Consider the following 112757-nt stretch of genomic DNA (forward strand, 5'->3'; position numbering starts at 1 on the left):
GACTTATGCAACATATGCCAGGTCTTGGTTACTGAAATGAGTTGGTAAAGTTATTTAAACCTTTGCTCATATTAGCAGGTATGTTTTTGGCTTCATATTTAAAATTGAAGATTTTACTGTTTGTGTTCATTAAAATGATGTGTTGTCTTGCATGCAGGTATGCCGATACTTTCTTGACGCTATTGAAAATAACAAATATGGCTGGTTTTGGGTGTGTCCCGGTGGAGGTGACGTTTGCATGTACCGCCATGCCCTTCCATCTGGCTTCGTACTGAAGAAAGACAAAAAGAAGGAAGAGATAGAAGAAGAAATATCAATGGAAGAACTCATAGAAAAAGAGGTAAACCTCGCTTAGTATGTACATTATTCAATCTATCAATTGTTTTTGTGTGTGTCAATTTATACTAGACTGAGGCCAAAATGTGCCAACTGGGGACATGGTATATAATAGGAATCTAGGACAAAGTTCCTCTTGTAGCTGGTTATTTAGCTGCTATTATTATTATTATTATTATTGTTATTATTATTATTATTATTATTATTATTTTTCTTTGCATTATATGTATTTGTCACCAACATAAGACACATTTTCAAGCAATAACTGCAGTGCCATTTGGTATTTGTGTCCTTGCAGAGATCTGCCTTGGGACCAAATGTTACCAGGGTTACTCTCGAAACATTCTTGTCCTGGAAGAAAAGAAAGAGGGAAGACAAGATTAGTAAAGCTGAGGTTGAAATGGAGAAAAGAAGAGCTGACTTCACAGCAGGAAGATCATTTGGGGTACGTAAGGTGTTTGGTCCAAGTATTAGGACTTGTGTTAAATATACCAAAGACAATGTAATTTATAAACCTTTACATGTCCTGAAGAAAGTCTAAGAAAAACGTAAGATGTTTGATTGTGTATATCCCAAAAACGTGCTTTAATGCAATAACAATGTAATCCACACAAATAGCCATGTATCTCATGTTTACATTTCTGGTTTGAGTTGTGAAAATATGCAACCATAGCTATAGGGTAATTTTATGAAATTGCAAAATAGCCAAAGTGTTGCTTATTGTAATACACTGTCAAATTAATTTGGATTAAACTAAAACAACCCATTTGTCAGCAATCTGTGGTTACAGGTGTTTATGTAATTTGGATATATAATTGATCATGGCTTCTTATACAATTATTTCATAATTTTAAAAAGTATTGAACTGGCAGTATAATTGTGATTTTATTTCAACAGGTCAGTGGTCGTGAAGTGTTTCAGTTCCGACCCGAGTTGGTGGATGATGATGACGAAGAAGCTGATGACTCTAAATATGTCCAAAACAAGGATGATAATGATGATGAGGTAAAGAGCACATTAACATTATATTGCTGTACAGCATTGTTTTGTTTTTTCCCTTGTGTGAACCTTCAGCAGATTGAATCCCTGAAATGCTATTATGTTCCAGGCTGATTGATGAGGTAAAATGTCCTTTTTATTTACAGTTTGAAGATTCTGTGCAAGTCAATGAGATTGATCTGGCACGGTTTGTTCCGAAGGAAGTAGAGTACGCTGGCATCACAGTAGCTGGCACTGACAGATTTACCGCAACGGATGGTGAGTACTGGGTTAAACGGCATTTTGTAGGGATCCCAACTCAATTCTGTCAAGGAGCAATAAATGATCAACTTTTATTTTAAACCTTGTCCTGAGTAATCATATTTAGCTTGCATATTTTAGAAACAGTGAAAATCTACTTAAAATGAATGTTAATGACATTTTATGTAATGTATTGCAGCCAGTAAAATAAGTGGGGCATCGGGAGGTGCTGAAGCAAATGGGGAGCACAGTGAAGGGGAGACTCAGGAAGATGAGGAGATTGAAGCGGTTCCTGTTGATGAGAATCTTTTCACGGGGGAGGATCTAGATGAACTTGAAGAAGAACTAAACACACTGGATCTGGAAGAATAATACCAGGACTGCACCCTGCAATATTTCATGGAAACACAAGGCCTGAACTAAGTGACAATGTTTCACATTAAATATCTTCATGTTTGAAATGTGCAGTTCTCTGCCCCATTGCTCCTGTGAGGTACAGGATAAACAGGAGTGTTAGATACTGATCACCTCCTGAGATTCTAGTCTTTTTGGCCCCTACTGCACATTAGAGCTAAGAATTGTGGGTATTTAATAATAATTATTATATATATAATTTCTTTTTTTTTTTTTGGCGTACCATTAAAGGTCAAGTGTTGTCACATATTTGACCATCTTTATCAATTAAAAAAAAAAAATCAAAAATACGTGCTTAGGAATGATTGTTTTAATTCACATGTTGAAAGATTTGTCATTTAAAAGGCACTTTTTAAGAATTGCAGAAGAGATACATTTGGATGAACTAATTTGGGAACAAGATATTTACTCATTCTTTATCAGAAGCCACTTCCTTATGGAAGAAATTCAAAAGTTGTTTGTTTTGACAACACTTTCAAGTGTCTATGTTATGTTAGCAAAATGGGTTAAACTTACTGTAATACATTATCCAAGATCTGTACTAAAAACTTAAGTGTGAGGATGCTGTGTTATAGAATGTAATATAAATCCAGCAATGTTATACTAATGGTGCAGATTTGCTAACATGAAATTGATGCCTAATTATGGAAGCCAAAGAATTATTTATGATGGATAATTAATTAGTATTTCAGACCTTTATGATCTATAAAAATTAAGTCATTTGTATACCTGTATCAGGGAGAGATTTGAAGCTACTTGCATCATCTAAGAGTAGAATATAGTTTTAGTACAAAATAGTAGGTTTGGAGGGAAATGTGTATGAACATCATATGAATCCTAAAAATACTTAGTAATGAAAGGGAACATACAGGCCATACTTGCTCAGCTTTGAATGATCTTCAATAACAGATCCTGAATACACCAAGTTATTTTTAAAACAGGTGTAAAATGAGCAGTTTTTTTTTTTTTTTTTAATCTGGCATATGCCCCCCCCCCCCCCCCCCCAAATTAAATTGTTTTAAATTTCCCATCCATATTTATGCCATGTTATGTTGTAAATAAAAATGATCAGATTTAAAGCAATTTTGTTTTAAAATAAGTATCTCTGATGGAACTTAATCTGTGGAAAAGGGGGTACAACATCACCATAACTGCATATTAATAATCTTCTTTGTTGTCTAGCACTGTTAAAGAGTAAGTAGCGGAGTTCCAAAAAATAAAGCGTTAGACACCCTGTAGTTTTTCTTTTCATTAACATTCTGACAACTTTTTACACTTACAACTTTAAAGAATGCTTAAAAGCGCTTTTCAAAATGGCTGCTCTAGTGCACTGGGGGTTGAGATCTGTCCTCTAAATCACTGCAGGAAGAGTGATTTTTAAAAAAAGTGCTCACATCATGGATCCTTATTGCTGTGTTACCTGATTGATAATGTGGACAATAATGCTTGCACTATCATGCACTAGAGCAGACATTTTTAAAGGGTTTTGAAACAGACTTTAAAGTTATAAGTAAAAAATTGTCAGGATGTTAACAATGAAAAGAAATGACAGATACTTCTTTAAACAGTTGTAGCAACATGTGGGGACGTGTAACGCTATATTTTTTGGAACACGCAACTTACTCTTTAAAGGTACTGCAAAGTAATATTCTGAAATATACATTAACACATTGATAAAGAAGGATCAGTTGGCGGCTGCTGTTAATTCAGTGGGACTAAACAGCTGACTTTTTAACACAAGTATGTGTGCCGTCATAAACGCTAACCTGTCCTTACAAATGTGATTTATTTTTAAAGTAAAAAGTTAATCTCACTAATTAGATTGTAAAGTTCAGTTGGATATATGTCATTTATTTATTTTGCATCTAATTCTTTTGAGACTTGGTATGGACATTCATGGACAGGGTATAGCACCTGATGACCTACTTCATCTTACATGTTGACTTGTAATTTGTAGTGCTAATCGGTTATGTTTTTGGAACTTGCTTGATTTTTCTTGACCATGAATCATGATAATCCTGTGAAAGATTGCTTCAGTGGGTTTAGCTAACATTGAGGTGAGATTTACTTTCACTAAATGTAGTACGAAGAAGCAAACAGAGGCAAGCTCCTTACCTTATGGTTAATTGTACAATATAGAACACAGGACAGCAAGACTATGGTGGTAGGTTTTGTTGGTTATTGTATACAGTTCATTAGCTGCTGTGGTGCACATGGACACAAGGGGGCAATCAAAGGCCATTGGAAGATAGTGTTGAATTAAGGGTGGGGGCATAACAATCTACTGAGGATTTATTTTTTATTTAATCCTCTGCTTGGGCTGAAATCATTTGTAAAGGGGACACTTGGTATGAGCATTTTAAGTTATTGAGTATCAGATTCTGATATATGGCAAGGGGGGGGTCTATCTGTGTGTCACACCTTAATTTTTGCTTATACAATATCTGGACAATTCATCAAATTGTGATTAAACATGTAATAGCTAATTCTTCTATTATTGTTGATGCATGTCATGGTCCTCAACCTTTTCATCAGCTCTAATTGTATATTTGCATTTGTAGCGGGATGTTTGTTACTGACATTAGTGTTTTTTATTTAGGCCTGGTGTAAACGCTACACTAGTTTGAGTAACTGGTTGAAATATTATGACGTGGTCCCTATTTGACAACCTGACATTTTTCTAATATTGGGTAGGTTCACAGGTTCAAATGTATAATAAAAATGCTGTATTTAATGTATCTGGTGAAAACAAGTTGAATGTCTGCATTAACAGTTTAATTTGTGTGATGTAGGTTCTGTTTTGGTAACAAGATGTTTCTCCATATCTGATGAATAAAATGAATACAGGGATGTCAAACAAGTGAAAATACAACAGTCAGATATATTGGTGATTCTGGCTGCAGGATAGATATATATAAGTGCTCAGGCTTTTCCTAGTTTAGATGACCTTCGCAAACTTTCAATAGGGAAGCTCTACAAAATATACTTAAAATATTAAATATTGTTACAAAACTTGTGTCCAGTTTCCTGAGATCTTGTAATTTTAATGAGCATAACTTAATTACAAAGTCAAATTAACTAGGAATGTTAGCTATTTCTTCTAGCTTCCCACTACTGTGACATCAGGCTGTGGGTACCTTGTAAGCAGACCCTATTTGGCACATGCATCAGATTTCTTCTTTCTATTGTTTTGGTTTCAAAACTAAATGAAAATGAAGAGCTATGGGAAAGGTCCATGTGTTTGTAGTATAGACTACAAAGTTAAAACTGAATGTTTATTTAGGGGATACTTATACACATTGGATACTGTTTTTTACATAGTCAGCAAATGTACTTCTCTTCTGAATTGTGTCATTAGGCAGGCATTTCCTGTGATCTGCTTTGAAAGAAATGCATGTTAGCTAAGTTCCTTTTGGGAAGGTTGGGTTGAACTCCTCAGGGACCATGTTTGAATGAGCAGTGATTTTTGTTTCCATCAAGTGGTGAGTGAAACAGCAATTCATACTGCTTGAGTAGATGCTTTTCAAGTAATATTTGTAAGAAAATATTATGGTGTGCATAGTACTGTTTTTAAGTTAAGGTTTAAACTCCTACGTGTATGGTAAAGTTAGATTTGACCTATGCTGACACCATAAAAATATATGGTTTTTCCCTTCACTGAAAATATAAATTTTAGACGGGTTTAAATTGACTGACTTATGTTAAAGTGGATGGCTGTTGTATTTATTGCTGTACTTTCACTAACAAATCCACAGTTCCACCATACATTTGGTCAACTAGAATATCAAAGACCGGCATCGTATACATGTTTTAAAGGAAAAACAAAAAAAAGACTCAATAAGACTTGGACAAACTAATAGTGCCAGACTAAGGTCTGGACCAAATCAAAACTTTTACAACCCACTAATCACACTTAACAAAACTGTATTTAATAGCGCTTTTTTTGTTGTTGTAAGTATCTTATTTCTTCTATTCATAAAAAGAAAATGCTAGGTTGTAAATTTTGATTTGGTCTGGGCCTAAGTTAAAAACTTGGAATGTCCTGTGGTTTATTGATAGTATTAGATTCAAATTATTTCTTCACTCTGTAAATTAAAAGCACATAAGCAAGCGCAGGCAGTGTTCTTCGATATATTAGTCCCTTTTCTCTAAACAACCATACAGAATGATATCTTAACAGGTATGAAATTAAATATTATGCAAATGTAGGTGATATAGAATATCCCTTTACAATGGCAGTAACCCAAATGTAACATTGGTAGTCAGCTGCTCACCCAGTCACATGGTTTGTAAATCCCAGTAACCACATGCAATACTTGTCAGCAGCAGACACAAAAGAGCAATTTTTCCCAGAACAAAGAGGTTCCAATTAGAAGTTTAAATTATCATTGGTATTCAGATTCTGAAATGAACGCTAATCCCACTGTATCCAGATCCAATTAATTCTATAAAAGTCAGATTTTTAAGTGCACTGGCAGAATTTACCCTCGCTAGAGTTCTGACATACCACTTTTTCTTAGCCCTAAAGTGAAAATAATTGTTTTCAGTGGAAAAATATTTTGGTACATCCAACAAAAAGTTGAACTACAATTTCAAACAGTTATTTTTGCGTTTTTAACTATGCACATAATGGGGTTTATTGTATAGTAGGAAGCAAAATCTGAGTCTGTGTGTCTGTTCAAAAGCTAACAAAAACAAATGTAAATGGATTAAAACTTTGCAGGCAACTTTGCAACTTCCCCTATCAAAACAAAAACTTCAAAATGAAAAGTTGAAGTGGTGCATGTTAGGAGGTTTACAGTAATTCCCAATTTTACTCTACTGACCTCACCCCTCCTGTGTTTGGAACCTGACCAAAGAGAATGCATTTCGCTTGGTCACTTCCCAACCTCCAGTGTAAACGTCATACATAGAAACAACAGCCCACACTGTACTTATGTTCAGTCTCCTGTAATAATAGAGGGTGGCACACAAAGCCAGCGATGAGGTATTTGGGCAAAAACAGCAGAGAATGGTGTATTGTAAGATGCCTGGGAGATATTACAAACCTGACATCTAAATTCTGAGAATTCTTTAAAATCCAGCCCACATTGACTATGCTAACAAACGGTTGCCACAAATGTAACACAAGGTACTTTTAACTCATGCATCTCATCATTGCACTAGGTTTGCTTGAGTTGTTCCGTCATTGTGGAATGTACTTTTCTCCCACTCAATCGTCATTTAATTTTGAGACTGAAATATTACCACTTGCCTCAGTACCTCTTTTGGAAACTATTTACAGTTTTACAGTAGTGAGTAATTAGCATTGTGCTACAATATCTTTTCCATGGAAAGCCATGGCTCTGGAAAGAATGGTGTTATCCCATCAAAACCCATTTTAGACTTTCAAAGTTATTTTCAAAAACCACAACTCAATCAGGGCCGTATTAGTGTTTCTATTGATAATTACGGTCACAACTCATTGAGTAGGGTCCTACAAAAAAAGAAGAAAAACATATTCTATATCACATATATAGAATGACTCTATAACTACACAATTTTGACTTCAGAATGTACATTATTATCATTCTTCTGAAACTTTAATTTGTGACTTTCAAATTGTCACGTTCGAGCCTTATAAAGTTAAAGCTCAGGAGGAAGAGTACTCCAGGTGGTTTAAAGATGTTTCACTCATGCACTGGGCTTGAGTGAAATGAGCCTAAAAACCCAATAGACTTTATGAGAGGAATAAAAAAAACCAGACACAACACCTATATTAGGATAGCAGCTTCCTTCGGAGAAGCTATATTTAATTAAAAACATTCAATGCTTCTATTCAGAACCCACCTCAATCTTAATTTTTTTTTTTACAGTTTACAACATTTATTCCTTTTGAGAATGTCATCCTATTTTATTTAATTAAGCTTTGCAAAAAAGAAGAGTTGAAAAAAAGTAGTTCCTACAGAGATTATGTTTTAAAAACGAAAATTCTGTTTTTAAGAACTCAATTCTTATAAGAAAAACTTTCATTAAACAATGCTGTGTTATTCAGGCGTACAAATCGATCTAAACCACCTAGTACATACATATTCTACTTCTAGTTATCTAAGACATCTGTTTTTCAGACAATTAATATTTGCTTACCCTCTTCTTTGTGGTGTAGTTAATTCAGAGCAGGTAGGTGATGTCAAGTAGGTGAGGATTTTTCTCGATTCTGGATTCAAGCAGCAAAGACTAGGTCTGGCAACTCAAGAGCTCAGGATCTTAACTAGCCTCATGACAAAATGAACATCAGTATTTGAATAATTATATTGTACTGATAGATTTTCGTTGTTTGCTGAGATTAATAAAGCACACAGCGTGAGAAACATTGGCAGATGTTTTCTGCACACTAGGTTCTGTTCCTCGTGGGTGACTGCAAGCATCTACACCCAGAGGGACTGAGTTTGGATTTGTTCAGTTTTGTTTGTGGTGTACCCTGAAATGAATACAGCCGTGGTGGAGGCTAATTTGATGATTTTTTTTTTGTTTTGTTTTTTTTTTTGGAAGAGAAAAGTATGCTTGAATTAAAAATCAATGCAGTTAGACTTTTTGCAACTGGGATTAACCCTGTCTTCATGAAGCACATTTGTCTGAAATATGATGTGTTATCAAGATATAACAATGTTGGGAGCCAATTGTTGTTTACATGACAGTTTACATTCACAGTATTATGCTGACCCCACCTTCTTCATACTATGACAATGAAGCAGCAACATATGACAGGGGCAGCAGTGTGGAGTAGTGGTTAGGGCTCTGGACTCTTGACCGGAGGGTCGTGGGTTCAATCCCAGGTGGGGGACACTGCTGCTGTACCCTTGAGCAAGGTACTTTACCTAGATTGTTTCAGTAAAAACCCACCTGTATAAATGGGTAATTGTATGTAAAAAATAATGTGATATCTTGTAACAATTGTATGTCGCCCTGGATAAGGGCATTTGCTAAGAAATAAATAATAATAATGAAGACAGCAGAGGTCAACACTTTGTGTGATTTCTTTCTAATAAAAAACTACTGAAACATCCATTTTGTGAACCTCTTGGAATAAAGTGAAACATCATAACAAGGTTGGGAAATGCAAATGAATAACTGTATTTGATGATTTGGCATGTCATAAGAATGTTAATGATATATCACCAAATAACACTCCTTACACTGCCAGGAACTCACCACACAATGATGTTCTGTGCTTAGATAGTGTTTCCTGATGATAACTATTGCCCACCCCTCCTCCACAAAACTAAAACCCATGGTACAGTAGTTTTTTAAATATGTCGTCTGAAAAACTAAAATATGGTTTTAAAAGTAAAAGCCTACTAAACCTTTGCAGTTTTAAAAATAAGCTTTCTTAACAGTCGGTGTAGTTTGTGTGGAATTTGGTTTACTGAAAATATGTTTATTTGTGCATTATTGTGTTAACAAACACCATTATAGTTATATTGTTTTCTTTTTACAGACTGCATAGTTTTCTTTTTTCAAAGCCAGTCAAATTAACATGCATAACCAGTCTGTGCCTCTTTTCTTTGATAAACCTATGTGTTTGCTGCACACAGTAAACCTATGGGATTTAAATTTCACATTCTTTAGGACAAAGTTCATAACAGTACATAAAGCTGAGCGTCTGGACTTTGCCAAATATGAGCAAAGTATCCCTGTCTCTGCTTAGCCTTTCATAGCTGTCAAGGAAGGAGAGCTATGTAAGGAGCGGCTTGAAACACCGGGAAAATTACTCAACCATTTTTTGTTATTTATTTTCCAAAAGCTCATACAAGAATGACTGCATGGCTTCTGGCCAGGTGTTAGTAATACAGGATAAATTACTATATAAAGATCTGGGAGTGGTTCCTGCTTGTATCCATTAACTGCTGAGTAAGGGAAATGTAACAGACACAATCAAGCCTGTGTGCATTATCGCAGAAGTTGTCCTAGGTGCTAGGGTTTGTAATCTAAACTGATTCATTGGTTGTGCGTCTGGGCTGTGATGAGTAAGAATGAAGTGTGTTTCCTGTTGTTTGATATAGAAGGAATGGCAATCTATACTGTGGAACTTTTACCATCATACAGTAAATAACAATGTATGGTATTGCTATTTTGCCTTTAAAGACATTGAAAAAGACATTTAGTTGAAAAATTTGTCAGAAGGAATTTACCAATTTCTTATTTTATTACCTCATATGTTTTAAAGTTCTATATTCAATTACTGAACATACTTATTCCCCTGTAACTATGTGCATGAGTATATGTGTAGGCCTATTTTTCATTAACATGCGTTTTCAAAAACACATCTATATATAATCTGGAAGTAATTGTGCAAAATAAATTAAACATGTACAACCGTTACTGTAGAATTATGCTTCTTTATTATGGAGCCAAAGCAAAAATAAACAGGTCAAAACTTGCAACAAGGGCTTAAATATATTGTGCAGCTAATAGTATCTTGGAAAAAAAATACTGCAATAATTAAAGCAATTAGGAATTAATTTCCCTGGAAAAATTGCATCAGACAACCATCTCTCATGGCATAGACCCGAGCTGGTTCCTTAATTATGTCTGTAATCAAAGTACTGAGCCTTACATTTACTTTTCCCACTAGTTCATTATTTTGACATACCTATTAGATTTAACCACTTGAATTCCTCTTGTAAAAGATATGGCAGCCAGAGTTGCTACATCTTGTTCATGGTGAGATCCTGTTTTTTCTCCGTATAAGGGCTGGAGGTGAAATTAAGACGTACCCAATGAGTCACATTGTATATAAATCTACAGCTGTAACCACATGACTGCACCACCCACTTCTACAAAAAAAAGAGCACCACCCCCATACCAATGCTCTGTATTTGTAACAGTGTAAAGCCAGTGGGAATTGTATGTTGTTTTTTTGTTTTTTTTTAATTGTTGAGAATAATTGCCAATTAACTTGCAATATTCGTGTTCTAGGTTTACTCCATTTATAATAAAAATAATTTGTATTGTTTCTTACTAGCAGGGAGTTTTTTTGTTTTTGTTTGTTTGTTTAGTTTTTTGTTTTTTTTTCTCCCAGTTCATACACATGTTCTCTCTGAAATGAAAATGGTAGACAGGTAGGTAGCCCTCAGTGGTGATGGTTTGTACTGCCACGTAAACTTTACAGGTTAACAATAATAGAAAATCACCACAACTTATCACTTCTAGACTTAACAGAAATGAATGACTTCTAAGCGTCATTGAAAGGAAAATAAGAGTATTTTTCAGTTGTATACATCCCCAACAATATGTGAACAAACTGACAATAAAGGTACTTCTCACTGGGGCTTCACTTCAATGGACCTACAAGCTGCATAAACAGACAGCTGCAGTAAACTGTTACATTCTCTTCAGAGCAGATTTCCATGATTAGCACCTGTGTAGCTACAAAATGTAAAGTGAGCATTCTACTGCAGCTGGAAATGGTTTGATAGCGTTAATCATGGCTTTTCGCAATCTCCTTTCTTGCACCATAGTTTACCACAGCAAACATTTAAATCAGCTTGGAAAACCCTTGCCTCAAAGTTGAATCCAGAGATGCAGTTTCAATTGACAGTCAGTCCACAACCACTGGTTTTGTCTGTTTGATGAGTTGTATTTTGTGGCCCCTGTTCATCCCTCTTCAGTACAGAAAATATGTTTGGCATGATCTAAAATATATCAATGTAGAGTTGGGGTATTCTAAAGAAATACATTAATTGAAATTGAATGTATTTAACATGATATACAACGTCAACGTGTAGGTTTTAAAAGTTATATAATGCCCCACAAAAGTATGTTATCCATTGATAAAATGAGGATTGCGGAAGTCCCCGTTACGTTTGAGGTTTCTGATCCCTTTCACTTCCTGTACTTTACTAATACGTTCACAGCTCTCTGGGTTTGGCTTGACAGAAGTGTTTAACAGGGAAGGGGGAAAAAAACACAGCAAAAATAAGTAGATTAAGGGTGCAAAATCAGTGGACACACCTAGACCTCTTCAGCAGATGAATATGTAAATTACTCAGTTTAAAATGGCTGTTGTGGTTTACTGTCTGGCATTGGTAGAAAGTATTAATCATCTGTAGGCTGAGACTGGTGTGAAATCATTGTGGCTCATTAAATGCTCACTGTGTAAGCTACTACAATCAAAGAGGAGAGCATACATTCTGTTTCTGACTGCACTGATTTGAACTTTATTATCATTTTTTTTTAAATACAGAACAAAGAATAGCAAACAATTAAAAAACAAAAACATGGAGCGACGTAGTCGCGAATCTTGTGTATCGTTTTGTCTGGTTTTGTTGTTCATTTTTCGCTGTGCTTCTTTCAATTTGGATACGGACAGTCCTTCTGTTTTTTTGGGACCCGATGGAAGTTATTTTGGCTTCTCAGTGGATTTCTTCAAGCCTGACGAGAAACAGTAAGTTAAAAGATACTTTTTGGTAGTATCGGTGTTTTGAGTGTGTGCACTACGTTGATAACATTTACGTTATAAAGTTGCGGTCCATCACCAATGTGGATAAGTATGGCAACAGTATCATTTGCTCAATGTAACAGCATGCTGCAGTACGAGGACATTAGCGATTAAAATGTCCTGGTTATAGTTTGCAGTGCATTTTGAGCGACGTCAAATTAATTGTCATAGGCTTTTCGATTTTTTTGTTTTGTTAACTCAATAGTATACTGTAAAGGGATTTGTTACTACCTATTGCCAGACATTGAGCTTGTATGAAATGTATTCGTGGATTGGGTATTGCTTTAATGCTGTATGCAATACTACTAGGTTAGTGTATTGTACTTAAAACATCTGATACAACAGTAGTCAAGAATAACGTTTCTCAGAAGAAAAAATAATAATTAAACAGGGGATACACTAAAACGACTGTTCTGAGGGTACCGATACTCTGAAATAACAGTTCATTCTGTAGGTTGTTTCTTAAAAAAAAAAAAAAAAAAAATACAGCACACAAAGCCTACGGGGAGGTTTTACATGAATCCAAACGTATTTATTTACAAAAATAGAAATACACAGTGCTCGTAAATACGTATTGTATTTATATGTGTGGCACATATACACAGATCCATAAGCAAAAGTTAACATTTCCAGACTATATTTTACATTTAGGGACATTTTGCTTTTCATGGTTATACACTGTATTGGTTAAACTTAACACTAATGTTCAGTTGCTGTTACCTCATTACCAGTTTGTTCATGTCGTGTAGTAAACTAAATTTAACATTTGTGTCATGTAAAAGTAAAAATGCCTCTCAAATGTGGCTGAAAAGGGTGTGTCAGTCTTCCTGGTTGAATTGCTGGATAGATTTATTTGAGGTCAGAGTCAATATTGTACTGTACAGTATAGCACCACTATATCCATTATGTACATGAGACATGATATTTAGCCCTGGACCTGGTTATGGCTGTGCCATAATTTTGATTAAGTGTTTAACTCACACCGCAATATGACACCATAGTGCTGCTGTAATATGCACTTTATACACTTACATTGGCTTTTTGCACTTTCATATACTTCCATTAATTTTAGTTTGGAATTGTGCCAATGTACTAATAAGATCCAGCTTGGTACACTGTTTCCCTGTTGGTCCTCCTGGCATCTTTTAAAGCACCTTCAGGAAAGTATAAAAAAGTTACACTGGTATAAAGTATATAAATATAAAAAAGCAAGAAAAATCAAAACTTTATCCATCTGAAACTTAAAACTGGGTAATAAACAGTTTCGGCTTGCCTCTCTTTACCATTCATTCGGAAACTTTATCAGCCAGTGACATACTAGCTGTTTTCATATATCATTTTATATGGTGTAGCGTTACCAGAACAGTGATCATCAGTATCACATTCCTTGTTCTGCAAGATTCAGTTGAACTGGTCCTTTAGTTGTCAAGTTTTCTGTAAATGATACAGAAAAGGAGATAAAAGGGAAAACCATTACAGACGACTTTTAACATCTACTAGTCCTTGGATCACAAATGCAAAATACACACTTTGCTTCCATATACAGTGCTTTAGTTGGCAGTGTAGATTTACATGTTCCTCATACAGCTTCATAAGTCAATACAGCTAATTATAGTATTTTAAATGTTCTTTAATGATATATCAGTTCTCCATAAACAAGTACATGGAGGTCTGTTGAGTTCTTTAGCTGAACATATAAAATAGATAGATTTAACATATACATATATTTGTTTAGATTTATGAATATGCAGTAAATACAACATTCAGTGGGGGTTATGCATTTTAAGTAGTTGTTGAAGATAAGACCTATCATTCACCTTAATATGTATTTTGTTTATTTTCAGGTTAAACGTTTTAATTGGTGCTCCTAAGGCCAATACTTCACATTCAAAAATTGTGGAGAGGGGGGCAGTGTACAGTTGTCCATGGCAATCAAGCAGTACCTGTCAGCAAGTGCAATTTGACAATACAGGTGAGATTATTTCAGTTATAAAATAGCAGTTATGAGACACCTATAGGCTTACTTTATACTTAAAAGGCAGTGAATGTAAGTTTTCAAACAGCACAATTTCAATATATATTCTTATTGTTAAAAATGGTAGAAACTGTCAAAATGAATAGTTTAAAATGTTGCAGGCTTAATTTCTGAGCAATGGGTGTATTAAAATGAAAGGTATTTGTTGAATTTCATTGCCTTAGGTGGTGTATGCAGTAGTGGCTTTTGAATCAGCTCTGCTCTAAATGTTTTCAATAGGCGTGTTAAATGTTATATGAAGCAACGAGACCGTGCTTGCAAGGCTTTGTTCAAGCCTGAACTCCTCCTGGAATGCAGCAGCTGAGTGTTTCATGCACATGTCTTGTTGCAACATTGTTCAATTACAATAAGATGCAGTAAGAGATCTTATGGAACAATTTGTTTTTGTGGTTTGGATTGGTTCCATAGTTTAACGAATGACCTTGCATGATGCAGTTAGTTAATATACTGTACTAGCCATTTCCAAATTAAACCAGAACCAGAAAATGTAAAATAGGCTTTGGAGTGGGGTGAAACTATACTGTGGCCTTCATGCTAGAAAGGGTGGATTAATGGTTAAGCAACAGACTACAATACATCTGCTTGCCAGGATGTAGGTTGTTGAGTGCCTTTGTTTCCAGGGACAGATCCCAGCTTGTTAACCCCAGACCTATCATTATGCACATATTACAAGGTGATGCATTCATTTTACCCTCAAAAGTCTTGTGTTTGTTGACATGGTACACCTCCCATATTTTGCAAGCAGCTCCCTATGTATTTTAGAACTGCAATCAAAGGTACAAGTATGATTTCTAACAACCCCAGCGGCGTTAAGGCTAGGGAAAAATGATCAAAACTGGTCTCCAGTTTGTTTATCAGAGCATACCACTAAGATGTATTCTCAGGTTTTAAGATGGACTGCTTTACATTGGTGTTCACAAATAGCTTTGAAATGATAAAAATGATAAAAATGCTAAACTGATAAAAGTGAAACATAATTCTCAATGTTTTTTTTTTTTTCAGTTTACAAATTGAAATAAAACATGTGGGTGTCATGTGTGTATTACTGTTTGTTATAGCTTCTCCTCCAGCGCTTATAGTATAGTTGTATATCTATTTTTTTTGTTTAGCTCATACTGTACAAGGCATAGTTCAATTCTAAATATGATCCATTTACACAAACTACAATAATGTTCAAGAGCATTAATACATTTACATTTGAAAATGCTCTGGAAGCCACTAATGATATGACTTCTGCTATGATTAATAGGACTCAATCACTGCAGTTAATTTAAAAACCTAAGAGGGTTCATTGCAAATGTAACTACTGTTACAGAACACCCTGTAGTGTTTAGAAGAAACACATTACTTTTATCTTTGCTGCATCCATACATAATGTTGTTCATACTGTATCACAGCAATATATTTTTTAAACACAGCCCTGATTGTGTGTTTTTTAAATCAACTGGGGATTATGTTTCAAACCAATTAGGATTATGTTTAAAATATGGGGGTTTCCAGCACCATTAAAGACAAAAATATGTGACTCATCCTTGTTTAGCACAAACTATATCCCAATATTTTAAAACCACTGATTTACCAGGACTACACAACAGGCTACCTTCTAATGGGACACTCTGGCTTGGACAGTGGTGTTTCATGGATATCATTTCTGTACGAGTCCGGTGCTAGGATAAGAGCAGTAAGGAGAATGTAGACATGAGCAATATATCATATACACTCAGTGGAAAGGGTAAAACTTTTTCCTTTGCATGTAAAAATGATACCAAAGCATATTTTTTGTTGTACAAAATTCCTCTCTCTCTGTGAGGGGATGCAGAAATGGGAAGGTTTTGTGTTAAACAAGCATTAATCATGGTACCTTTTAAAACTCCTAAACATCCAACCATCTTCTTTTCCCTTTCAAGTTGCCTCAAACGTGATTTAAGACCTACAGTATCTAGTACAATATTTATTCATTAAATAATTCATTTCTAAAAGAGAAAATCCTGCTTCGTAAGGTAATCACCACTTTCATACCCAAAGACGAGGTGTTTTAAACCCTATTAATTATTTTGTCAGAAATATTTTGGACAAAAGTGGTCATTCTTTAAAACACAGAACTGTGCCTTTCTTTTGAAGCTCTGGGACAAAAAAAACCTAACAGCCATACTGTGGAAAACTATCAAGTAAAGAAACCCTGAAACAAAAACAATTCAGTAAGATTCATTGGTCCAGCCATTTGTTGGTGATCTTATATCTTTCATCAGCGCACTTACACAGCTTTTTCTTCTTTTTGATTGAGGGTTTTGAAGTTATGGATGAATCTCATAAACTACAGTATAGCGCTACAAAAAGAATACTATGAAGCACAAAGTTTTGTTCCATACATTACAATAACATGACAATTTAAATGTAGATATTACAATATATGCTGTTTTACTTTGGGATGAAGGAGAATTTCCAAAAAAAGGATTTATTTTGGTTTATGTAATCCTGCTGAGAAACTGTAACACAACCAACAAACATCTCCCATCAAGCCAGCAGCCAGAAGCAGAGACTCAGCACTTCTGCACAGTGGTGTGTTGCCTTTGGCCAGCAACAAGATGCATATAAACTCAATTCCACACACTGCAGGAAGCAATATTGTTGATGCGTAGGCAGGTTGGAAAAGGAAAAAACTTCCTGTTTTGTATTATTCTTAGAAAGCCTTTAGGTAATTAAAAAAAAAAAAAAAAAGATTTCACGATGTGATGTTGTGTCATTTGCTCATTATATATCATACTTCATATGGAATTGATTCCTCTTGCTTTACCATTTTTTTGTGCTTTAGAATACTAAAGAGAGTTTATGGTAGCCTGAAGTAAGCAATAATTTTCTTCAGTCAACTCTTCTTGAATTCACTGTGGGTGTGGGTGTGTGTGTGTATGTGTGTATATATTAACACAGTGTGTTAATGAACTTTAAATTCACAGATCAGATAGAGGCTCCACAGTCTCCATCTTCATATACAAAAGGACCGAAGATGTAGTGAAGAAATGACCACCACTTTTTTTAAAGCAAAAACGTTAAAAACTGAGTATTTTATTTAAAAGTCACTAAGGGGGCTCCCGAGTGGCGCATCCGGTAAAGGCGCTCCACGTGGAGTGCAGGATGTGCCCTATAGTCTGGACGTTGCCGGTTTGAGTCCAGGCTATTCCACTGCCGACCGTGGATGGGAGCTCCCAGGGGGCAGCGCACAATTGGCCGAGTGCTGCCTGCGGGGGGGAGGGCTTAGGACGGCCAGGGTGTCCTCGGCTCACCGTGCACCAGTGACCCCTGTGGTCTGGCCAGGCGCCTGCGGGCTTGCCTGTAAGTTGTCCAGAGCTGCGTTGTCCTCCGACGCTGGAGCTCTGAGGTGGCTGCATGGTGGGCCTGCAGTGTGAAAAAGAAGCGGTCGGCTGACGGCACACGCTTCGAAGGACAGCATGTGTTCGTCTTCACCACTCCCGAGTCCGCGCAGGGGTGGTAGCGTTGAGTTGAGCCTAAAAATAATTGGCTATTCCAAATTGGGAGAACATGATAAAAACAGTTAGCGACTACTAAATTAAAAAAAAAAAGTCACTAAGCATCCATGTGAGGGGAGTTTGCATGTCATTACTAGAACTAGTAATACTGTATCTCTTAAACCATTTCAACTTGTAAGTTCATATTTTCAGTCCTTGGGCAAAATCTAATGGCACTTTGAACACTGTGTCCTGCAATAATGGGGTTGTGTGACTTTGTGCATTCCAGACTGAATTCTGTGATACACTGGGTGAAGTTTGATCATGGGTATTGTGCAAGAAAAAATAACTTATTTTTTATACCTTCATCTCCTTATTATTTTCAAAATCTGCATCTATAACCCTGCACCCTCCATGACATTGAGCTCTGACCTAATATGACTTTTATATTGAGGTCATGTGACTATACATTTCTGCTGTATAAGACAATAGGTTTTTGTGCTCTTCGATCCAGTAAATATATCGCTTTCGCTGCCACATTAATGGTAAAGATCATCTGTTTTACTTCATTTTTACAAACTATTATATCAGATATGACATTCCCCTTAGAGATTGCCACGGAGATGCCTTGATATTTGTTCACAGAAACTGCAGTTTCTCGATTTATAGTGAACTTTAAGTTTTGAGAGTTAATTTAAATTCCTGTTTGATTTTGTAGATGACCGATACAATCCAAACGGTGAGCAGATGGAGTTCAAGTCAAACCAGTGGTTTGGAGCCACCGTGAGATCTAAAGGTGATCAGATTTTGGTAAGTCTACTCTTTGCTGTATACCTGTCAAACTTGTTTTTATATTCTGGTGGAATAAACAAAGTAATCCATAAAATGTTATTTCAGGCCTGTGCTCCTCTTTACCAATGGAGAACATTTGGGACAGCAGAAAGAGAGCCCGTAGGGACCTGCTACCTAAAAAAGGGGAATACCATTGTTGAGTATTCACCTTGCAGAACAGGTAAGATTTCTTAAGCTATGGGTTGATTACATGATTGATCCAAAGTCTGTATAATCAGGATTTTGTTGGTGGTTTTGTTTTTTACAGGTTGTTGGGGTGGAAACGCATTATGCTAGGCTCCTATACATTTCTGTGTTCTTTGTGCTCACAAGTGATGAGGAAAGTCTGGATTAACCAAGATTGTAAAATATTATGCATAACAAGACATTAACACCTTCTTATTTGTCAGCGCCTGCTTTGGATTTTTTACATAGTGCATTGATTACACATAAATATGGTGAAATTCAAATTAGGGTTGAGCACTTAATCACTCAGAAGATTCTGCAATGGTTTGGCAAGGATAATGAGTTTGGGCGATAGTATTTCCACAGAATCACAAATTCCATTTTATTTTGCCAAAGCTGTACGGCTACTGTTGTCTTTGTAGTACCAATGAGTGTCAGAAAAGCAAAGACAATCAGGTGTGATAACTCCGTCCTGCACACTGAGCTGTGTTTCAGAAGCTAAATAATACATTGGAAGTTAGCACTTAAAGTATGTGAGCCACTGTGACCTAGTGCTCAATTGACAGGTTTGAAAGATGTGTAAATGAAACAATATATTTATTTGAAGCCGACTAATTTTATTCTTAAAGGATAGTAACTTATTACTGTATTTATGTGCTCCTCAAAATGACCATGTGTCACAAAGATGGCTCGGGTGGTGTGTGTGGGTGATGTCAGACCAGGGAAATGAAACAATAACACAGGCCGTACAGGGCCAGACGACGCTGCTACACTCATATTTAATAAAATAAAACATTTACACAAAAAACAAAAACACTTTATCAAAAACAAAACGGCTCGTTGGCCAAAGTAAAATAAACCCAAACGATAATGATATTGGTATAAGCGAGTACCTTTTTGGATCTCTCACTGGTAGCATTCGCTCGTGCTCTCAACTCCTCCAAACTCTCTCCTCCTCAATGAGCCTGGAGTGGGTCTTTTTATATTCTGTGGCTGGAGCCTTAATTACCTAATAAACAATTACCTTATTAAGGTTCCAGCTACATGCCCACAAGCTTTTGTCGGGATGGGGATTTAACCCCATCCATGCCGACTACATATTACAAGTCCGGCTTTTCGCGGGTCTCAAATAATAAATAATAATGTCAGACGGCTTTCGTCCATCCACACACAAATAAAATATAATATAATAATAATACAAATGAAAACAATCATACATAAAATAAATATACACAAGGGGTGGGCACCCTGTCACACCATGGTACAATCATGCAGACCCTGCTTACCATTTTTTTTTTTTAACATGTTTTGTTTTTGTTTTTTCAGATAAAAACAATCCAGAAGGACAAGGTTTTTGTCAGGCAGGATTTAGCATTGACTTTGTAAAGGTATGGGATATTTAAAGTAAACTGGACTGTGTTATATTGACTGGTTGTACGTTTGTTTGGTTTTGTGGTATGTCACCCATATTGAGCGTATCAGAATCTGTGGATAGGAGATGTCTGTCCGTCTGTCTTGAAGTACAGTCCTTATGTCACACTTCCATTTTCAATTCATCTAGATACCATATCTAACAAAGTAAATATATACAAAATGTGTTGTAACTGAAAATATTTCTTACTCGTTTTCTTTCTTTGACAGGACAATCGCGTTGTTGTTGGAGGGCCTGGTAGTTTTTACTGGCAAGGTAAGACATGTAACCTACAATGACTTTTTAAATAAATGGTGGTTGACTTTATTGTTCTTACTAGGTCAACTTTTGCACTACTGAAAAGTCCCAGAATGCAATTATTTTTGCAGTTACTAAATTGTGTGTCTCTTCTACTTGACACATTATATTTGCATAAGCCTGTACTATAGACAAGTGATTTGACATGCATTGTACCACAGACAGTAACTTATGGGGATAAAGTTTGGCTCAATGATTGAAGATGAGTGAAGCAATTTGGGAACAGAGTACCAGAAATGATCCTCTGTGACAAATAATTTTAAGTTGTGCTGTATTGTCAACTGAGACTGAATTTACATTTCCACAGGTCAACTGATTTCTGATCTGATTCCTCAGATTGTGAATAAATATAATAAGGATTCCTATTACACATTGTATGATAGTCAACTGACTACCAAGCCAGCCAGTGCTGCATTTGATGACAGCTACTTAGGTAAGTGGTCTTATAACTATTCATATGCTGCTGAAGAATGCTAAGAAGTCTTTATTATTTGCATATGAATCTGTTTGGCTTTATCTTAAAAAAATCTAATCTCTTGATTTTTTGTGTTTCCTTTAAATTATTAGGCTATTCAATAGCTGTTGCAGACTTTAATGGCGATGGAATAGATGGTAAGAATTTGAACTAATCTTGGTATATTCACAATTACATTTGTAACATAGAAATTCATGTATTTATTAAATAACCAATAAGGTCAGGTAAAAAAATAAATAGATAAATTATTTAAATTATTCTGTTTTTTCCTACTGTCCAAAAGCTACCTGTAAGCCAATTTAAGTAGTATCTATATGCTGTGCTATGGTATTTGAAAAAGCTTGTTCTATGTAAAAGAAGTAAAATAAATATCCAAAGTAATAAAATGCAGTTGTATTAGTTATGTGTGTACAGTATGTATGAGGTTTGCAGGTTTTTTTAATGTTTGTTATTCAGTTGGTTGTGGTTTTTTTTCTTTCATCACAGATTTTGTGACTGGTGTTCCCAGAGGAGCTCGAGCTCTTGGTTATGTAAGAATACTTTAATTTTGTTTAAAAAAAAAAAAAAATGTATCTGTTCTTTTTTTAAAAGGGTAGGACTTTAATTTAAATATATTTATTTTCAGGTGACAATTTTCAGTGGCACAACTATGGAGTCCCTCGTTAATTTCACTGGAGAGCAGGTCAGATTACAATTATAACTTTTGTAAGTGAATGTGTGTGTGTGTGTGTGTGTCTATATATATATATATATATATATATATATATATATATATATATATATATATATAGATATAATGTATGTATATGTATATATATTGTCAGCATCTTGGTTTACACTTGAAATATGTTTAATTTTTAAAGGTGTTTATTTACTAGCTAGGAGTTCATGTCTTAAACCCACCACCACATCTGGAACTAATTAAAGTCCACTTTGGCAGCATCATTTCAGAGAAGCTGAAGGGTAAACAATAAGCAAAGTCAGCGTTGAACTTTATGGTGATTGGGTTTGAAGCATTTTGGCAGGGGAGTGTATTATTATGAACGTCAGCAAGATACAGTTAGCACAGTTATTGTGAGGCAGGATAGTGACTAAACAGGGAAATTCCATCTGGAGAAGTGCAGTGTTCCTGGCTAAGGGAGGTGGGGCAGCAGTTGGTGTGGGATCCCAAGGGATTTTCTTGTTCAGGCTCATTGTCTTCCCGGCTAGCTGAGTGCTTACAGCTAATGGGTCAATGCCAAAAATGCTCCCTGTGCCTTGGGCCAATTTTAATCCTGTTTTAGAAAAATGGCCTCATTGATTCTAACCCACCCAGCCATGTTTGTTATCAAGATCCTACATACTCCTCACCTTCCTTCTGCTGTCAGGGTAGCAGACCTGTTTGCTTGTATAATAAGGTATGAAAATGAACTGCAGTGATGAATTCACCACATTTAAAAAAAAAAAAAAAAAAATATATATATATATATATATATATATATATATATATATATATATATATATATATATATATATATAATATTAAGAATACAAGGTGTGTGTTTTAAAATCACCATTTACAGATAAAGAACTGTTTCCTGTGTTCAATGAAGTGTGATTTATTGACCAATCATAGATAACAATGCGCTGCCAATTTAATACAATTATAATTGGTTAAAGGCTAGATTGCAAAATGTGAAGTGTGTGTTAAAACAGGCACCATTGTCAAGTAAAAGAATCCCTTTCCAGAAAGTGTACAACGCTTTCCATGAAAGGACTATCGGAAGGAGATATTACCAGTGTGCTCTGTAAGCCTCGAGAAAGCTCTAAACAAAAATAAAATAATAATAAATACAAATAAATGAATAACTAGTGTATCCAAGCAACAGTAAGACCCAAAGGCATAGTTCCTGTTTATTTAATTTCTTCACAGAAACCATATGCTGTCCTGAAATGTTGCTTTCCTTAATAATGCTGCTGTTTGCATGGAAATCAAACCTAAAACAAATGGTATTTGCTGTAATTTGTCTAAATATATATTTAAAAAAAATCTACCCTGATAAAATAAATACTGAGATGTAACCAAGAGTATAGAGTATAGGAGTAAGTGGAGTTATAGACATGTTTACATAATGGACATGTTTATATTAGTTGATACTGCTCTGCTTTTCTGTGCAGCTTGATACATAATGACAAAGAATTGTGGGGGAAAAACATAAAAAAAAAATGTTGAAAATTGTCTGTCAAGAACCTTGTTCATCTTTTAGGGCAAGAAACATTGGGTAAAGACTAAGAGGGTATGGGTGGGTTGTCAGAAGCGAGTGTAAATCCTATTTAACCACTGCCAAATGGTACTGTACCAAAGATCCATCGAGAGACGATGCTTCTTGCTGTCCCATTGCATTGAATGTAAGATGATAATTTAGAGCTTGATGAACATATTGTACAGTTGGCAGGCTTTCTTAAACCGTATCAAAGGGATTGTTTTGAAAGTACTGTAATATAAACCAGTTAGTCCCTTTTATAGAAATATATTGGAGTTTCTTGTTTTTGCATAGAAAAGTCTTTTAAGAAAAAATGTTTTACAGATGGCAGCTTACTACGGGCATTCTGTTGCTGCTGTTGACATTAATAATGATGGGTAAGTTAGCAGTTTTCTTCCAGGTGAAAGACAAGGCTTTTAAATTTAATTCAGATGACTCGAAAGATAAGCTGTTCCATTTCTCAGTGTAGTCGCAGTGTGTCAGGTGAACTTTAAGATTCTTTAAAATAGTGAGAAATAGTTCAAAGACTAAATACTTCTTGAAAGAGTCATCCATTGTGAAATTTCAGCTATAAATGGAGCAAGAAAAGAGGCAGCAATAGTAAATAAACAAATGTTATTCCAAAAAAAAAAGTTTTAAACGTTTTTTTTCGGGGCCCACTGTTTATTTGTATTAAGGTTTTGGTATAGCAATGCTGGACTATAGTGCAGATGATAGTGAGTTGTAAGATTATTCACATAAATGTTTTTATTGATCATAATGTGATATTAATGCAGGAAACATTACACAATTAAACATATCCAAGTGTTTGTGGGTCCACCAGACCCCTGTAATAGATTTTACAAATGTTAGCTATAAGGGCAGATAAAGGTGTACCAAGTTCACATAAACATGTATTAGCTAGGCCTGTAAAGCTGCTATGTTCCTCATGGTAGCTGCTTTCATTTCAGCCTTGCAGATCTCTTTAGTGGATCCCCTCTCTTCATGGACCGTGGGTCTGATGGGAAGCTCCGAGAGGTTGGTCAGGTGTACGTCTATCTGAGGGACAGCCCAGTCTCCTTCACAAAGAAAACACAGAAGCTGACGGGCGCTGAGATCTACGCTAGATTTGGCAGCTGTGTTGCACCCCTCGGGGACCTCGATCTCGATGGCTTTAATGGTATTATATTTTCTGTTGGAAAGGAGGCTAGAACAATAGTGGTTCAAAATTAAATTCACTGAAGCAAGTTAAAATGTTATGTTTTTAGGTATTACTTAGGGTCTGTTTGATTCTTAGTTCTATATTTAATATGCTTTGCAGTTTGACATAATTGCTTAAAACAATTAGTTTACTTTTAGCTGTGAAATAATCTCATGCATTAAATAAAGTGAATGTGGAGATTGATGATGCTTTAATTGAATCCAAAATGTTAAAATAAATCTCCACATTTTTTGTTTAATAGATGCATTTTTCTAAAAATGTTTCCAAATTGTGCCCTTTTGTAATGGTTTGTAAAAAATCTAATTATTCTGTATAGTGTCTCTTTTTAAAATGAGAATATTGCATTCTCATTTTAAATCTCATTATACTATCTCATTATACTACTTTTAATCGCATTATACTTATCTATACTTATCTCATTATACTATCTCATTATACTACTTTTAAAGAAATGTGCACCCTTTCCTCTTTTTAGATATTGCAATTGCTGCTCCTTATGGAGGGACAGACAACCAAGGTCTTGTCTACATCTACAATGGACGTGCTTCAGGACTAAACCCAACACACTCCCAGGTCCTGGAAGGGAAATGGGCTTCCACCAGCATGCCACCCAGCTTTGGATACTCCATGCACGGAGCCACAGATATAGATCTGAATGGATACCCAGGTACTGCATCTTAGTGAGAGATTTCCCTCTTCTCTTTGTCTTCTGAAATGTATGATAAATTATAACAAGAAAAACTGTTATTGTATGTAAGGTAGAAAAGGTGTTATACATAATTAAGAACATGCATATCTAATACAGAGTGTTTAGAAAGTTTACCACATGAGATATGATGTGTTGATGTGTAAACTTTTTAATCACCCTGTATATTACAGTATATTGGTCTTTTTGAAATATAGAAATACAGAGCTTTATTCAGAACACTCACTAAAGGACTGTTTAAAGAATCGTTTCTTAAGATTTCATTAAAATCCATTTTTAAAGTCTCTTCAAATTTGCAGTTCACAAAACGTTTTTCAACAAACACCGCTGACGACAGTTTGCGTTAGTTGTGTATTTTATAGGTCGAATAGATTTTTTTATGCATCTCTGTCTCTTATAAAACATATGCACTAAGTCTTGCACTATAACTACATTTATAAAACAATCCCAGCTCCCTTTCCTTATTCAAGAAGAATCTATAATGAACTAATAAAAGAAAGCTGCTCTCATAGTGTGGTTTTTCACACTCGACATGCCACATCCTTTTAGACCTAACAGTACATTTAACACCACTTAATAGAGGTTAGATTTTTTTTTTTTCTTTTGTGTATAGATCTGATTGTCGGTGTTTTTGGAGCTGATAAAGCTGTCCTGTACAGGTAAGCACAAATCTTATATTCCGCTGTAAGTTTTCACAACCTTCAAGTTGATCCTATGGTTTCTGTAATATTTTTACTGAAAACAATAATGAATGCATTAGCCGATATTGTTTGTCTGCTTTTACTTTCCTTTTAAGTTTTAACTTAAATAAATAATACACGTTTTATATCCTGAAAATGGAGTGGGTACTTCCAGAACACAGTAGTACCGCTAGATTATCAGAAAAATATGTGGGGCTGTATGTTGTAAATACATTCTAAATTCTCTAAATTGTATTTTAAAAAAAGCTAACTTTGTAGTGTATTTGCTTTTGTAACTGTATTATTTGTTGTTGTTAACAGAGCTAGGCCAGTAATTAGTGTTAATGCCACCTTGGATATCACCCCTCCAATCCTCAACCCAGATGAGAAGAAGTGCACTTTGCCTGGTTCATCCGTTACAGTATCTTGGTAAGCAAAACAATAGTAAAGTTGACTGAAAAAGAATGCCTGCCGTCTCAAACCACATGTTCAGTGTGTTATGAGACTGGCAACCAAGAGGCTTGCAGCCAAGGGACTAGTTCTCAGATAAATGTGGAAAAGCTCAAATAAAGACTTCTTACACTTTTTTTGTATTATAATGTCTGAAATGAATTACCTAATATAGTGTACTTTTAAAAGCCACATGTAGTAGAGACCTGACTGAGTGTAATGTCTTTGTTCGATGTGCTGTCTCCTGTGGACCCAGGTTTAGATGGCCAGCTGTTAAGAATCAATATCTGTGCTGCTATTATGCTGAATTGGTTTATCCCCTAGAACCACCCATGACAGCAGAACCACAGAGACTTTCCAGTGACTCAGATTGTCTGGTTTAATCCTGCCGTGCAGGCGGCACATTAGCATTCTTTGCATATCATTGTTCAAGCATTTAGTGGCTCGCTGTAAGTGGATATAAAAGGATGGCTTATGTGCATGTTTTTATAAAGGTAACTGCTGCAGAATTTCCAGCACAGGGATATTTTAGTTATAGAGTATATCTAGGCAGTCATGTACTGTTTTTGATACACTTATTCCAACTTAAATCACTTTTTGCAGCATTGTGAAAAAAAAGTTATACACGGTATTACCATATCTAACAGTGCCTGCCAGTACAATTAAATTGAGCTCTTGTCATGAGAACATCTGGGCATCTCTTCACAGAGCTGTTGTCTGAGCTCTGGGCTGGCCAAAGCAGTTTCTGAAAAATATTGTTAGCAAACTGTGTGCTGATAAAGCATGCTAAATTTAAAGTTGCTATATCTTTTAAGGTGGATGGAAAAAGACCCAAGTTCTCTATATAAATTGCATTCTTATGAACGAATTAGCCCAGAACAATCTTTTCTTACATCGTCATACAGAAATGATTTTGACCTACTGTACTGAAGATACGCATACACCCACATAATGCCTTAATGTTTACATTTAAGATGATATAAGACAACATTTGAAGTCTACATATGCTGTAGATCAACCAGGATAAGTGAGCATTTTTCAAAAGTATAATCCACAGAAAACTGCAATATGTGTCTTTACTGTAAGTTTTATAATGTTGAATGGAATACCTTTAATCTTGTTTTCTTAATTTGTTACAGTTTTAATGTAAAATTCTGCTTAAAGGCACATGGGAAAGGAGCCCCCACCACCCTCAGTAAGTTAAGTGTATTTGTTTAGTACTTCATCATGTAAACTGTGTGTTTTGTGTGTTCTTCCTTTTTTTTTTTGTCAGAGGGCTCTGGTAATGGTGGACGTGCGCAGACAATGGCAATATATCTGGTGGTTAAACAAAACTGTTGAGTGTCTAAAATAGCTACCAGATGCAGGTTGTGCCACATTAAATGTAGTTCTCAGAAACCAACCATTTTGTTTGTAGACAACATTAAACATTTCTGAAAAAGACGTAACTAAATGACGAAATAATCTTTGTTTTTAATAATGACTGGGCAGGTTAAAATACATTTTACCCTAAAATGGTCACACTTTTATGACCGCATGTGTTTCAGACACAATGTGTAATTATTCTACAAAGAAATATACCCAAACGAGTATTCACATTTTACACAGTACAAACAAATGTGGTACAGCATTTTCATGACAGTTTAATATACCTGAACCCTTCAGCACATCATGTTTTGGAAGCTTATTCCAATCTCCCACTGTAACTATCGCAGCTTTTGATTTATTTTGTAAAAGAGAACTGAAACTTTTTTTTTTATGAAAGTATGAAATGTGAAATCAGTTCTCTCAACAAGTGGTAAGAAAAGAAAATTGCTTATGACCAGGTTAGGTTTAAAAACTGAAACTTCATCTTCCTTTTTCTAGACTTTCAGGTGGAGTTACTTTTAGACAAACTCAAACAGAAAGGAGCTATAAAGAGGGTACTGTTCCTACACAACAGGCTGTCCTCCCATACAAAAAACATGTCTGTAACAAATGGCAAGGGACCTGCCTGTGAAGAACTTGATGCTTATTTACGAGTAGGTTGTTTTTTTTTGTTGTTTTTTTTTTAGGGGGGGGGGGGGGGGTTATTTTGAGTGAATAGAAATAAAGCCATGTGCAGTATCTGTGGATACTGGCTGCGTTCCATCAGATGCAGAATATAATTTCCATCTATACTTTGCAGTATGCAGGATAGCAGAGGCATTATCAAAAATAACTGACACTGTCAGCAATACAATCTGTTATGTAGAAGGGGAGGTTAGAAACTCCTTACTCGTATTCTGAATATTAACATAGTAACATAGGCAGGATGTTGCTATCTCCTCGTCTGCTGCTGGATAGCTTCTGCTTTAGCTTTAACTAAGCAAGTTTTCTTTTCAATATGTAGGGAAAGTGAAAGTACTGTATTGACATCTGACTGTTGGGCTAATGACCTATAGATTGGATACCAATTTATGTTTAAGAAACTGCATTGGCAATGTGTTACTCTCTTTTGTTACTTGCATATATGTTTTTTTGCTTCCCTTGTGTAGGATGAGACAGAGTTCAGAGACAAAATTACACCAATCACTATCTTCATGGAATACAGCTTGGATTATAAAACCGCTGCAGATGAAACAGGTCTCTTGCCAATTCTGGACCAGTTTACTCCAGCTAATATCACCAAGCAGGTATACCTCATCAGTTCATGGTGGATCTCTGCTAAACTAGAGAAACTGGAGTCCATGATATTTGTCTTTTTCATATAGTGCGTGTGTATGTGTGTTTTATTTTTTATATATATATATATATATATATATATATATATATATATATATATATATATATATATAATTATAGGTCGGCACAGGTTTTTAATGTGTGATTGACAGTGGGCAGTGGACACCAATAAACTACATTCCCAGAGTACATTACGAATGAGCTTTGAGAATTTAGGTCTGTTGTATTTCTCTTTTTTTTTTTTTTTTTTTTATGTTTTATACTGTTCAGCTAAAAAAAATCACTTATTTTTTTCTAGTGGCACACGTGCGCCTAAATTAAAATTTACATTCGCACAAGCACATTTTTAAATGCATATGCGACAAAATTAGTGGCACTGTAGAGCCCTGTTGTTTTGTCATGCAGTTCTTATTATTGAGGTGTACTTGCCACTCGCTGTGTGTTACTGTTTTCTATAAAACATTAATATCCTGTCAGTTAAGAAAAGGTTTAATGCAAAAGCTTGTTTTAACGCTGTATTTATTATGCAGGCTCGAGACCTGCACATACAACTATGTTATCATACTTTCTACATTTTCTTTAAATTCTCAAATTTAAGAACTCGTAACCCAGGTAGTAAAAAAGAGACCCGGGTAGGGTCTGGTTAATTTAAAACCCGGGGTTTACCTGGGCTTTCAGGTACCAATGCTGACCTCTCATACATATATATATATATATATAATCAAAAGAGCAAGCTTCCCACATGTCTGTATATTAGCATACCCAATACTAAAATGAGTGTTCTGAACATGTTTTTTATGATATATTTTACAGGCACACATTTTACTGGACTGTGGTGAGGATAATATATGTAAACCAGAGCTGAAGCTGTCAGTAAAAAGGTGAAGTGATAGATTACATTTTTTTAGACTGATGCATTGTAAGAGTGCTGTCAACGGCTTCACGCTAATCTTCAGCAAACCACTAATGCTTACGGCTTTGTTTTCTTTTAGTGACCAAACGCAGATATACATTGGCGATGACAACCCCCTGACACTTGAGGTAACTGCAGAGAACAGAGGAGAGGGAGCCTATGAAGCTGAGCTCTATGTGTATATGCCACCCCAAGCTGATTTTATCGGTGTGGTTCGAAACAGTGAGGTAAGATGCAGCCTGGAACTCTTTCACCCTTGTACTGTTGTATTAAGAATATGTGAAACAATAATATTAAACAGTACTGCAACATTTCTTAGAACCCCTTTGCCCCTAGGAAATGATTACAGAACGTCTATATTGGATGTCTCCTGTGCAATAAAATGATACGACTTCAAGTTGTAACCCTGTTCTGTATATCCTCCTTTTACATAGAAGTTATCAAGATTGTCTTGTGCATATAAGACGGAGAATCAGACTCGTATAGTTGTCTGTGACCTTGGAAATCCAATGAAAGCTGGAACAAATGTAAGTATAAAACTTCACAAAATAAATAGGCTTAGTGTTTATGAAGTGCTAGTTTTTGGTAATCATGGCTTACGTTTTGCTTACCTCGCATATAAATATTGATTGCATGGCCAGTATAATGTCTTGTCCACAGAGATGTGCTATGTTTGGAAAAACTTTGAAGGTTTTGTTTTATGTTTGGCTAAATTGATACTGAATGCATGCATACACAGTATTCATTAGAAGTTCATCTGTAAATATAATTTATGTCTGGGGTGGTCTGTTTTTTTTATTATTATTAATAACCCCAAGCTTTAGTTTACTAACGTCCTGCTTTCCAACAGCCGCTTTTGGAAAAAGTTTTCTTAGACATATGCTGTGTTCTGTGCTGCCATCCACATGGGGGATGGCTTTTGCCGTAGTTCCCCTGTTCATGGCTATAGAATAATGAAAAGATCAGATATAAATGATAATGCTTTCCATTCTCAGTTTGACTGGAGCATCAAATTATTAATTAAAGATTGCCATATGTGTAATGCATTTGTCAAGGCACTGATCAAAAGAACTGATCACACTGAAGCACATGGTTTTTAGAATGAATGTCTAATTGTATTTTTTGTCTTTCTGTGCAGCTTGTGTCTGGTCTGCGATTCAGTGTTCATCAGCTGTCTGAACAGGACACTTCAGTGAAGTTTGATTTAAAAATCCAGAGGTATGTAGGTTTAGCTCACAGAACAAGAATGCCAGCTATCAAGAAAAATATTGCAGGAGTAAGAATATTATTTTAAAGACACGGTAGATTACCATAGATACCATAATACAACTTTGTGAGAACACATTATTTCTTATCCTGGCTTTCCAGTGACACATATCATTCCCGTCCCCAAACTAGTAAACACCTTTTTTTTAAAGGAAAATTTCCTCCAATGCTCTCAAGGCTAGATTTCAGTGCATTACTGCCACCTGCTGGCAGGGCTTTAACCTTATATTTTAATTTTGTTGACACTAAGCACATATTATCATTAATAGTGAATGAAAAAGGCCACTGATGCACATTAAAATAATGAAGAATTCCCTGTGTCATAGGGTTTTTATAAAATTATATTAAACTCTGGCATCGTCAACTGACTGACTACCACAAACAAGCAAATAAATATGACAGGCCTCTCAACAGTCATAGCTTGAAAACCTGCACCTGCAATATAGGTTTAGTCAGATTGATAGCTATGTTTAACTGATGATCCATTTAAAAGTAGAAGCAGTATTATTTCTGTGCTCTGTGATTAATGGATGGTGTTTAACTGCCTACTGACATTCTTTAGCCAGTAGATGGGATGTATCCCTGTTCTTTCCACAAGTTGTTAACTGATATTGCTGTATAAAATAGTAAAATTGATGTTTGGTCTAATTTGTGAATGGATTGATAGGTATTCTAAAAAATCTTTTTCAGTTCCAACTTATTTGAAAACACCAGTCCTGTGGTATCCAGTTTGACTACTCTTGCTGTGCTAGCCAAAGTTGAAATAAGAGGGTATGTCTAAAACGTCTGCTTGTTTGCTTTTCTGTGTGTCTGACTGCGTGTGTTTATGCAGTTTTTGAATGAGACAAACTATATAATTTAACTATTGGTGTGTATGAGTAATAGTTTAAGCCAGCTAATGGTTACATGTTTTATCTGAGGGACGGGAGTTGGCGGGCCAATTCAATGAAATGTTGTTGTTTTAGTTATAATGTTACTTATTACAAGCAAAAACTTTTACACAACTGTGTGTTCCATTGCAGAAATAAAACCATGACATTACTTGTACATATATGTATGTATGCACAGTATATTAATGGTGTATTTTGTGTTTCTTCTGTCTAGAGTTTCCACCCCTCACCAGCTCTTTCTTCCTATTGCTAACTGGCAGCCCAAAGAAAACCCAATGATAGAGGATGACATCGGACCGCTTGTCCAGCATATCTATGAGGTTTACTTTACTTTTTTACCAGGCCTTTCCTCCTTATTGGATGTTTATTGGATTTCTGAAACCCATGGTTTAGATGAGGTTGTTTTGTTTTATGGTAATCAATAAAAAAAATGCACTTTTCCACTTTTATCAGAGGTAACTTCAAATAAAGACCCTGTTGCAGAACAAGGTGTATTATTTTCAGTCTGTACAGCGTATGTAGCTAATATTACCACTCCTGTTTTCAATTTACAGCTACGAAACAATGGCCCAAGTACCTTCAGTAAGGCAATACTAGACCTGGAGTGGCCTTACAAATACAAAAATGAGTCCCTGCTTTATATTATTCAATATGAAATCGAAGGACCTATGAAATGTACCACAGATATGGAAATCAACCCTCTGAATATAACAGTAAGTTATGATGAAAGCTGTTGTTTGCCTCTATCTGGTTGCAATATTTTATTACACACAGTATGTAAAATAAGCCTACTGGTATACTGTAGCAGTTTTAATTAGAAACATAATCTGGGAATCCCATCTATCCTGAGGATTACTGTTAATTCTAGGGTTAAAATAATAATTCAGTGAAGAGGAAACAAACAAACAAGGAGGTGTTTTAGACAATATCAGTGAAACTTCAATCAAACAGTATTACTAATCTAAACGGCGGGGATACCCTTTAATACTTTAATTCTGGTGTTTCCCCTCCAGATTTGACTTTTTGTTAACTAAGAGTTTACAAATGAGAGGAGGCCATTCGGCCCATCTAAGACAGTCTAGTTCCTAGTAACTGATTGATCATAGAACTTCACTGAATACAATAAAAATGGACAGCATTTGCAATAGCTCCCATATCGGTTCTCTGCAGTTCTTACACTGTAAAAAGCATAAAGCAAAATGACAATTGAAGAAAGTCATTAATTTCCCAATCTTGCCTCTTTTTATTTTGCAATCTCAGATTAACACTTAAATTCACACTTTATATCTCTGTGCATGCAAATTTGTGGCAAGTGGTACATGGGAGTACATTACTAACTTAAGTTCTATGGGTGTTTCCCAGATGCCTAAAGCTCCAGAAACGAATGATACTACAAGAGAAGATTCCCGGGATGATGGCAGAAACCGCAACCGTCGTGACCTTGGACCTGTCGAAGGGGAGCTGGAAACTTTGGTATGGCTTAATGGTTTTTACTTGGTTTCTTTTAGTAACGGTTGGTTCTTAATTCTGTCGCAGGTGAATGCGATATGTCAGGCACAGACAGCTATAAAAGCTGTGCCGCTTCACTATTTGCTTTACAAAGGACTCATCGCGTCACAACCCTTTCGACTGCGTAGCTGTCGTTCATACTTTAAATACAGACTGCATTCACGTAATTGGAAAAATTTACATTTTAAAAAAAATAAAAAGTGACGTTGTTGGTACATCCGTCCTCTCAATCAACAGAGAATCCGAAAGGGAGAATTGTATACATTAGAGAGACGCGTGTAAGATGAAAGGTTTGATGATCTGTTAAACAGACTGGGACCAGTTCTGCAATGCAAAAATATACATGTGATGCAGCAACACCTGCAAAAAGACTTGCAGTCACACTGCACATAGCAACTGGCAATTCCCAGCAAAGTGTGGCCATGAGCTTTACACTCTCTCTAGTCCTTTTCTATTTGTTTCTAAAATGCACACCAACACTGTTTCTAATATTTGGGCATCTATATTCTTTTAAGTGAGGGGTTATATAAATGTGGATGCTTACAAACCTCTAAAAGTTGCTCAAAATCTTGCTTCATGGTGGTTACCATCATACGACCATGCAACAAATTATATTTTTCAACACCACCCGACCCCAAGCGATTTCAGGTCGCAGACACATTAGAAAAGGCTGTATGGCTTTTAAAAAAAGACGCATGTCGCAAGAGTGTGGATGACGTAATTCCGGCCTGTCACACAGGGTCAGAGACCCTCGACTCTGACCACAAATGAAGTCTGAAGAATGAACCAGCATGAAGAAACATTACTGTGTAGCTATTTCTGTTCACTTAACCCTTTGCGGTCCATTTATTCAGCGCGTCTCAGGCGCATCAGGTCCAATATTATTTTCACATGTGCAGTTTATTTTAGACACGCTGTTTAAAAGTATTTTTTTTTCAAAGTAAAACAGGTTTAAATGGCACTGCATATCAACAGGACACTCAGTACTGCATCTCCAGCCCCGCCCCACCACTTGTTCCCTGTATTTTTCACATACCTCTTCATAGTCGTGCATACCGATAATTTATCTCCTGATTTAGAGACCTGTGCTCGACGTCTTTTTGATGATGTCAGACAGGGTCTGACATTGGACCAGAAAGGATTAATTGTAATGTCGGACCTGGTCCGACATAGGACCGCAAAAGGTTAAAGGATAACCAAGGCATTTGAGGTACATATTTAGATCGGAAGGCAATCTCTTAGACCATTGGCAAACTGTATCTTTGAAATAAAACAGGTAACCTTTATTTTTTCTCCTTGTACTCAGGGCTGTGGCAAAGCAGAGTGTCTGAAAATCAAGTGCCAAGTTGGCCGCTTGGAGAGAGGAAAGAGTGCCATCCTGTACATCAGGTCGAGACTGTGGGCTGCAACCTTCATGAAGGTGACTACAGTATAAGACAACAAATTGAGTTTTGCTGAATTGTTTTTTGCTAAACCTTTATGCCCTTATTTCAAAATTTTGCATTCAAGAAAGCAACCTATGTTTCATTCGAATTTGAAAGTGCTGTGGCATATATTAGTGGCAGTTGGATGGCACATTGATTTTGATTTTATTTTTATTTTCAGAATGAAAACCAAAACCATTCATACACTCTGAAGTCTTCAGCAACCTTCAATGTGATAGAAATGCCTTATAAGAACCTTACATATGATTATCCCTCTAATTACACACTGGTAAGTATAGTTTCATTTGTAGATGTGGGTACATCAATATGCGCCTTGAATCTAACAACCTGATATTTCTTAAACTACAAAGCACTGTTTAACTGTTTAACTTGGCTGCTGTAAATTCTGTAAACTTAGCCTTGTTATATTATATAAAATTAAGGTGTGTGTGTCTCTATCTATCTATCTATCTATCTATCTATCTATCTATCTATCTATCTATAAGTTCATAATAACTACTGTAATAATGCAAATGTACATTTTAAATATATTTCTGATATCACTAAAATGAGTGTTCTCACCTCAGAGCTTTCTTGAATAACAGTTATACACCCCAAGCTAACTGTGCCTTTTTATTTTTACAGGTTAACACCTCTATTATCTGGGTTAAGCCAGATTCAGCACAGCCAGTCCCAGGCTGGGTCATTGCACTAGCAGTCCTTGCAGGGCTCCTGCTTTTGGGCTTGTTGATCTTTGTGATGTACAAGGTATGTTGCATCTTTTTAAGTCAGAAGTCTTAATGCTTTATTTCAGAAAACAATGTTTAATTAATGACTGCATTATGTGAGTGTTCCATTAGAGCTGTATCTGTTATTTTAATGAGACTGGTTGCAGGCCACTAAAACAACAAGTAATCCCCAATCCGCAGTCCAGTGCACGAAAGTGTGCTCTCCAATCAGCAGGGTGGTGGTGACAGCAGGTGTCGTGAGGTGAGGGTAGTGCTCAGTGTGTTGGGCTGGCTCCGTGGCTGCAGCCCCTGGCTCCGTACTCCTCCGTACAAGCAAAGCTCCAGCCATATGTTACGTTTCAGTGCAAGGGGCCCTTACTCATGTAGCTACGTCCCCTTTGTACTGCCCAACTCCTCCCTGCAATCAGCCCGGTGCCCCCGGTGTAACCAATCACTGCCTGGCCCGCAGCTGATCGCAAGGGAATAATTTAATTTCGAGTATGCGCAGCTATTTGCTTTCTCCAAGATGGCTGATTTCCTGTTTTGCTGCCCTTTCAGTGTTTCCTCAGCCAGACAGCAACCAATCATTACATTTAGTATTCTAACCTCTGTGAAATGCTTATTGAATTTATTTATTAATTTATTTATTTATTTATTTATTTATTTATTTATTTATTTTAATTCCCCCCCCCCCCCCCCCCCCCCCAACAGGTTGGCTTCTTCAAACGTGTGCGCCCCCCACAGGAAGACGGCACAGAAAAAGAACAACTACAGCCTCAGGAGAATGGAGATGGAGGTGCAGAGGCTTAAAGGACTGTTACCACCAGTAACTTGAGATTGTTACAAATGCCAAGCCCTGTCTTTAAGACTTCCTCACTCCAAGGCAATGACCACTTCAATTATTGCACTATTAGTAAAGTGTACAAGAGCAATAAAAAAGTGCTTAAGGAGAGAAATGCTATCTTAGTATGCTGTGCGGAGCCAGTCAAACGCCAGTAGTCTTCCATAACTAGATCCCTTTCTTTTTTTTTTTTTTTTAAACGAAATTGCCATGTATGAGTGTCTATCCAAATTAGATATACAAGCACTCCATACTCAGCACACTGAGAACAAATATGATTTTTTTTTTAAATAACAAAATGTATTATCAATATTTTACAGTGTCAGGGGAGAAGCTGAAGTTGAACATGTTTTTATTGTAGTCGGAACAAAATCATCACCAGCAGAAAAACTGGATAGACATGGAGATTAAGCTATTTGGCTGCATCATATATACTCTGTATAGTATAGTGAATCTGGGATTGGGGCCTCTGAGCATGCTCACAATACTGATTATGTTTTCTACTTATTTGTGCAAACGTGTCATGCAACTTAATGCACTGATTTTATTTTGAAAAATGTGTTCCTGTTTAGCAGGAAGACCATGTTCTATGCATCAGACTAGCAAAAAATAGCAGTCACATAACTTACTTTTTACAAATGAAATCATTAATGCAAATTCTTAGTATCTTCACTTGCATGGGTGTAAAAGTAGAAAAGGAACACTTTTGTAGAATGAAATGTCAAATTTACTGATGCTTTGCAACAAAATAGCAATACAAATAAAACTCTTACCATTTCCAGGGGGAGATTTAGCCTTTATAACATTAATTCTTGCTGAATAACCTGTTGCAATGTTGCACAAGGCTTAATGGTACTGCAGGTTTTTAAAAAAGTTTTCAATTGTTTTAGTGTGTGTGTGTTTATATATATATATATATATATATATATATATATATATATATATATATATATATATATGACGCATACATTTTTGTATTTCTTTTATGGAAATTTGGAGCACAATTCCCAGGGACAGCCTTTCTTCAATTTTAATCAACTCTTCAGCTACTGGTACATGTTATATACAGTAGCCAGGAATGTATCATTTACAAAAAAAAAATCAGGTTTCAGTTGCATTTTGTTAATTAAGAAATGTAAATCATTGTTTGTTTTTAGGTGGATAACCACGGTATTTATTACAGTCTTCCAAAACTCTAAATATTAATATTATCCCCTAGGATTACATACTAGCATAAAAATTACAAAAATAATGTATTTTTATAATAAATTCTAACACTACTTTTTAGTCTGCCCACTTCATGCATTAAAAGAAAAAAGGTACACCTTTTATGTATTCAGATGAAATTGATGAAAATAGATATTTTTTATTGTATTAAATATAAGTTTATTAACAAAGGAATTGGTGTAAATGATTCTTATCAGCATTGAGGAGCATAGCTAGTAGTACTCAATCGTTGTGGGCTCATTTCAAAATGCAATCAATATTCTGTTTTAAATCACAAAAAAATACACATGGATTGAGTTTTTACAATGTTAATAAACTTTTTTATACGGTATAATAAAGGTAAAAAGTAAAGTGCAATAAAACGTCATGTTAGAAACGAACTAAATCAGTTGGATTTTAAAAACGAATTTAAACTAATGTAGAAATTTTTTTCTTCCAAAAAAAAGTAAGAAATACATTTAAATAAAATGATGTCATTAAACGTGAACAAAACAGTTTTACATTACTTGGAGCTAGCGACTTGCATTTCTGACTATACAAGCGTTATGCCATGAAATCCAATCCATTCGTTGTTTTCCCTAGGTTGTTACAGGCTAATAAGATTTATTTGTAATATTATTACAATTATTGAGATGTAAGTAAAACTCTAGAATGTATTTTCGTCACCCACATTGGGTGAATAGAGTAAAATGTGCTGAAATTAATAATTTTACTTAAAAGAAATCAGTTAGCTGTACAGTAGTTGGGGAAACTGAGATCATATATTCAATGCTTTGATACCTCTTCATAAATGCTTATTCTTTTTGCATTGCAGGCTTGGGTATTTCTGCTTTTGTGTTTTACTACATTTATTAGGTTTTTTTGTTTTTTAATTGTCTTCATTTAATCCATTTCTTTTTGGGATTAGTTTCATTTAAATACTGGATCTATTAACATTCTGTAATTATGAAAAAGTATTCAAAACTAGAACCTCTGTATGATGATAAAGATCTGCTTTGTCTGCTTGACCTCATGTTAATAAAATATAATGACAATGCTGTTTAGAACAGTCTTAAGAGGTTCTGATTTTGAAGACAAATATACCACCTTGTTTTTTGGTGATAAAGTAGTGTTTTAATTGTGTGTGTGTGTGTGTGTATATACATATATATATATAATATATATATATATATATATGTGTGTGTGTGTGTGTGTGTGTGTGTATGTATGTATGTATGTATGTATGTGTGTATATATAAACGTGGGTCATAATTACAAAACTGGGCACACCATACTCTGAAAATGTAATTATGCAGTAAATCTTTGACATACTAAAGCCTTAAATACCATGTTGATGAAGTTAGTAGTATTTGTTAATGACACCTTCAAAATATTCCAACTTCACTTTTTTTGTTTTTTATTAAAGCTGTTTAGCCTGTTTAAAGAGCGCCGTCTGTGTTCTGTGAAGCAGTGCATTTCTTAAAAAAGAAATACAGTGCTTTAGATAATGGCAGATGCTGTGATATTGATGGGGGAAATAAAGGGGTATTGTTCTTACTTGTGTCGTGTGTGTTTCTTTTATTTACCATTTTAATAAAAAAAAAAATTGTCATTTACAAAAATTGCCTCATTCTGCCTCAAAGAACATTTGTTTTGATGAGGTCCCTAGTTATGAATCGACTAAAGATGTGAAGTGCAGGGTGAGGCATACATTCAGGTTTGCATGGGTCGAATCCTGGTCTTGCTGAGTTGTAAATCTTGGCAGAAAATTTTGCATCTACCCAGGCTATGGCTGTAGAGCTGCAAGATATTTTTGTTATTCAAAAAACACCTTTTAATACAAAGATTGAATATACAATAAAGTACCTTTAACACTAAATAATGAGTTTATTATAAATGTGGGCTTGGAACATGCATAATTGGATAGTATTATTAATAGTAGTAATAATAATAATAAGTGGTGAATCTAAATGCATTAAAATAGATAAATCACCATATGCCCCTTCCTCCCTAGGCTATACAGCTATGGCCAAAAGTTTTGCATCATCTAGAATATATCATATAGGAACCGCGGGGGCCAATGGGGACCAGGGGCCAGCCCCACCCCCCCCAAAAAAAAATCACAGGAAACGAAATCCGTTGGGCGCTACAGAAATTGGCGTTACAATTATTATTATTATTATTATTATTATTATTATTATTATTATTAACATTTTGCTAGTCCCAGGGAAATAACGGTAATTTGTTGATGCACAACTTAAGAACAACCAATGAGAGTGGTGTAACAAGACCGGAAATCACAACGCACATTTTTTCACTTTCTTCTTTTTCTTCAAAGAATATTTAGACTACTAATACGCATTAGCCTACAAGTAAGCCCCTTGCAGATGAATAGTAAATAGTTCTGAGAATGTTTCATTTTAAATTAACCTAATATATATTTTTCTTTTTGGGTGATATTTCAGAAGACGTTATGAGCCTAATGTATTAACCAAGTTACTGTCATCGCAGATAAGATAAGGTGTCAAACTGTCCCTGCAGATTTCCTTAGTTTTTTTCTTTGCTAAGTCATCATTATTAGGAATATTATGGCGTCTTATCCATGGCGACTTGCAGGGTTTTTCAAGCATAAAAATTCTTATGCACCAGTAAGCATATTTTTCTTATTTGCCATTACATTTGTTCTGTAATTTCAATATTAAATGCCTGAAACAAATTTTTAAAATGTAATCAGGTTGATCATTACAATTTATAAACTGCTGGGAACTATATAATTTCATACATGACATGTTGTTATAACTGAAATATGGCCCAGTAGCAAATAGGCAAAGGCCGTGAGCAACAAACCTTGCTTAGCTTTGGCATTAAACGCTCTAGACGCATCAAGACCTACTTGAGGACCACCATGACTCAACAGCGCCTGAACTTCTGTATGCTGTTGAATATATGTGCCTGACAGATATTGCCAGTATGTTTGTCAGTGTAAATGAAAGGAGACGCAATTTTTTTTTTTTTAATAACTTTGAAATCTGCCCGTCCCCCCCCCCCCCCCCCCCCGACAATATCATTGTTTCGCAATACCTTTATAGAATGTGTCTACATAAACCGAATAAGTTGTATTTGCATGTTCTGTATCCTAACGTATGGTGTATGACCAAAAAAAACTTTAAAAGCCTTTCTGTTTATTGTGATAAAATATCCCTCTCGACAAAATCGAACCGAATGTAACTTGCAGACTATTGTAGCTTGTTCTTTACCACCATCCACGCTGCAAACCACTCGAAAATATACCATGGTTGTTCCCAACCTCAGTTCAGCCCGTGCCCCTCATTTGTTAACCCGGAAAGAGTCTTGTTAACCCGGACATAATCCTCCAGAAACGCCCGGGGAGAAGAGAGGTAGTCAGCCGGCCCACCAACAAACCCAAGTCAAGCCAGAGAGCCTTTTCAGCGCGGCTTCAATCCTTCAAAACAACCTACAGATATGTCCCAAGAGAGGTTTCCAGCCGCGTCCAAAAGGAGCTCTGCAAAAAACAATCTCAGGTCAGTTTCGTCTAGGGTGTCAACATGGGCCAAGTACAGTTTTCCTTGAACAAAGCAAAGGACGCGAGTTGATGCCCATTTTAGCATCTGTCGTCACTCGAGTGGTCCTGAGCCAAAATGATGTTCGTGATAAAATAACATTTTTAAAAAATCAGTAGGATACATGTTTTACAATACAATTTTGTGAACAATGTTGATTGTTTATTTTTCTGATTGGATAACATACAAAGAAAATGTAATGCTGTATTTATACCGTGTATATGTCAATAGTTTTCTTACATTGGGAACAGGAAAATCACTCAAGAGACATTGACTTTTTTTTTCAGTCCAGTGCGCTCTATTCGATTTTTTATTTCGGTTTATGTTTCTGGTATCAAGCTCTTAATCAGGGATTTTTTTTCAATATTACACACACACACACACACACACACACACACACACACACACACACACACATATAATGGTTCACAAATAAATACTAATTCCTGATTATACTGATACAGCCAGGATTGTCACGTTGTTGTTGTTTGTGTATTTTGTGAATTGGAGCCAAGTGTCTATTGCATTGTATTGAGAATGTCTTTAAACGTAAAATAACAACAATGTTCAACCTTAAAAATTCCTTATAGACGTTTGAGAAAACACTGGAAAATAAATGCTTGGTGAATTTGTGTGTTAGCGGTACCTCCATTTTGGATAAACCATGATGTGCCCAGAAATAAATCTGATTTGGTGCTTCTTTCTCTGCCTTATTTTTCAGTTTAGAGCAAATGATAGCAGCCAGTCCAGGAAAGACTCCAATCCAAATGCTTCATGAGTATGGTACAAAGATTGGTAAACCCCCCATCTATTACATGGAAAAAGCTGAGGGCAACGCTCATCTAACCTGTTTCATTTTTAATGTAGAAATTGGAGCTGTCACCAGTACAGGTTGGTGCTCACTTAGTAGTGGTGCTATATAAATGAAAATACTAAGTACAAGTGATGTATTTTTCCAATATCTCTCAAGATGCATGTTATACGAGTATGTTAAACAAATTCAGAGAAAAAAGGCACTTTACAGAGTACTTGGAACTGCAAACGCAAGTAAAAAAAAAAGTTAGAAAGGCCAAGAGAGAGATAGGAATTAACATTGCCAAGGGGGCTAAAACCAATTCCAAAAAGTTTTCCCAATATTATAACAGCAAAAGAACATTCAAGGAGGAAGTAAAATGTCTAAGAGATACAAATAGCAACATCATAGATGAAGAGAAAAATAAAAGCAAATATATTAAATAATTGTTTTTCACAAGTTTTTACAAAGGAGGATAAGGACAACATGCCCCACATGTCGACCTGTTCCTGTCCAGTTTTAAATAACTTTAGCATAACAGAGGCAGAAGTGTTAAAGGGACTAGGAGTTCTTAAAATAAACAAATTCCCTGGGCCGGATGAGATCCTCCCAATAGTAGTCAAAGAAATGAAAGAAGTTATTTACAAACTGCTAACCAAGATTATGCAACAGTCTTTTGAGACGGGTTGTATCGATAGACTGGAGAATTGCAAACGTAATACCGATCCACAAAAAGGGAGACAAAACCGAACCAGGTAACTACAGTCCAATAAGCCTGACTTTTATTACATGTAAACTTATGGAAGCTATAGTTAGATCAAAAATTGAAAATTACCTATATAGTAACAGTATCCTGGGAGACAGTCAGCATGGTTTTAAGAAAGGGAGATCGTGTCTAACTAACCTGCTTGATTTTTTTGAGGATGCAACTTGACATTTAATATAGAAAAGTGTAACGTACTGCACACAGGCAATAAAAATGTCCACTATAAATACCATATGGGAGACACTGAAATTGAAGAAGGAATATTTGAAAAAGATCTAGGAGTTTATGTTGACTCAGAAATGCCTTCATCTAGACAATGTGGGGAAGCTAAAAAAGGCTAACAAAATGCTCGGATATATAGTGAAAAGTGTTGAATTTAAATCAAGGGAAGTAATGTTAAAACTTTACAATGCATTAGTAAAACCTCATCTAGAATATTGTGTTCAGTTCTGGTCACCTCACTACAAAAAGGATATTGCTGCTCTAGAAAGAGTGCAAAGAAGAGCAACCAGAATTATTCCTGGTTTAAAAGGCATGTCATATGCAGACAGGCTAAAAGAATTGAATCTATTTAGTCTTGAACAAAGAATACCACGCGGTGATCTGATTTCAAGCATTCCAAGTTCTAAAAGGTATTGACAATGTCAACCCAAGAATAGGAGGCACTTTTTTGCACAGAGAATTGTGGGAGTCTGCAACAAACTCCCCAGTAATGCTTTTGAAGCTGACATCCTGGGATCCTTCAAGAAGCTACTTGATGAGATTCTGTGATCAATAAACTACTAACAACCAAACAAGTTCTTATGTTATACTGACAGTGTCAACTTTCAATGTTTTACTATTTAGCTTGTGTATATATATATATATATATATATATATATATATATATATATATATATTGTAACACGGCAGGGAGGGGGGTTAAGATCTTCCCTGCCAAAAACAATTGCGAATGCACGTTTTGTTTAAATTAATTGTTTTATTTGTTTAATTATCACCCGCACCTGGTAGTTATTATCAATTAGTACTAGGTGCAGGGGTATTTAAGATGTGCAGTCAGTCTGCACGGGGCTGCTGAGTAGAAGGAAGCAGAAGAGAGGTGCTCTGCTTCCGAGCAGTCATAAAAGAAGTATGTGCTGTGTTAAACCTGTGTGGTTTTGGTTTATGTTCCGTGGTGCCAGCTAAACGGCTTTGCCGTCCTGCAAGTTAGTCAGGGAATAACCCGTTTAGTAAGTACTCCAAAACGGAGTTAGGTTTTGTTTTGTGTTTGATTGTTTATTAAAAATAGCGCATAAGCGCTTAAAACTCCATTTCCTGTGTCCTGGGTCTGCTTTTAAAGGGGCAAACGAACGACTGTGAGTGCCGGCCGGGTTACAATATATATATTTAAACATATCGGTACTGTGAAATTTTATATTAAACATGGAAAAAAAAGTGAGGCTTTGGTTTATTTTAATAACAGTATTTGTTTTGGTATGTATATAGGAGCCATCAGACAAAACAAAATCATAATAGGCATTTGAATGATGTCTTTATTTCTTTAGTGACTGTTAAATTGCCTGTATTTCAAGAAAAGTTTTGTACTGTGCCTGAGGTTTGAATAAGTAACTGTTTTTTTTCCTCCCCCCAATGAAGGTCAAGGTCTGAGTAAAAAGGCTGCAAAACATAAAGCTGCTGAAGCTGCTTTAAATATTCTAAAAGGAGAGCCAGGTATGAGGTGAGTTATTCACATGAACATACAATATAGTTAACCAGTGTTATTGTTTCACCCTGGAGCACCAGGTGCTAATAGAAGCCGATGCCTCGGTGGGATACCAGTAACAAAGCAAGATGAAAGGAAAGGCACTCTGCTGCCTTGTGTTTCAAATGAGATGTTAATCAATAGTTTCTGTTAATTTTGTTTTCATGCTGTTATTTACAGAAGATCCTCTGTTCTGTTATACTAAGACACTTGTAAATGTACATACAATTATTTTGACTTGACATTGAATGCAAATGTGTTATTTGTAGTAGTATGTATTAAAAAATATTCACCTCATAACAGGACACAATATAAAGCTGTTTTTTGAGAAACAGCAACATGACTGACTGGCAGTTGAAAGGTTCAGTAGTAGTTATCCTGCAGAACAGACGCTTTGATGTAAACAAAGCAAACTTTCGCTCAGAGCCCGTCTGTGTAGGTATGGCTGTGGTGCAGTAGCTTTGACTGGCGCGGCTACATACTTAAACAGGCATAGGCTTCCTGGGCACGCCCCCCAGCCAATCAGGACCCCCCGATCAGCTCCACTCCGGGCAAGCCTTCCTGTTTACCACAGCAGCAGCGCAGCTGAACCAGTGGCAGGGTCCTCCCTGTCACAGAGCATCATTAGCTTCCTGAGGAATTCGAAGAGAAGCTTTTACAATTTCAGCGTTTTATTATTAGGCTCACTTCTATTCAGACCCCTATATTTTTTTTTTACTTGCCAAGCAATACAACAGTTCACAAAAAGGGAGAAAAACATGTGCAAGTAATCGCAACTGGAAATGAGAAGCAGCGCATAACTGTAATGCTCTGTGTGACAGCAGATGGCTGCAAACTGCCTCCATATGTTGTTTTCTTAGATTTGTAAATACATCTTTTAATTGATCTTTTTATTTTTTCCTCAAGTTGAGGGTTTGTTCTTTGTTTTTTCGAGTTTAGCACAGCAGTTTTAGCACAGCAAAAATATGTTCTAGATTTGCAGAGTTTGTGGTGGAATTTGTTGCACATAAATATTTTTTTTTACTTGTATTTATTCACAGCCTTCCCTTCCCAATGACCGAGGTGTCTGATTCGCCTAAACAGTCACAAAATCAGTCCAACCCTATTGGCACACTACAGGTTCGTGCACAGATATGCTTTGCTTTTGCTTTGATATTGTTTCAATATTTTACACACCTCTTGGGTCTTAAATCAGTTCTGGAATAAAACCAAAACAAAATTCACATTCAGTTATTCTTGGTAGCGTTCAGTAAGAGACACAGTAATTGCGTTGTGTCTGTCGCTCTGTCCTTTATCAATGCTTCCTGCTGCAGCAGTGCTGATGCTCTCATTGAATGGTAATTGTGGGAACAGAATAACAAACAGAACAGCATCAGCTTTGGATACACGGGATGCAGGATCTCTGTATGTATCACTTGAACACTGCGATATATGCGTTTGTGGCCAACACTAAAGATAAATTTAAGAGCCCTCACCATAGTATTGCATCAAAGCCAGTAGTGCAGCGTTGTACAACATGTAACAATAGAATGAGGCATTCATCCTTCCCTTCACTATAACCAAAGGACCCAATCCTCACCATTTAATAACAGCCCCAAACCATTACTACACATCCACCTTTCACTGACAATAGTCCCATGACCCGATCTGTGAATTTTGGTCTACTGTCCTATTTTCAATATTGGCACGACCTATTGTCTTCCATTTCCTAAGGACATTACCCACAGTTGACTTGGCAACGCCCAATATGACGGAAATGATGCAAACACTCGTACCCCCTCCACCTGGCACCCAATAACCATTCCGTGTTGAAGGTCAGTCAGCTCTTTACCCCGTGGCATGTTGATTACCACTAAGATTATGTACCTGCTGCTGCTCACCTTTATAAAGAGCATGCATTTGGATATTTTTGCAAAGCTGAAAGTTGGGAGGGCTCATATGACATTTGGCTGTGCTGTGACAATACTTTTGGTAATCTAGTGCACGTGCAGTTATCTACAGCAGGTTCTACTTCATGTTCCAGTGCTTTTTGAATAGTGTTTAAGTTACGGAGAACTGCATAATGGCTTGTATACTGTATGGACCTGGTTTCAATTGTAACCGAGTGTGAGGTGGTACAGTAACTGATGTGAATTTTTTGACTAGATTTTGTAAAGTTGTGTGTCGGCCATGTGATTGTGACAGTGAAGTTATGCTGTCCACTCAGATTCAGACTTAAGGTTCGTTCACACTGACGCGGCGAGGGCGATTATTTTTTTGTTTCCCATTATAATTAACCTAAGTGTTCAAAGGGGCGGCGGCGTGGAAATCTATTTTTGCTCCTGAAGCAAACTTTTCAGTTGCCATGTTGTATCAACCAATGAGAACACAGGAGCAAGCGGTGTCAGCTCATCTTCCCCATCCTCTGACAGGTAGCACAGCAGAGAAAATATGTAGACACTGATTGTTGAAATGACTAAATACCCAGAATTATATGATCCTGAAAATTAAAAATATGAATGCCGAGACAACATCTGGATTTTAATGTCTAAAAATCTGGGACTATTATTTAAAGCCAAGGCTTTCTTCTAAATAACCCCACGTTTCTGAAATGAATTATGAATGTCTGATTTTGATACTTACATTCAATTTTAAAAACCAAAGCAAAAACAACAAGGTCAAAAAGCATAACTTGCTATGTACTAGGATTAGCTGGTGGGTGTGTTTCAGGCTATCGCAATGGCAGGGGCAAAAACGAGCTGTTCACGGAGGGGGTGTAGTGCACAGAGACCCAGGATACACAGGGGATCAAAAACACTAAAATTGATTTGATTTTCACATTCCTTATATGTACAGAGGCTGTATGCATGTAAAATAACGTACTTAACCACACAACAAACTTTTATCACTTAAAAAAAAAAAAAAAAAAAAAAAAAGTGATCGCTTACATCTCTGCATGGGTTAATGATGTACCGCCCATGTGATAGATTTTCAAAATGCAACAGTTGCTTTACGTGCATTTACAAAATATGAGTTCTGCAAAAAAAATATATTGTCCAAACCGGTTCTTGTAAAAACAATAGTGCTTTTTATTTTTGATCTTATCTTCCACTGCTGCAATGCTCAGTCAGCATGACTAGAGCAGCAGAGACTCGCCAACACAGACAGTTGCAGAGGGCCGGTCGCCCCACGGGGACAACACCCTGCTTGGGAACGGTCAGACACAGTGCTGTACCTCCCCCGCAACAACAATATATAGTTTGTCACAACAGTTTGGGAATGACAATCTGCTGGTTTAGGACAGAACAAACATGAACTTGTAAAACTTTGAATTACAAGGCTTTGGATGCACAGAATCAAGACAGTGGGAATCTCTTCGAAAACACGTCTTTGCTTTCTGTTCGGCAAAGTTAGTAAAAATAATACAATATACTCTGCAGTGTAAATGTTTCACATTACTTTTTACTTCCCATTTCAGCATAATTGTGCGCCGTTTAAAATATTCACAGCATCAAAAACATTAACCTCAAGATAAAATTATAACTAACAATGCTAAACTTTTTATTAAAGCTAGCATAAAATTATTCAAATTGACTCTGTATAACTTTCCGTGGCTTTGACTCTATATAACTTTTTGAAGACTCTTGTGTTTTCTTCCTCTGTTGTTTTGCAAGTAAGAAATCTGTCAACTTGACTCTGAGCGATGCACAGCATAATCTGGATGTACAGTACGCTATCAAACACATTCAACCATCCGCTACTACTAAAATGCATATCTCGTTTTTAATCAATTTGTATTTATTTTGTTCTATATTTTTAATCGGCGCAACGACATACATTAGAAGGCAAGTACTTTTGGCAGGAATAAAAGTCTTGGACAAGCCCTCTAAATTACACAACCGCCGGTTATGAGTCGCTAGTCTGTGTGAGGAAAAATATCTTTCGGCACATGCTGTTTAAACTGTTAGGGTAAATAAGATTTGCAGAAGCAGTGTATTTGGATAAAACAATAAATCACACTGGGCAAGTGTTAATATCACACACTTATTTTCCTTTAACATTTTATTTTGTAAAAGCTAAAGCTACCCCGATACCTCCCGGCCACAATTCCCAAATACAGCAACGATTTACATACAAACCCACGATCCCCACACACTACCATTATTATTAAAATGCTTTTTAAGAGAAGTTTAAATAACCAATTAAAAACAACTCTTATTTTTTAAAAATGTTTAACATCATTTTTAGATTTCTGTCTATAATTATCTTGAGGGCAACATGCCTCGCTTCACAACATTGTACTGCCAACTATATTAAAATAGGTTTGTGGCAAGAATGACAGTGGTTGAGACTCAGAGATAGTGTGAAGGTTCAAAAATAAAGTTTTTAATATACAGAAAATACAAAATAAACTGGCACGCGGGCCAAACAAAAAGGTTCAAAACACATAAAACAAAACTTACAACAAAATAAGACTTCCATGCTGGGCGTTGCCTTCACTGGTTTACCAAAAACAAACAAAACAGCACACACACAAACACTTCTTTCTTTCTTTCTTTCTTTCTTTCTTTCTTTCTTTCTTTCTTTCTTTCTTTCTTTCTTTCTTTCTTTTTCTTTCTTTCTTTCTTCCTCTCCTTCTAGAACTCTCTCCCCCAAATGGGAGGCTGAGGCCTCCTTTTATGCCAGGTGGCTGGGTCCTTAATTGGATAATTAATTAACCAATTGCTCCCACCTGACGCAATCAACCTAGGCAGGGAGGAGAATTTAACTCCACCCCTGCCAGTATTTCCAAGGGCAGAGCCCTGCTCTGCCACACGGTTTTAATAAGGTCAATCTTTTCCCGCTCCATCTGTGTTGAAATCTGTAGTCTTGCTGCGTCTGCCGTCAATATTCGCACCGCGTTCAGTGTGAATACAAAAAATCTGCTTGCTGTCTGTGCCACGCCCAGTGTGAATGACCCTTTAAATGGCATCAAACATAATGCAGTATGGGAAAGACTTTTGATTTGTGTGTTTCAAGTCATTAAAAAGAATTGAGAAATATATGAAGAGCTTATACAGACCCTTTAAATTGATTTTAAGGTAAAAATAGTGTAAAAAAATAAATAAGGGGTGGCCTCCAACAAACTAAAAGTAGAATAGTAACTGGGGAAATAGAAATGATCAGTTTAACCCTGAGGACTGTTGGGGATCAACTGAACCCGAATTTTGTTCCCTGTATTTTTTTCCCTGTATTTTTTTCGTTGCAATTGGTACTAAGATAGTAGGAGGTGGAGATGATTCGCAGATAGTACCATACTAGCTAGTACTACATTCTCAAGTTCTTTGCAGTTGCCCAGAGATGTCCTGTTTTTGTATTATTATTTATGTATTTGCATTTCCTATGAAAGGTAAACTTGATCTACCCTTAAAGAGATATTATATTTTAGTATTGGTTTATATTGGTATAACCCTCATTGTCCCTCTGCAGCATGCTTTTATTACAACATGTAACTATTCAATCTTATAGGAACTTGCGGTCCAAAAGGGTTGGAGACTCCCGGAGTACTCTGTGGCTTTGGAATCTGGGCCCGCTCACAAGAGAGACTTTACAGTGACCTGCAGAGTAGAAACATTTCTTGAAACAGGTACTTTAACAATCGAATTACAAGAGGTTCCTAGGTGAAGAAGGGTTTTCATAATTCAAGTTAAATTTTTATACTGTACTGATAGCAGCTTCAATTATTGATTACCTGATGAACAGGAATTGCTGAAAATGTAAGCTTGTCCAGTAATTACTTTTGTTTGTTTGCAGGGTGTGGGAGCTCAAAAAAAATAGCCAAAAGGTCTGCAGCTGAACAAATGGTAGCAAAACTTCAAAATCTGCCAGATAGTTCAGATACCCCCAGGGTAAGTAAACTGACGTTCAGGTTTGTTTCCTCTGGAATGCGGTGCAGTAGAGTGGCCCAAAACAGGCTTAAGGTCTTTGGTTTAGGTGTAAGATGTAATGCATACTAATTATCTGCTAAAGTAAATACTTTTCTGCAAGATAAATAAATAATACAAATATGATTTAATGATTCCATTAAGGCTATTGGATCCTGTAAAGCTAGTTTCTAGCTCCACTAGTCAATTGAAAGCAGATTGTTTTTTTTTTTTGTCATTTTACATTTTATAAATTTTTTGTTTAAGATATCTGGTTTCAGGTGGGAGTCTATGAAAAATTCTGCAGCAGAGAAGATCACAATGCTAAAGAGAAACCCGCTGAGTATTCCCAACACAGATTATGTGCAGATGTTATCAGATTTGTCTCAAGAGCAAGGGTTTGAGGTCACTTTCCTGGATATAGGTGAGTTCATTTTTCTGTGTTTTACTCAATCAATCAGTGGTTTTCTTGGTGTGTTTGTATGTAATCATATCATGCCTGGTTGGTCAAAATGTGTCAGCAGTTCACTGTTCTCTGAGAAAGTGTTGCGGACTATCCACAACAAATACACTTGTACTGTTTGATTATTACAATTTTAAAATTAATTCGTTCTTGCTCTGTAGAACTATTACGTCATCATTGTGTGTGATTTCTGTGTCGAACATTTATAGTTGGCTATATTGCACAGTTATCTTTGAAGAACAGCATGGCAGTTAACCTCCTGCTAGAATCTTGACCTTGCTTACCTGGCTGGACATTGAGGGCAGCATATTTACTTATGAATGCTGCTGTTTGCTCTTCCAGATGAGCTGACTGTGAATGGGCAGTACCAGTGTCTGGCTGAGATCTCCGCTTCCCCGGTCACTGTGTGTCATGGCACCGGGATCTCTTGTGGTAATGCTCACAATGATGCAGCCCACAGTGCACTGCAGTACGTGAAGATCATGGCAACATCAAAATAAGCTTTTAGACCAATGAACAATATGAAGAGAACATAATCATGTTGAAAAGAATTTAAGTTAAGCACACGTTTATCATGAAATAAATTAATCAGGGATAATATAACATTACAAACACGTTGTTTACAAGTTACAAACATTCAAAGAAACTCCCATTGCATAAACATTAGAAAGTGATATGGCATATAAATTACGTTTTTGAAACAGATTTGGAATTTAAGTGAGGTGAAATTATATTTTTTTTGCCTTGAATAAGATGCAGCTACATTGAGTTTATTTATTTATTTTTTATCATAGTAACCCTTCAGAGTAAGTAGCAGGGTTCCGATATAGCGTTTTGCATCCCGACGTATTGCTGCTACAACTGTTTAAGTTACGTACCTGTAATTTGTCTTTTAATTGTTAGCATCCTGACAACTTTTAACACTTTTTAAAATCTGTTTTAAAGCTCTTTTCAAATTGTCCGCTCTGGTGCACTGGGGTTTGAGATCTGTCCTCTACAGGAAGAGCGATATATATATGACATAATTGATCTGGCTTTTCTGTCCCATACCACATCATGGATCAATATTGCTGTTACCTGTTTGACAATGTGAGCAATAATTCTTACACTATCCGTGCACTAAAGCGGGCATTTTGAACAGAGCTTTGAAAGTCTTTTAAAGTTATAAATGTAACAAAGTTGTCAGGATGTTAACAATGAAAAGAAAAATTACAGGTACATTATTTAAACAGTTGTAGCAACACATGAAGACGTGTAACGCTATATTTTTTTAGAACCCTGTTACTTACTTTGTGTCCTAGTGTGTCAATAGCTGGGTACCATGGATTTTCAGTGTTTTTAAACATGTATGAATGATTTTGCATTGCTTTTAAGTTAACCTGACTTTGAGATATCTCTTGTAGAAAACTCAGCATGGTCTGCCTAAACCCAGCTGGCATTTTTTATTACTTTAAAATCAAAATGTCTTGACATTTGTAAGACACAACATTCAGCAGATAACTTGTACTTGGCAAAAAAGATTTGTAAAACCTATTATTTAAAAAAAATATATATATTTTTTTCTATTTTTTTGTGTGGATTAGTAGAATTGGAAAATGTTCTTCTTGCAAAAGTATTTAAATCTAAAATATGTACAGTATAATATTATACCCAGTCATTATTCCACATTCATAAGCTGCATTGTAACAATAAAAGTTGATCCAAGGGTACACTGTAGAACTGGGTGACTACACTGCACTCAAAACATGTAAGAACTGGCACATCTTCATACCGCGCAGTTTCACATCCTGACTGTATGAAGTCGGCAGTCTTCATTAGGGATTCTGAAAGCAGCGTTGCATTGGCTCTGGTGCTTCCGTGGGTTAGGGAGGCAAAACTGTCATGGACTGTTTCTCCTCATTGTGCTATAGCAAACCCTGCTGGCCAGGCACCCAGTGAGCTCAAAAGTGGACACCTGCAGGGCTGGCCTTTGTCCTCCAGAGGTTGGTAGCTCATTGACATCCGCTCTCATTCATGGGTTTAAAAGAGGAAGTTGGCTTGGTTGTGGGATCGAAGGACGCCCACTGAACCTTCAGGTCTCCTGAGCTGTGTGGGGAATTACTGCGGTGAGGGGAAAACATTACTGGACAGTCTAAATTGGGGAGAAAATTGGGGGTAAAATAATTGGGCACACTAAATTAAAAAAATAAAAGTAGTAACTGGTACTTCATAACAAAAGACAACTGTGGTGCGTAGGGTTAAAAACTATCAAAATAAATGAAAGGAAACCCTGCAACTCACATTCTGCTTATTGCCTTCATCAGGGTACAAAGCAGACAAAGGACTGGCAAACTTGAATCCATTGCCATAACAAGCAAATTAGCAATCAGTTTGGTAATTTTGACCTTATTTAAAGCAATGCTGCCATAGGACAGTGGTGAGAACATTCAGGATGTAGAGTTAATCATATCATGTTGCCTAATGCAAGATCATCCTAAGTCAGGTTTTTAGGACTTCTGTATAAAAAAATGGACAAGGAGTTACCCACCATAACGTGATAAAGTTTGACAGTTTTACATTTGTGGTCTCTTGAGGCGATTTTGATTGGCCAATGATTTAAGCAATAGGGGGCACACGCTGCTATAATCCAGTTTCTAGTATAAGTAATAGGATAAAAGCCTTACTTCTACTGTATGTTGCTGTGTCTGGCGTTGTCTGCTTGATGTCTTCTCTTAACAGCACTCAGTGATCACAAAGCACAACACCAAATTAGGAAACACAGAAACATGTTCATAAAATTAACCAAAACAAATGTTTGGTCAAACCTGTATTACAGCATTCCTGTTTAAAGACATCTTTCATCTTTTTAGCTGGTGTGTTTTGGAATAACAATTTTACTTTTTATTTTTAATAAATACGTGGACATTACTGGTCCTTTTAAATGTGAATGCAATATTCAATGATGTTCAGCTGTGTGAGAACTACAGTAAGACTGCTGCAACATTGTCATAACACACAACATGTGACAATAGCTTTTTTTCACTGTGGCATACTTTTTATTTTATTGTATGCTGTGGAACGTTTTTAAATAAAAAAAGGTTGCTTAAAATCACGGCTAAACTGAACGTCTCCAGTGTTTTCATTATGAGTGGTCCGATTTGTTGTGATAATGGTAAAACATTGCCCACTCAGTTCAGTTATTAGGAGACATTATAGCTGCTGTATAAATTGGGGTTTTTGGGAGACACTGGGAATTGCAGTAAAAGCATATCTACTGGTATTTAGATTTATCGTAGAATCAAAAGGAAATGGTAATGTCTTTGACTGCATGGTTTAATGCTGTTCTTTGTACTAGTTTATACAGTATTGCATGCAGATTTTGTCTTGTACATATTCAGACCTAATACATTTATTTTCATTTGCTAATGATAATAAAAAAAATGGGTTATTACACTTTCATATTTAGATTGTAGTCAACATCATGTTGCACATTATGCATTTTCTTTCTTTGCGAGATGTCCATTTTAATGCATACTACACAAGGTCAAAGTTATTCTAAAATGTGCAATACTGTGTATCGGTGGATCCAAAACTGTTCTATCCTCTGTAGTATCACCACAAAGTTAAAAAAACACATCCATGTATCTATTGATATGGTATTTGAAGCTCCTGTGTGTCAGGCTAACATATATACATATATACATACACATATATATATATATATATATATATATATATATATATATATATATATATATATATATATATATATATATATATATATATATATATATATATATATATATATATATATATATATATATATACACACACACAAAACAGAAAGTCCAGATTCTGTTATATGTTTTTATTAGAACAAGCACTAGATAGCAGCAGTGTACAGAGTTTTCATGGGAAGATATGTATATGTAGTAATTATACAATTGCACTTTTTCAGAGATATCCATCAGAAAATTGACTTAAATATTTATCTTAAGGCTGTCCAACACAGCCCTGTGTGACACTCTGTCTTTAACATTTAAAATGTTTTTTAAAAAATTACCTTTTCATAAGGCATTTGCAACATTCATTGGCAGGCTTGTCATGTGCACATGCAATTATAAATTTACACTGCAACAGAGGAAAAACGTGTCGGAACCAAAACAGAAATTCTCTCAACTACTGTAACAGAACTCGGGTTTAACCTGTAGTTGATACCTTTGCATGTAAACATATTTGCCGTCATTGTATTGCAAAAACCTTTAAGCAAAAGTACATAACTAGTGTAAATAATAGATATTGTAATGGATAATACAGTACCTTCGAGGCCATTTGATTGGTTTCATTGCATGGAGTGATTCTACTTGATGTATACATTCAGTCCCACCAAAAAAAGCATGGGATAGTTTGTATCATTTTTAATTATTTAAAAGATGCAATGGAAAGCGCTGGTATATGAAACATTGGTTGTTCCATTTGTTTGTCAGCCAGATTCTTCATTATGGTTACTATATCATGTCCCGCATCCTAAACTATTCTGCCAACATTTTCTCACCTAGAGAAAATGGAGCACAAATAAATATCAGTATCTTCAATACTTTTTTTTTTGACTGATTGTGATTTTTTTTTATATTGTTTTGTTCCAAACATGTATTTTCAGTAAAACCGAATGAATAAGCATGCACCTGATGTGTTAGGCTCCTATACCAAGCTGTATGAGAATGAACACCACTGCAGAACTGCATTTTCACAAATGCTGGTTCCTCTGATAAATCATCCATAACTATTAAACATTTAATAGCAATACTAATTACCAGTTGAAATGTTTGTCATTGATCTTAAATCATGAAATTAAACCACACTGTATTTAAAAAAAAATACAGAAGAAAAATGTGGCCCGTTAACAGGAATATAGTCCCAGAGCCAATTACAACAGGCTTTTAATAAGCTGTATTTGGGAACAGGAGACTGTTACTCAGTTGGATTGTTATTTTTTCTAGTACTCAGCACAACAGCATTGTACAGTATTTATTTGTGGGTTGAACCACACTAAAGGTGCTCATACTGGTGCTTTGACATGGAGAATTCTCTAAAGTGCTAATACTAGTACCAGTAGATAACCCATCCAGTTTTGCAATTATTGCTTTAAGACTCATCAAGTGGAATTGTTACAAAGAAAGCTACAATATGACATGGTAGATACGTAAATAAATATTATGGTACTATATTTTACACTTTGATGTAAAAATGTACATTGGAAGTTTTGCAAAATAAATATGATAATGATAAGATTGTTCCAGATTATAAAAGGGATACCTGTCACCACATGTGGTGCTTGGACAGTATAGTGTTTAAGACAAAAAAGTATAATACATACAGATGAAGTGTAACAAATTTCCCCTTGGGGTCCTTGAACTGCAGCAAACAACCACTTTTGAAATGACTGCCAATTAAACCAATTATTGCATATTCCATGTTCCATGTGAAATAGGTTTGAAAGAACGTATGTAAAGATCATGTAAGCTTGAGTTATACCAACCCGATACTGTATCACAGCGACCATTCACTTAATGAAAGAATGCCCAATATGCACATTACAGCTGAAATAAAATACAATCATTAAAAAGCTGTTTCTTAAAATACCCTACTCTTTAAAAGGTATGGAACAAAGATTTATTTTTTCACTGTCATCATAAATGTATGATTCCCCACAGCCATATTCTCTGTAGGGCTGAGAGACTTTATATGCATTCACTAGAAACTGAAATGCAGCTAAAAGTAACAGGACAAAAGACCAAAGGCCAAATAAAAAAAAAAAAGAAAATGTCTTGACCCCATAATTCTCTTGCGCCTACTAGCATTCTGACCTTGTGAGATCTTGGAAGGTAAGCAGAGGTGGTCATGGTCAATAGTTGAATGACAGTCTTTAATTGAGTAGTGTGGGTGGCTCAGTAAGAGGCACATTTGCAAACAGCACAGGTGACTTGACTTAACAATTCAGCTGCAAAAGCTTAACCAAAGGAGAACTGCCATAGACGCAATGCAGAACTAGAAATTCCAGAAGCACATAACACAAGGTGATTAGACTTACATGTTTTACAATTTTTCTTTTTGTTTATGTAACGCATAATTCTGGCCAGCCGGTGAATTTATTTTTTTGCTTGGGGTTCAAGCAAACATGGATGCAAGTACTAGTAAAGACTTTCTATTCTCATTTTAAAAATATATCATTATTATGTTCTCAACTAAAGAAATTGTTAGGAGCGTGGTAGGTAATGGGCTTTGTTCTTGACTGTATTGATCACATGTTCAGTTCCAGCATAGATTGCCTGGTCTTGTCGATATGAAGCAAGCAAGCATTGACAAACAGCTACCCTGTATGAGTATCTGAAAATAAATGTGTTTGTCGCCGATTTATTACAACCAATATATACTATGCTTATTCTTGAATTTGATTTTAAAAAAGGATATTTACAAGCAGTTACCCAGCCTTGGAAAGAATTTGGCTATACCACATATCTTGCTGAATATAAACTACCATATTTATCTTGATATTACTAATGACCCATGGTCATTAGTAATGTCAAGATTACTCAACAAACATGTTTGTTTTTACTTATACTTTTTCTTAAAATAAAATCATTAAATAAAGATGTTGGATTACATTTTTTTGTTCCAGAAATATAAATATATTGTAGTCCTACTGAAGAATCATTGCACATGTTAATTCAACATAACTTAGGTTGATGGATGCCACCCTTGAAACATGCTGTGCATACTTTTAAAATACAGACAACTCTGATATTCAGAGTTCTACATCCTACTAAATCATAGCGCTGTACTAAAGCTTACATCATATACGTTTAACATGTCTGCAAAATGCTTTCATTGTGTTTTAAGGCAAAGACTGTAACTTCTAGTCCCATCCTCACCCAGACAACTTTCTACATGTCAGTTCAGGGAAAGCTGTGACAACAGCAATGGCTGGTGAACATTGCCCCTGATGCAAGGGAATAGTCAAGTTGTTCTGTTAAAGACCTTTCTTGAAGTAGAATGTTAGGGTTTTGAAGAATATCCTTATTCCCACAACCAAAAGAAAAAAAAATAGGATACTGAAAATATGAAACAGCAATATTTGTGCATAGATAAAAGCTTCTTTGTTAGAAATGATGAAGTGTTGAACACGAACCACCCAAATGTTACCAAAGCTGTGGATTTTCCAATGTACTGAAACCAGGGACTTTCCGTAGTTCCCAGTAGGTGTTGTTGGTGACCCACTTTTCTCTCTGATTGGCATCAATCACTTTCCTGCAAGTACAACATTGACATATAATCAGGGATACAATCAACTGTAATAGATACTGCTGTTATTATATACAGAGTCAATTATAGGCATGATTTCCAATCCTTATATGATCAAGTACTTTTTTGAATTTGTAATATTTTTCTTTAATATTGTACTTGAGATTGTACAGCTGAGTTTCAACATTTACTTGCCCTCTGTACAAGCAGGCAGTCAGCCATGAAGTGCTCATTTTAAACTTGAGCTTCAACCACAGATACAGTTTGATACACTTCATGACCTCTCAATTGGAAGTTGATTATGCTAATGTGCACCATGCGTAAGGTATGTGCTCCTTCACCTACTTGAAAAAACGTGGTTGATACTCAATATTGTTTTCCTCTATGTATCTCCTCCTTGATCTCTGCAGATCCTCTATCCTTTGCTTTTCATTGGTTGCAGCTTCTACATTCCCTTCTTCTAGAAATCTGGACAGAATGTGATTATCATCAAGATGATTAGAGACACACCACAGTGTGCAAAACAATGTGCACAATTATTAAAAGTAATTTAAACTAAACTATTTTAAACTAAATATGATTGAATTAATTAGGTGTTTTAAAACAATGCTTATTTAAAAACAGAATATGGTCATACATGAAACTAGCCAGTAGGGGGTGGTATTGCACATATATGTGATGCTAATATCTGAAAACAGGAGGAACAACTGACTAATACAGCAAGGCACCATTACATCTAGATGGATTTCTTAAAAAAAAAACAAAAAAAAAAACAAAAAAAAAAAAACAGATGCTGACAAATACTGAAATACAAATTAAAGTTTGTACTGGGTCACAGATGCAAACCTGTATAAAAAAAAAAGATGAGCAGTTTCTGAATCAGAAAAAAATAACATGGTTCTTGCCTTTGATCCGGTCTAAAACGAGCGTCAGTTGGAGGAATAAGATCTTTAATCGTTGGGCACAGCTCATTAAGTTCTATAGCAAATCTGGTGAAGCCGTAATACATCTCGTAATCCGTTGGCATGGAGCCTGCGAAACAACATGAAACCCAAAGCTTTTAAAACCAGTGTAATGTCCAGTAAATGTGCGTATGTGTGTGTACATATACACTGCTGTGCAAAAGTCTTAGACATTTTGCACCTTTTTGGGGGGGGGGGGGTTATACTACCATAGAATCAACCCGTGTCACATATATATTTAAAAAAAAAAAAGTGGTACTTTTTTTTTTTTTTGATGCTTATCTTTTTTTTGACGCTTCGACATCATGCTGGTGTGACACCTTTATAAATATTGTGCAGCAAATATGAGTATATTGCCTTATATGGTGATGAGTGTACTAACGCAGATTTGTACATTATAAAACTGATGACTTGTTTGAAGGGAAGTGGATTTATATTCCCCAAATTTTCCAGAACAATTGGACTGTTTATATTGTTCCGTTTACAAAGAATGTATCAAACTGCACGACTTCAAGAAATGGACAACCTACAGGTACTTAAAAAATAAAAAATATAAATACTGTACCCAAAATCATGTACTTTCATTATTAGATGTCAATATTTCTATTTAGAGATTCAGTATACGTTGATGAACACTTGCCTGGCCTCCATATACATTTTGCAGATGGTGCAACACCACAGTACAGCCCTTCATGCCACTTCCCAAACAGCCGATGCACCACCTTCCCTTCCTGGTCCATCACAAAACCCTGGACTTCATTCACGCTTGAACTCCAGTAGTTTCCCTAAACATTTCATTGGCACAATTAGGAGTACAGCTTACAATGATACAATGACTGTAGATAACACCCCTCATCTGTATGCATGTCAGTAAAAAGATCTACAAAACCTAATTATCTTTTCACAATCCTACCATTAAGGTGTAAAAAATAAATAAAAAACCCCAAACAAACAGATTCCAATTATTATTGAAACACAACCTGGAATTATATATATATATATATATATATATATATATATATATATATATATATATATATATATATATATATATATATATTTATCACTGCTGAAATCCCTAGGCGCTATTAAAAACGCTAAACTGTCAGTTGTGATTTGACCTAATTTGTTATGGTTCATCTTTGTTTTAATTTAAAGTAGTATTTATTGTATACAGCAAATACCTTCATTGTAGCTTTCATAGCAGGCTTTCCAACATGTTTCTTATGCATTTCTTACCTTAACGAATGTGAGTTTACAAATACACAGGCTGCTTTTCGTATTTCTTATTGTTATTTCTCCATAATGTTCTATCCATCTTGTACCGCTGAGGATGTTGTGTATGCAGGTAGTGACTTTGTTCCATTCATAGTGATCGCCGTACCTGTAGGAAAGTATTGAAGTAAAGAAACCAGCCATTTTTCACTACAGCTGATGCTTTCTGTGATTATCTAGACTTTAGAACCTACAACCTTTTATAAAATAAAGAAATGCATGCAGCAATAGAGCCCAAGACTTAACGACATAAACATATCATAGTGCATTGTATGTACTGCATGTGACTGAGTAAGATGAAGTGTCTCAGAGTACCCCACATCTTGGTAAATAATGCATCTTATTTTATGGATTGTTTATCGAATCAGTGGCTGAAATCTTTAGAGAAATTAAAATTCAGGCAGCCCGCTAAGAAAACTAAGGCAGTACGGAAGATCTTATTAGCCTGACTGCAGTGACATCCATATTTATTTTGGGATCTTACTTAGAGCTCTGCACTGAAATAGCCCTTGTCTTTAGTCATTTTCCATTGCCACATGAGGGCACAAGCGTCTCTTGCTTAACCCTTTGTCCATTAAAATAAAGGCTGCTGATCATGAGAAACAACTGTTAAACCCTACATACGTAACAGTACACGGTTCTAGGTCATGCCAAGCTGAAGATGAAAAGGCTGGCATATTATCAACTGTTGTTCTTTAAAAGATTCTTTAAAACTATTCTTCTATATAATGTATAGAATCAAACAGCTCAGTTTATACTACTCAAATTGAAAGAAATTAGTAATTTATTAAGGTCCTATTTTCAGGAAGGACATGTAAGAGGTCAACATTGTATTGGCTACTGCAAAGAGTTACAGATAGAAAAGAACATCATGTATACAAGGTCTGTTTTACCTTTAACATTTAGTCACTATATTCTACTGCAGTGCTTATACAGTATGTATTATAAAGCTTTGTCAAGAAGCAATATTTTTCCTGGTAATACTACAAAAAAATAATAACTTACTTTGGAAGTGCAACATTCACGATTCCTATGGGGAGTATTTCCATGGATTTCCCCCAGAACTTATTTTTCCATCTAATATCTAAAAGAAGCAATGTGGTTAAGATTTGTCAGTAGAGTCTGAATCCCAGAGACTATCTGAATTCCATGCAGTAATGCTGTGGCCTTTACTATACATGCTTTTTATCCCCTTTTATATTAAAGTGTCATATTAACTTTTTTCAAGTGGGATGACTAAAATGGCAAATAAATCTCTTGTATTCAGTCCTACTTCCCAGGTATTCACCTAATAACACACACTACGGTGCTAATACAGTTAAGATTGATTTGCAGTCCCTTACCGGAGTAACCAATGTCCTTTGCCATTTGATCTAATAAGTAGGATCAGTTAACCCTAACCCTAACCCTGTTAAAGCACACATACTACTTTATTGAGTAGTAACATTTCAGTGACCCATGGGTTTAATTATTCTGTACCTTTTTACAGACACCTGAAGTGCTCAATAAAATGTGGAAACTAGAGTCAGGAACTGCACAGTATGGTATAGAAACATTTGGCCAGGGTGTCATCAGTTAACAGCTGTATAAATCTCTTGAGAAACAAAAGCAAGCCATTTGTCACATATAACGTATACACTACCGGTCAAAAGTTTTAGAACACCTCCATTTTTCCAGTTTTTATTGAAAGTTACGCAGTTTAATGTCTCAATGTACTCTGAAATTAAAGCATAGAACAAATAAACAATTGGAGATAAAAAAGAAATCATGGAATCGTTTTGTTTAACAAAATTTAATCTAAATTTTTGACTCATCAAAGTAGCCACCTTTTGCAGATATAACAGCCGAACACACTCGTGGCATTCTTTCTACAATGGAAATCAAATATTGTTCGGAAAGTTCTTCCCAACACTGTTGCAGAAGTTCCCACAAATGTGTTGCACTTGTAGGTTGCTTTGCTTTCACCCTTCTGTCCAGTTCATCCCAAACCAGCTCGATGGGGTTTAAGTCTGGAGACTATGCTGGCCATTCCATGATTTGAAGCCTACCGTCTTGTTCTTTTCTTCTAAGGTAGTTCTGACATAGCCTGGAGGTATGTTTTCGGTCATTATCTTGCTGTAGGATGAACCCCTGACCAACTAGGCGTATACCAGAGGGTATTGCATGGCGCTGCAAAATGCTGTGGTAGCAGTTTTGGTTCAGGGTGCCAGTCACTCTGTGCAAGTCGCCAATTCTGGATCCAGCAAAAGAGCCCCAGACCATCAAGCTTTCTCCTCCATGTTTGACAGTTGGTGTCACACACCGAGGAACCATCCTTTCGCCTACTCGATGGCGTACAAAAACCCTGCGTGATGAACTGAAGATTTCAAATTTTGATTCATCGGTCCATAAGACCTTCTTCCAGTCTTCAGTAGTCCACTGGCAGTGCTTCATGGCCCAGGCAAGCCTCTTTTTCTTATTTTGCCATCTTAGCAATGGCTTTCTGACTGCCACTCGACCTGTCAAACCTGCAGCTCGAAGTCTTCTCTTCACAGTTGAAACTGAGACTTGCTTACTTCGACCAGTGTTAAGCTGTGCTTGAAGCTGTTGTCCTGTGAGCCGCCTATCACGCAAGCTGTTGACTCTCAGAAACTTGTCTTCTGATTCTGTTGTGGCTTTGGGTCTGCCAGACCTCTTCCTGTCAGAGTTTCCTCCAGTTTCCAAGTGCCTTTTGATGGTGTAGGAAACTGTACTCACTGACACCTTGGCTTTCTTTGCAATTTCTCTAAAGGAAAGACCTACACTTTTAAGGGTTATAATGGTCTGTCTGTCTTCCTTTGTTAATTGCCTTTTTCTCACCATTATGAGAGCAATATACTACTTCCTGCAGTACAATACTGTCCAAATAATGCTTAAGAGGGTGTAGTAACACAGTCTGTTCCAACACTGCTTTTATACAGACAGAGGGTTTGTAAGTAATCAACAAAAGTTGGGGCACCTGTAGGAATTGTTAGCATCAACTTTCAAGGCTTAATTTACTTCCATTGCTGCAGAACAGCTGTAATTTGTTAACCCATTACTTGTTTCCTGAAAAAGGCCTTTTTATAGAACTCTGAAATGTACATTATTTTTCAGTTTTTGGTAACCTAAACTTTTTTTTTAACCTCTGGCAGTTTACTGCTTACCTTTCTACCATTTCAGGTTATTCACTGGACTTGAACTGCTTAAATTTCAATAAAAACTGGAAAAATGGGGGTGTTCTAAAACTTTTGACCGGTAGTGTATATAGAACCATGACTCATACCAACGTTCCACTGTGTGCAATTTTGAGAGTTTAATGACTACATTTTGAGAGTTTAATGACTAAAATTCTTACCTTGCCAAAAAGTAAATTTCTTGGATTCACAGTGACACGCTGAGATGGGTGGATGGTGGCTAACCTAGGAAATATACAGCAGGAATGTGCTTCAAAGAACTTAAGAACTGTATATTATAATAAATACAGTAAACAAATGAATATCAATCTTTAATTTCCATTCCATTACACTATATGAGCAAAATACTCATATTGCAGCAGTGTAAACTAAAACACTGCAGACCTTGGTGAGTTAGTCAAGCTTCCACAGTATTCACTGTACTTCTGTTGCAAAAGGCAATGTGACCTAAACAGAATGCTCAAAGTAACCTCAGCTGCTGCTTTTCAGACAACTTCATTGTAGCCAGTCAGATTATTGTAGCTGACAATGCAAAAGAAAGAATGAACAAACAAGATCTGTCATTACTTAGCTATCTAATGAGCTAGTCTTCAATAATACCACTTAAGATAAGCGACCTAGCTCTTAGCTTCAATCGCCCAGCATGACAGCAACTAACAGTTTTCTCCATGAGAAACACAAGCTGAGCAAAGCACTGAGCCGCTGAACTTCCTCGGCTTGGAAATGGAGAATGGCGGACGCAGTATACAAAGCAGAAGTGGTTTCAATGTGAAATAAAACATGATGCGATCAAGAGTTTAACTTGCCATGCGGGATTGTGGCAGTGCATTTGTAAGGGTGTTTCAAAAGATGCTACTAAGAGAGAATAGAATAGAGGTAAACCTACTGTAATATACATAACATTATTTAATATTGTATGAATACCATTCCATAGATAACGGAAAGGCAGATGAACACAGCACAGTTAGTTGATATGCAAAAAACTAATAAGTAGAGACTTTCCCTGAAATATGAAAATAAATTATTAATGTTGCAAAAATCTAGTTTTATTTTTTTATTACATCTCATCACCATATCACTATTGTTTTGCTGCTGTTATTATTTGTTATTGTTGCTTCTACCACAAAATTTAACTTTCTGTGTACAGGTACTAGAAGAGAAACCAAATAAATAAGTCAAAAGTATCAAAGCAAAAATACAGTATGAAAAACATGAAGATTGAAACTTTTAAGAATGTTGTTATGCCAATTGTTAAGAATTATTATGTTTTTAAGCACTGGCTAGAACCAGTTATCTGTGTTATTTCCCAGGATAGTTTATACTTTAACAATGCCACATGTCTTGTACATACCTGCTCTGCAAAAAAGCACAAACCCTTATCTTCCCTTATACATTCATAGGTCTCGCCAAGAACAGGGTTAAAAGGCTTACTGCCTGCTCTGTAGTATGTCGAAGAATATCCGGAAACTGCGAAAGCAGCAATAAGGATCTGAAAAATAAGGACAAACAATCTGTAACGTTCTGTAGTTTATTACAGTAAGCATGGCAATTTACATTAAAGTATATTTATTTTGCAAAGTGGATAAATTCACATTAAGGAGATGTTGAATGTAAAATGTACTATACATTACTATGAAACTACTTCAAGTCAAAATAAATAGTTCTTCATGGGTTAGTCAGACAGCAATGAGGGAGCATTGTATCCACAAAGAAAATTATGTAATGTAAGTTAGGTGTGTGTGTCTAGTTAAATAAATAGTGCAGTAACAAAAGAAAGTATGCCGATGGTGCAAATATTTTGCAGCATTAGGTGAATTGAATAAAAACAACACCCAGGCCTTAAGAAAACAAACATCATTAAAACTTAAGGTCTACCCTTGATTCATTTCAAGATTTCAAGGGGAGGTGTGTTGAGTAAAGAGCCGATGGTTTGGAATACTGAGGAACTACAAGTCAGCGCAATTTGATTGAGTGTTTTCTGTGCTTACAAGAAACTAACGTATGGCGGCAGGCTGCTTACCATGCGCTCATACGGATCCTCTGTCTCAGCAGCCTTGTCCAGCAGCTCTGTGTATTCCAGCTCCTCACAGAGATGCTGGAGGGTGTTGAGAGGTTCATTTAGCTCCACTGGCATGGACACCTTGGACAGGTCCTTTCCAATGTTGTTCCTCAGGATGTTCCACAGGTTTATGTTGCTGGTATCTGGAGAGGGGGCAGGGAGGCACGTGCGCCGGCCGTTGCGGAATCCACCCCCGGCCAGGTCACCGTTTGGTACTGCAAACAAAGCACAAGCAGAAACACACAACACAGAATAAACACATATATAGATAGATAGATAGATAGATAGATAGATAGATAGATAGATAGATAGATAGATATACTGTACATGTTTCTGTTACAGTAGTACCAAGTTCCAAAAAACTGTAAGGCTACGCAACACTTACTTTGCCTGTTATCTGCAACACTGGCATTGTCCTCTGAAAAGTTGTCACTGACATCACTGACGTACGATTCATCATCTGATCCCTAACGAGACAAATAGAAAGCTGTTTTACTAATGAAACCCACAAATGTAGCACATTACCTTAACCTCTTAATCACTGATAAATAATTAAATAATCCCTGTATTGAAATGTAAATATCCTAGTCATTAGATTCAAATGTTAAAGTGACAGAAATTTCTACATCTAAATAAAATGAACTTAGTTTGCAACATCAATGTCTATATTTTATAGCTTGAACAGTGGCAGACCTTAATACCATCACCCTCAAATTTATAAACCTGATATTTTTGTATTTTTGCAATCCTCATTTTACTCTATTTTTATGGTAGGTTTTAATTTATGTTAATAAGTAGATATATAAATCACCACTGGGTTATTATAGAGTGTAATGCAGTATTTAGATTTAGCTTTACACATTGTTTATTAGACCATTAAAATAGACCCCACAGAGTTCCAAGAGGCTGGTGCTGTCTTGCTATACTGCATAACATTTAACTGGGTGAGTCAATCAAGCCTGAGGAACAAGTAATGAGTGTGTAATATTTCCAAGCATAGATAGACAAAGACATGCAAACTACATGACTTTTCTGTACAGGACTAAGAAAACAATTACGGACAACCTTTTGAGATACTGTTGTCCTCCAACAGAGTACACTGAAATTGCTGCCACTGACTTAACCCTTATAACAAATGGAAAAGATATATAAACAGTTATTTTTTAATTCTATTTTTGTTCACCACATAATACTAATTAACGGCAGACTAACTGAAGCACATGCGAGTCATTATTATTATTTATTTATTTCTTAGCAGACATCACAGAGTCATCACTAGTGTTTTATCTGGAATCCCAGTGGTGGTCCGCACCCTTCCTCACCTCATTCTCCGATGAGCTTGCTGACAACAGCACTTCCTGGGCATCAAAGAATTCCGAAACGGATTCTGACATGGACAGCCTGCTCTCGTTGGAGGCTTGCTGTGTCAGCGGGAGGCTGATGTGAATCTGTTCATTGGGCTGGAAACCAAACAGACAAACGTGCTTGATGAGTTATTTAACAGTGTCTTACAGTACTGGCAGGAATACAGAGCCCAACATGCTTGCCAACCAGACACCTTTTTGATATGTAGAAGGAAGTCATTTCCAGGAGGCATTGGGTTTCAAGTAAACACAAATCAATATCCTCAGCATTTTAATTTAGCTTATCGTCGGTTTCAACTTCATATAGCAGGCTGACATTTCTTGTGGAAAATGATATTGTACTTCTATCCGGCTGTGTAATGCATGCTAAGGAGTACAGCAACACTTTTAGGAAATTACCTCTTTTTGTATGTGTGCTACTAATATATTTATTTATTTATAAGGACAACTATCTGTCATCACTCCAGATTCATTAGCCTGAAAATGATTTTAATCATACTAACTTTACCTTACACAATACAGCAGTATCGCACCATACAACCTTTATGAGAGTCAAGGATAAAGTTTGGCTTCATTGTGAGCAACGTTGTAATCCTTTCAAGGTTTGCTCTGAAAAGTGGCTTGATTTCAGCAAGTGAATGTCACAGATTTCCCTTGGGAAAGACGACTATAAAATCACACTAAATAAATGACTTTCAAAGCTCTATAAAGTTAATTTTCAGTGAATGATTTAAGTAAAAACAACTCAGAAACCTTATAAAAGGTCAACTACTTGGTTTCTTCCAACTAGAAGTAATGAAAAGAAATACAACAAATCCCTGCTGGAAATCTCCAGCATCTAAAGATAAGCTGGGGATGCACATTTCTAGGTTTCTGTCTGATTTTTTTTTTATTATTTGTATTGTGATGCAGAGGTTGAATAGAAATACATGATAACAGACTTGCCTTTTCATAAGGATAATCACTTTCAGATGCCCTCTCTCTCGGCTTGCAGACACACATTTCAGAATAGCATGAGGGGACTGTTACTGACTACATCACTACATATCAATCAGCTATCACTGCTTTTGAAAGTCTTCATGTTCGTACAGTATTTAGTTATTCTGCCTTATATATACGCTTTGCTTTTTATGAGCCAATATTTTGTGAGAGAGATTATGCCTAATCAAAATCCTACCTCGTCAGTGCTGGGGATGATATTTACACTGACAACCTGCTCAGACAGAACCGATTCTGAGTGAATTCGGTGAAGACGAGTCCTCAGTTCAGCATTCTGAGTCAGAGCCTGAAACAAACAGCAACACAATAAAACAGTTTGAAAAAGTTTGTTCCGTTTATGTTACAAACACCCTGGAAATGGGCAGTTTATTATTAATCACTGTACTGGTAAATCAGTGAGCATATAAACCTGTGTTTTGTTCAATCCTGTATTTCATTTTGTCCTTATAGTTCTATGTGAGGCTTACATTGTGGGTTTTGTAGGATAGTGTCACAAAGACGGCCAGAGTGGGTGGCGTCAGACCAGACAGGAATACACAGACACAGACAGTGGTTGTGATGAGCTGAGTGCAATGGCTGCACTCAGCGTTTATTAACAAATAAAAGGTTTTAACACAAAACAAAACAGGACACGGCACTACACGCCAAAATAAAAAGACAAACAAAACGGACTACACAGACAAACAAACACGGTGAGCAGATACTCTAACTATTATTATTATTATTACTATTCTCTTTACCTCCGTCTCCAATCCCGTTCTCCACTCACCGAACACCTAACCCTGAGTGCAAGAAATGTGCGTCTATATATACTATTGTGCTGGGATTCAATTACTAATTAATTATTCACTTGAATCCCAGCACGTGAATTAATTCTGTGCAACCCCGTGCTCACATATTACATTTAACCAGCACGTGAAGTGATTTGTGCTTTCCTCGTGCCTAAATACAAATCTACACTTTCTTAATACACGTGAAACACAGACCCGTTTATATCCCGTGTACCAATCTATACACCGACATTAACACACGCAACATACAACACATAACACACAAATGCACACAGGGGCGGGGCACTTTGCCACATATACCCCCCCTTGTGCGCAGCACACATGGCCTCAACGGCCACCTCCCCCCTTAAAAACCCAGCAGTCCAGGACAAAGTCTCGGGCTGGGAAGGGAGGCTTCAGTGGGCCCTTGGCTGGCAATGCTGTCAGCACCCCTGCCGGTAGTGGCACGGCTGACAGCCTGTTGGTCCCGTCCTGCAGCGAAAAAGCTGCGGGGGCAGGTGGTCCCCCGACCTCCCCCTTCTTCGTAGCCGGCAGCTCCCTCCTGTGGGGCTCTGGCCACAAGACCTCCTGCAGCGAAACTGCTGCTGGGGAAAGTGGTCTCCAGACCTCGTCCCCCTTCTTTGTAGCCGGTAGCTCCCTTTGGTGGGGCTCCGACCACAGTACTGCCGGCAGCGAAGAAGCTGCAGTGGGAGCAGGTCTCCGGACCTCCCCCACGATCTCCGGCAGCGAAACTGCTGCAGTGGGAGCAGGTCTCCTGACCTCCCCCACGATCTCCGGCAGCGAAACTGCTGCTGGGGTTGGTGGTCTCCAGACCTCCTCCCCCTTCTTTGTGGCCGACAGCTCCCCTTTCTGGGGCTCCGGCCACCGTACTCCCCGTGGTGGAAGTACGGGAAGCAGAGACAGCTCCTGCTCCTCTGCTCCTTCCAGTGGGGTTGGCGGAGGCAAAGGCAGCTCCTGCTCCTCTGCTCCTTGCGGTGGTGGTGGTGGAGGCAGAGGCAGCTCCAGCTCCTCTGCTCCTGGCGGTGGTGGAGGCAGAGGCAGCTCCAGCTCCTCTGCTCCTGGCGGTGGTGGAGGCAGAGGCAGCTCCAGCTCCTCTGCTCCTGGCGGTGGTGGAGGCAGAGGCAGCTCCAGCTCCTCTGCTCCTGGCGGTGGTGGAGGCAGAGGCAGCTCCAGCTCCTCTGCTCCTGGTGGTGGTGGAGGCAGAGGCAGCTCCAGCTCCTCTGCTCCTGGTGGTGGTGGAGGCAGAGGCAGCTCCAGCTCCTCTGCTCCTGGCGGTGCTGGCTCCCTCTGCTGTGGCGGCTGGGCATGTGCACGCCGTGCTGCCTTCAGCAGCATAGCCAGAGGCTGCTGGGGGACACCAGCATCCTGCCCTTCTCCCCCCAAAAATTTTTCAGGGGGTTGAGCCTGTAACCCCTCCCCTTCCGGCTCTTGGGGCTGAACCAGCAGGCATTTTCCCTCTGCTGGTGGCTTGGGTCCCAGGGCTGTGGAAGCCCCGACTTGCCTCCCTTTGGGCTGTGGACGCACCGACTCCTCCCTTTTGGGCTGTGGACGCACCGACTCCTCCCTTTTGGGCTGTGGACGCACCGACTCCTCCCTTTTGGGCTGTGGACGCACCGACTCCCCCCTCTTGGGCTGTGGACGTTCGGGCTCCCCCCACTCAGGCGTAGGACGTTCGGGCTCCTCCCACTCAGGCGTAGGACGTTCGGGCTCCTCCCACTTAGGCGTAGGACGTTCGGGCTCCTCCCACTCAGGCGTAGGACATTCGGGCTCCTCCCACTCAGGCGTAGGACATTCGGGCTCCTTCCGCTTGGGCTCCTCCCATTTGGGCTGTGGAGGCAAAACCAGCAGGCATTCACCCTCTGCTGGTGGAGATGGGGACAGCAGGTACTCACCCTCTGCTGGTGGAGATGGGGACAGCAGGTACTCACCCTCTGCTGGTGGAGATGGGGACAGCAGGTACTCCTCTGCTGGTGGTCCTGCTACCTGGGCTGCTGTTCCATTTATGGTTGCCTCCAGGTAGTTGAGGACAAACTCCACACCCTCCTCCAAGGTGTTTGGGGTGTGTTCCTGCTGATATGCCTCCCATCTCTCACTGTCCATCATCCACAGGACCCGGACGACTATGGGCAGAGACTGGGCCTCCAGCCCAGCATTCTCCAGGAACCAGCCCCGCAGTTTGATGGCGTCTTCTGCCATTGACCTTTTTTTTTTTTTTTCCCCAAAACAATATTTGTAATCCCTTTTTTTTTTTTTTTTTTTTTTTTAAATCCAGACCCCTCCTGGTCTGACGCTTGGAGGCGCGGCTATCCCACGATGACACCACGTGTCACAAAGACGGCCAGAGTGGGTGGCGTCAGACCAGACAGGAATACACAGACACAGACAGTGGTTGTGATGAGCTGAGTGCAATGGCTGCACTCAGCGTTTATTAACAAATAAAAGGTTTTAACACAAAACAAAACAGGACACGGCACTACAAGCCAAAATAAAAAGACAAACAAAACGGACTACACAGACAAACAAACACGGTGAGCAGATACTCTAACTATTATTATTATTATTACTATTCTCTTTACCTCCGTCTCCAATCCCGTTCTCCACTCACCGAACACCTAACCCTGAGTGCAAGAAATGTGCGTCTATATATACTATTGTGCTGGGATTCAATTACTAATTAATTATTCACTTGAATCCCAGCACGTGAATTAATTCTGTGCAACCCCGTGCTCACATATTACATTTAACCAGCACGTGAAGTGATTTGTGCTCTCCTCGTGCCTAAATACAAATCTACACTTTCTAAATACACGTGAAACACAGACCCGTTTATATCCCGTGTACCAATCTATACACCGACATTAACACACGCAACATACAACACATAACACACAAATGCACACAGGGGCGGGGCACTTTGCCACAGATAGATAATACATGTGTAAGGCTGAGGGTACTGTTAGGAAGAAATCTATCAGAGCATCATTTTCAACCTTTCTCAAGACACTTTTGGCAAGCTACAGACTGTATTCCAAACCCTTCCCTTCCCAGGTCAAATAGGGGACTTTGTTGCTAGGACTGCTATGCTGCACAGCACACAAAACAAATTCATTGATCAATCTTTGCTGATATACATAACCCTCTAATAGACAGCCTACTTAATAAACCATAACGTTTAAACGTAAAGATAACATCTCTGGAAAGCAGCAACTTATAAGTTAATATGTCGTGAGTGGGGTGTCTCCTTTTGTAATAATAGGTGTCATCCTGTGCAGCATGGGCATGTGATCCAGGACAGTCCAGGATTTAGTGAACGAACTCCAGAATGGAAATGATTTTACGGTACGGTAGTGTGTTGGAGAACAAAAAAGGGAAACATCCAAAATAGCAGCAGAAAACAGTGGTGTGTTTGGTCCAACTTCTTGTATTTCTAGTTTTTCTAATTTCCTCTAACTGCCCCTACACCAGTACCTAAGTGGATGAATGTCACAATGAATGCCCCAGATTCTAAATAGAGGACCACTCATAAGTTTATCTTCTTGTGTAATGTTCATTGTTCAAATGAAAGTAAAGAAGGAATTGTATAAAAAAAAAAAAAAAAGATTCCTGCAGATATTACTTTAACTGGCTGCAGGGTGCTCCCATAGACACATCTGATAATTTTGCTCGTTCAAATGTAGAGACATTTTTCTATATTATTAAGATAGAGCCAAGATAGATTTTCATACGTTGTAACAACGGAACTGCAAAACATTTCTTGCACTCAGGTACATTTGGCTTGAGACATTTAAAACATTCTTATTTTCCCAAGAAAACAGCAATGTAAGAAGGAATGCATCATTATTATGACAGGCATATTTACATTACCATTTTAGCCATCAGACACAGAGCAATGGTGCTCCACCTTTACGAAACATAATGACCAACCAGAATTACAAATGAGCTTTTCTGGCTTCATTAAGTCTTATGTGAGGCAACAAGACCATCCACAGAAGCTGGTTTGTATCGCTAATGCTGGAGCCTAAATATAACCTTACCATATTTCAGACTAATTGCTAAGCGTTCTTACTTCTGTGACCCATAGGCATGTATCATCGTCTTAAAGCCTGTTACCTACATTTGATATAAAATAATACATTGGCTTAAGACATATGTTTCTTCTGGCTTGTATTAAAATGACAGTTAATCTGCATGTTTCTCAGGGAAAGGTTTCTGTATTGTAATGGAAGACCGTCATTTTTAAATGGCTCATCTGTATCATCTTGCACCCTGAGATGTGTAATATTCCTAAGCTTTTTGAATAGGGTTCAGACCTTACACCCACTTTAAAGATGGTCCAATTTGATAACAACTGGTGTAAGTGGAACTGAAGAAGAAAGTACCTGTGATAAAGACCTCTTCAGTGTCATAATCTGGGCAGTGTGGCCCACCAGCTCCTGCTCAGAGATGAGCTGCTTTATCTTCTCCTTCTCTATTGCTACAGTATTGAAGGCAGACTTCAGCAGAGAATGGACTGGAAGAAAAGAAAGTGATTATATATATATATATATATATATATATATATATATATATATATATATATATATATATATATATATATAGTGGTAGAGTAGGTGTTCTGGACCCAAATTGGAGGCTTTAGGACTCTGGGGGTTAGGAAACATTTACTCCATCTTGGTGAAGGTGGCTGCAAGAGGCAGCCATCTTAGGAAAGAAATAAATACTTGTTAGCTGATTGAGACACTGTTGTGCACACTTAGCCCCTGCATAAAGGGAAAGGACACCCAGTGGACAAGGAATATTGAGGCTAAGGCCAAGGAGTACATGGAGAGAGAAGGGCTGAGAGCAGCAGGTTGTGCTTTCTACCCTGCACCAGGATAGCTGTAGCTTCGGCTCTCTGCGTAACACCACACTAGTTTTATTATAACTTTTCAGAATGGCAGAAAATGAGAGGAGCAAAGGTCACTAAAGCAAATGTTTCCAGTAAAATACAGTGCTCCTATTTAAGATCATATGACATGTTCACAGGCTTGGGTTATTACATGACAACATATCAAATCCTCATGTTTATTGTTATGTTGTATACTGTCATAACTTTTCATTAACGCCTCTGTGAAATTTGGCTTTATATGTATTTTTTTTTCTTTACTGTCGAGCGTTTTAAATTCATTCATTGCACTAGTTCCAATCTTTTTAAAATAGAGAGAAAAAAAAGCTGGCCCAGAGTTTGTGCGGTGGACTGGCCACATACCAGTCCACTCTCTGTACTGGACTTCCTTAAGGTGTACCAGCCCTGTACCGGACTTCCATAGATTTGGATCGGACCACTCACGAAACCTGGTCCGGTCCGCATCACTAATTAATAAATATATATATATATATATATATATATATATATATATATATATATATATATATATATATATATATATATATATATATATATATATATACACACACACACACACACACACACACACACACAGTGCTCCCTCGCTATAAGGCTCTCGGTTATAACGCTCTTGCAGCATGTCCCCCAATTCCCTATACTAGTGATTCATGCAATATTTCTACAGTAAATACAGTACCGGTGTTGTTCAAACTGTAAACAACTTCTCAGTCTAACTTCCGTTTCTGTCTCTCCCTTTTGATACAGTATCTGAACTGAAGAAAAGCTGCACTTTATAACACAGACATCTTATTCAGCATTCGTTTTATCACTAAATAAATTAGGCCTATTACGTGGTTATCTTTCCTAATGTATTTACTTTTTTTTGCTGCGAGAGGAGCTGTGGTTTTCTCTGGGAGACTAGATGTTTCTGCTTCGCTTCAGCCCCACTCCGGCAGCCGAACCTGGGGCGAGCCCGTTCCCTCTTCCCCTCGCCCGACCCGCTCTCTTTCTCACACTTGGTTTATTTGTATGTCGCTTCGAACTGAACTCCCGACCGCCGTTTAGCCAGGCTATTTATAGTTTAAAAACTGCTAATTAAAATGATCCACGAGTGGGAATGTTACCTTTTTTTTTTCTTTTGTAAAAAATATAGCGTTGATTACATGATGCTTTATGTATAGTTAATTCACAGAAAGTTACATTTTTGCTTCAGTATATGTGCATTATAGAGAGGGTTAGAGTTATTTTATTTTCTATTTTAGTCAGATGTGTGTTATGTGTCCTGCAGTGCCCCCCGCACCCTTCCCCTTTTATAACGCTCTTAGGTTATAACGCTCATATTGTGTGTCCCCCGAGACCCGCGTTATAGCGAGGGAGCACTGTATATATATATATATATATATATATATATATACACACACATACACACATATACATATACACACACACACATATGCAAACACAGTTTACAGAAAATAAGACATGCAGTAGTGATGGTGATGGTGATGGTGATATCTGGGTTGCACACAGGGATACTAATGCTTATTGCTGCATGTTCTACATTCTTTTGTAAATACTATTTAAAAGGAGTGACCATAAACATGCTACAAAAAATGTTAAACACATTTACTGCAATAACTATCTGCTCATTTTTAGGAACAAACTGCTAATGTTACAAACTAGCAAAAAATCAATCTTGCTAGTTTTGAAATCATGGTACTAATTTTGAAGTAGAGCAATATTGTTAAATATCTCGAAATGCAAGCAATTGTCTCTCTGTTTAAGGTATTAATATAAATTCCTAGCTCATGATCCGAAAACCTAAAAAACGATGATGAAGCACTATGTTTATATATTAAAACTATAAAAACGCTCAGATGTGGTTTTGTAGTTCTTCCTCTCATCCAGTAATTTGAAACTGAATGAGGAAGGGACAGTAGCGCTGACGTAGCAGCTTTCTATACAAACTAGCTAGAAGACTGTGTTACATTTAATACAGCAACAATCTCCCTAGAACTACTGCTGTATTTTTCTAACTCTATTGTTTGAAATGTGAAAGTGTTACCTTTCTGTGCAATCAGACAGAACTCCTCCTGCAGCTTGATGTAGTCTGTGGCACACTCAAGTGTGCCAGCGAGCCTGCTCACAGGAGGTTGAAAATCCACTAGATCTGCACAGAGGTTAGGATTGGATGAGTGCAAACGGACTGGGGTCATTGAAGCACTTAAAGGAATCTGTTTAATAAAGAAAGAGAGGAACATTCAGGTGACAGTTTGCATAATCCATTGCAAGCCAAATCGCACTTACTAAAAGGACAGAATGTGTTAGCCTAACATATGTATTATCTCTTTAGGTAATTTCTAACCTACATTTCTTTTTGCTTCTGAAAGATAAATATGTAACCAAACAGAACTAATGTTAATGAATTCAGACCTGTATAAAAGGTAAGGTCAATGTTAAATGTATTGTGGACAGTTATGGGACTCGACCACTCATCCACCTAAAGGTCATTAGGAAAGCAGAATATTATGAGACAAATAGATTAGCGAAAGAAAATACAAAAACACTTTTTAACCGTATTCAGAAGCTGGTTAATATTAGTTATGTTAAAATTGGGTTGCTGTAAACATTACATTATAGCAACCCGTTGTCCTACTTTTGTTTTTCTTTTCTTTACAGTGTGAAAAAAATTATAAAAAATAATATTGAATTGCTTTGCAATTTGATTGTGACTGGCCTGCAATTAATTTAGTGCAATTACTGCTATAGGAATATAAATAGGATGGGTCAGCAAGTGATTACTCCTTGATTTAAAATACTGTATCTTGTAGCCGATTCAAATCACTCCTCTTTGAAAACTCTATTATCTTTAAGAATTAAGATTTAAGGAAAATTTGTGCTGCTTTATACTTTACTTAAATCAGATGAGATTATCAAATGCTACTCCCCATCGTGGGAACATGTAGTTAAAAACTTTGAGCATATCACACACATCACAGATCATGTAGAATTCAATGGTCACTAAGGGTTCAAGATCTAGGGTTGTTAAAAATGGAGTCTTCTCAAGTTCATTGCTTTTTGAGCTACTAAATCTACCAGTCTTTGGGCTGCTGAGAATCAAAAGTTCATAGATTCACAGATTGCAATTATTAGGGAGAAGCATTTCATTTAAACTCCTTGTTAAGTAACTTAGCTCCCAACTTACAGTAGTTTTGAAAGTGTTGTTAATCATGTTCTTTTTCCAAATATCATTACATAAAAATAATCGTTATAAATACATCATTACAGTACACCTTTGTCATTCAATTAAATGGAACAGGAAAGCATTTTTTTTGTACATGTTATGTATATTGAGTTATTTTTTCCTCCCATTCGGTTCATCATTTGAAAACTGTTTAATTCTCGCCTGTCAGACAAAAGATACCGGATCCGGCACAAATTAACCCCATATCATAATTCTAGGGGTCTTGCTACCAAATACAACCTTTTGATTCTCAAGCCATGTCTTACTACACAAATACAACCTTTCGATTCTAAAGCCATGTCTTACTACACACATACATCTACATTTACTGTATCGGTGGTTGGAAAGGTTTTGAGCAGGAAGTTGCTTACTTTTACAGCTCTCAAGTGTCGCAATGAACAACCAAAAACCTGAAGAAATGAAATACTTTCACTTATTATGGACTGTATTACATGACATTCACTTAGAATTATGTATTAAGTGGACAGGGGGCAGTGCTACTATTGTCAGACTAAGGGGGTGGCGTGGGGCCAATCCACAAATACTCCACATACTTTCCATGTTCTGCAGGGATAATCATCATACTTTCAAGAGTGTGTATTTACTGTAAATTAAGGAGCTGTAGAATGGTTTGTTCAGGGGTGTCCTCCAATGTCTGGAGGTTTGACAAATGACACATTGTACATGTTTTGTTGAAATCCACTCCTTAGAAGGCTTTTCCCACTTTATATAATTGAAATAGTGTCAGGCTTATAAATAGTGTTTACTGTAATGTCTTCCTGGTATGGTATGGCTTGTGAGTCTGAATGATGTTATAGTGTGCATTAAATGCTGTCCCCTAAGCAATATTGATAGCAAAATGTTTTACCTCAGTGTAACCTGAGGGAAAATCTTTTAATAAATGTGTGCATATTGTGACCGAAGCCAGTTTAGAAAGTCAACACAAGAACTGTTGGAAAGGAGTGCCAGAAAGGAAGGCCTTTTACATTATTTTAATAATGTAAAACCCTAAAACATGAACTATCTAGACAATATGTTCTCTCTATCAGCAGTCAGTTCAATAAATAACTTCCATAATCCAGAACAAATATGTTATTAACTTACAAACCCCACCATGGCTGTACAAAATAAGAGCATGTTGAGCAGATTTGCATGACTTACATCCACCATGTACATTTAAAATGTAAGTACAGCATATGCATGAAGAGACTAGATTCTAAAACTCACCATAGTAGAATAAGTGGTTCTCTAAAATATACTGTACATCCCCAGCAGGAGAGGAATAAGGCTCGAGTTACAATACATTAGTAAACTATCAGAATCTGAACTACACCAATGCAGTCACTGTTTCTAAGGTGGTAAACATAATAGAGGTCTGGACTGCACCTTAACCTCTTACTATAATAAAAATAATCCCACAAGTAAAAAAAAAAAATCTAAATGCTTCATGAGTGCAAAGTAACTTTATGCAAGCATGTTGGACACTTGGCTATAGCAGTTTTATGAATACTGCAAGATCTTAACACATCCATTGAGTTAAGAGTGTGAGCAAAATGAATTGGTTGGTTAAAGCAATGCATATAAAAATCCTCAAGAGAATTGTTTAATCGTCACCCTCTACCAGCAGAAAGACATTTAAGAATTGAGGAGAATAAAGGACAAAATCTGTACCTGAAGTTGCATTTTTGTATCTTTGCTGACACTTTTTGTTCTCCATCTTCTGCTCAGTCGCTTGTCTTTCTTTGTTATATCTACACAATTAGCCTACATTGTTCAAATGGATTAGAATATACAATAACGAGTTAATGTTACAGATCAACAGCCAAACAGCCTTTTTCTAATACAAAGATACTTTCTGGTAGCATGTTAATGAAGCCATGGTATGTCATGTTTTGCAATGAAATGACAAAAGGGGCCGTATTTTAATCTGAGTAACACCAAAGCAGCTCTATTGGATATAATGGATTTCTGGTGGTGTTACATAAAAAGTATATGAAAATAAACACAAAATATTAGTATGTATTGGCTACAAAATAGGTTGAAGCACTAGGATAGTGGTTATTTTACAATGGAGGGGTTTGTCCTACCTTAGAATAACCTTCACGGAATGTATTTTTCCATAAAATATTTGTACTCCCATAATATATGTATAAAACAACTTTGTAGTTGGTATGATATGAAATTGAAATAAGAAAAACAACATTCAGAATGTATTTCATCATAGTCAATACAAGGGTCAATGATGTTGGATAATCAACTGGGAAACTGCACCTTATTTTCTTTCCTTTTTGTCTAGTTTCCAGATAGACAGCAGTGGAGACATAAGTTACATAGCAAGTGTGGAAAAAAGCCACAGGGAAAGCATCTACACACAGCCCCCTCAATGTGTCTCTACCTTGGCTTGAAGGATACCGATTTGATAATTTTACACAGTAGTCTAGTCTCCATGTAAACTCAAACCTTTATTTTGTTTCCTGCTGACCTGGGCTGAAGCGGAAATCTACTATGAAAGATCTCATAACAGCATTCTGCTTACTTACTCACTTAGCCCCCACTGTGTAGCATAGCGTAATGCAATTTCCATGACTTTCTTTTTACCTGCATGTCAGTGAAGTTGGGTGCAGACTGCGTCCTTTGCAGAATTTCAAGATTTTGTAGTAGTCTGCTCAGTTCCACAAGGCCTGACTGACAGTTTGCAAGCTCTGAAGTAAAAGAAATAAAAGCAGCACAGGTTTAAGGTTTAAGGTTTAAGTTGAGCAGAGTTTTATAGTTATACATGAGGTAGAATAATCCTACCCTATCTGAACTTCTATTTGCCTGCTGATAAACTATAATTCCACTGTCATTTGTATTATGTAAGATTCAAAATTATTTTAAATAAGATAGGATAACCTTCCAGAAAATCCATTTGTTATTTACCAGATTTGCCTCTGAGGCCAAACATTCGATTTTGGTCAAAATTGGAAAGAATGAGGTATATTACTAATTTGATAAAATATACTGTACATGCAAAATTACTGTGGTAAGAATTGATGGGTGATGTGACAAAAGCAAAAACAGCTGCTTTGAAAAGAGCAGATCCAGAATATATTAACCAGAGAAATATGATTTTCAAAAGTATCTGACCAGCAAGCTTATGAATAACTTACAAAAGGTGTTCATTTTCAGTTCTGTTGTAATGCATAGTTCATCTTGTAAACAGTTTTCAGTTGAACTCAAATAGCCTGCACTCTCTGACTGCAAATTGAGCACAACTCACCTTCTGCACACTTGTCCATCTCTTCAGATTCTTGTAGCCAAGCAGCCACTTTGCTTTGTCCATTGCTGTATGATGCAGGTAAGCTGCTGGTGCTGGGAATGGGAGGCTGCCAGGGTAAGGTTTTCGGCTTTGTCTAAAACCAAGAAAACACGCATAACCAAAAGAGGTAAAAGTTGAACTTTCTGATATCATAACTAGGGTACAAGATCTAAAATATCAGAATAAGAGATTATTAAGACCTTTGTGAGATGTCTTAATAATCACTTTATATACAGCAGTCCTCAGCACTCCCACATGTGCAGATACAAGTTGCATGTTAAAACAGCTGAAATTATGGGAACAATCAATTATCTTCCACAATTTGAAAAAGGTCTACAGTATTGCAACTAACCTCCCCTAAAATGTCCAGAAATAATTGGCTATACAGGTATACTACAATCACAGTGAGTAAGCATTAGTAATACCTACATGTCAAAATGAAGTCACTGGATTATTTATGAAATCACTGTCCTTGGTAAAATAGATTTTTATGTCACACGTCAGTAAAACACAATAAAAGGAGATACCTTTCCTTCGGATCCGGCTGCATTCATTGCCGATTCCGCATTAGGTGAAGGAAACATGTGAAAAGGGGCATCTCTGGGCGATCGCACAATTTCATTCTGCCGATACAAGCGGTGGTGTCGGAGCTTTGACACCCATGCATCAAAAACTTCTTGGGATTTGACCTGAAAATAAACCATGAAAGAATGTGCCCTGAGAGCTGCCCAGCTTTCTGTCTGGTCCCTGTTTAAGGATTCCACTCTTGATCATCCAGGGAGAGAGAAAGCTGCACTGGCTTTCACAAAACCTACCTTCAAATGATAGATGTGTTCTTCCGTGTCAAGGTCAATTCTCCGAGCCTTCTTTTTTATTGACATCACTGACAAACCAATGTCAATACTTCCATGCAGTTTGCCTTTCTGAATCTTAAGACAAGACAAAGATGCATTCAAATGAATAGTACTATCCAGATATTACAACTAACAAACATCATTAATTGCAGTGGTTCAATGAAACCTGAATGCATATAAATATACATGCCTGATCTTTAATCTATGCATCGACCAACAACATACTATTTGAATCTTATTTTCCACCTTTGATTCTGTATTAAATGAAATTGCTGTACGTTGACATTTTTATATATATTTAAAAAAAAAATGCAGTCAGCAAATTGCAATTGCATTTCACAAAACCAAACGCTTTTAGACTTATTTGATCAAAAGAGTATTAAATGACAAGGTCGGTGAGGGAATGTTATTTTTCAAGGTGCATATTTCTCCTGCACTATTTTGTCAGGACACAAATTTACATGATTTAAACAGGCTGACACAAAGTAAAATTCAATTTCCATATGTCTGATTAATGAAAGGTTTGAATGAACATGCTCTTTGTAATCTATAATGTGACACCAATGATATCAGGGAATGTATATGAAACAGTCAAGGAGGCACTGACTGTATGGTGTCTCAAAGCTTAACCAATTTTGTTCAAATAAATCGATGCAAAATATCTCTTATTCGGCAATCCAGCACCCTTACTTCCTAAGGTTCTTCATGTGGAGGTGAAAATGAATGTACAGTAGCAACCTACTATTAATAACACTGAAAAAATCTATGTTGCATTCATTCAAATCCAATGGTGAATGACTTATTGCTAAGCTGATGCAGAGCTTATATATAATTAACTTCATAAATGTACCTACTTAGCTTAGATTTAAACATTTATTTTCAATGCACTGCACTTGTTACTGTATAGAAACAAGATACTACTTGAAAATGCTGTAGAGTGCTCTGTTTAGACTCCACTCTGTTCATGCTGTAATTTGGCCTCTGCATGCTGTTTTACCTTTATTTCTGACTACTGTCAATGATAATGACTTTACAATGCAATGGCGACAAAAAAATGAATAACATTCTCCATTTTTCAGAAGAGAAGTGTGTTTTGTCAATCATTTTTAAGTTCTTGTAAACAAATATATTGGTCTAGATAAAAGTGCAAGTGTATCTCTGAGCCAATTCTGCTAATGCATTACCTCTGTGTAATAACTTCCTTTAAATTTTACTCAGCAGAATCCACACAGGCTGGGGTCTAGAGACAAGGTTACAGCAACACTGCACAATCTGTACATTCATTAAAGGTGACTTACATCAATGGGAGACTTGGAGTACTTCAAGATTCCGTTATCCAACACAAAAAATCTCTGGGTAAAGAATGAAAGGTACCAGTTACTGAAAGCATGGGAGGGATTTTGTTTTAGGAGAATTGTCTTTTATTCAATTTTTTGCTGAATAAAAGTTGTGCATTTCTTTTCAGCACAAAATACATTAATGGAAAATACAGTCAGAAAAAAAAAAGTCAACTTGCTTGCAATTATGTTTACAGTATAAATATGCCCAGTGTACTGTATGTATGTACAGTAGATCAACAGAACTACTGACACACATTATGACTTTATAACCTTTACATTTGGAAAGCCTATTTAAAGCCTACTAAACTCTTCCACTTTTACATATTTGCATCACTGTCAAAAAAATGACTCATTATGGAATTTGTATGTATGCTGTACTGCAATTCTAAACATTATTCTTTTGTTTTAGAAGTTTTGCAAGGGTGGAGTTTGAGCTTAACAAGCTCTCCATAAACAGCACGTCATACAATGGTTAACTTGGGGAAATGTAGCATCTGTAAGTAGCTCCTCTTTGTTAAGGCAGTTTTTTACACAATAGAACAATGGCACGGTATTGGGTTCACCACAAAACAATAAATAACCTTATGCCAGCCTTTTAAGGGCCACTTTCTCTTCTTCAGCATGAAGCCTTCATGTTTTTCTGGCTTCTGGACATTTGTTTGCCCAATCTTCAGACCCTCAACGATCTCCCAGCTGTCGCCCTCCTGCCAGAAGAACAACAGAGTTCACACTTATTTATTCACAGCTCTGCACAGGACAGCCCGTCTTGAGGAGAATGGTTTTCAAATGTTTTTAAATGATGAGGATGCCTATCACTCAAGGATCTGTGTCCTCTGCATTTACACTTCATTAACTTTTCCTTACTCAGCATTCCAGCACCCTTACTTCCTAAGGTTCTTCATGTGGGGGTGAAAATAAATGTACAGTAGCAACCTACCATTAATAACACTGAAAAAATGGTTTGACAAACATAGGCTAATTTAAGATCTCCGCATTGGTCAGACTTAAAGAATAAGCTTTGACAGCCTGACAACATACAGGATGCTGAAAAATGTGATAACCCTCCTGTGGAGTTTATGCCAAAAGCAAGTACAGAAATGACCTGAAGGGCATTAGATTATGCAGCCAGCGGATTTGACTTTATTACTGGCATGAACAGTAATATAGCAGTTGTGGACACAACCAGCTAATGTTTTGTTGAACGAGAATGTTATCATAACTATACAATTAAAAAACACATTACAGGTTTTAGTACCATAAAATAATTCCATTACCTACATCCACGGCATGTAGAATATAATCTAATATAATCAGATTGTACTGTTTTAAGCCCTTACACAGAATTTATTATTGAGGCAGTTTGATTAATTTGTAATGTTTTCTTCTTATGTATGCTACACAGTTTACCTACATAAAGTAGGGAATATATTATTTACCTACAATAATACACATATAAAAACAAGAATCTGTCCATTTAAGTTACGTTGATAGATCCCCTCAGAATTCTAAACTTGTAGGACCACAACTGGCCTAATGTTAGTGACCTTGTTTTATATGAAGTGGGCCTACTGTATGTGGGAATATTGCATAGAACTGATCACACACACACACACACACACACACTACTATTGCTTGTCATTTGCTATGTCCAGCATTCTAAATCTCCTTTGGAAATACTGTTAACCTGCTGCCCATGTACATGTGGACGAGTGCAGGTGTCTTGCCCATCAAAGACAGCCCATAATGAGTTGATTCACTTCTGACCTCACTGTTGTGAATAGCTGGTCTGTGAAGTATTAGAAATCCATTAGTCAGACAAATTATTTTTTTAATACCCATTTTTTTATTTTTTTTTTATTTAAAGCAGCAGTATCCAACACTATTTGGGACTAAAACAGAATTTTTTAAAGTCATTTTCTAGTGTTCTCTTGTTTAATCCTTGAATCCTCTTTACACTCTTAAAGCACTGTTATTCACAAAAAAGGTTTATTTAGCTGTAGGTTAATATAAAGCTGTCTTATACATTTATAAAGCAATGCTGCATGGATTCCTTTGTACTTTATAATCTCAAGACAGATTTTAAGATTGAGTGTTTCAGTTATGAAGTATGACATACAAATATCTGTAAATTATGGCTTTCATTATTGGCAATGTATTCTTCTTGAGCCTGCATGTCCTGCAACTTGCTTACATTGAAGAACTCCAGTATAGATTTTGTTCATGGATAGTCATTCCTTTTCTAACAGCAGTGCAATTTTAAAACCCAAACTACCTTGCAGTATAACAATAGCAGCCAATAGTTAACAAAATAGTCTAGATAAGTACTGGATCAATACTGCACATGGTTTAAATAAGAACCTATTGTCGAGACATCCACCTTGAGTAAGGGTGCTTAATAAAGCAGCTGCAGTGTTCAGAGAAACGAAAGAATTATAAATGCACTGCATTCATTATATCCAAATTTGGTGCATTCAGTTTTCACTATATGATAGAAAACATACCAATTCACTTTCATTAAACCCAAGAAATGAAAGTTTAACACACAGACTGAGAGATGCCTCAGACTTGGATACTCTAAAGTTGTACAGCACTTTCAGTTGGATAAGCAGCTCTACAGATATACAGATATGCAAATGTGACAACCAGACAGATGAACAGGTGGAGAGACAGGTCATATCTACAGAGAGGGATCATACATGAATATTAAACACAGCTGAATAACAATCTTTACAAATCCATCCACTGAAGCATCACAAAGCACTACAGTAGAGGCATTACATTACCAAGCTGCTGCAACTACAGAATGCAAACACTGCAGGTCACAGTCATCACAATCCTACAGTACTCTTGTGCCGATTTCTATTTTGTGACAGTGGTTTTGTTTATGATGGGCAATTGATCCATAAGAATACCAAGGAAGGGACCCTGGGACGGATTACACCAGAGGGACTCATATTTGTGAAGCAGACAGAAATGAGTGGGATGTGAGGGGTTAAATTTGCTGTCCGAAATGAGATCCCCTGGGCATCATAATCGCCAGCTGACTGGTGAGCACTGCTCCTGTAAATGTTACAGTGCCACAGAATAAGTTGAGTTTCACAAATAAAGTCCCAAGAAGAGATCTTAATAGAAAGCTGCAATGTTTCATAATCCTGTTAAATTTTACACTTAGTGCACATATAATAATGCCGATTATGTACAATATACAGTAGTTAGCAAACTGAGAAGCCTCTTTTAAGTCAGCTTTCTGCACATAATGCTTGAAAAATGAACACTGTAGGCACATCAGATTTGGTGGACCACTGGAAGAAAAACGGCTATTTGTCTTACAAGCACACTTGCTGGCTGAGGTAAAGAAAAAAATTAATAAATTCATAAATAAATAAAAACATTTTTTAATCAATTCTGGCCTGTAGCAAGAGATCACACAAGAGGCTTTTTGGCCCAGACTAGTGTACAAAAATAGGTTCAACAAGCCCAGTGGGCTGGCAGTACACCATCTTTTAAATGTTAAGATAAGAATTAAAGTATCTACTGTAACACAATAAAACAGGAACATTACACTCATAGCATCATCCAACATCTCACATGCTCAAAATTTGGTGTCACTATTGTTTTTTTTCTAATTGTTAGTGTGAAACACCACATCAAAAGGCAATATGTAAAAAAATCAAACCATTCGATTACACTCAAAACAATTACATTTTAAAATGGGCATTACAACCTGCACAATTAGTTTCTGAAGGTTATTTCATTCAGAGACATCCAAACAGCTTACAGTGTGGATCACTGACCTTCACGAGAGAGATGCTCTCAGTATCTGGCATTGTATCGCTGAGAAAGACATCACTATCAGAAGAGTCACTTCCTTCTAACATCACAGTGCACTGAAATAATTGGATAACAGTTATGAAAGATGTATAATCCTTTGGCTATAATGTACTAGTACAGTAACAGTAGACAATTCAAAAGAAACACCTACTTAAAAATGTATGAAAGTAGCTTCAAATTGAAATGTATTGTATTTCCTATATTACTTTATAGTGTTTGCAATAATTCTTGAAGGTTCTGGGTTACGTTGCTCCGATACTGAATTACTACCATTACCTGTTTTCAAGTTTTGAGCTTGTTTGAAGAATCCTAGGTGTTTGCACTGAACTTACTCCTTCCATTCAAATGATTTGAGAATGTGACCTTTCAACTCAGCCTGCCCCTTCTATTCTTCACTTACATAAGCACTTAAATAACATGAGAAAGCCCTGGCATTTAGTATTCTCTATGCCAGTTAAAGGTTATGCCAGGTAAAGGCAGATTTAGAGAAGCCTTCATACCATGCATACCACTCAGAATCATGACAACAGTATTTTTAAGAATACCAGATATTCATTGATGGCTTCTATAATTACAGACCCTAAGCTTTGTGTTTAAACAATTAAAATGTATATTTGGCCATTTATAGACATGAAAAAAGCCTCAAAAAGCCAGCCCCAGAAACCCTTTAAATAAGATGATTTATAGCTCCATTATTCATAGTATTTTATCTGGAGATTTTAGCAGCAATACACAGTAATGTGTGTTGCATCAACAGAATCTTTGGTCTTTTTAGGGAATAATATATATTTGTTTTGTTGGTTTTCCATATTGTACGTGGTGCACTGCTTAAATACAGTATGACTGACACCATGTATGCTTATCAGCAAATTCTGTGACAGGTTGGCATTGCATGTCCCATGCCAACACCAATAATGCCCATTCATCACGGGACCAACATTAGGGTTGTTTCTGGGATGCTGCAAATATCTTGGAATATGCCAGGAAATACACTGCCAGTGGCAGCGATTCACGTTGTTCACATTTAGGTTTGTTTAAATTCTGTCCCAACGCAAGAGGTCCAAAAATTCAATTTGTGCGAACCTATCCCTGCTGTCAGTGTTCTGTACTAAAATACTGTAAATACTGAATTCCCAGAATAGAATCAATATAATGATTTAACAACAACCAATACATTTCCTTTCACCATTAGCATTTTCAAGTATATTCTCAATGGGAAAATATTTTCAGGAAAATACCATTAAAAGATTTTTCATTCGGGTTTGTTTACTAAGGACATGGTTAATGGGTCATTGATCTATATTACCAGCAACGAAATCTTTAATGTAACATCTTATTATGAGCAAAGCCCTCAAAGGGTTTGTCAAGTGCTCAATAGCTGCCCATACTACAGATGATACATTCCATTTTCATTTTCTAAATCTGCCTGTAACTTGTTGTCGAAGCATCCAGAAAACTAATAAACATATGGTATGAAACTATTCTCTGAAACTTAAAATTTGCATTACCTGAACATGGTTGGGTTACGGTACCATAAACCAAGCATGTTCGGGGTAACCAGGTTAAACCAGGATTGATTGTTTAAAAACGTAATTCAAACTGTGCCGGTGGTCTGGCATACTGAACTTTGTGGCCAATCCAATACTATTCTATAATTATCAATGTGCAATTTGGTTTTGTAATTTTATTTGCAGTATACTCCAGTACAGATGTTGATTTTAAAATACATCCAGGCACCTCTCCTGTGTACCTACCCAAGTCTCTATGTCACAGAGTCAAGGAGCTCTGTGGAGTTTTCTGAAAGTATAGCGCTGTGGGCCCAGATGTGGCAGGAAAGAGACTGAGACAAGGAAGCTGCAGTTTAAGCACTAGAGTGCACATTTAATAAACAAACAAAATACGGCATGAGGGACAAAATAAAACAAAACACAAAACTTACAAGAGCCAGGCTGAGCTATGCCTTCACTGGCTTTCCTTCAAACCAGTTTTTTCTCCCTTTTTATACAGGTGGTCATTCCCCAATTAGAACCAATTACGTCATAAGGGAATGACCACACCTGTGATTGTTTGCAGGGATAGGATTTAACCACACCCCTGCCACATACCTCCCATCATGTGCATTGCACACATGACCGCATCCGGCCACCTCCCCCACATTGTCTGTCTTTTTCCCCCCCCGGATTCTTGTGGGTGGGCTAGCGGCCGGGTTGGTCCCGTCTCTGGTGCTTCCCCATGGAGACGAGGACGTGGACGGGGCATTGGGAGCGCAGGCTGGTGACCAGGTGGATGCAGCAGTGCATATATACAATCTCACCAAAGACTATGCAAATACAATAGAACATAATGTCTTTCACAGCTGCATAGGCTACTTGGCTCAAGAGATCTTAAGATATACAGTAACCACAACATTCTCAGTCCTGCCGCAATTTTCGTGATCATGCTCCCTTTCTGCTACAATGATTTTAGGTTTTAATCAGCTGTACACATTCCCTAATTTTTAAGGCACATCTCTCAGTTATTTAAAAAACATTCTGAATTGTAATCCTCTCCTCTTGTGCTTAGGTAGTTACATTACAAGGTCGCAAACTGTTCTTCATAATAAAACCTCCCGAAGTGTTTTACAATTAATTTTAATCTTCAATTTAATCTTCACTCATAAATGTAGGCTCATATACCCACACAATGCTAAGTGTGGCAATCTTCAAAGCTCAATATCCCTGCCAAGCCTCTTACATGTATAAAACAAATCAGTCACAAAATGGCACCTTATCATCGGAGGGCTTCCCCAACTAAAAAGCTCATCATCCATAGAACATTAAAATGTATGAGTTTGCCTTTGATCTTCAGGGGTAGAGTTATGACAGCATTTCTGAAGCCACTATGTTAATATTTTGGTTATCTGAGGGCAAAATAAAAGGTCTTCATTGGCAGTAAAAGACCACATTTATTTTAAAACCCCAGTACTTATCATTATGTACAATTATTTTTTTGTATTGTATTGCTTAACAAATTATTACAAAATGCTCCTGTATGCAAACCCTTTGTATTTTATGAAAAAGGAAAGAAACATTTACCAGAAAACCTTAAATCCAATTTGAAATTCTGAAATAATTATTACCCCATGGACTACAAGGTCTTGTTTGAAGGAGCTACATAATGAGTAAGCAAGGTGCAGCTGTATGCAGTAGGTACTGTATTCATAAAAGACAAGAATGTAAATAAAACTAAAAACTGTTAGTATACGTTGACTAGATACTGTATTTATTTGCCTCTGTCAACACAGTTTGTTCAGTGGTCTCCTGAGGGAATTATCTTAATGATAATAAAACACCCCTGGTTACCTGAAATGCAACACCTGCACCAGTACTAATAATTTAAGGTGATCTGATTTAGTTCATCATGACCCTTCATCAATTATTAAGTGAGTCTTAGGAAAGTAGTGATGTCAAATCTTCCATTCAAGTCTCCGGTTGCTTTTGTGAAAATGTATTCCATACATACATACTGTGACCTCCCAGTTTAATTAAAAGGGCAGACATTAATTCCTTTATTTCAGTTTGTGTGGGTATGAGGAATAAAAATGAACACAGTCTACTGTACAAAAAAATACATAAAACAGAAAAGCAGTTCAAACAAACAAGTAATCATTGGTTCTAGGTTTAGTGTATGTTGAGAAATGCTCCCAAAACTTTTATAGGGATATAGTCTGTGCCATTTGCAATATTCTGCATTTTACAGCCACAAAATGTAACATTGAAATGAAAAAATAAGTTGTTGTCAAGGTAATTTGTTACTAAACGTAGGCACTGAATGCTGCAGTTTTTAAAAGGCTTTTGATTCATACAATATGAACAATTTTCCTTGATCATATTTTCCTATTCAAGCTTTTCATCTTATGTCTGTTGAAAAATCTTATCTCATTCAACTGTTCAATTAGACTGTCTACACCGGCACTGCTTTACTGACTTGGTATGCCGCATAATATTAAAAAACTTCTAACAAATGGATACTTGACATGATTAAACTGTAAAATAAAATAAAACTAAAGATTTTTATCAAATTAATTAGTCAATCCAGTTAAATTAATTAATATATGGCATTTCATGTTTGTACTCATATTGTAATCTAATGCAATAGAAGAATGATTACAAGCAGATCCAGCACATCTATAGATACTGTATAAGCAAAATACAGTGTAGAAATATTATACTACACTTCCTCCTTATTGTAAAGCCTTACTTTGACAGCTTATTTCAACACTAGGCTCCCCTTCTTTTGGCATTTCTCACGTCTTGATTTACTTTGCTTACAGTTCTTATCCACTGCCATACTTCTGTCTCTGCAGTACTGTGGGGACTATGAGGTCTGTAGAGTGGAAATGTGTTTGGGAAAACAGTGACACCTAACACAAAAGGTACAGAGAAGAAAAAACAGGCTAACCCCAGGACTACATTGTATGAGCTACTGCATGAGGACGGGTTAACTAAAATGAAATATTTCAAATAGAAAAGGAAGCACGTGTTTTGCACAGGAAACAGTCTACCAGGACTTCCCTAGGGCACATGGTGTGATAGGAAGGGACAAGTCTTAATGTATACAGTATCATATGCACCTATAGTTCATAGACAATTAAAAAGATATGCCAAAGACAGATAATGAAATGTGTGAAAATAAAGTTCTGTCTGTCTTACCTGCCGACTGTCTCTGTGGGAAGAAGTCGAAGAGCCACTCTTATGTGTCGGTGTTGATGTTTTGTGGACAGGAGTCAATGTTTTCTCCTCTGAACTCATGGTTCTGAGATGGTGGCCGCGTTGTTGATTCGCCATTGATACCCCAGCTATCTTTCCTCAAATAATAGAACAGGATGCCAGTCTCAACTTAAAGGGCATTATTCCATTCCTGGAGTAGAAGCAGCCTGACAATATGTACCTTCTCCTTACCTGAAACAAATAAACAACACAATTAAATACGACACTATTAACAGTACATATTAAAGTCTTACACATGTGCTTAGTTCATTTAGTTGTAATAAAATAAATCATGTAAGGATAGTACAGTACCTACAGAATGGAGTGCTGGAAGAGCATATATACTTTATTTAACAACTACTTGTCAATGACAATTATTATTGAAAATGAGCTATATCGTGCAGTTTTTAATCTTCAACAAGACATTGCATCAAAGGCAGATCATTAGAGTAATGAATAAATATTCCCAATATGAATTCAAGCCTAAATGCCCCCACCCCTGAAAGAAATAGAAACAAAATTATACAAATACATTAAGGCATTATCAGTATCCCCAGCACTAGAATGTGTGTGTGTTTTTTCTTATAGGAATTATGTGAATATTGTAAAATGCTTTAAACCGATTTCCTCAACTTATTTTGTACAAAAAATAATACAAGAGTGGGATCAATCTTTGAGCTTCAGTACTGTAATTTATTCCTTCAATGCGCACTGTTTAGCTTTCACCCACCAACCTTGAAATGAATGAGTCACTGATGCGGGACTCAGATTTCTAATTGTTTTGTTACTCTGAGAAAAAATACAGGGTTCTATTGTACACATTACTTGTTTGAAAATTTGATTTTTTTTTTAACAAATTGCACTGTAATATCCTGGATACTAAAAATACAGGTAAGGTAACATTTGCATATATTTACTTCATATACTTTTCACAATTGTGACTGAGGATGCAATGCCATTTATTATCAACATGTAGCCAACTTAACACAGTTATCCTCCCAATCTTACAATTGTGTTGCTAATGCAACGCAATAAAAGTGTAAGTACAACGAAGGACTTGGAATCGGAATTGGAATTTATTAAAAGGGAATAGGAATTGGAATTGATTTTAAAAAGGAATTGGAAATGGAATGTATCATTGAACAAAAGGAATTGACCCCAAGCCTGGCTATCAACATAACACAAAACTTCTGAAACCTAATGGCAAACAGATTAAATCAATTTCCCCACAGTATTTACAGTAGTGTTACAGCAATGTTAACTTACAGTACAGTCCTTAGTTAGTTAGTGCCCAAAGCACATACATACAGTATACTACACAGCAAAAGAATATACAGTTAACATTATCACAATAATGATGATTATCTTAAATCATATCAATGAAGTTCTCAGTACATTAAATAAACAAGTCTAAAAACAAATTATTCACGATAAAGACGATTGATTATTGTTCCAAACCTAAAATGATGTGTCAAGTCACTGTGTATACAGCAAAATAAGAAAAAAAATCAAGTCAAGACAGTTTGTACTGCATGTTAGCATTGTAATTAGCATAAAGCTTTAGCATTTACCATGTCTGGGGAGACAAAACAGATACCCATTTACAATTCTCTAAGAATTTTTAAATGTATGGCATCCAGGTCAAACCTTTCTGCAGCACACAGCAGCTCCCTGCATTGCAATGCCCTGATGCTAAGAAATAGTGCTTCAGGCGCCAGCTATTGCCAACCGGGCTGGGGTAGACCTATTTATTGCTTTGCTTTTATGCTGGGCAATCCTCTATGGCATGTAATTAATAATATGTCATGATCATAACTTCATCCACTCACTGTGCTGCACTCTGTAATGCATGTAAAGCTACATAGTTGCCTTTCATATTAACCTTTAGCTCAGTATCAGATCTAAAACAGTGAATGATTATTTTTCTTTTTTAGGTGTAAACACTGAACTCTTAAACAGCCATTGCTATTCATCAGCAGGGCAATGCCAAGAATGTAAAGTGAACAGAGATGGAAAATGAAAGTGATCTCTAATGGTCTTTTTTTTAAAACAGCAATCAGTGTAGAAAAATAGATGTGATAACGGCAATCAAGAGACTCTGAATAATTATTTTTCCAAAAGTAAATGTCGATTTACCCAACACATGTACAGATAGTTAGAGCGGCAGTGAGATAGTTCAGCTATCCCAGTTATTATCTTCCAGTGCGACAATAGAAAAAAGTCAACACCTTGACCCAACCCTATTCAACACATGAAAGTAAATTACATTTCACAATGTAATTGTATTGTACATCTGTAGGTATTACAATTAACTCTCTTCCCTGTATAACATAACACTATACTACACCAAATATTCTAACTGGAAACAAAACCATCTCATTGACTGCTAAAATCTTATTTTTCATGGTCAAAGGTTTTGAATTTCATGGTTTTGCTTTGTTGGGTTACACAGTATGTTGAACAGCATATTTTTCTTAATTAGCATAATTATTAAACGCTGTGATCCATGACTCTGTTAAGCCACTGTGGTATTAAGTTGTTAAAATAATGCACATTTTATGGATTTTTAGCCATCTGTCTTGACTTCCCTTAAAGCCATAAAGATTATCAAATACAAGTACTATAACAGTAACAAATAAATAGAATAATACATGAGTCAGAATATATAGTATTATCACATATGTCTGGTGGTAGTTTTGGGCAATATGTTATATTTTGACCCATATGTTATGTCAAATATTCTACGTTTCTTAAAACTGTTTTTTTTTTTCCATTTTTCCCAACTGAACGCAAAACGAGGTTTATGTCATTTTCCTGCTCTTAAAAAAAAAAAAAAAAAAAAAAAAAAAAACTTTTTCAATTCTTCTGCTGTTTAGGCGTTCTTGTTATTCCTTGGTTGAATTTCAGTGTCTGCACTTAGTACTAAACTTTCACCGAGAACAAAAAAAGGCCATGGTTTGTTTATAAAAGTTTGAGATATATTTTTTCACGTGCCTACGTATGAACATGAAGAATACAAGTCATGTCTTGTGTTGTATTACCATGGTAACAAAATATGGTCCTGTAAAAAATAGTAATGACCTATAAATGATCTCCATTAAGTTGCTTTAAAGAACATTAGACGATCCAAGTGTAGTTCTTAAAACTAAGTCTAAAAGTGATCCTATAATTTTCTATAGGAATCAGGCATATACAGTAAAGTTTCCCCTCTTTCTCTCTATCTTTCCAGTAACAGTAAATCCAATTATATTTTTATAACATGCTCCAAACAAACCTGAAATGGGTAAAATAATAACCAACTACAATACCTCCTGCATGTCCCTGGTTGTGGCTTGGCTTGTTTTATGTCAAAGTGTTAATTTCACATTTCCTGCCTTTGTATTTATCTCTCACAGTGGCATGTGAAATCACCCTGCTAACAAAGGATTACAGGCTGTGTGACAGGCTTCCGACAACAGGATGATGGGCTCTGCTTCTGTGGTGTAGAATAGACTATAATATGTACGTGTATACAGTACTGGCTAGCCAGGACTTCATTTGATATATGGCGTTGCCGTTCTCTTTACTGCAACTGTAAGGAAGCACCAAAAAACAAACAGAAACTATAAATTATGAATGTTTGACAATTTCAGCAGTTTTAGTATGGAGCAATTATCATTATCATATCTTAGTATGTGTTATCGAGTACTTTAAGCCCGTACAAAACCATTTTGAATATTTTTCTCTTTTACCATATATCAATTATAATTTCATTATAATTAAGTATATTAGGCTGAAAGCTTGACTTTGCAGACTAACATGTATTTTTCTCCAGTGGTATGAAAGAAACTCTGCTGTGCGCACACTCTACCCTTGTGCAAACCTGGATTTTGCACTGTGTTGGGTCTTCATGCATAATTCAGTCTTCTGGTAGGCTATAAATTCACTATGGTTAACATGTAAATAATTTATATTAATCATTTTAAAATTTGCAAGGCTTGAATTTCTTTACAGTACCTAGTACAGCTGTATCTGATTAGCACTAGGTAAGATTTAGAGAAACATTAATTGCCTCTGTGAAACCAACCTTAAGAATCCAAAAAGTTAGAGCTAGACTATCAAAAATAAAATAATGTAAAACCAAAGTCCATTGTCCAAGGTGTTAATTAAAAAACATAGTTGAGAGCCTGTTAGGGACCCGAACAGAGATCAGTCCGGTAAATTAATACCACACACAAAGTGCTGAGCACATTGACTGCTTCTCAAACACAATCTCACAGCCACTGATCTACTGGAAGACTAAATAAAGACCTTCCTGAATCAGCAGCGACTCATCAACTTTCTTAAATCACTTTTCAGAGGTTAATGAAATGTTGATATACAATAGCAGCAAAACGCACATCAAAAAACAAATGGAAGATTAACAAAACTGTAAAGAAATGCCAGCAGGAAAAGGACATTCTGTAACAGGGCTGTGCTGAATTATGGAAATGCTTGCTGAATGTGTTTGACACCACAATACCAGTCTGTTAGCCTACAGTATATTCACAGAAGAAAAAATTAAATGTTTCAGTCATGCCCGTCACACATATTATAAAGATGACACTACATTCATGTATATATTCAATGCTTTGTTTCAGATGATGAAATGGCTTATCAGAAATATACCCTGCAGTAGAGTTAATCCTGGGATCATCACTAAATTATTTCCATAACCAACACAGTGATTTCCACCTGTACCCTTCAGTGTAGTCTTACAACAAGCCTTTTCTAGTCACTTAAACTGTGTTTTTTTTGTATTGGCATATCTCATATCTCTGTTTGTCACCTTCAATGTTATTTCTTTACAGAAACAGCTTGTATTCACAATATTTAAAATGATATGATGTGGTGATACCATTATAATTATGGCAAATCAGTTTAATGATTGTATTTTTGTTTTTTTTCTGCAGGTCCCTTCACAGATCCCAGCCATAATTTTAATACAAAATAATATGAATATACTGATTAGATTGCAAAATGTTCATACATAGGATGTGCTAGTACAGTAGATATTGTAGTAGTCCTGCCCAAAGACCATTTAACACAAACTGCTTTCATGTTTGTGGAGATGGCAAAATATTTCACAACCCTTTATCACTTGAATTTTTCCCTTCAGGTTCAAAATGTAAGGCTGCCAGACTTGATGAGGCTTGCTCATCAGATCAATTGAAGGATCCACCTATTCCATTGATTTAGGCTTGTCACAAATTTGATGATCCCCAATTACCAACACATCCATTTTGGTGTAATGCTTGGCTCTTGACCTGCTGTTTTATTCACTTCATCACCATTTTTCTCACTCCAATCGATACATTTGAAAAATGAACAGTTGTCAACAATTTAAAACCCTGTTTGTCAAGCTGCTATAGAATATACTGTATGCAATGCTACAGTTTACAGTACTCGTTTTCCATGTTACTGTTACACAAAAACATATTAAAAGCAGAGGGCAATGGACACCATGTTTTTTTTTTATCAAGTTGCCTTTCTTGCAGAGGCTTCTTTCTAATCCATACATGTAGAATTATATGACAACAATCCAGCACACATTATCATTATTAATTAATACAACAGAGAAAGGGAAATTATGTAATTTTTCTAACTGCTCCATACACCCAGTAGATCTGATTTGAATGTTTGCTGAGTGAATTTACATTCATATCAGGAAACCTAGCCTATCTTGTTATTGAATTCTGACATCAAACCGAATGCCCTTCTGAGCTTTGCAGCTACGTAATCCAGGCTTAAATACAAGCCTGTGCAGATCTAACCACACACCAGTTCCAAAACATATTCACAACTAATCTTATTGTACAAAAGAACCCAACTCTGCCAGATGGTTACCTTTCCATTAATATGGGTTTACACCAAATACCCAGAGGTCAGTTATTTCATTCATACTGATTATCCTTCCTTTGCATAATTAAATGTAACAACCAATCTCCAGCATTGAGATCGCTTTACAGGTAAAGTATCTGAAGCTTCATAGCTTTGTTTCTCTCTGCTGAATGAAACATGAGCAATTCTATTTGTATCTATCCCATGAAAGAGAATCAATTTATTGTTAATAAGGATGATCAATCTATGTGGAGAATCCCCTGGCAGTATTAAAAGTAATTGTTACTGATAAACAAGAGAGTGGGACTAGAAACCTGAAAGCTCATTAAACATCAGTCAGTGTGCTTGGTGGTCATGACAATAATAATAATAATAATAATAATAATAATAATAATAATAATAATCACTGCATAGCGGTGAAAGCGCTTTTCATTACAACCTTAACGGCAGCTGCCTTTTTCAAACCTTAATCCCATTTTTACAACTTTTATTTTACTTTTTTATTGAAATAATGAGCTATTAACGTTTCATTTTTTTAATGTTATATGTATTTTAGTCGTGCTGTTTAAGATCGGCAGCATAATTAAAAGTAATAATCTCCAGGATTTAGGGTCACCATTGAAGTAAAGCATAACTGCTTCTTTCTGGCGTACAGGATAAACACATACTGGTAATTAAGCAGCAAGGAGCCTGAGCTTCTGGTGGGTGATGGCACGTCATGCAGAAAGTGGTTCATGGATGAGCATATAACTACTGAAACAAATATGTTTGCAGAATCTTCTATATAATATGGTTAGCTGCAGTATGAAATTGTAAAACACAAGTTTTGCTTGTGAATATGTGAAGAGCGAATCCCCACCCCAGTATTAGCTGTCACATTCAGCACAGAAGCAGGGCAGGGCTGAAAGACGTTGGTGTGGGTTGTTCTCAAGGTTAAGCATCTACCAGGCTGCTTGGCTCTGCAGACCTCCTTCACAACACCCTCTGCTACATCAGCAGAACACTCTGGTTTCATCTCCTGGCATGATGTATCGTAGGACTCCTTACACTGTCAATGACCATAATGAAACAGTGCAGTTTTATAAATGGGTCACAAAGCAGTAGAAAGCTTCACTAACAGTGAACTACGTATGGTTTGTTATGTCTGCATTAGTATATCCTGACCAAAAGCTCAGTTTTTGAATAATCACTATGACCTGTTTATTATGTTTTCTTTGATGTCACAACCAAATGTGCACATATTGCTCATTGGACGTCATTAGAATATTCTTTGAACATCATTTCAAAATGTGAACATCTCAAACCCATTACTCTTGTACATCAATTATAGTCTTGGTGCACAATAAGAAATGGAGATGACTTAAATAAATATTCATACAATAATTTAATTAATTAAACTCAGATAGAGAAACAAATTGAGTTTGCAATGGCCTTTCAGCTCAAGTGTAATGGGCTTCCTTTCTTTCTTCAGGTACCCACTTAATTGCATGATTCATCCAATACATCAAAACCTGAACTAAAGGATTACATATCCACAATTACAGCAACATAATGCAATTAACCCCTTAAGGTACACAAGGAATTGAGCAGTTGTTCAAACGGTTTCTTCTTAAAATACATTTGAGAGTGACTCAAGTGTCACAAAGAAACTGACAATTTGGAAGACCAGATCCAACCTGTCAGTACATTTTAAACCCTGTTTTGTGCATCTATTTGCAAAAATAAGAAAGTTAACTATTATACCTTAAATAGTTAAATCACGTGCTTAACAGGTCTTGTTTGTTTGTTGGTTGTCTTTACTTTTATAAGGAAGATATTGAGTAGCTAACAGGGACTGGGACCAATAAATAAGACAATTCTTGGCAGAAATGGTTCAACTGCAAAAAAAAAAAAAAAAAAAAAAAAACACCACCACCACCACCAAAAAAGGAACAAAAAAAGCTACACTGAGAATTTACTATTCCAAATATATAGTCATGAATGTAGCTGACAATAAATGAACAACACATTTTGATTAAAATACTATTGGTTGTCATGGTGGTGTAACTTCTGCATTATTTTAGGCTATATAAAAGATAGAGTGCTATACAAGCAAACCTTGTGCTATTTAAAATAAAAACAAAAAAAAAAACCCAGATACGTCATAAAGCTCTCTCAGTCCCACAATAGCCTAAAACACTCATCTATTGCTGTTTGCAAGATGTGTGTGTATTTTTTAAAAAAAACAGTATGCTGGTAAGATCCTTCTGATACGCTGGTCATTACATCTTACTGACTGATCCAATGCACACCCCAGATACCAAACGCATCCCATTTGTACTGCAGTTTCAAGAATGCATTACATGCATGTAAAATGACAACTTTATAATACTTCAAATGGCATAAAATAGAAAGTACAGCAAGGGCCTTTAGCAGGAATATCACTGCAATTTAGTCTGAGAATAACAGCAGCCTGGTGACTATAAATGGAGTGTTTGGCTTAAACAATTATAAAGGGGGAAAAGGAACTGAAATTGTTGAAGTTTATTTTTGTCAGCTTCTCTTTTTTCAATCTGTTAGCCATTTTGCTCAGCAGGCCAGAATCCCATTATCTCATACTACAGCGTGCTACAGTACAAATTGTGACCACAATTACACAGCAGTATAGAAGGACATTTCTCTTGTGCACCACTCTCTGCCACCTATTTGACACAATTCCCTTGACTGCAATATATATATATATATATATATATATATATATATATATATATATATAAACCACTTTTTTCATATCTACCCTACATATTACGCAAATACATACTTATAAAATACTAACCTGACAGCATAACATTTCCATCACTATGTCTTACTCATTTACTGTCTTGTGTACTTTAAGTCAGTGGATGTCAATTTGCCGTTTGACCTTCGAATAGGAAGAGCAATAATCCATGTTACACCAGATTTCTGTATTCAACCACATCTGTATTGCACTGCAAGCTCAGTACCATTGGGATTTCACAATAAAAAGAGCCAGCCATATGCAGTTACTTTTTAACAGACTCATTTGTACTGCAGTTTGAATGTACACTATGTATTGTATTATAAAGAAATAGCCAGATAAAAACATCATGACTTCCCTCATAACACTACATTTCATTCACAAGCTCTTATCGTATAGTGGAAGAATAATAAGGTATTTATTTGATTTGATTTAAGGAGTTGCTGTGGTTTAATGTAATGTTAAAAAAACAAATAACGGACTGCATAATTGCAAATACCTATGCCACCGGTCCTAGATGCACTGTCCATGGGGAAGAGGGCACTGGTTTAGTATTGTCTCCCATCCTCCACAGCAGATATTACCTCATATGACCACCACCTGCTAGATAACCTACCCAACAGGTCCTGTCTATAATAATAATAATAATAATAATAATAATAATAATAATAATAATAATAATAATAATAACAACAATAACAACAAACATTCAGTGACCAAGCCAAAAAGTGAACAACATACCCAAATGCCATGGAATGCAATAGGAACTCCCAGTAATACACAGGAAAACCGAAGCAGTCACCTATATCAAATATCAGAGTATGAATGCTCAGCCACTGACGATGAGATACGTTAAGAATACACTTACCAGGTATTACTAGGGATTTACTGTCTTGAGAGCATGTCTTTTGCTGCAGGAATTGATGTTTGCTGCTGCTTCCAATGCTGTAGTATATGATGATGCTAATGCAGTCCTGGTGTAACGTTGAAAACAGTCTGTGCGCTCTGATTCTACACGCTACAGAACCATTGTCGCTTTGTTGTGCTGAAGATGTTGTTTTACAGATGCCGGCGGAAGGTGGAAGGAAAGTCCTGTAGGGATTCAGCCGTTTCTTGGTTACAGTTTGCTCTTCTCCCTGCAGAGAGAAAGTGACTCAGAATTTACTAATGACCGGAATGGACCACTGGACTGGGCTGTGAGGGGGGGATTTGAAATTTGATTCGCTGCACTTGTCTGAGCGCAAAACGCAAGAGAAGATTTTCGCGGATGCAAATAAACCCCTCCCTTTTTCTAGAATTGCAATGAAATTGGCCCTGGGAGTTTTTCGTATGGTAGGAAAAAAATAGATACAAAAGATAGCATATTTATTAGAAGGAAAGGGTAGGGATTACTTACTGTTTAAATATTATGAGGATGTCCCTTGCACATTTCATACAGCCGTTTGTTTTGTTTTATTGTTTGTTATTTTGTTCACATTTACCAGAAAGTATTTTGTTTAGAAATAAAATATTAAACATTAAAATAAACTGATGCAGTACAAACACAATCAGTAGCTACATTTTCTTTGTTTCTTAGAACTCAGATACACGTTTACATACTTTAATTAAAACACTTTTGTGTGACTGATTAACTTACCCTTGTTTGTTCAATAAATCCTGTTGCAAATTGGTTTCAGTCATGATAGGATGGATAGGGCTGATAGTATTCAGATGGACATTTGTTAATTGAATCGTACATTGGGGCTTAATGCCTCTTTTCACCATACAGTTGAAAATGACTACTTTTAATTATAATTGCTTATATATTGTCAACCGGGCATCCATATATAGTAAAACGCATCCAGAATACTGCTCTTTTTCAGAAAGGTATAGCTAAAACAATTAGGTGAACCATAGTGATGATACAGACCATCATATTTTGAACACCATTTGTAACACTTTTTCAAAACTGATACACTGTAGTTAACTTCCTTAAATAAACACAATGGTTTAAATTAAAACAGTTCACCGCTTCCCTTTATTTAACAGCTGGTATATATTTCCATGAGTAACCATTGTTAAATGTATTTCTACCCCCACAACATTATTTTTGGTGTGGTGGGTTTATGTATATCTTCCAAATAATTAACTGGAAGAATGAATCATTATTGTGAAATGTTGTTTTCCAATAATATTCCAAGCCATCATACTGGGCAAAGGCCTTGCTAAAATTCTAAATGTATTTGTTTATTTAGCAGACGCCTTTATCCAAGGCGACTTACAGAGACTAGGGTGTGTGAACTATGCATCAGCTGCAGATTCACTTACAACTACGTCTCACCCAAAAGACACAAGGAGGTTAAGTGACTTGCTCAAGGTCACACAATGAGTCAGTGGCTGAGGTGGGATTTGAACCGGGGACCTCCTAGTTATAAGCCCATTTCTTTAACCACTGGACCACACAGCCTCCTAAATTCAGTCAGAGTACATTATTAAGTATGGTACCTGGAATCTGGATAGTAATGGATGCAGCTCTCTCTATATTATAAACTTCTCATATATTTTCTTTACTTCTTTGGGAACAAAAAATACAAACAATACAAACTGAAGATTGGTGGTATTTGTTTCTCTGTGCTGAACAGGCTTGGGGAATAATATTGTTGATGACAAGGAAAAAGAAAATGTGCATAAAATCAAAAGGTACTTTAAGTACCATGTACATTTTTTAAAATGTATTCTTAAGTAATTAAACCAGTAAACATATGCCATGTTCCTTTACTTTACTTTAAAAATAATACAATATGTTTATTTCATTTTCATTGACTATACCCTTAAGATTCATCTTAAGATCCTTTTGACATACAATTTGGACTTGAATTTACAACATACAAAATATAGCTGCATGAAACAAGCTCTATAGTTTACACACATGCATTTCCAGTGGGTATACCTGTATAATAAACCCCTGAATACACATGTATTTCCTTAGAATGATGATATTAATGAATTTATTACAGTTTTTGAAACATGGATAATGTATTTCACCAATTCATTTCAAGTTTACATTTTATTAAATTATATTGGTCATTCTTGGAGAGAAAGGATGGATTGGGGTTTATAAATCAACATTTTTAAACTGGCTAGCCCACCTGAGGTTTGTCTCACAAGCAGCAGGATGATAATCTACAACAATAACATCTTGTAATACTGTCCTGCAGGTTATCTTTGCTAAGATAAAAAATGGCAAACTTGAGACAGGTATGTAACAACCAAGTAAATAACTATTCAAAGATGACCTGTCCCCACACCAACAGACATATAAAAGATGCAAAACCTTCCTGGCAGTTGCAACGATTGAACATGGTGTTACATTTACATCTCATCTGCAACCTATTATACATGACTGGCATTAAGTCACTTGGGATAAATCCACAGATGATGTGGCTCATCTAGTCACCATAAAGGGCTGACATTTTGGTACTGGGACAGTGCATGTGAATGGTAAACATATGATGCAATAATAAACTTGCCCACATAGGGGGCGCTGTTATGAGTGTTAACATTATGATAAATTAGCTGAGACCACACACACACACATCTTTATGACACAGACAGGCTTCAACAGCACACCCAGTTTCTTATTGCATTGTGTTCCTGATGGCTTATTTTGCGTCAGTACAAAAATTAGGCACTCTGCTGTACATAGTCTATATAAGCCACAGCATGTGTGGATATACTGCAAATCAATCAATGTTATACCAACCCCTTTATAAACTCAACATATAAAACACTAATTACTTCTAACAACATATAAAGTATAAAAACGGCAGATTAAACATAGTTATGCGAGCAAGATGAAGTATGAAAAATATCACGCAAGTTACAAAATATAAGTGAATCAAGTTGCTATTTTGTAGGTCAGCAATTAATTACCATATAGGTGCTAATGAACTAAAAGGGAATGTAATGTCAAAGGTGTGGCATAAATAGTATTTGTAAACTGTTCTTATCCCTCATTTTTTTTGTTTCCTGGTAAAAGTTGTTGTTCTGTTATCACACATTGTCATGAAAAAAAAGAAAAAGAGTAAGGTCCATCATTTTACAAAACTAGAACATAACAACTAAGTCATATAACTGAAGGTCTCTTTAGCACTCTCAAGTTGTTTGTTTCTCATCTCTTTTCTAAAGATAGATGTTAATTAAAGACTGGAGGGAACACTTTGAAAACATGCCCCCAAATGTCTAAATAGACTTATTGAGTACAGTGCTAACAATTTAGCAAATTAGCAAAGCCTAATCTTTTTCTTTAATAATATAACAATTGAATGGTTAATTCCTTTGAAAACTCTATTAATGTATAAGGTACCTTTCTGCACCTCCTAATACTATTTATATTTAAAAATCATTAGCAGCCAGCTTTGTACAACTGTAACACATCTATTTGGTTCATTGATCACATGGGTTGTAAATCCCTTCAGTGCAGCAGAATTACATTCAGGGGATTATAAAGTAAAAATTAATTAATTTAGAAGGTCATAATGACAACTGTACTGATTGTATCACTTGTACATTAAGGGCAACACGGAAAGATAGGTCCTATATTTGGGCATATGGCCATGTGCTGCGGCATTAGCACATCACATGGATAGAATATTCTAAATATTCGATCCATGGCACCCAAGATCTTGATCCCTTAATCCAGCAGATGTTGCATTTAACAGAGCAAAACTATCTCCCAACGTTAAATACCCCATCCGATAGGAGATGGAAGTATAAAATAATATAAAAATGTAACTTAAACAGTATTTATTTTATTTTAGTATGGAAATTACTTCAGCACAATGATAAACAAGTGCAATCATGTGGTGCTACTTGATTGGGTCTCTTTAACAAAATAAATCATACACACGACTGCACACCTCTAAAATTTTAAATAAAAACTAATATTTTTTGGGCTGCTGAAGTACAAAAACAAAATACATTTAACAGGATCATAAAACATGTGATTGACGACACTGACTTAGTGGAAACTTTGTAATAGAATTTTAAAATGCACTTTTGATAACATTAAATGATCATAAAACATTAAAAACCTCTCTCTGTGCTTCTGCCGTTGTTCACTACATAGGCTGTAAGCAGTGAATGAATAATAAAATGTTGGCTTCTTTTTCTCTGATCCTGGAGCGCCTAATGCTGCTTATAGCTGGCACTAAACAGAAATGTAGACATTTTTGTAATTTCCAAAGGGTCACTATTTTTGCTCTATCGATAAATGTACTTTGGGATGGATTAAATCACCCATACCTGCTTAAGGGGGAGAAAAAAAAGCATAAAACCTCTTGGTTTAACATTCTGTAAATCTAAATACAGGCTTTTTTTTTTTTCCCTATTCTTACCCTCAAATTCGGTTTAGTTTATTATTGTATACTGCAGTGTCCTACTGTTTGATAATTCCAGACACATTTTACAGTGCTCAGACACAAGGGGGCAGACTGATCAAAATCTTTACACCAAAATACAATTTCCATCTTTCTGTTACCCGAGTAACCCAGAAGGTTATTTAAGGACTCCAATACTGTTCTTACTAGTTTACTTGAATTCCATTCTGATGTATATCTGCCTTGTCTGGCATACCTTGTTCTAACTGAGCACTGCAGAATTCAAGAAATGCTACCAGTGGCAGTTCTTCTATAATTTAGACAAATGTTATTGTATGTAAAAAAAAAAACTACCATGACTGTTTAGAGGACTCTCGAAGTTTGTTCCAATAGAGGAATTAACATTTCCACACTGCTTTGGACTGGTTCCCTTGTGTAGCCTTCCACCAAACCTTTGTAAAAGTCAAAGCTGGTCTTTTTCTTTAACCTGCAACTCCACTTGGTTTGGACGGTGGTAATAGAAAATGATTTTGGGGACTGCATTGCAATCTGCAGTGGCTGCATTGTTGCCATGTTGGAGAACCTTATTACCAGTTCCTGTGCCTCCGCCAACAGGAAAGGCTTACTTGCCCTTTGTCCATGTAGGCCACTATACCCAATCTGCTTTAATTACCAAGCTACATCTTTCACTTCCTCCAATGGGCAGCACTGAATCCAGATGAGGTTTGGCTGTTCACATTGGTTTACTAATAACAATGCACACCTGTTTCAGCCTTAAGGCATGTTCAAGCACTACAGCATCTTGATTGTTTTAGTTTTAGTTTCAGCTGTTGTTTGAAGAGGTACACATTTGTCAAAAAAATAAAAAAATAAAAAAATAAATAAAAGCAAAGACCTTATAAATCACAGAAATTGGCAATCTGCTGCATCTGAGTAACCTGAATTCTCCAGTGGAATATCATTGAAATAAAATCTGCCCCACTGGAATGCATGTGGATTGGTGGGTGTGTTTATATGAACACCAGTGTAAAGGTACTTTAATGTATTGGTAATGTAATGTATTTAGGAGGTTGCTGTTTAGACCATGAGTCATGATGAAGTATTGGTAGATTTGAGATGTTCAGTAATCTGTTTCTCCCAATCTATATAAAATATATGCTTTAATAGATTTCATTGTATTATTTAAATCAGGATTGCACAGACACTATGGTGGAAAAACACTTCTATCTGTGAAAAATGAGTAACCAAACCCATGAGCTTGTGACTTTATGAACATAAAACAATAATAATAATAATAATAATAATAATAATAATAATAATAATAATAAAAAACACAAAATGCAAAACGCAAAAACTATTGCATTGGCCCTATAGCCAAGTAAAGTTTCAGTTTCAGTTGATACCACAGAATGCTAAACTTTACCAGTCTCTCACAATTAGCCATCTCATTTATATCATGATACTATTTAAAGATATGGTATAGTAAGTAGGTTGTTTTGTGCTTTGCATCAACACATTTGACAGCACCATTTTTCAACTGAGCTTTATCTTGACAATCTGCAAGTGATAAAGACCGTACTGTTAAATGTCACGAGCTGTAAGCTTCTCTCCGTTTTTTTTTAAAGCCACAGACAAAAGCAATGGGTCGTGCTCACAACAACTACATTACCTTCCACATGGTTTCTCAAGTTCAAAGACAACAGTATCTAAGTTCTCCCTCAGTTTGGTTTTTGACACTTTAATGAAAGGTTGCAGAAGTTCTCATTGAAATAGCACGTGGATGTGCTCGGTTGCATCTTAATTAATATTATTGTTCACCAGCACCTTCTTTAATTTCCCTGCCTGGAAACCACTGCTCCAGATCATGCGATAAATTATCTCGTCTGAAAAGTTTTTATTTTTTTCGATGACCTCAACGAGCAGTCATATATCACTATGCATACTATGTAATATTATATGCACATGACGTTGTATCTGAAGTCTTTTGGGACGACTGGACACATTTGCTTCTGATAGACTCATCACAAAAGACTTCATGCTTTTGAATAAGAGTATGTGTTCTCAAAGAATCTATCACTGTCAGCATAACTATTACTTTGAGGGGACGTCAATAAAATACTGTACTGTATATCTGCACTGGAACTACCCAAACGTTCAATCCCTGTTTGTATTCATTGCCTGTAGAATGGTAAAGCCATGTTTGTTATGACATACCATATATTGGGTTATGGGAGTTATTCATTATCTGATATAATATTGAACAAAGTTTACAACAACAACAATACATCACATGCAAATAATCACCGCTGAATGATAACACCCACTCAGTTGGATTCAGGTGTTCCATGAGCATCAATAACAATCTGGCATCTGTTATGTGTGCTTTTTATGGAATTATAGTCCTGTGACACGGATGGCTGTGTGGTGACGTCAGGCCAGATGCAGGAACATAAACAAACAAAAACAATACTCACAGAGCACGCATGCACGTTCCTCCTCTGAACAACCCACCCGGAACACAGAAAGCTGCAGGCTTTTATACAGGTGACCATCTCCCGATTAGCAACAATTAATCAATGAATTAACTGGGGAGATGGTCACCTTCTGCACAAGGTTTTTGTGTGGATGGGGCATCCCCATCCACACTTCTAAACAATAACAAACATATAAATATACACACAAAATACACAGGGGTGGGGGTACCCCATTCTAAAATAAACAAACATGTTCTTTAGATAATAAACAATACATTTCAAATCAAACAATAAAACGCAACACATTTAAACAGCCGGGCTTTGCCCTGTCCCCTGTTCATGTGCAGGGCTCCTAGCCCTGTCACACTCCATATAAATACAAATATATCACATGTACACACCATACTGGTTTTCCATATATATATTCTTATGTGCATAGGGCAACTTCATTTCCATTACCAGATATTTTTTTTATTATCTCCTTCAGTTCTTTGTCAGACGAAAGGTAACTGTAGAGGAGAAAGCAGCAGGTCCTGTAGTACTGAAGACAGGAACTTTGCACACTGGAAATCTGTAGTCTTTAAACTGGACACAGTCACCAAGGCAACTGGCTGCACCTGCAGACAACATTGGAAATGCTGTTGAGTAAACACTGCCAATACAAGAACGTAATTCCAGATTAGCAGTAAACATTTGGAAATATTACTGCACAACACTCTTTAACTTTGAAATGTACATACAACTGATTTCAGTTGAAGTATTACTTATTTATTATCTAGATACCATATTACTTACCAAAACTGTGGCAAATCTAAATACTGTCATCCTTTAAAAACTCATTTTAAAACACTTAATGTATCTGGATAAGTTGCAAGGTAACCAATTCCTGGCTTTTCTGGTACTGTAATACATACACAACACATTAAGTTTGTATAATCTATATTATATTTGTATTAAAAATGCCAGAGGATCAAGGTTAACAACCAAATTCAATATACAGAAAGATGCCTGCTGTGGCTGGCACGGAACATGGTTGAATGTAAGATTTGCATGCGACATGTCCCTCCAGGGGAAAAGGAGGAAACCATGCTGCGATGATGTAACATCAAGAGCAGAGTAGAGACTCACAATGGAATATACCCATTCATACCTCTAGTGTAAAAGGCTATTGTATGGTTAGCCCATTTGCAACATTAATGCATATTATTGGATCAACTACTGACTTTGATGGACCAGTTCTAAGGGTCACTGTCTCTTCGTTAATTTGCAGGAACAGCAACAAACTTCAATTTATGTAGTCTGATCTCTGCAAAGAAACCCTAAAAGGCACATCAGATCAAAAAATAATAATTAAAGCAACTCACTGCAGCTTATCATTGGTAGGGTGCTTATTTACTCATTACACACTTCAGAGCGAAACAAATTGATGCGCTTATTCATCTTTCAGAGCACTTCCACAGAAAGGAAATAGAAAACAACAGTTTACTAAGAATTGATGTTATGTGTAGAGGAGTGCAAAAAGGAAAAGCCTCAGCCATTTCAAATTACATTTGCTTTTACTACGTAAGTCACTCAAGACCCTCATGAAAGGTTTCTTACAGTAAATTAGCCTAATGTCTTTATATAGAAGCAAACACAACTTTACATCTCAAAATGCTTTGAGAATAGGTTGCTTTACTGTGATGTATTAATAACCCAGCACATGCAAATATTATATATAAAAAAAACTGTTCAAAGTATTTAAAAATAAATATGCAACAATACATACTACCCATGAGGAACAGTAAATGATTTCAAATGTGCAATAATTTAACAGTTGCAACTGATATCTAGCACTTAACACTGTATGCATTCATCCCACTCTTGCTTTAAATCCCTCCACTGCTTCTGAAACACAGTTGGTACAGGTGTAAACAAGTTACAAAAAAAGACACTTCTTTCAGTACCATACCTTGTGATTTTTAAACACATTCAGTGGTGACAGGGAAATTCAGCTCCATTTATTCCATCATCACTTGTTTTCGCTACCATTTCTTTAGCTGTCTCTCTGGCACCCAGCAAGTTGTATGGTATAGAAAGCAATACCGGCTCCACAAGCCCCAGACCAAAAGGATGGAGTTGGAGAACGGGACTCATACACTCTTGGTTATCACAGATGATGTTCTTGCTGTACTCTTTGTGGAGAGAGCATTTGAATTGCACCACCGCAGAAACACAAGCAGAGACTTTAATAATGCATCCCAGTTCTGTTGTGCTTGCTGCAAAAACTGCTTCACATCTACAAAACTAGGAGTTTCACATTGAGCATGTTGCATGACATCAGTTAATGGTTATGATGCCTTGGCTCAAACATGTTGGGGTCTTATATGAGATGTGCTTGGTAACAAATCACAACAAAAGCCTCTTGCCACAGGACTGTAAAAACCACAAAAAACGAGTTTGTGATTAATTTGATCATGAAAAACATTTAATTTGCAGTCTCCTTAAGAACCTTGTGTCTGCTCTCCATCTGAAACAAATGCAGAATCATCTTTCATGGCCTCTTCTATGATCAGTCTCTCCCCATTTTCATCAGCATCACTTTCAAGTGAGCTGAAACTTCCCTTGGAATCCACATCACTGTTGTCGGTCTAAACTTAAGAGTTTCCTCACACACCTCAGTGGGATTAGCAGACCATGAGGTGTCACAATGTTCATAAGCACTATTTTGACAGCTGGACCCTAGATCAGTTAAAAAAAAAAAAACCTCAGGCAAGTCACAACCACTGGCAGTTAAACAGCTGTGTCACTTTTGGAGAAGTTACTTCATATCTTTGTGCCTCAGAGGAAAAGCATAGCAACGCACTGTTGCAGAACAGCACATTCACGGACACCATTTTGATTCAATAACATTGACACTAAGCATTGAGCCATTATTGCTATGCACCCTTGCGGAATGGGTACATTTACAATTGTGTCTTTCTCTGATGTGCTGCATTTAAGCAGCTATTCACAGTATTTTTAAATGCAGGCTTTTTTATTTTAAGATACAGCCTTTTTTATATGTAGAACACAGCTATATGCATACAATCCATATTCATTGACAAACAGCAGTAATCATCATTTTGAAATCTTGTTATTAAACAAACATTCTATAGGTAATTGTAGCATACAATGATAAGTTCATGTGTCCTTTTATTAACACTAACACATCTTTAGGGTGTTCCTACTATGTACTGTCCTCGCCTGACCTAAGCATCATGTTACTGGATTCTCAGCTAAAGCACTATCTTTGCACTATAGCACTACTATTGTCATTGTGTACTGTATATACATTGTTTAATCTTCTCATACTGTATTCTAGTAGTATAATTTGCACTTACTGTAAACCATACTGTATTTAAATTGTTTTGCATTGTAACCTTGTATTGCCCCATAACACCTGTAATGGAATGGAACCCATCATGCTTACAGAAAATCCTCTAAAACAGGTGAACTCCAAGCTTAATTGAATTAAAAAAGAAAAAAAAAATCAAAGAAACAGTCCGTAAAAGAGCCCAAATGTTTAGTGAAGCCCTATTCTTCTGCACAAATTAAATTGATCTTTTGTTTAATGGGCAAATATTTGCTTAGACCAGCAGTTGGGTTGCTATCCACTGTATAAGCTTAGTAAACATTCTCATCTCACCGCCTGTTTAAATACCAGTGTTAGTTTGTATTACGTGTTTTCTTGGTTATGCGTACACAATTGTGCTAATATTTTCCTAAAATGTAAAAAATGTGTTATTTAAAAATAGGAAGCACAATATTACTTGGAGTAACTTCATTACTAAATACCTAGATAATCACCTGCTCTTTTTAAAGAGCAAGATGGCCCACAAGGCCAATATTTCAGTTCACTACTAATGCAGAATGACCACCATTTTAAGCATAATTTTGCAGCCACCTTCAGATATATATTTTTATATCTAGAGGGCTCCAATAGGACATGGAAATATGTAGGAAGGCAGATATACATTAGTGGTAGAATACTGCCCTATTGTACCTAATATTTAAAAATCATAAAAAAAAAAAAAAGAAATAAGATAGTAAACATGATGCATATATTTTGATGGTGGCTTTCTTCAGAATTGATATTCGGTGTTCTTCAGGAAAACATTTTTGTTTTTAATGTGTGAACAGGCATTTCAAAAGGTAACTGACTACTTTGTGGCATCAAAATGACTATATATGTAGAACAGAAGTCCATGATGTGCCTCACTGCAGTTGATTTTGCATGCAAGTATGATCATTACCATTCTATGCACCCCTGGGTTCCCATGGCAACACTTCACACTGTCAGTACAGTAGAACCTAATCAGATACGAACACCTTGGGAATGGAGGTTAATCGTAACTTTGAAAATCACTTTAATGAAAAAGGCTACATTTACATTACCATTGAGATTTTAACTGTAGCAAAAACAGATTTAAACTTCCTAGGTTAACATTCACACAGCTTGCTCAGTCATTCAGCCTTGGCTGGGGGGGAATGTGCTTTGTTTAAAACTAAAATGTTCCTAATAAAATTGCCAGTCCTTGCTTCAAAATCTGCCTCACCTTTGTCTGGATACATCTGTTGGTACAGTAATTTTGCCACCTTTATGACAAGCACACCACTTATAGGAGTTGCATTGTACTCATAGTTGAGTGATTGCATAATTCCGGTTGAAAGTGGAGTGTCCAGTAGACCGGTCAGTTCGTAACTCTGAGGTTCTACTGTACTATACACAGGAAAAACTATACATTAAAAAAAAAAAATTAAAAATGTACAGTACCACTACCGTTAAACAAATCAAAAACCATTTTAGGCTTTATGAATACTTGATAAATTGGAGTCATAATAAATAAGCAGTTACTGATTTATTAACTGTCATATAAAACTGTACAATATTCAAAACAAAAGTGAACCAAAAAATACAAACAGGATAAAATAAGCTCAGCTACATAGAGTAATTCAAATTAATAATATTCGACTGAGTTGGCTAT

General features: G+C 36.4%; 4 protein-coding genes across 6 annotated transcripts in view; 3 read left to right on the forward strand and 1 right to left on the reverse strand.

Annotated features, from left to right (window-relative positions):
• Positions 1-5005, forward strand: part of LOC117411892 (zinc finger CCCH domain-containing protein 15-like) — an 8157-nt gene extending 3152 nt beyond the window's left edge. The window contains exons 6-10 of the mRNA XM_034019721.3: positions 158-340; positions 635-781; positions 1234-1341; positions 1482-1593; positions 1775-5005. Coding sequence (XP_033875612.1) covers positions 158-340; positions 635-781; positions 1234-1341; positions 1482-1593; positions 1775-1947 — 723 coding nt within the window. The 3' untranslated portion in view covers positions 1948-5005. The remainder of the gene's footprint in view (positions 1-157; positions 341-634; positions 782-1233; positions 1342-1481; positions 1594-1774) is intronic.
• Positions 5006-11838: 6833 nt separating this feature from the next.
• Positions 11839-39506, forward strand: LOC117413994 (integrin alpha-V-like). Its single transcript, XM_034023536.3, has 30 exons — positions 11839-12415; positions 14314-14441; positions 18687-18778; positions 18866-18980; positions 20312-20373; positions 20627-20672; positions 21022-21147; positions 21282-21326; positions 21676-21719; positions 21815-21871; positions 23757-23809; positions 24383-24591; positions 25109-25300; positions 25953-25998; positions 26341-26448; positions 27609-27664; positions 28336-28490; positions 28986-29123; positions 29986-30053; positions 30165-30312; positions 30520-30612; positions 31224-31303; positions 32042-32122; positions 32456-32561; positions 32796-32954; positions 33604-33714; positions 35057-35170; positions 35356-35463; positions 35820-35942; positions 36614-39506. The coding sequence occupies exons 1-30, from the start codon at positions 12249-12251 to the stop codon at positions 36710-36712; spliced, it is 3129 nt and encodes a 1042-aa protein (XP_033879427.1). The 5' UTR covers positions 11839-12248; the 3' UTR covers positions 36713-39506.
• A 1585-nt stretch (positions 39507-41091) lies between these two features.
• LOC117402627 (interferon-inducible double-stranded RNA-dependent protein kinase activator A homolog A) lies at positions 41092-54274 on the forward strand. Of its 2 annotated transcripts, none has more exons than XM_034003975.3 (8): positions 41092-41491; positions 42252-42325; positions 44725-44806; positions 45871-45949; positions 50318-50435; positions 50603-50697; positions 50980-51136; positions 51518-54274. In XM_034003975.3, exons 1-8 carry the CDS (start codon positions 41433-41435, stop codon positions 51673-51675), a joined length of 822 nt encoding a protein of 273 aa, XP_033859866.2. In that variant the 5' UTR covers positions 41092-41432; the 3' UTR covers positions 51676-54274. The 2 variants fall into 2 exon arrangements, with proteins under 2 accessions (XP_033859866.2, XP_033859858.2); XM_034003967.3 differs by having other exon boundaries at positions 41094-41491; positions 42252-42421.
• Positions 54275-55007: 733 nt separating this feature from the next.
• LOC117402604 (oxysterol-binding protein-related protein 6-like) lies at positions 55008-101158 on the reverse strand. Of its 2 annotated transcripts, XM_034003930.3 has the most exons (23): positions 100789-101157; positions 91247-91495; positions 83306-83428; positions 82683-82736; positions 81346-81459; positions 81058-81219; positions 80492-80624; positions 79831-79934; positions 78904-78996; positions 76054-76222; positions 73480-73610; positions 68488-68595; positions 67269-67406; positions 66332-66413; positions 65908-66161; positions 65239-65376; positions 64049-64112; positions 61699-61777; positions 60658-60802; positions 60059-60203; positions 59362-59488; positions 58802-58924; positions 55008-58462 (listed from the first exon to the last, which is right to left on the reverse strand). In XM_034003930.3, exons 2-23 carry the CDS (start codon positions 91379-91381, stop codon positions 58354-58356), a joined length of 2730 nt encoding a protein of 909 aa, XP_033859821.2. In that variant the 5' UTR covers positions 91382-91495; positions 100789-101157; the 3' UTR covers positions 55008-58353. The 2 variants fall into 2 exon arrangements, with proteins under 2 accessions (XP_033859821.2, XP_033859846.2); XM_034003955.3 differs by lacking the exon at positions 78904-78996 and having other exon boundaries at positions 100789-101158.
• Between the last annotated feature and the right edge of the window lie 11599 nt (positions 101159-112757).

The sequence above is a fragment of the Acipenser ruthenus genome, chromosome 10 (assembly GCF_902713425.1).
Source record: "Acipenser ruthenus chromosome 10, fAciRut3.2 maternal haplotype, whole genome shotgun sequence".
In the NCBI taxonomy this organism is placed as follows: domain Eukaryota; kingdom Metazoa; phylum Chordata; class Actinopteri; order Acipenseriformes; family Acipenseridae; genus Acipenser; species Acipenser ruthenus.

Excerpts from the sequence above, each read along its gene's own strand:
- LOC117413994 (XM_034023536.3), top strand. The coding sequence starts at position 12,249 with ATGGAGCGACGTAGTCGCGAATCTTGTGTATCGTTTTGTCTGGTTTTG. Across the intron at positions 20,374-20,626 it reads TTAGCATTGACTTTGTAAAG|GACAATCGCGTTGTTGTTGG; the intron begins GTATGGGATATT and ends TTTCTTTGACAG. Across the intron at positions 30,054-30,164 it reads CTGAAGCTGTCAGTAAAAAG|TGACCAAACGCAGATATACA; the intron begins GTGAAGTGATAG and ends GTTTTCTTTTAG.
- LOC117402627 (XM_034003967.3), top strand. The coding sequence starts at position 41,433 with ATGTCCCAAGAGAGGTTTCCAGCCGCGTCCAAAAGGAGCTCTGCAAAA. Across the intron at positions 41,492-42,251 it reads TCTGCAAAAAACAATCTCAG|TTTAGAGCAAATGATAGCAG; the intron begins GTCAGTTTCGTC and ends CTTATTTTTCAG. Across the intron at positions 51,137-51,517 it reads GGTCACTTTCCTGGATATAG|ATGAGCTGACTGTGAATGGG; the intron begins GTGAGTTCATTT and ends TTGCTCTTCCAG.
- LOC117402604 (XM_034003930.3), bottom strand. The coding sequence starts at position 91,381 with ATGGCGAATCAACAACGCGGCCACCATCTCAGAACCATGAGTTCAGAG. Across the intron at positions 81,460-82,682 it reads ACTCCAAGTCTCCCATTGAT|ATTCAGAAAGGCAAACTGCA; the intron begins GTAAGTCACCTT and ends TCTTGTCTTAAG. Across the intron at positions 73,611-76,053 it reads CTGTCTGATTGCACAGAAAG|TCCATTCTCTGCTGAAGTCT; the intron begins GTAACACTTTCA and ends CTTTTCTTCCAG.